This window comes from Rhamphochromis longiceps, linkage group LG16, assembly GCF_057381845.1.
Source record: "Rhamphochromis longiceps isolate RC_006_pf linkage group LG16, R_longiceps_female_GT1.1, whole genome shotgun sequence".
Lineage (NCBI taxonomy): Eukaryota > Metazoa > Chordata > Actinopteri > Cichliformes > Cichlidae > Rhamphochromis > Rhamphochromis longiceps.
The window spans coordinates 21,112,824-21,240,002 of NC_140572.1; the positions used below are offsets into that span (position 1 = coordinate 21,112,824).

Genomic DNA, 127,179 nt, shown 5'->3' on the forward strand with positions numbered 1-127,179 from the left:
CGGAAGTGTGACAACAAAACGTGAGAGAAAGTTATCAAACTACCCACTGACACTTAGAGCAAAACAGGAAAGTTTTTGAAAAAAGTTAAGATGTTAAAAAATACGTCTTTATTCATTCATAATTTTAGTACTTTATTAAAATTGGATAGTTGCCTTTAGCTTGTTTAAGCATAAAAATGCAATAATACATACTTTGAAGATATATATCGACGGGAAGAATATCACAAATGAAAAGACATATGTCTTAAAGACAGTCACACGTTTATCTAACTTCTTCTTAGCATAAAACACAGACTTGCATGATGTCCTAAATATCTTCGAAGCTTGTCTATGCTGCCTAGCTACATATTTCTCCACGACACGACGCCAGACGTTTCGCTCTCCGTTCTTGGATTTTATTTTGAAAGTCATCAGCGGAAGTTGAGCTTTACGGTACGGCGAGCTTGTCCTGTTAGGTGTCAGGCTGCACGCAGAGAAATACAGCATTAGCAGCATGGCTTACAGTGCGAAGATCGGTCCGTCCATCCTTAGCAGCGACCTGTCCTGTTTGGGCAGCGAGTGTGTGAGGATGATGGAGTGTGGGGCGGATTACCTGCATCTGGACGTCATGGATGGGTCAGTTGGTTAGCATATAGTTTACCTGTTGTGCTAGCTGCTAGCAAGCCAATTTCAAGCTCAGTACTTGAGAGCCAAAGTTGGCTAACATCAACAAGCTAACCTAGCTTGTCAAAAGTTAAGCCGGGCCGGCGATATTTTTGTAACTGGTTTAAATGGAAGGCTAAAACCTTTTGGGTGCTAAACTATTACAAGACTGTCTTTAAAGTGTTATTGCCTTATACTTCTCCGTGGTAGTTTTGACATTTTTAGCTTTCTCCACACTTACGCAAGACGTCAGTGTAAGCTTTTTATGCAAGATGAAGAGCACAACAGTTGCAATCTAAAAGTTTCTCTTTGTTTCCTCTTTAAGGCACTTTGTACCCAACATCACGTTTGGCCATCCCATGGTGGAGTGTTTGAGGAAGTCAGTAGGCCAAGACCCGTTCTTTGGTGAGACTTAATGATAAAACAATCACTGTTATTGTATTGTTGTGCCGCACAGTATTGGGACAGTGTGAATGTTGCAGATATGCACATGATGGTGTCTCGGCCTGAGCAATGGGTCAAGCCTATGGCCGCAGCAGGAGCCAATCAGTACACCTTCCACTTAGAGGCCACCACCAACCCTGGAAACCTCATTAAAGAGATTAGAGAGAGTGGCATGAAGGTGAGGAAAAGACCCCAAAAGAAGAGACAGACTTGCTTTACTTATTCACTGCCTTGACGATAAAGACATCTGCATAATTATAGTGTAATTGTATAATTGTAGTGATAGGGAATTATAAAACCCCGGCATTTGTTATAAACATGTGAGTGTTAAAGTGACCCTCGCTCACTTGTATTACAGGTGGGTTTGGCTATTAAGCCTGGTACTACTGTTGAAGAGCTGGCTCCCTGGGCTAACCAGATCGACATGGCTCTGGTAATGACTGTTGAACCTGGTTTTGGGGGACAAAAGTTTATGGAAGACATGATGCCCAAGGTAAGGACTAAGCAAAGATGGAAGAATGACCTTTCTGAAAGAAAAAAAAAAAAGAGTATTACACATAACCACAACAGAACAAATTGGATTTATCATACTTACTGAATTTACAATTTAGCACAGTGCAGTTTCTATACTCTTCATTAGCATATGAGGTGTGAGGTCATTGTTTGTCTTATTTGAGAAGTTTAAGAAAGGAAATTAAAGGAATATGCATTAAAAAATCAATGTGCGTTTCTCTGTACACTACACCTAAAATTATCCAAATAAAAATGCATAGTAAATGGTCATAGCATTAAAGACTGCACAGGAGACTGTATAATCATGGTAAAAAGAAAGCATGCACTCATAGTGCTTCCACATGAATTAAGAGGGTACGTAGCAGCCAGGAGCGGCTAATTAAACACACTTCATTAACTGACCATCAGTAAGTGTGAAATGATAAAACAATCAAAAAGTAAAAGTGGACGTTTTGTTAATTTGTTGGTCTGGAGGATTCAGGTGTGTGTTAATTCTCTAGGAGGAAGGATAACAGCATGATCTTACAGAAACGATTATTGCTATCCATCAATCTGGGAAGGGTTATAAGGTCATTTCCAAACAATTTGAAGTCTGTTATTCTACAGGGAGAAAGTTTGCTCATAGAAGGCAAACATTGAAGGCACTTGTCAATTTTCCATTAGTTGATGTCCCAGCAGATTTATCCCAAGGTTATTGGGTGCAATCCTCAAAGAAATTGCAAAAATCCCAAAAGCTACATCTCAGACTCTACAGGCCTCTGTGAGAAAGTTCATGACAGTAAAATTAGAAGATTGAACAAGAATGGGTTGTTTGAACGGGTTGCCAGGAGAAAGCCTCTTCTCTCTAGAGAGAACATGACAGCCCAGCTCATCTTTGCAAAGTTGCATCTGAGCAAACCACAAGACTTCTGGACCAGTGTCCTTTTGACAGATGAGACGAATGTGGAGATGTCTGGCCAAAGTGCACAGAGCCACATTTGGTGAAAGCCAAACGCATATCAGCACAAACAGCTCATACTGACTATCAGCACTGTGACAGAGGGGTGATAATTTGGACTTGTTTTGCAGCCACTGAGTCGACTATGAACTCCTCTGTATATCAAAGTATTCTAGTCAAATGTGACGGCATCTATCTGACAGTTACAGCTTGGCCCAAACTGGGTCATGTAACAGGACAATAATCCGAAACACAATAGCAAATCTGCAACAGAATGGCTGAAAAAAGAAAATAATCAAGGTGTTGCAATGGCCTAGTCAAAGTCCAGACTTCATACTGATTGAAATGCTGCAGTGGGCTCTTTAAAAGAGCTGCACATAAATTACCCACAAACCTCAAGAAATTGAAGCAACATTGTAAAGAAAAATGGGCCAAAAGTCCTTCAACACTGTAAGAGACGATAAAATCATGCAGTCAACTTCAAGTTATTGCTGCTAGAGGTGCTTCTAAAAACTACTGAATCATTGTCACACGCTGCTTCTAAATTTTGGCTTTGTTTTTTATTAAATGAATAATGACACAGTATAATATGCAGTGTAATATTGCTCACCTGAGCTTGTATTAAAATAATTATAAGCAAGGATCAGATCTTTTTTTTTAAATGTCCTGGTATGTAAACACTTAGAACTGCTAGTGTATTTTACCATGACTATTCTTTGTAGCCAGCCTGCTGTGGGCAATGCTGGTTTTCCACAAGCATAGCCCACAGCAGGCTGATACAAAATATTGCATTGCACACTTAGAAAAAAGCAGTGCAATGGGTTCAGGTACATGTGAAGTATGTGGTGTATGAGTGCTGCCGGGCCTTTGTAGTGATCACGTACAGATGCTTTTCAGATGAATCTGTGTGTTCCATTTTGAGGAGGACCTCTTGTGTGGGTGAAAATTTGGTGTAAAAAGCAAAACACTGATCCAAGGCACACTCTGTATGATTTGTGCAGACTGTTGGTTGTTGACAGTTCTGAAAAGATTATTATTATTGAAGCAGATATTTACCACAATATAGTGGTTTTGTTTGGCCTGCAGTCTTGTTGAAGGGGGGGTGCATGTGATTAAACCGGCATTATTGTGTGCCTTTGCTCTCCTACTAATCTGTGAAAATTGTATTTGGCACATTTTGAGTTCTTTTCTGTGTATGTGTGACCCAGGTAAGCTGGCTGCGGAGTCAGTTCCCATCATTAGATATTGAAGTAGACGGAGGGGTCGGTCCTGACTCTATTCACAAGTGTGCAGAGGTAAACGACGCATACACGACAGGCTAATCAAATAACCGTCTAAAATCAAAATGTATATGCTTTTAGGTTTTCTTACATTTTGTTTGCTCCCATTTGCTCTAGGCAGGGGCTAACATGATTGTGTCAGGCAGTGCTGTGATTGGCAGTGATGACCCTCGTTCTGTCATCGCCCTCCTGCGCACCGTGGTGGCCGAAGCAATCCAGAAACGCTCGCTGGACCGCTGAGATGTTCTATTTATGGTCCTCACAGCGACACTCTACCTACCTGTCCCAGCAACACCACCACAGCAGCCAGCAGAAAGGAATCAATATGGACATTTCTGGGTTAGAGGTTGAGGGTCCAAGTCTGAACAGGGGGCTTCAGTGGAGGGTGTGTGTTGACAGCCAAATCCAAATCACTTTGATGGAGTGAACTTGCGTCGTGCCTCCTAAAACTTGAACTTCATCCTTTTTGCCACAGTCTCCTGAATAGTTAACTCAAAACGAGTCTCACCTCAGCATAGGAACATCTATTTCAGGACTGGAGCCAATGCTACTCTGAGAAACTCTGTAAACATTCCTGAGTATTGTTTTGATTTACACTGTGTTCTCCCTATGAATCACAGAAATAAAATGGCCCAGATATCATGGTTCATACATCACAAAATCCAATTTTGACTCGTTCATTGTTGTTGAAATCACAAGCTATTTACTGTTATACTGAGTAGAAGTATTGTACACCATTCAATCAAACCATGAAATTTGATTTTGCAGATTAAAAAAGTTAAAAGTGAAAGGAAGTGTGTGGTGTTTGCAGTTTGACCATAAATGTGTATTATACATTATGTACTTATATCATTGGGTACACTGCTTAACAACACAAATGCCTAGTTAGCCAATTACATTGTATTAACTCAAGCATTTAGGCATAAAGAACTAGAATCGGTGAAGAAGAGTGATTTAAGTGACTTTGAACACGGTGTGGTGGCTGGTGTTAGAGTGGCTGGTCTGATTTTTTTTTTTTTTTTTTTTTCCCAGAAACTGCCGATCTACTGGAATTTTCCCACACAACCAACTCTAGGGTTTTCAGGGTCCAAAAATATCCAGTGAGCAGCAGTTATCTGGGTGTGTTTGTGTCAGAGGTTGGAGGAGAATGAATGGCTAGACTCATTCAGATTAGAAGTCTACATTTAACAGCACACTACAACCAAAGTAGTTGTGGTGTGTTGCCGGAACATCTTTTTTTCAATGCACAACACGTCCGGCCTCAAAGTAGACAAACTATAACAATAGAAAGCCGTACTGGGTGGTGGTGCCTCAATGAGACAGAACTGTAAGGTGCTCCTTAAACATTAATCTTGCAGCAATAATCTTGAATTCAAACCCCATTTTACATTAGTGGAGCTGATGAACAGCAGGTGAACATATTTCAGTTCTCGGGAATGAGTATCACAGAGAACCTGTCACTGCCGGCACACACCTGCCTGGATAAGGACGCTGAGGAGTGACTGTACTTCTTAAGAAAACTGAATTTTCATGTCAAGTTCTTGTTAACTTTTACTCAGGAGCAGTGGAGAGCAACTTAACTAGAAGCATCACAAAATGCTTTGATTTTCACCAGCATCCATCTGTTGAGCCTCACTGTTAACAGTGAGGTATCTGCATACAGCTCAAAGGATACTAAAAAAAAAAATTACCCACCACAGCCTGTTTACCCTGCTGCCATCTGGCAAAACGAGGAGGGATCCAATGCTGTACCACCAGACTCCGGAGCAGTTTGTTTCCTCGGGCAATTTAGTTATTATTCTTTGTTAGTGCAATACATTTACAAAATTTGAATTTGTCATAAAACCTTGTGTTATATGTCGACAATTAAATCTTACATTTCACTGCAGCAGCCTGCTCGATCTCTTCTACTATTGATATTAAGTCTGTTTTTATTAATCCTCACTCAGGTTTTCAGTGTTAGACTTCTGCTTGTCACTGGGTATATTTTCCACAGCTCTTTTAACTCACGTGGAAGGAGATTAATGGCTCCTTCACAGAGAAAATCTAGAGTACATGATCCAAGCTGCGTGACTGGCTTCCACTGATTTTTTTTCCCCCCTCTCCCATTTGTACACAAGATGGCGAGTTTGGACAAAAACCTTTTTGATTAAATAGTCAGGGGTATATTTATTCATTTGTAAACACGAACAAATATTTTACAAGCCTCCAGATTAAAAACTCTGCGCTGTAATCTATGGTGTGTTCAGGCTTACTAGTGTGAACAGCAACGCTACAAATTCAGCAGATAATTGGACACAGAGTGATTGCTGTGAATAAGAGGAGCCGTCTGTCTCTCTGCATATTGACAACACTGCTTTAACCTTTGACTGCTTTTCAAAGACTTTTATTGCTCTGTCAGTTTCAATCATTACACTGAAAAAAGGGGGCTGTTATTTTTCAATTGATTACTGTCTCGCAGTGGTGCCAGTGTCTGATTTGTTTGAACAAGGAGAAATGCAAGTTTACGAGCAGGATGTGTTTCCAGGAATCGATACGTAGCATTGTATTTGTTGAATCACCAGAACCAGAACCTTGTTTTTCCCGCACACCCAGAAAGACCAGAGATATATCTGTGGTTTCTCTCATCTCTTTATCTGCTGAAAGAATCCCTCCTGTCAATGAGAATCACCCATGACATACTTCAAACTGCAAGCAGCTCACTCTTAATAATGCAGCATATGTCTTGGAGGCAATTCACAGAGCTGCTGAAATATTGATGCCTAAAAATCTGTATTTTTATTTTAAAAATCACAGATAACGGCAGATAATGTCATCATCTTTGCTTACAGGGTCGATGCACACGTGCATATAGAGGTTTGCATACTGTGCAAGTGTGTTACAGTTGAGTTTGTGTATTATATGTGTGTTTGCGCATTATTGGGTGAATCTACTGTGACCGATTTCTGTTCTAATAGAGGATGACAGCCGTTTTGTATGCCTGTGTTGCTGCCACTTGGAAATGAGAGACAATTCAATGTGAGTGAGTCGGCAGCACCTACACATGCTCCACACTACTTAAGCCATGTCGTAGTGTCATTATTAGTTAATTGACAGTTGCTGTTTCACTCTCCACACTATCTACATGCCATTTGTTGATTTGTTACAAAGTTTTAAAAGCAGAGAGAGAGAAATGTCGGCAGCAGCAGTGGGAACAAGGACAGAACCGGTTCGCGGGGGTTAGAGGATGCTCAAAGAGGGACATATGCACACACCTCACATACTGGCCCTTAACTTATAGATCAAAGTCAGCCATGACAACAACATCCAGAGGTACTGTTATTTGTGGTTAAAGGCCATAATAGATGTGGGAATGACTGGAGCACAGAAAAGAATGGTCCCAGATCAATCAGCCCTTGGCTTGTCCTAGTCACATGTAAAGTACCTATGCCTTTCACAGCATGCTACTGGCCTTGTGCAAAATAAAACAATGGACACACACACCACACACTGGGAATGGCTGAGAGCAGGTGTTGAAAGTCCACAAAACGATTTTACACTAAAAAAATGATTCAGACAGCCGTCATGCGGAGTGTGACAAAGTGGGTGAGAAGACCATTTGTCTACATTCTTAGTTAACATTCTTGTTTTGATTTAACCATATTTCACATGTAATCTGCAATAGGCAAACATCTACTATCCCGGGTTTGTTTATGTTCTGCACTTTTACAGATTATATAATATAACATCTTGGTTTAAATCAATTCATGCAAGTTTGTTAAGTTAACATGTTATTTATTTCAACTGTTAATTTGTATTGTTTGAACTTACCTTTACCTACCTGTCTTCCAGAAGCAAAAGGAGGAAATGTAGTTCTACTTCCTGCTTTATACCTTCTGGGTTCATCTGAGGTCACAGGAAGAGACCAAGGGCAGGAGGGGAAGAATTCTTATAATTTAATAAAGTTGATTTTAAAGGGTTTATAAAGAAATAGATTTAATGTTGTGATATGTATTGATTACACCAGAGTTTATGTTGCCAGTCAAGAGGAGTAGTAGAGGATGAATATAATCATGTTCATCTCACCTACCTACTGAATGGAATAGTCCAGAGGAGAAAGTGTTTGATTAAGGGGACTATTTAAGCAGACGAACTCAGGTGTTTCAGAAGAAGGGTTCAGGTCAGTGTAGCTGTGTGCAGTTTGACCTTAATTTCCGTTGATTTAAGTTCAGTTATGTTTATTTGAATTGAGTTAATTATAGAGTTGAGTTTCTTATTTGTTTCTTTGTAAATATTCTTGGGCCACAGAATGGTGAATAAATCACTTGCTACACTGGACAGCATCAGTCTCCTGCACTTCTTTGACCGCTTAAGTCGAGTCCTACCACATTTGGTGGCAGCAGCAGTGGGATTCCAGGCCAATTAAGGAGTGGAGAAGATGTCTACCCGAGCAAAGAGAGGGCATGTTCCAGAATGTGAAGCAGATGATTTACAAGATGGCAGCGACCAACAAGGGGCAATAAGTGGCCATATTTCTGGACAAGAGAATGTGGCTGAATTGTCCAAACTTTTGCAAACTCTGATGCAACAGCAGGCTGAACGCGATGCTAAACTGGAGCAAGAGCACAAGCGCCAGGATGATAGATGGAGGCAAATCCAGCATCAGTTTGCCCAGCTTCAACAGCAGATGCAGCATGGCAATCTAGAGCATCAGTTACTTGAAGTACAAGCATCTACATCGGCTTCTTCGAGAGCACCTACTCCAGAACCATCTGCCAGCACACAAGAATCAAATAGGCTTGACTTGGAGCCGGCACATCAACGCAGTGAGGCACAGCTTTCAACACTGGTGAGACATTCAGGCTGGAAGGGGCCAAAAATGCAACCTTACAATGAAGGTGAGGACATTGAACATTATTTAATCACCTTTGAAAGAATTGCTCATGCTTGCCAGTGGCCGCGAGATGAGTGGGCTCTTCACCTAGCACCACTGCTAGCTGGTAAAGCACGTTCCGCTTATGTAGCCATGGATATTGATGACACTATGGACTATGCAAAAGTAAAGTGTGCTGTCTTGCAGAAATATGAAATAAGTGTTGACACCTATTGAATGAGGTTTCGTTCTAGTACCTTTGGAGCAGAGGAAACACCAAGGGAGCTGCAGGTCCGCCTAAAGGAGTTGTACATCAAGTGGATGAATCCTGAAACAAAGACAAAGGATCAAATCGGAGACGCCATCATCATGGAACAGTTTCTCAAGGTTTTGAATCCTGATCTTCGGACGTGGGTTAAGGAACGTAACCCAAAGACTTCCAAGGAAGCAGCAGAACTGGCTGAAGCTTTCTTAGCAGCTCGTCGACCATCAAAAGACTTCACACCAGTTAAGTCAAATTCCAACGTGCCATTCAACAAGTTAGGTGGTGGCCCTGACTTGAAAGTTAAGCACACAAGACAGAACTGGTATAACTCAGATCCTGCCAGATCTGAGACAAAAAATAAAACCAATAAAGCATGTCATTTGTGTGGTCAGAGAGGTCATTTTAAAGCTCAGTGTACAAAGATGTCTGTTAGTAAAAATTACATGTGTTCTGCTAGACAAACTGAAGTCAGTGAGAATCACAAAAATGAAATTGAATGTCAGCAACGTGAGCCATCAATTGGGGTATTTGTTGAAGACAAACCCTGTGTAGCTCTGTTAGATTCAGGAAGTAATCGCTCTCTGGTTAGACAAGACAGTCTTCCCAGGGATGTGATCTTTTCAGGAGCAACAGTGGATGTGTGCTGTATTCATGGTGATAAGGTATCATACCCAGTTGCTGAAGTTGCAATTGAAGTAGAAGGCCAGTGTTACACTCTTTCAGTGGGAGTGCTGCAAACGCTGCCTTATCAAGTGGTGTTGGGCCGTGATCTCCCAATACTCACAGAGCTAATAGCCAAGCATCCCTGTCAGACTGAAACCGTTGAAAGTTTGTTAGCGGTCACAAGGTCAAAAGCTAAGGAGCTACAGGTTAATGCTTTGGGTTGGGATGAATTACCTTTTGCAAATGAGGATGCCCCACTGGACGAGTCTAGCACTCGTTCTAAACCAAAAAAGAGCAAGAGACAGAGAAGACATGAAAAGGTGAAGGGAACAAGAGTAGCTGAACACATTTTAGATCCTTTAAAGACTGAGTCTCTCCCCAGTGCTAGTCAGGTTGCTAGGCTTCAGAAAGAGGATCTAACACTTAAACCATTGTTCTCTAAATGTGTCCCAGAGTCAACTACAGTTGAGGGAAGGCAGGAAGTGTTTGTGGTTAAGGGAGATTTGTTGCATCGCCGTAGCAAGATTGGGGGATCACCAACTGGTCACCAGAGTTTGAGATCTACCATTTTGAAAATGAGTCATTCCATTCCCTGGGCAGGACATTTGGGACAATCTAAAACATTTTCTAGAATGATTCCCAGATTTTACTGGCCCCAACAGTTCAGTGATACGGTACAATACTGTAAAGCTTGCCCACAGTGCCAGTTAATAGCTCCAGGCAGGAAAGCAGATAGAGCTCCGCTTATCAGTATGCCCATCATTGATACACCCTTTTCACGCATTGCCATGGACATTGTTGGCCCACTAGAACAGAGTAAAGCAGGTCATAAGTACATACTTGTAGTTTGTGACTATGCCACAAAATATCCTGAAGCCTTCCCCCTGAAGAAAATAAAGGCTCGTCAGATTGTTAACTGCCTGATTCAGTTGTTTTCCAGAGTAGGTATCCCAAAAGAAATCATCACAGATCAGGGGACCAATTTCACTTCTAAGATGCTTAAAGAAGTATATAGTTTGTTAGGGATCCAGGGTGTCAAGACCAGTCCTTATCACCCACAGACTGATGGCCTTGTGGAGCGATTTAACAAGACGTTAAAATCAATGCTCAGGAAATTTGTGAATGAAACAGGGTCAGATTGGGACCAATGGCTCCCATTTTTGTTATTTGCCTACCGAGAGGTTCCACAAAGTTCTACTGGGTTTTCACCATTCCAGCTACTTTATGGGCATCCTGTCAGAGGTCCAATGGATGTTCTGAAAGAAGCTTGGGAGGGTTCAATGTCAGAGCGGAGGTTTAGTGAACTCTCACATGTCCTCAAAATGAGAGACAAGCTAGAACATTTCCAAGAACTTGCTAATAACAATCTGGCCCATGCGCAACAGCGGCAAAAACAAAGATATGATAAAGTGTCAAGAAGAAGAGTCTTCCGTGAGGGACAGAAAGTTCTTCTACTTTTGCCAACTTCTGAGAGCAGTCTTCTTGCAAAGTGGCAGGGGCCATATGAAATCACAAAGAAGACAGGCCCAGTCACATATGAGCTTCATTTACCAAACCGTCGAAAGAATCATCAAGTGTTCCACGTCAATCTTTTGAAAGAGTGGACTGACCAGCCACAGGACTCAACATCCATGTGGGCATGTACAGTTGTGGATGAGGAAGAGCCTCAGGAGCAGTACTTCCCTTCTTCAGCTGTCAAAACTGTGTTTCCAGATTTAAACCATTTGCCTTTGGAAAGACGTCAGGAGGTGCAATCACTTATGACCAAAGAACTCTTCAGTCTAAAGCCAGGTCGTACACACCTCATTGAACACAAAATCACTTTGCATTCTCCAGACCAACGGCCAATTAGAGATACCACTTGCCGTATCCCAGCTAAGCTATTGCCTGAGTTGAAAAGTGAGCTGGAGGAGATGCTGGCTGCAGGAATCATTGAGCCATCGCACAGTGAGTGGTGTAGCCCTGTTGTGCTTGTACCAAAGAAAGATGATCCTAAGCTTAGATTTTGTGTAAACTTTTCTAAGTTAAATTCTGTGTCTGCTTTTGATCCTTATCCAATGCCGAGGGTTGATGAACTAATTGATCGTTTGGGAAATGCTAAATTTCTGACTACCCTTGACCTCTGTAAAGGTTATTGGCAGGTTCCCTTGACAGATTCATCTAAGGACTTAACAACATTCAGAGTGCCGAGTGGACTGTTTAGATTCACAGTGATGCCCTTTGGTTTGCATGGAGCACCAGCTACATTCCAAAGGTTGGTGGATCGAGTGTTGAAGGGTGCAGAACAATATGCAGCTGCCTACATTGATGACATTGTTGTTTATAGTGGTACATGGGAAGATCATCTGAAACATCTTGCTGATGTGTTTCGACGTATCGCAAATGCTGGACTTGTCATAAATGCCAAGAAATGTCACATCGCCAAGCCCGAGGTGCAGTACCTGGGTTATGTAATAGGGGGTGGAGGCATTCGCCCTCAGGTTGGAAAAGTGGATGCAGTTGCTGCAGCACTCTTGCCAAACACAAAGAAAATGTTGAGATCATTTTTGGGATTAGTAGGTTGGTATCGTCGACTAATTCCAAATTTTTCCTCAAGAGCAGCTTTATTGACTGACATGACAAGAAAATCTAGTCCTACAAGGATCAGGTGGACGAAAGATGCTGAGGATGCATTTAATGATTTGAAAGACTGTTTGTGTCAGAAACCTGTTTTGCAGTGTCCAGATTTTAACCTTCCATTCACAGTACAAACAGATGCCACTGAGGTGGGTCTGGGAGCTGTTTTACTGCAAGGAGAGGAAGGGCAGCAGTTGCCTGTCCAGTACATCAGTCGAAAACTTTTTCCAAGGGAAATGAGGTATTGGCGATTAAATGGGCTCTAGACACCTTGCGATATTATCTTGTTGGGAAAGAGTTTGTTCTTGAGACTGATCATCGTGCTTTGCAATGGATTCATAATATGAAAGACACTAATGCCAGGATAACAAGATGGTATTTATCTCTCCAGCCTTTTCGTTTCCAGGTCCAGTATAGACCTGGACATAAGAATGTCATTGCTGACTTCCTGTCCCGTGACTCAGAGGAGTAACGGTCTTAAGGGGGGGGGGGGGGGGGGGGAGTGTGACAAAGTGGGTGAGAAGACCATTTGTCTACATTCTTAGTTAACATTCTTGTTTTGATTTAACCATATTTCACATGTAATCTGCAATAGGCAAACATCTACTATCCCGGGTTTGTTTATGTTCTGCACTTTTACAGATTATATAATATAACATCTTGGTTTAAATCAATTCATGCAAGTTTGTTAAGTTAACATGTTATTTATTTCAACTGTTAATTTGTATTGTTTGAACTTACCTTTACCTACCTGTCTTCCAGAAGCAAAAGGAGGAAATGTAGTTCTACTTCCTGCTTTATACCTTCTGGGTTCATCTGAGGTCACAGGAAGAGACCAAGGGCAGGAGGGGAAGAATTCTTATAATTTAATAAAGTTGATTTTAAAGGGTTTATAAAGAAATAGATTTAATGTTGTGATATGTATTGATTACACCAGAGTTTATGTTGCCAGTCAAGAGGAGTAGTAGAGGATGAATATAATCATGTTCATCTCACCTACCTACTGAATGGAATAGTCCAGAGGAGAAAGTGTTTGATTAAGGGGACTATTTAAGCAGACGAACTCAGGTGTTTCAGAAGAAGGGTTCAGGTCAGTGTAGCTGTGTGCAGTTTGACCTTAATTTCCGTTGATTTAAGTTCAGTTATGTTTATTTGAATTGAGTTAATTATAGAGTTGAGTTTCTTATTTGTTTCTTTGTAAATATTCTTGGGCCACAGAATGGTGAATAAATCACTTGCTACACTGGACAGCATCAGTCTCCTGCACTTCTTTGACCGCTTAAGTCGAGTCCTACCACACGGAGCTTTTGATCTTCAGAGAGCTGAATGTCTCAATGCCTGGCAGAGGTGTTTGCAGACTTCAACAGAGTACCACAGGGTGTACAACCAAACAGTGAAGGTGGTCAGATCAGCAAACAGCATGTCCCTCCAGAACCTGTCTCGATAGACTGCAGTTCACACATTACCACAACAGGGTTTTGCTTTAACACCTGGTTTGAGTACGAGTATCTACATCTGGAAATTTTACCCCAGGGTCTCAGACATTCTGATACCGGTATCTCTTACCATATGCATGATCACGAGAGATGAAAAACAAGATAGGAAAGCCTACTACATGCTGTCAAATACTCAACTGGCTCATCCAAAGATGCCGTTTGAAGTAGCTAGCTTGTCACAGGGGAATATGTTTTTTATGTTTCTGTATTTTCCTCTCCTACTCTTCTCTCTGCTGCCATTTATTTTGTTCCATCTATTCCCCACAGCACCATCTTTGCCTCTTCACTCTTTCCTCCTTTTCTGGGATTATTGTATAGCAGAATTATATCTTTCTGCTCCTCCAGTCTTCTTCAGCACTAAAGACACATTAGTGAACTCGCTTTGCCCGCTCCTGCTCATTCATAATTACTTGGCATCCCACAGGAGAACAAGATGCACATCACTGATTAGCTTGCTGTTTACCAACTTTACTTATGCATAAAGGGCTCATCTGATTGAATGTGCATCATTATATTAACAATTAAAAACATCTTGCCTAAGATAAATTTACAAAAGATCTTTTTTGCTTCAGCTCTCAGCAAGGTGGGCTACTTTGTAGAATATACTGTTAATGTATAATGGATATAATGGATAGTAATGGAGGTATGGGTTGCCCTCGTTGCCTCTCAGCTCCTGCTATAGGGCCTACTGATGTGTGAAATAATGCATTTTCTGGAAGGTGACAATTAGCTTGCATATAGCTCTTTTTTTTTTTATAACTATATGTAAGGCCTATGGTCTTAGCTGCCTGGTCTCAGGGTACTACTAGATAGACTGCCATGAAATATTATAATTAGACCCTAGAGAACAAACCCTAGAGACCTAAATGACAATTTCACAGATTTTTGCACTTCCCTGATGTTAACATTAGTGGGGACTGGTGAAAACTGGAGAGGAGGAAAACAAACTTATCATGCTATTTTACACTAGCTGGGAACTTACTCTATTTCTGCATTTTAACATTCAACAAAAGATTAAGTTAGATTAAGTCTTTTAGATTTCATTACAACTGTTATTTATTGAGTTCTTGATGGGAATGCTTGATGTGTTGCCATCTGTATATGTAGCGTCTGAGTCTGCAATGCATTTTTCCAAATGTCCAGTAGGAGGCGAGTCTTGTGCTTGGTTGGCTAAATTGATCTATAACCTCAGAAAACATTTTAATAATAACTTCTTCTTTTTTTTTTTAGCTTGTGAAATATAACATATTGCTCAGTTCTACATTAAATGACCCCATTAGCTTGCATTGTCCTTCTCTTATTCAGTCAGTCTACCTCTTACTCATCACATTCAGTTTAAAAATGGCGGTGTATGTCCATCTTTTTATATGCACTGTCCAAAAGGGTCACATGAAAATGTTGGGCCCCTCCATAACAGTCTCAGCTGTGACAGTAGAAGCCAGCAAATGATGACATAGCACACAGTACATTATGCCAAAAATGCATCAGCTCTGCTACAACAAGCTAACTGCTCAGTTGGTTAATGCAAGTTGCAAGCTAACACTAAAAAAAAAAAAGAGAGGAATAAACATGAAAAAGGAAATGACTCCACTGAAATTTCTAATTTGCAAGCAAAATTTGTTTGCAAGTCAGAAATCATGACTCTATAATTCTAAATGTATTTTGCTTCTATGTCTCTACAAACATTCATTGCACTCACAGAGTGTAGTACAGAGAATCAGTAACATACTGTCATATCAATAATGTATTGTGGCTGTTGATTGATTGGTTAGGGAGGATGTTTTCTGGTGGTGCACTGTTGTGCATGTCTTGGCATGCATTAAATTAATGCAGGATCTCCCTTCAGAAGGACAACACAAGCTCCTTCTTGCATACTTACAGTATATGCAGAAAAGTGCTGAGACACCTACACATTACATCTACAGGAGCTGCTTGGCTATGGAAATCCATGCCATGAAGCTCTAGGGCACAATTTCTGTGCTGATATTAATGCCTGGAGGTCTGGAGTTCTGCAGTTATTGAGTAAGCGGAGTGTTGGCGACTTTTATAGACTATGCCCCTCAGCATGATGTCAGCTTTATCTGCCACATCCTGACTGGATTGCTGTGGTTCCTGAACACTTTCACTTTGCAATAAAACCACTTAACAGTTGATTGCGAGATATCTAGGAAAATATATAGACCTTATTGCAATAATGCAATGATTTTACTACAACTACAGCCACTGAACTTACATGAGATCTTTAGAGCTACACATTCTTTCACAACTGTTGTAAAGCCGAACTGCCTGGCCTGGTTTATTATATACCCCCATGGCAACAGGACTAAAAACATCAACGATTAAGAGGTGTGGTCCAGTACCTTTGTATATTCAATGTACACACACTCATGCATACAATGCAGGCTGTCGTTTCCCCTCCTGCCTTCCTTGCAGGGGTTAAAACAAACATTTTAATCAAAATTGCAATGGATTATGTCTAAAGAGCAGGAAAAATCTATAAATTATACTGAAATTTGGGTAATAGTTTATTTCAAGCAATTACTCTTTCATGTTTTGATCTCCTTCATGCCTCTAGAAAACAGACGAGGAGAAATCTCCTCTGCCTCTATTTAGCAGCCTCCTCTGGCTGACACAGTTTTTATTTTAAACGAAATGATTTTAAAGCTGATCAAATTTGTGCAATACATGCTCCCGCCAACCTCAGCGCACTTGATTTAGGCGCTTTTCATGGTGTAAATGCGACACTAAATGTGTATATAGCAAAGCTTCACCTTTATTTTTGTTGTATGTTACCACCGCTGTACTTCCAGCATCATAAAATGGGTAGCACTAGTCTTTTTAAAAACTCTCTCAGCGCTACCTTCACCCCTGCTCTTCCCGCTCACTAAAGCTTCGTTCTAAAATACATCTAGCAAACAAACCTTCTCATAGTCAAAAGTCCTGTGTGCTTTGAAAAGCTCAAGAGATTAAGTGGACTTTCTTCATTTTTTTTTCTTCACAAAAACCAAATATTTTGCAAGGCAATTCCATCCATCAAGCTTTAAAAGCTCATCTTAATTAGGTCTGCATCTGAATCTCCCGGCTTCCTCTGAGAATTGAGAGACTAAATGCTGGGGTCCCAAGCGAATGTTGCAGCAACCTTAGCACCAGTTTACTTCATCTTAGCCGAACCAGTGGAAGTACACTCATTTTGTGTGTATCAATTATGAATAAGATGAGAATATTTCAGTGTGTGTTTGAATGTTTTATATCTATAATGAATGATGTGGGGCCATCAGGGTTTTTGTTGTTGGTTTGTCAGTAGAGGTGTCTTCTGCAGTACATCATTTGCCTGTAAGTGTCCATGATAATCTCTTGACCTTTCCCCCCCCCCCAACGGACAACCTTTACAAACACATTTTGAATGGAGCTATTGATTCTTTTCTCAAGCAGCTTTTATACAGATCACAGATTAAAGACTGCTGCTGAGGCATCAATAGCAAATTACAGTGCAATTTTCAAGAGTACAGGTGGCACAACTGTTTTCTACTTTTACCGCCTCTTGTCCATCATCCACGCTAATGTCTCGAGAAGTAAATGTGCAGATTAACATTTCATGCCCGTTCTTTCTGATTCAGCCTTACATCACCGAGTGAGTCATACTACACAAAGCAATGTGGTATCATACAACAGTGAGTGCAACAAGCTGTACACAGTCCTCATCTACCAATCACCCTTTACAGGGTGTTAATTTTGTAGCTCTGCCTCCCTTATGTCTCTTCTCTAAGAACCAAACAACCTGTCTGTAGCAGATACTAAGCTCCGTGATTAAGCTAACATGTTTTTGCACACAGGCGAATATTCCCTGCAGAAATTCACACATGATCTGTATCCATCTTCAAACATTTTTATCCCCGTCCTTGTTTGTTATGCATCCAAGCTCACCATAGTGCAAGCAGAAGAGAAAATGTCCTTTCTTTGCATTTTCTCCAGCACTTTCTCTCTTCTATTGGTAATAAATCATAATATATTTGCCCGACTACTGCCCTGCTGCTCTGGATCGTTAAGTACTGTCTGCCCAAGTGTGCCCTTAGGTGTCTAGATTCTCTGCAAGAACTATGGATTTGTGATTATTGGTAACTTGTATGCAAAACACATCTTTCCTCATAGAGGGAATGCTTGAGAAAGTGGAGACAGACAGCACAGAAATCTTGAAGGAACTGGGACAGGGAAATAGTGCTCAAAGGGGGACAATTGGTGTTTTGCATCCTGTGAGGTTGCGACACAGTTTGCCAGAAAAAAAACACACACACAAAAAAACACCCAACAACCAACAATGTGTTAACAGTGTGTGCTAGCTATCTACATCAACAGATCTTTAACGGTGGCCTCCCTTTCAGGCAAGTTGAGAATCTGCATGAATAACAAAACCAGATGAAAACCAAACCACAATTTCTTTCCCTCACCCTTTCTTTTTCTGTGGCCATGCTTTATGGAGATAATTTCAGAATTTGTTCTTGGCATCACTGGGTATTCCTTTGCATTATAACAGGTAAATATGAATTTGGGAGAAAAACAAATGGCATAGACTGACTGAAGACAGTTTACTGCTGCAGTGTTTGATGGAGTGATGGTAAAAGATTGAGAAATTCCACCTGTGTTGGAGTTATGTAACTGCAGAAGTGTTTGGTTTTTTTTAAGTTGCTGGTTAATTTGCGTGAGGATCTCCAAGATCCACCTTACAGTTATGATACAAGTTTTGTAATTTTTTTCTCCGTACACCACCGCAACATGTTTTTACTATAAATGTGATTGGAGTGCCGAGTTTCAGCTTTAATTCAAGAGGTTTAACAAAAGTATTCAATCCTTTTGAAGCCTAGAACCCATGGACATCACCCAATGCCATGTTTGGTCCTTTGTTTGATCTAGCAAAGATGCTTTGCTAGATCTTTACTGCATCCACTTTTGGATAGCTGCTCATCTTTCTGCCTTTAGTTCTGTCTTCAGTAACTGAAAGTCATCCTCTGATGGGTTTAGATCAGGTGACTGATTTGGCCATTGAAGAACATCACATAAACTCTTGGGTTGTTATGCAGCATGCTTTAGGTCATTATCCCTTTAGACTGTGAAGCACTTTTTAAATCAGCTTTGCAGCTGAATATGAGCAAAGAGCTGTAAACTTCAGAGTTAATCCCATCACTTTCACTGGTATTGGCAGTCATACATGCCCAGGCCATCACATTGCTTCCACCATGTTTGAGATAATGTGGATTCAGACTATGAGCAGTTTGTCTCCTCCACCCTTTTCTCTTCTCATCATTCTGGTACAAGTTAATCTTTTAGTCAGTGGTTTGCACATTGTTGTAAAATCTGTATTTCCATTCAGCAAAGCATCTCTTGACTGTAGATTTTGACAACAGTGTTAGATTTGTTTTTTTCCTCATCCTCCACTTATATTTACATCTTGTTGGACCTCATACCTTGTATATATTATAATTTAAAAACGATTTTCAATTGTTCACTTTCTTTTGAGCATCTGACAATCGAGGACTTTGTATAAAACTGGCTGTTAATGCTGTGCATTTGATAAATAAATTGATATAAAGCTGAAAGTCTGCACTTCAATCACATTAATTGAATGTTTGGTTAAAATTCACTGTAATGGTATACAGAGGTGAACCTACAAAAAAAAAAAAAAGGGTCCAAAAACATATCGATCTACATACATACTTTAACATGATGATTAAATTCCTTTTATGCACAAACTCAAATGAATAAATAAACATTCATAAAATGAACACAGAACATACAGAATACAGTAACTGTTGCCCAGCAAAGGACAAAAATCTTACACTAACTGAACAAAAACCATGCCTCCTATAGTGCTAGTATCATTTAAAGAAAATGTAGATGTTTTGCAAGGGTGTAGAAAGCAGCTCAGCAAGTCGTGACTGTTGTGAAAAGAACTGATAGATATATCGGTTTAATGACGCATCTCCAAACTCTGCAAAATGTATATGGTTGGAAGCAAAACAGGAAGAGGCAATCAATGTATTTTTATTGCAATAAACTGACAATAGCTAAGTGTCTCTTCAATGGTCACAATGGTAACTATTCGATAGAATAACATAAGGAAAAATAAATTAACCATGGTCATATAAAAATACATCAGTGAAAATAAAGCATCACTGGTTCAACTGAACACATCAACACACACTGTTTTACACCTAAATCCGGAACCAGCACACAGCCAGAACATGCAGCCCTCAAAACACAGCTACAAGACTGTCAGAATGTGTGGAGAGATCTTGGGAGGTATGGGTGATATTATTACCACAGAAACACTAGAGACTGAGTGTACAGCGCTATTGATGGTAGTGAGCAATGTGACATGAAAAACCACAACCGCATCCTCCACTTCCTGGCTAAAGTCTAGAAAGATACAATTAATGTTGCATGAATTAAGTCTCAGATTGTGGGATTTACACATTAAAGCCAAAGCAGCTGTTCTGTGGGCACCATTTACCCATCCAGCATCCCTGGAAATGTCTGAGATTCATAAAAGGCAATCACTCAACCAACAAATGAGTTCATGTAGACTTTTTGTTTTTTTCCTTCCCAGCTTTCGATTTAGCGCTGACGATAGCGCAAGCCCATAAGAAGTGGAAACCATTTTTGTCAAACCACACCAGTTATTTATGTCACTGACTTCCTTCCTGTTGTGAGTTTTTTTTTTTTTTAATCTTGTCAAGAGATGTAGTTGTAAACAAACACAAAAATAATAAGGCAATATTTTGACCACCGAGGTCTTTGTTAGGCAAGCGCATGTGAGAGAACACTTAGAAAATTAGGACCATTGAGAAATCATAATGCAAAAAAGGGGAAGTCATTTGCTATGTATACAAAACAGGCCAGTTTTATGCATGTAGAATTAGCTTAGTTTCAAAAATCAAAATGTTGCCTCATTATATTGCTGGCCTTTGAGCTGGTACTACTTGTCTCGTTTCCACTGTGTGGCACTTTTTTTCTCCCCCGAGCACCTTGCACCTGACCCGGGATAGGATATGATCCGCAAAAATGTGTTTATCCAATCATGTTGGCATATGCATAATAACAGATGGACGGCTAGTTGATGCTCCAGGTTCTGTTATGACACTGATCAGGTTAGTTGTAGCTGTATTTGCTGCACATGCATCACATTTCTAACTCCCAGCCTCACTCAGATTAAAATGGTATTGTCTACTTGAAAAGGATCATTTGGAGAAAATAAAAAAAAACTAGGAAGCTGTGTAGCTCGTGTCACAGTATAGGAAACATACTTGTAGCTTCTTTTTTGTTGTTTTTTTTCTTGACATAAATATGTTTAATGAAATGCTGCATAAAAGCAAAGCATTAAAAAGACGAATAGGAGCAATAAATATCAAACACAGTCTCCACAACACCCATTCTTGAAATGATCTATTTCACAGGCTCAAAGGGCATGTAGAATTGGCAGTCAGATATCGTAAATGATGACTGGGGCCGGGGTTTCGTATTCACTCTTGGGTCAGGAAGTTTGGGGTGGGGCGGGGGCGGGGGAGGGGCTGGGCTGGGCTCTGTCACACGAACACAATTCACAGAGTTCGAAGTTTACAAAACATCAAATTTCCTCCTGCAATATTGTCATGCAATATACACGTTGACACGACTGAGACGACAATAATGTCACGTTTCTCAAGAGTTCTCATGTCCAGTCTGGCAGTGAATGGGGGTTAGGCCCACATTGGATAGAGGATTTCACACCTCCCCTGGCACTCCAGAGAAGGCAACAGAGGTTTTCAACCCTTCTCCCTTGCGTCAGGGGAGCTGAAGCGGATGCCTTCAGCCAGAATCCTTGATTAGAAAACATGTTAAACAGTTCCGCTGTCTTTGACCAAACATCCTACCTAAGGTGTTACATCACACTTCACTAAATAAATGCGACTCAAGCAAAAAAAAAAAAAAAAATTGAATAAGCATTTACGTGAATCTATTTTTGTGACTTGCCTGGTCAACTATTGTATATTTAAAGCCACAGTAAATTGTATATCTATAACTATAATGAAGTGTTTTGACACTGACCGAACTTGACAACCTGGTATGAAATGCGCAGGACAAATCTAGCATTTCTACTTCTACCACATTGTCAACACACAGGCTATTGACATATGTGCTTGGTGCAGTTGCCTGGCAACACAAGCAGAAGCAGTTTTTTTCTTTTTTGAAATTCAAAGCAAAAAAGAAAATCTTACAAAGCTATGCAAAACAGTATAAAACAATAAATAGAAAAAAAACAACAACCTTAGAATAATCACAAAAGTCAAACATTTGTCATCATAAACTGGTCTTCTGATGTGCAGATAATGTGTTTAGTGGTTTATGATACATCTACACATTTTTAATCTTCAGTGTGGCGCTATACAAATCCCTTAAAAAAAATATGCATCTGATATCTTTTAAAGATGTAGGACTTCGTGGTCGTACGGGGGAATTCAAAGAAATGTGCAAGAATTCAATTTCAATCAAGAATGTGGAAATTCAACCAGGACAACTCAACTGATTCAACATAAGTACATTTTTTTCTTTTGTTTTTGCCAACAAGTCCCATAAATCCACAGCAGGAGGTAAGAAGACGTATTTACAATCTGCCTTTGAACCCCCCCCCCCCCCACCCCCCACCCTCTTTAAAATTTCAAAGAGTAGCTGTTGAGGAAATAAGGAGGACTTGGCACTGAGAAAAAATCACTTGTGTTAAAGTACATATATCCTCAGCAGGAGGGAGCTGTTCATTTATTTTCCATAATTTCCCCATCTCCCACTCTTTCGCTTGCAGTTTCTTTTCTGGGAGAAGAAGAGTGGGACAGTCTCCCACTAAGGCCAGAGTGTCTGGCAGTGTTTAACACCAGGACCTGTTTCTGTCTGCCAAGCTAAACTCATTGTGAAGGCAGGTGGGCCAACACACATACACACATCCTCACTTAGGACACAGACTTGTGTGTCCTAGCCTTTGTCTCTATGCAGCCTGGCAACCAAGTCGGCAGCTACGAAGTCAGTGGGCGCAAAGCATCACTATGGCAACCAGCATAGTGGGCAAGGCTGTAGCTGCTCCTGGATCAGTGCTGAGACTTTTTTTTGGCATACTCTTAATGCCAGAGTTGATTATAGAGTTCCTTCTCTTAAATGTTCTTCCTAAATTGGCCCGTGATCTCATGTGCACAGTTTTTTCCCCTCCCCGCACTCTTTTGAAAAATAGACGAATATTCAGAGTAATAAAGATGCAACTAAGAAATTAAGATTCACAAAAAAAAGACAAAACAAAAAGAAAATGAGAGAGCCTCATGATACTTCCTTTCCCATACTTTGCACGTGCACAGTTAATTGTGCTTACACACTAGACACAACCTCATCCACACACACACACACACACACTTTTTTAACATAAAACAGACAGCCACCAGGGTGTGAATTTTCAAACTGATCAACTGATTGACTAATTCAACACAGCAGTGAACGACAGTAAGGTCTGAAGGTGGAGTCCAGATCTGCTCCCTGGCATAGTGTAGGCTAAATCCACGATTTAAGCGAGGCAGTCGGGCAGGACCCTTGCTTAGTCGACCGAGCCGGGGTGCAGGCTGAGAGCTGGCGGGTCCAGGCAGGTGGGAGAGTAACTGAGGTGAGGTTCTTTAATCCACAGTAAGGGAGCACCGTTCTTGCCTTCTTGGCTCTTGCTGTTGTTGCGGCTCTTGTAGCGGACTAGCAGCAGGGCGATGAGGAGGATGCCAAAAATGGGGAAGGGATAAAAAAAGACAAAGTAGAAGAGGGAGCTATTGGAGCACACCACTGACTGGACGGTGGACACTGTTGGCAGAAAATAAACACGTTAGTTGTTTTATTCTTTCAAAAGTTTCTCATTTATGTGTCAAAATATCACCATTTACTGATATATATACATACATATTATATTTCTTTCTTCCACCTGAGAAGCTGCTGTATCAGCATATGTAAGCTGCTATGATGTCACATGAATGAATATGTGGTTATGTGAGAATAAGTGGGGGGGAAAAGAAATTGAAAACTACACCTCTCAGAATTTGTGTAAAACAATAATTAACAGGATTTCCGGCTTTTAAAAATAGTTTTACCAAGTTTTGGCAAAAACAGAAGGAACTTAGATTTTTCCTAGATAAGCTCAGTGCCTTTTTGATCAGCGTGTATATATCTGGAAGTAAGGAAAATGATGTGGCCCTCTGTAATGGAGAAAAACAAAATGACCTTAATGACTGTAAATAGAGAACATTCAGAGTTTTTCTCTTTTCTGTCTGTAGTCATAAACTTTTAGAAGTTCACCTGGCGTCACTGCAGCACATTTGAATAGGCTAGAATTTACTGAATAAAAGATGTATATAACCAGATTGTACTCGTTAGAAATGAGATTACGCAAGCATTTTTACACAATGAAACCAGGGGAACCAACGAACAGGACAATGTGAGTCAGACTTCAGAGGGTTAATAATAAACATAGCTGAGTACTGATAAATACAGAGTGCAGGTCTCTTACAGCTTGCACTTTTTGCACTTCTAAATCATCTTCTCTTATTTATTGAGCCTTGTAATTTGATTTATTTTACTGCTTTAAATACCAGCACAGCTTTTGACACTGTAAATGACTCAGCTTCAGTGCTAAACAGTAAGCGGCCATGTCTGGCTCTCATTTTTACTTGTTAATTGCAACTGAGGAAGCCAGATCCCACAAGATAGAAATTACGAGAAAAAAAAAAGTAACTAAGAGCTGCATAACTTGCTTATTATTAGTTTCCGTTTGCCTGCACCAAAACACATATTAGGAGATATTAGGACTGCACAGTGTGACAATACATACGATAAGCCTAGATTTCCAAATAAGCAGTAGCTAATTGGTAATAAATTACCAGTATGCTGTTAGAAGGCAGCCATTGATAAAAGTATAGCTTTATGCAATCTTCAGTGTCACGACAGATCAAAAGATTCTGTCTTTTACGAGCTTACCTTGTTGTAATACATTGACAATAGTGTACCCAGAATTGTTGGTGGCCAGGCGGTACCATACGTTGCGGGGGTTGAGCAGCCACTCTTCAACGTGGCAGTAGTATCGGCCCCCGTCTGTTGGCCGGGCCCCTTGAATGGTCAGGCTGTACTGATCAGAGGCCATCCTCTCAAACTGCAAGCGAGAATTTGGCCCGGGTTCCTCTATGGGGCTGCAGTTTCCATTTCCAAAAACGGCATCATGTCCAATGGAGAACACGCACTCCCGGTCTCCTTCTTCTTCCCCTGGCTGATCCTCATTGTTGTCGTTTTTAGGGCGCTCTACATACCAGGACACGGAGAAGCGGGAGTTTCGGGATGACTGTGAGGGAATGCTGCAGCCTAGTCGGATTGGACCAGACTCTTCCACAGTCATGTTTGACTCCAGTTCTTCAACCTGCAAGCGAACCTCTGCAGGGGTCCGGAAAATAAACAGAAATTGAAGACCCTGAAGCTCTCCAAGAAATTTCTAATAATTTCAGCTTAGTTCAAGTTCAAATACAAAACAAACAAATCAGTTAATTAGTAGGTTACCATGCTGCTATTCTGAAGATCTTCAGAATAGCAGCATATTAATATTATATTATTATTTCCCCATACAAAAAACGCTTCTGTGATGATGATTTTCTTTTTTCTTTGCTGTCAGTTTGGCATTCGGTAGCTGTATTTCAGTGTTTTACTGATAAAATCATGAAGAGATGTTATTTTTAAATGAATCAAAATAAATGCCAGTCATTGCTCTAATTTGAACAAGTCCAAAGAAATTAATACTACAAAACAGCAAATGATTCTGAAAATGGGACACTAAACTTCCCAAATGCACAAACAAAAAGGAAAAAATAAATAAATCTCAGAGCGCTGCCCAGAGCTATCACTAGTCTTTCAGCTTCCCAGCAGGGTTGGATCCTACCCCAAGGCTACTGTGTCTGGTGTGCGGTTATACTACAGTCCTTCAGGGGTGATACTATGACCCAGTTCCACTGCAGTTTTAAAAAAAATGACAGTACAGACTTGGCATGCCTGGACTCATCTCACACACAGTTTGGAACGGTCTCCTTGTTAAAGCATAATGAGAAGCAGAAAGCACAGCAGGAAAGCAGGGGGGAAAAAAAGGAGAGTTCTGGCACACGTCTCCCCTCATCTTTTTTCTCGACAGGCAGATTTTTGGATGACTTCCTGGGTGAATGTTTTAACACCTTAATGAACATCTACGAAGTTTATACCGCATTTTATATTTAGCTTATGAAGATGTTTACATGTCCATAAAAGTTGAAATCTATAGGGTCATGAATAATAAAAGTTACAGTCCATGTTGCATGATGAGTTTCCACATATATTGTGTTAACTCTCTGAAGCATGAAAGGGACGAGTTAGTCTCCCCAAAACAAGCCTTGTATACGATGCGCATATTTCAAAATATTTTCATTTGCGTGAGTAGCTGAGTGCTTCAGCTATGCACTGGTAGACCAGATTCAACTTAAAAACATAGTACTGTAAGCACTTCTTACTCTACGGGCTAATCACCAGGTGTTTTCATCCTCACATTCTAGTTGGACAGATGCCTGATCAATGATATAAATTCTGCATTGTAAACAGCACACCTGGCAGATGAATACTGCTCCCCAAGTGCCTGAAAAGTCACCTTCAGCAGGACTGTTCAGTTATTATTGGCATTTATGGGGTTAGACAAAGAATCTCTTTGTATATGAAGAGTAGGAGGGTTTAGGTAAATGAGAAAAGGGAGAGGAAGTTAGTCAAGTTAGGGAGAGGAAAAAGATACAAGTTGGAGAGTTCCTAAAATAACTGTAATGAGGTGGGATGTCAGAGTGTAGGTGGCAGTTGGAACATCATAGCTTTAAGCTCAAGTTTTTGAATTCTGGACAAGAGGATTAGGGTTTTCCATCAGCTGGCATGACTTCAATCCATCTTTTTCCACCTGAGCTCTGGCTGGGGCAGGTGTAAGGTCATTGGAGTGAGACATAGCATGTCATAGAGGGAGGAAAGCAAGTTGGAGGAAGGATTGAGTTAACAATGGTTAAGTGGTTTAAAGGATCACAAAATGTAGGGCTTAAGTGGCAGCTGCTACCTCGCTGCAGTGGGAATAAACATGGATTTGGTTAAAGGGAAAAGCACTGCTTGCTCACCTGGTTTTCTGACCAGAACCTGCGTGAACCCCGAGGAATCCCGGGAGAGTCGATACCAGACTCCATCTGGGTCACTCAGCCACTCCTCCACCAAGCAGTAGTACGTGCCAGAATCGCTGCTTTCAGCCCTGTTCAGCGTCAGCACATACAGACGGGGTGACAACCTCTCAGCCTGCACACGCCGTCTCAGTCTCTCCTCATCTGCGTAGGCGCCATATTCGAAGGCCCCGGAGCGTTCGATCCTCAGCAGCAGCTCGTCAGCCTCCGACCCGGTCGCTCGTCTCACGTACCACATCACGGTATGCTGGGAGTCCTGGTTGGTCTGGGAGGTGATGGAGCAATTGATCCTGACACGGCTGTCTTCCAGGTACACCTGAGACTGGTTGTTCTTTTGCACTCTCAGCTTACTCTCTGCAAGGAATGAAGGGAGATGGGGGAAAAGGGAGAAAAGGAAAAGGAGCAGACAGTCATTTCTATGGGTATAGGAAAATGTGAGCGCTGGTGACAGGTACACAATGCAATTTCTGTTTTGTGACAGACGACATGTTGCTAGGTTTATTTCTGGTGGCACCAGGGGAGGAAAAGATAGTGATGTGTGGGTGGGTGCAGCGGTTGATGAAGAAAGAGAGAAAGAAGGGAACAGGAAGGAGAGGGAAATGTCAAGAAAACCAAAGCTGCAGGGATGGGAGGTCTGCTGGTATCAAAGTAAATGCAGAACAGGAGAAGAGACAAGGGTGAATGGTAGTGGGGTGGATTGCAAAGTAGGGCTACGTTATTAAGTAAGATATAAGACAAAAGCAGTTTGGGGGGGGGGGGGGGCGTCTTGTCAGTCTGCCAGAAAGTAAACGAAGTAGGAATCCATTTATAAAGTCAAGCAAGGAGGGAAGAGAGCAGATAGGAGAGGAAGGAGATGACAGCGAGGTGTGACTGGGATGTCAGGAAGGAACTGAGGCTGCCCTGAGTGCTGTGACAGGATTGGTTACAGTGACATTGGTTGTGCGATAGGATTAGTTGCAGGTACATCAGGTGTGACCGCAACCAGAGTCCCACTGTCAAATGCCTGGGGGGAGAGGGATTAGTTGAGCAAAGTATGTAGAAAACCACAAAAATGCGTGTAGACATAAACATCCTTGTCATAGAATGTATGAAAACACAAGGACAGAAATTGTGTGTTTTCATACATCTTATGTCCACCTGCACCTCATAATTCTCCGTTCCTGTCGTGAAAAGCACATTTTTTCATGATGTAAGAGCTTCTGTAATTTACATGAGACGTGAAAATACTTGTTATAATGCAGTGAAGATCTGTCTTCAACAATCATAACAACAGGGGTACTTACAAGCAATCAAATATTCATACATTAAGCCAAACAGGTCTGCATAGTTTTGCATTTATAGTTTATTTTTTAGCGGTTTTTCCCAGTGGAATTGGCACACCACCTCTATAACTAGTTTTAACCATCTTGCCTGCACAACAACAATTTGACTGGTAGAACTCGTGTGCAGGGAAACAGATTCCATACATGTGAGCAGCTATAGACATGCATCTTGAGGAAATGCCCTCTTTCTTCACACCAGAATGAGTGTAAAACACATTTTGAGGTATCAGCTAGCATTATCTAAAGGACATGGGTGATTTCTGGATGGATTAAAACAGCAGTTTTAAAAAACTGCCTGTTGTAATGCATCTATAGATGCAGTTTTTATTGTAATTAATAACATAAAGATTAAACAGACACAAAAACCCCCCAAAATTGATACTTAGATATCATATACTTGAGATCACAAATAGCACCATAGATCTCAAACCTACAGTTTTGGCAATGCTGCAATGCATCTGTTCCACTGAACATCAAAAACTGTCGAGTACCTAAAGCTGGCATAAAATGCTGGATGACAGCCATATTCTTTTTCCACTTGTCCTCCATCCGACCATTTCCGAACCGTTTTTATATTTTGAGATGGAAGCACAGTTTGACATTTCCCCCCCAAGTTAAAAGAAAGATTTTATTGAAAAATTTATTTTCAAAGGAAAATTTGGGTATTGATGCTTTGAGAGTCAGGCATATCTGTAAAAAAAAAAAACCCAAAACTGTAAATAAAAACAGATATGATGTGCAATATGCAGTGCATTTGTATTAATTCGATGTTAATGAGTTGTCATGTACATTTTGTTTCCTGTTTGATAACTTGAACTATATCTGACCTCCTTTTAAAGCTTCCCAATTCCTTTTTATGTTTCTCCTTTGTAAAACAACCTTCTGTATCCCCAAATTCATGCACCCTTCTAGCTCACGCTAGGCTTTGCTATGACTGACTGAATGATTGACTGCCTAGGGTCATAGCCATCTGCCTAGAGAGGCTCATCCTTATCCACAGATTGGCACGCATGCTAAAATGAGAGCCGTTTGTAATATTTCAAAGCTGCCGCGTACATTCAGTATGCGTGTGTTTAGCTGCATTCAAAAGACGCCTGTCTACAAGACATTGTGAGACCACCATGTTGCGTAAGAGTAAAGCTAGCATCTTAAATTAGTCATCATCATTGCCCCTTTACCTCTGTACCCACTAGACTTGGGAGGAAGCCCGACAATGTCCCTATCCGGAATTGCGGTAGAGCCCTGTGGAATCCTGGCAATCCTTTTTTCTTTTTCTTTTTTTTTCAGGAGAATTACTTCCGAACCTCCTGAAGTGGAACCATGCAGGATTGGATTGGCACAGGACAAAGCGATTCTCTGCCATTTCCATTCTGAAGTTTGAATCGGCAGCCAGGAGAAAAACTGGGGGCTGAAAGCCTTTTTTCGTACATCAGTGTTTACAGATATGCCGTTTAAAAATCTAAAATAGGCTAATTATTTGAGAGCTATTAAGTAGCATCATGAGCTATTACAAGTTATTATTGCTCAGTCAAGCATACACTGAAGGGACAAAAAAAACAAAAAGAAAAAGAAGTAGAAGAAAAAGAAAATCTGAGAACAATGAGCACAGAAGCAGAAAGAAAAATTAAAGGAAAGAAAATGCATCTTTTCATATGCCAAAACATCTTAAAAGTCTCCGCTCCCTGCAGAATCCTCATGCTGTGAAAGCGACTTCACAGATCAGCCTGTCAAATCCTGACACGTGTCCATTCCCACAGAGAGCGAAGTTCCTTCTGTCAGCTACACTATAGCCATTCCTACCAAGAGTGCATGTGCTGACGCAAGCAGCAGACGAGCTAAAAATTCAGGATGATGTGCGTACAGTGTGCAGTGCTTTTTTATGTGCAGCACTGATGGGGGAAGATTCATTATGTTGTGGGAAGAAAACCAGCACAGGGAGACAGTTCAAGCGTTGATTGTTAACAAGGATGCTTATCATCTATGTGCATTCCCTAAACAGCAAGAGTAGTTCTGCATTCTTGTGTGTCAGCAAGGCTGTCGATACCTTTTTTAACTGTCATCACACGTTTTTGGCTACAGCGTTTCTTTAATAAGCCTCAAGGGTTCATCCACGACGTAAGACAAATCCGTAATTGGAAACACTTGTTCTCACTGCTCCGCATTAGTTCACGTGCCAGTCAAGTTGTTAGTCGGGTGTGAACAGCAACGCACGGAATTCTTTATGTAGTAACACTTGAATTCTCTTCTTTAAACTCACGGAATAAACATAACAATTTTTCATTTAACCTTGAGCATTAACGTTGACAGCATCTTGCACTGTTCACCTGCCGTTTCCAGGGCAACGCTTTCTTCATGATCAACAAGGGTGGCCAGGATATATTTAAGAATGTCAGTGAGCTCATCCTCAAATAAAAAAACAAAAACAAAAAACACACAACTCAGTTAAACCTTACATCAGCATCCAGGACTGAATAACGTTTAATCAAAAAGTCTGATTTTTGCTCCACAGAAAGCCTGAAATGAATTTTACTTGATGAAATGGAGATGTAATGAGAGACAGAGCACGGCTCAGTCCACAATTGTCTCGGCTCTACTGGAAATACTGTGTTTCAGCAGTTTGCTGGGCATGTACAGTCATTACAGTACACACAAATCCACACAGTGGAGTCACACTAATTGGCTCACTGAACCCTCATCTCATCCCTTCTCCATGTGTGCGGATATTGTCTGGTTTAATAGCTACAGGAAAGTGCAGAGTTGAGACAAAACTGTCTTTATTCCATTTAGTCATCTAAAAAAAGGGGGGGGGGGGGGGGGTGGGGGGGGATAGCAAAGTGCACTGCAAATCCCAAAAGCAGCACTGCACAATTGTTGTTTATGAAGCATAGCAGATGAAAACAAGTTTGAGTCCAGGGGGAGGAGAAGTGTACAGCTAAGGATGCTACTGTGGCACATCAGAGCATACCAACCACAGCTCACACAAGCACACGCTCATAACAAAATTTTAGGATAACTTCAAAGGATCTACAAAACTGCCCGGCCGAGCGCTCAGAAGAGGAGAATACAGCTAGAGATGGTAAATCAAAGAAAAAAAGTTATCCTTTTTTCTTTGTCAAGGGAGAAAATTGCAGTTCATTTTCCTTTTTTTTTTCTTCTTGCGTGTGTGTTTTGTGCTGTCGCCGCTTTAGGTGAAGTCTTTTAATACATTGAGTTTCAGGTTAAAAAAAAATCTGATTCAACCCTCTCGTCGTGTGCCTTCATCACAGTCTTTGTATTGATCAGTCATAACCTCTTTGCCCTACAGTCATTTATGCCAGTCTCTCTAATCACCTGATGCTTGCATGAATATTCAACAGACTAACCTGTAGATACATTAATTTTAATGAGGCATACAGTAAATGAAGTGTGAACGCCAGAGGTGCTGCTGGGTCTCTGCCTAAGACTTTGGCTTCTTTTTTTTTTAAAAATAGTCTAATGATTACTTAATGACCACTGAGCTGACAAGCTTTCTACTAGGCCACAATATAATGCCTCCACTTTAAAGGGAGAAAAAGTGGGCAAGAGACAGGGAGAAAGAGGCACACACAAGAGGAATGAATAAAAGCAAAAAAAAAAAAAAAAAAAAAAAAAAAAAAAGGCGAACATAGAGAGGGATGAGATTTTTTTTCTTAATAAAGAAGACAGGATGAGAGAAAAATGGAAAAGTTAAGGGATAAATCATCAGCTGAACAGATATTCACAAGACAAGTGAAAGTGAGGGTGCAGAGGGAGGAAGAGAGCCTGGAAAAGATGAGAGAGATGTAAAAGACAGAAAGTGAGAACATGCTCCTGGGGGGATTTTGAAAAGCAGCAGGCAGCCTCTTCAGCTCCACTCCAGAGGACTTATAGTCTTAATGGCTGCCTGCTCTGCCTTTAGCATTAGCCTTAGCACAGCCTGGGGCTTATCCACAGCCAGGACACCAAGCATGTCAGGACTGAAGGCTTTAGACACACCCCAATCCTCTGCAGGACAGCACGCTTTGGCCTGATGCTACTTGCCAACCCCTGCCACTTTACACACAACATACAATGCTACAGATGCCAGCTTGTCTGGACCTCTGTGAGCGGGGGCATAGATAAGAGTGTCAGAAACAACGAGGGAGAGGCTTCACCCGACTGACAATTGGCTTCTCTTCTGAACTAGGAGGCTAATGTCTATGCTAACGACCATGATGTATCTATGATCCCATTGTGTCAAAGGGATAGCACCACTTCTCAATTCTACTCCACAACTCCCCTTGAATAATTTCATTAAGACTGGGCCTATTATAGGGATATCTGCACATAAGGACAGCCTTGAACACATCCGCATACAGGGCAAACCCATGCAATATATATTCATAGCTAGTTGTAAAACACAATGTCAAACCAAATTCATTTCCTATTTCCTGCCAGCCTGTCTGAAAGACTGACTGTTGTAAGCAGGCTGGAGAGCAGGAACAGGATGCACAAGAGGTGTGCATCCTCTTGGGGTCAGGGCAACGTTCGGGACATTAATGACCCAGAAAAACTTTGCACAAAGGGGAGAGCACAAGATGTATCAGACTGAGCCATGTGTCTTCATGCTTGCCTGTGTGTGTGTTTGAAAGGGGTCTGCCGATGAGCATAAAACACATTATGCACATTAAACCACAGAACAGTGGCCATTCTGTTAGTGCAGGATGGAGGAGGGCGAGAGCGGGTGTGTATTCAGGAGGCAGCACTGCAGGGCCGTTTTCTGCTCGCTCCTACTATTAGCTGCTGATTTACATGGGGAGCAGCAGCACTGTATCTAGCTCTGAGTTACGACTTCAATTACAGCAGCAGCAGGACACACACACACACACACACACACACACACATACACACACGGGTGCTTATGAGAGATGGAGAGACACAACACAGAGAATCTCATTGTGTCGGCAGATAGGGCCGAACAAGGAAACGAGCCGGAGATTGGATTGGGTTTGACAGAAAAATGTGCCGTTGTGAGTGCACGAGAGAGAACGTGAGGATTCGCTCGCGTGAAAAAGAAGAAGACGCGATCGGAGGGAACCTGACCTTGAATGTCTGAAACAGACGTGATTAATCAAAAAACCTTTTTGGGAAATTATTTTCCGTTTCACCACACCCCTCAAAGTCTCTTAATTTATCACACATCACGACCTTGCGCGTTTATGCGCGTGTGTGCAGACAAACGGCCCATGACTGCACGTTGAACATTTGCATATGCAAAGAACACATTTGATGAGGCAGGTGATGTGTTTCAGAAATGGATGCAGCAGCCCCGTACACAGAGCTCTGCCTCAGGTGAGCTTGTGGCAATCCCAAACTACATCCATCGCAGGCCAACAAAAAAAAAAAAAAAAAAAAAGGGAAAAAAGAAAGGGGCACAAAAAAGATTTAGAACCCTGTCACCAGCAATGACACTGTGGTAAAGCCTCTATTGTGCAAAAAACAAGCAGAGCTTCCATATTCTTATTATACAGGAGATACTAACAATGATGAAGAAGCTATCTGAAGAATTATGAGGAGGAGGGAAGAAGGGAATTATAAAATACTGAAAATCACAAGACTGAGGCAGAAGCTGGGGGCGTTTGCAGGGAAACATGCAGCTAAGTGAGAGTAAAGGGGAAAGAGGACATTAGATACTTATGGGAAGAGTGAGAACACAATATAGAAAGAAAAGGAAGACATGAGGGTGACAGGCCAGGCCCTAAGACAGACAGCTCCCATCTATTCCCTGATACGCAGCAATCTCCAGTCACTGCAGTGAAGGCAACATTATCAATAAAAGCCTGGGAGGCAACTACTTCAGTGGCATGAAAGGAGGGCGCACGCGGCATCTCCAACTGCTGGCCCACAAGGCGGGACATGACGGTATGAGGAATATATTCTCTAACTCAAAGCGCAACCACAAGGGAGCAAAACAAGAGAGGAGGCTAGGAACAAGCAAAAATAAAAAAGGAATCCATTCCTGCACTGCGATGTTTGATCATGTGAGCGAAAGGTAGCCAGGGAAACGCATGTGTGGGAGATTAGATGAGGAGAAACTCTAAGTGGGACACCCCACCCCATCATCACCATCATCATTCTAACTCAGCCAATAACCAGGCGGCCTTAATATCCCGCTCCTCATACCAGACACGTGCACACGCACACACTACAGTGATGAGAAAAATGTATTGATCTCCCCAAATTATCATTAATCTAAATTCTCGTTCCATTAGGGAAGATTCAGCATAATTAGTTTTGTGTTTTCTGCGTACGAGTGTGTGTGTGTGTGTGTAGTCTGCGTTATGAGTAGATGATATTAGATTGTGTTAGAGAGACTGAGGCTTCCCCGGTGATCTGCCATGCTGAACATGTGTTTGCCATTATTGCGTTTCAGAAAGATACAAAGAGAAAACTCAATCAGGTGAAATCTAATATCACTACCACTGTACGTGAAGCTGTATAGCCACGGCGTGTTTATGTTATTTCCGTTTGTTGGCGACTATACTCTGCTGTGGGATCTAATACGGAATCATGTTCCATCATAAGATAATTACACTTTTGCTCAGGGAGACAACCCCCCTCCAAATGTGTGTACACACGCACACATAGACACTGTGCTCTTGTATAGGATGATGATGGTTGTGCTCCTATGTGAGCGATGGTTTTCTCCATGTAGGCTATGGTGGATAATTCAAGCCAAACTGCTGCACAGAGTTGCCTCTCACAATGAACATAATAACTGTATGCGTGTGCAGATATGGTGGTGAACTTGTCTGATATGACTCATGGGACAGGCATCGTACTGTTAATGAAATCTGGAAAATGTAGGCTTGGACTGGGCTACAGACACCCCACTAGTTTGACGGTGTATAACGCTGACCAGCCTACTCCTCAGAGGGTTTGGTCCGGCTTTCATCGACTTCCAACATTTTTATTTTCTTCTGTTGATCAAGGGCAAACAAGTTTTAAGTCCCTGCTTTTGAAGTTCAGCGATATTTTAATGAAGAGCGCCATTTCACATATACAAACCTCCCTATGCTTGGCACACATGTACCTTTCTTCTGAATTAAAGATAGCGGTATAACAGACCATCAGAAAGCTGAGAGAAACTGTTTTTCTGTTGGGTGATTCTTTATACATTGGTAAGCCACTAAAAAAAAAAATATATATATATATATATATATATATATATAAATATGTTATTATTATTATTTGAATGTAGTGGTACATCAAAGTAGGTCAAAGGTCAAAGTAGCCACATTTCAAGGTTTCTTAACAGTACATTTTTAACAAGCTGGTCAACCTGTCAGATATTAACATGAAAGCTTGCAGAAGCTGACCATAAGGTGTGCGGCATGCCCATATGCAGTATGTATGTACGCTGCCAAAGCAGCTCATACATATTGAAAAAGTACCTCTGGAAGCATGGTTTAAAGTCTCTCAATTATGTATCTGGTCAGATGCTGTGTTTGCTCACACCTCATTACACACACTCTCCTTTAACCCACTTCTGTGGGAGAGGAACAGTAAATGCCAGCCGCTCATTTAGCCAGGAGTGGTTAACATTTAGGGAAACAGTGAGGAAAAACAGATGGTGAGGAGAGGCGTGAGGCAGAAAGAGACGTCCTACATTTTGACAAATGAATCATCGGCCTAAATGCAGGTCACAACCAAAAAAAGAAATGTAGAAGAAGAAGAAGATAGAAAACCCCATAAGAGGCAGTGGACACGAACACGGCATGACCATGACTGAAATAAGCTTTGGCAACCAATGAGATAAAGGAAATCAGTCGCTCGCCCTCCCCTGTGTGACAGTGCCCTCATGCACAGAATGACTGCATCGTTACGGTTACTGATTGGATTGAAGTCGATAACTGATCACATCGTCATGGTAACTAATGGTATTACCAAGCTAACCGATCACTTTGTCTTAGAGACAGACACTGCTGGAAAAGAGAGTGGAAGGAGGAGACCCCTGATTGCTATGAAATGTCTGTCTCTGTGTGTTTGTGTCCTTTTACATTTTTCTGGTTATGGATAAATAAAGTAAACTGCGCACGGGCAGGAGGTAAATGAGCATTCAGGATGATAAGTTGATTTCCAAATACTTTTTGAAGGGGCCGGAGATGCAGCGCGGTCTGCATGAGCGGTTAAGGTCAGAGCAGAATCAGTCACGCAAGTAAAGCACCGTCTCTGCACTGTAGTGCTTCTATAGGTTTGTTTAATACATGTTTGCATTATGTATTGCTCCATTCTAGATAATAAAACTGAACTCTTATTGCTCGTATTTCTTTCTTACATGTTTTAGTCCCATCTGCACTCATCTGGAGGTGCATGTGTGGGTTACACTGAGGACCGCAGCGGGAGAGACATTAAGTCTGAGTTGAGTTTGAGAGCAGGAAGAGAGGTGATGTTCAGCTGGGTCATCTTGACCTTGGATCAAGTACGAAAGCTGAGTCAGTGTATTGTACTGACTGACAAGAAGATGTACTGATGAAAATATGATTTTGCTGAAATTCTACTGGGCGTGGGACACTTGGTCAAAACGACCAAATTGACATTCACCATAAGATGCTTTGCTAAAGAAAGTTTCATCTGTTGCAGTATGACTTTCTGCAACAGCATCTGAATTAACAGCACCACGGAATGAAAGACTATTCATACTATACGTGCAACGACATTCATTTGGCCGACTTGAAAAGTGCTGTTGATCATCACAAAGTGCCTCTGAACTCAATACAGCATCTCACTTATCCCCACCTGAACAGGTGCCTGCAGGCACGCATTGTTCACGGTCACATGTAGAACACTGCAGACCAAATTTTTGTATTTCACTTCAATGATTGCTGATATTATTTTAACACTTGAAAGCCTACTTGTCATCCCACCCACACATCTCGCTGACATTCTTCCTGCTAAATCCAACAAATCGGATCCCCTGTTGTACAGCAGGTACAACAACGCTTAGTTGGACTGCTTTAAATCCTACGAAAATAGTTGGTTATTTTATCAGCAGGATGAGTTTTTTTCTAGGGGCAAATTCACCTGAATAAATGAAGTATCGTACTGTTAAGGTACATCAGACTGGGCTAAATTGGGCCAAAGCGGGTTTGTGCTTCTTTGTGGGGATTTTTTGTTTGCATTCGGCCACTAATTGGGCTGTGTCTGAATGGGTTCTGTGCGTGCATGTGAGTGTGCCTGTGAAGCACAGAAGGCCAATGAGGGCGGAATAGACAGTTTAATGCCTCCGCTGAGGAAAAGGGTTCAAGGACAGATCGCTCACTCCCTTTATCACACTTTCTCTCTCGCGCCGTCTCTGTCCTTTGCTACTTTCTCTCCTCCCTCCTTCACTCAGTTTTCTCTTCCTGTGGGATATTTAGCAATCCATTCACTGCGCTCCATTAGGAGGCTCCACCCTGCCCTGCATACTCAGTCACACACACACACACACACACACACACACACACACACACACACACACACACACACACACACACACACACACACACGGACATCCACAGAAACTCCAATTAGTGGCTAAACCACAGACTAAGAGCAATTAGAGCAGGTAGAAATCCTCTAAGCTCTGGTGCCTTCACCCTATTTGAAAGTGTATAAGTCTGTGTGTGTCTGTGTGTGACTGTATGTTTGAATCTGTGTTTATCCCCGTTTGTGTGCTGGTCTGTGTCCACTCCAATTAGATGTGTGTCAACCTGGCAACACAGTCTTGCAGCTTTACCTGGCTGTAGGACACTGATGCCAAGTGGGTTGGAAGTGCGATTGGCCACTCTGCTCCAGCTGTTGTCGTAGTTCCTCCTCCACAGGACTGCAGTGCAACGATATTTGCCCGCCTCACGGCGCCCGGCCCGGGTCACAGACAGCCAGAAATTGGTGTGGGAGTGGGAGCGGTCCACGGTGGTGCGGGTGCCCAATCCCAGCAGTTGCTCCCCCCACTGCAGCGTGCCTTCGCGCGTGAAAGTCACCAGTTCTTTGAACTCTCCTTCAGCCTCGCCATCAATTTCTGTTCCAGCTGGCTTAAAGTGCCAGGTGACGGAAGTGGGGACGCGTGGGTTATGGCGGGGCTTGACCAGGCACAGGAGATCAAAGGAGTCTCCGAAGGTTATGGATGGTGTGCGCGATGAGGCCGACACCGAGAAGGAGGACTCTAGATGATGGAAGAAGAGGGGAAAGAAAGTTAGGCTGGCACACAGTCAAATGGGCTTTTTATCTGACTAATGATAAATCTTTACATAATAAAGTTTAAAAAGTAATCACATTCTGGAAAGAGTTTTTGTTTCAGCATAGGTACCAGGAGGAAGAAAGTCCACTGCTGAATAAGACCATACTTATCTAAGAGTTCACAGGTAAAGCATTTCTCAGTCTCCAAGTATTCTCCAGCATCATTACAGGTGTCAAAAGACAGCTGTGTGTGCGCGTGAGTGTGAATTTGTAAGCTTGACTGTGAGAGAGCGCCTCAAAATTAACGGTGATGCAACAAAGAAAACCCAGGGGGGAGATTTCCTCTAAGCGCCGATGTTCGATCTACGCTCAACTGCTTGCCAAGTCTAAACTATCCTCATTAAGCTAAAAACAATCTCCCAACTCCTTATATTACTGCCAACAGACACCTACACTGGAAAACAAGAGTGATCAGAGAGGGAGAGAGAAAAGAGATAGGCTGGGTGAAACAAATAAACAATAATAATAATAAAAAAAAAACAATCCCTTTTCTCTCTGGCCCTGCTGCACCTATTTCAGGGCACTCATTGAATGTGACTGATTGCACTTGAAAATGAGAAAGATGGTCATACACAGATACAACACCAACAACAACAAAAAAAAGCGTGAGGTGGAATGAAAACATGTTGATGAAGTCTGACTTTTGCCAGATCGGATAATTCGTTTCCTTGAGACTTTGCGCATTCTCCATTATGTTCTTGTCGACAGCATCGTTGCTTTCTCTCCGTCCCTCACCCTCTCCTGTCCTCTGACAGTCATCATCCTCAGCGTCCTTCAGGATGTAATCAATGGCTTTCTGTCCAGACTTGGCTACAGCTGGGACAGCCGCCTGGGGCCATAATTCTCTAACAGACAATAACTCTCCCCTCTCACTCCATCTCTCATCGCCTGGCAACCCTTTTCCATTTTCCCCTCACAGTCTGTCTGCCTCAGTGACAGAAAAGAGGATTTCACGCTGATCCATTTTTTTCCCCATACAACTCTCTTTTTGTGTGTGAATAAACATTGTGTTTCTTTCCATTACCGTACAAAGTGTGCTTGATTGTTTGGAACACCGTGTGTGTGAATATGTACCCTCCACTGTCATTTGTCTGCTTATGTGTGCCACCTGAAACACCATAAGGGCCCCTAATGCCAGTCAACTAAATAAGTCCCAGAGGACATCCACTTGCTATTCTCAGTAGGTCTTGTCAGGAAGCAAAGGGAATTGTGAATAAGGATGATATAGAATACGGTATGGGCACAGTGGCCGCATGAAATTTCACCCACCACACTGTCAGTCACTGCTTTTACAAGCAGTAATCAATCCTGTGTTTGTTGTTGTCGGAGGCTGGGTGGGCCAAACCCTGCTTTTGATGCAAGTTTTGAATGTCCAGTATATGTCCAATGATATACCCCTTGTCTCAATCGGAAAATGCTACTATTGGCCTTTTAAGCTCAGGAACAGAAGTGTAAGATTTTCTTTTTCTTTTTAAATCAAATGCTCCATTCACATGGTAGGTTTAGGTCCAATAAACATGCTTTTGGAAGCTAAAGTGAGGAAAAACACAGGCCAAAACAAATCAGACATAACACACGTATTGACCGTCATGCTATCATGCCTATTTAGAAAGCCAAGCATGGAGGAGAAGAGGGTTGTCGAGAAGTGCAACTGAAGAAAGATGAACATCTTTGGACTTCCTTTTTTTGGATTTGCATAATATGTCCCTTGTTCCTCAAACAAATGTTTCTGTTGTTGCCCAAACTTAAGAAATGGCCACTTAAAAACTGACATCTCCTCTCTGCAGCACCACTGTCTGCTGCTGTAGGGAGCTAATCCGTTAGTTGCGTGTCTATGTGTGTGTGCATGCTGCACCCGGTGCTCCTGCCCTGCCAGCGCCTCACTGCTCTGCTCCAGTGGCTTCCTCCGCCTGTACTGAGGATGTTCAGCTTAAGTCAGCAATGACAGAGGAGACCCACAGACTGTGAAACACATTTCCACTGCATTTCCATTCTAATAATTCTGGCTAATCCAAGTGTGTGTGTGCGCACGTGTGGGTCTATCATGGGTGTCATGGAAGCACTGCTCTTGACATGAGGCAGGTGGTGTGAGAGTGTGTGTCATAATAGCTCTAGCCCCTAAGCAGTACATGAATAAAACATGCTTTATTCTACCATGTGGACTCCATGTTTTTCCTGAGCCATTTGTCAGTCTTTAGCAAATCACAAAACCCATTTGTGTCCCTTTGATTCTGTGTACAGACATGCTGGAATTGTCAGGGCATTTACATGCTTCACTGACTTGTAGATATTAGAATACAGATCAGATTAGGATGACATTGCTCACCGACAGTTGTGACATTGACCATCTTGGTGTCGGATCTTTCTTCACTCTTCTCCCAGTTTAGCTCAGATTCAGAGCCGGTGTGAAGCCACTCAGTGGCTGAGCAGCGGTACAGGCCCCTGTCCCCAGGTAAGGCGTTGTGTATGGAAAGAGAGAATGTGTCAGCTCGCACCTTCTCCACGCGTATCTCCCCATAACTGGCACGCTCTCTGTAGCTGGGGCTATGCCATATTGTGCCGTCCCGATCAATGGAAGCCACTTCCTTGGTCAGTGAAGCTGTTTTGCTGTCTGTCCACTGCCAGACAACAGACACGGGGCCCGTGGTAGCGTGGACTGTGCAGGTCAGCTGGATCACGTCACCCTCTAGGACCACTGAGGAGTTACTGGACAAGAACACTGTGATGTTGCTCTCTGAGTGGGAAGAGAAAATACAGAGATAGACAGTGAGTTGGTTGTGATGCAGAGAGAAAGCTGACTGAGAAAATATCCACACGCCCATTTACATAAATAATAATACTAATAAGCTGGAGGGGGAGGCTGGGGAGAAGAAGTCTGCGCTTCTCTGCTTGGGCTGCTGCCCCTGTGACCTGCCCCCAATAAGCAAAATAAAATGGATGCGATGGATGGATTACTAAATTCAGAACTCTGCAAAAGTCTATCCAGCATGGCTCGCAGTGTTTTTCAATAAGTTCATGTCTTAACAGACTTAAAATGTGACATCTTCAGGTCTCTAACTGTGGTTTTTTAAACTGTGGGCTGTCACAGGGCCATTCTGACGAAAGAGCTGCACTTCTGTCACATCAGACCAGAGAAAAGTTTTCTTCAGCCTTTTCATCAGAGTCTGTTTGTCAGGTCAAATTCCAAGTGGGCTCTAATACATCGAGTCACAACAGTTTATCTGCCTACTTAATGTTGTGTAGCTCCCCCACTGTGTTGCTAAAGGTGCTTCATATTGAGGCCATTAATGTTAAGGCTCAAAGTTTGTTCATCTTATTACAAAGCAGAATGTCATTAACTTCACTGATCAGTGGTACTATTGTTGTGGCTGATCAGCATCCTTTAACTCATGAGTGGCCTTTGAACAACAAGGACTGTCAAGGTCAGTCATAGAGGGGCTACGTCCAAATCATGGTAAATATTTTATTGAAGAAAACAGACTTAAAGTGATTTTTTTTATTATAATTATTTCTATTATGGTGAATTATTCATACAGAAATACAAACTCTAACTCTCCTACAATAGCTTAGAATTAAGAACACTTATGTCTAACAAACAAACGAGAAAAGGAGAAAAAAAATGAAAGAATGTATCAGTAGAATTTATTTTTGATGTATTTTTCTCAATATGCACTTTTTTTCTGAGTCATTTCCAGTAAAAATGTTTTCTTGCAGACTATTAAAACTGTTTTGTCCATGATGGAAATCTAAAATTATTCTGATTTCATTAACACCAACAAACGAAACAACATTTTAATGATCAATCTGTTGAAAGATAAAAAAAAAAAAAAAGAAGCATATATATTTAACCACACTTTGCTGTGATGCAAAACAGCTTAAGCCAGATGCCTGGTCGTTGTTTTTCTCTTCAAACTGCAAGTTTAGTGTTTGGTTCAGGTTCTGTGCTGTGAATATTTTCAGGATGGATTGAACGTGTGCACAAGTAACGAGACTCCTGTTTGGTGTTCGTCTTTATCACAGAGAAAGTTGCCAAATGCAGTTAAGTGCTGCCAAACATGCAGAGCATTGGAGCAGCTTGTGTGAGTGTGTGTGTGTGTGTGCTTATAGGTGCTCTTTCACAGTCAACTGCAAATGGATTGCTGAGAAGTTCAAACTTGATTTTCTGGGCTTCAAAGTCAGAAAACTCGCTCTGAGAGCGCAGTTGTGTTTGCTCAGTTTTTCAACAAAAAGTGCAACGGGCAATGCAGCGCTACAGATCTGCTCCATCATCGACTGACAGCAAGTGACTCGGGTTTCCTTCTAAAATCTGTGTTTCCCACAGGGCCAGATTGGCTTTAAAAGCTCTTGCATGTTTCATCATCACATGGCCCTACCCCTGAAGCTGCCCCTACCACAGTGAACTGGTATTTCGCACCAAAATTCAAACTCACAGAGCCATTTTTCATCCACGAGCTCTTTGGCATCTTTCCCTTTGCTTTCCATAAACTCAACTTGAAACATCTTTCCAGCACTTTCCCTTCATTTAACCATGACGCTTCTGTGTGATAGGGCATGCCTTCATGTCCAGACATCATCTCTTAAACCGTTGGTTCATGTAATGATAAATGTTGGTGTTACCGGGCTAATTCCATGTTCCACTTTCAGGGTTTTACCACACAACACTTACTGGTGTATAAGGCAGTTATAAACTGTGACTTCACCAGTGCGTCTTCTCCCACACAGCTGTCCACTAAGCCACTCTTTTCACCACATATCGCAGGCGGTCCATCTGTTGTCATTCCTTTGGCGCTCCCCCAAAGCAGCTTCATTTAAGTTACGCACTTCGATTACTTCTTCAAATATGTCTTTTCCCTTAGTTGTGCCATTGCATTGATTTAATTCCCAACAGTTCCCCTGGAGTCAGCTCGACGCGTGAAGATCGAGAGCTGGGCAGTATCAACCATGTCACAGGAAGGGAATTTGCAGCGAAGTCTTCTCCTTTTTCCATCAGCTGTTTTTGCAGATTGGTGGCAACCTCACAAAGACAATCGGTAACAGTATTCCGAGTACTTAAAATGCTTACTTTTTGTCTGGGATTGCACACTTTAAATATGCACCACTTTAAAAATTCCTCCTCACTTTGTCACCAGGCTGATTTGGCCATTGCTTCTGCCACAATAAAACTGGCTTTAACAACAGCCTCTCTTTGAAATGTTGCTTCTGTGAACACAGTCTGCCATGACACCAAACTTATTTTCATCTCTTCTGCCTTCTGAAGATTCTGCTGTTTGTCCTGGCGTTTTGTTTCATAGTGTCATCTTGTGCTATATTCTTCAATTATGGTCACATCGGCTCCGCACACAAGACAAAGAGGTTTACCCTTTCATGTTAGCGATCAGTTACTCTGCCTCCCACTTCTCTTGAAAGCCGCCGGGCCCTTTTGATCTTTTTTTTGTTTTGTTTTGTTTTTAATTTCGACTGGAAAAGACTGGTTGATCATGAGGCTAACAAGTATATCAAATCAAGACGTGTGAGGGGTAGCTGGCACTAGTTTCAATTGACACGCTAATGCGCCAGCCATTCCAGTGCAATCAAACCAACTTGGTGTATACATACTTCTGTTTTGTAAAGCACTTTGTGAGTTTTGTTCTTGAAAAGTGCTATATAGTAAACCTTACTTACTTACATACCAACTGATAAGATTTTTAAGACTGATACCAAAACCAAGACTTATATTTGTAGATTTAAAAAACGGATTTCCCCAATATTTTTATTTTTATTTTTAGACTTTTAAATGCACAGAAAGCTTTTTGAAAGAGAAAATGATCAGAGCTGTGAAACCAAACTTAAAAAATTGTGTGTAAATGATCAGTCTTCATTCTGGAAAAATTAATATAAATAAATAAATGTAAATAAAATTAAATAGTTTTACTTCACATTTGTGCAAGGATTGAACCACACATTTGTGAGTCTTCATAAATTACTGTACACATTTGTAAATCGTTACACTTGTGGATCATAGCATATGCATTTTTAGGCATATTTCTCTCCATAGATTTTACTCCCATGCCAGAATTTTACTGCAATCTCTACACTTGTGTAAAGTAGAGGTTTTTCAAAACATTTTCATCTTTTTTCCACTAGTGCAGCGCTGGGTCCAAACCTGGAACCAGTTCCATACTGAAAAAAACAGACTGGGGCTGGTCATTGTTTTTAGTGGGAACGTAGCCTGTGGTTTCTGTCTGCTATATTTTTCCTTGTATGAAAATTACTGTATAATTTATGTTTAGTTCCCAATCCTGATAAAATATTGGCTGCTTATAAAACACAGATCAATGCTATGACTGCACCAGCACAGTCACCGTGCTCATAGAAAACTAGATGATGGAAAATAATGACGTGTAAGTGTCGATTAGGGCAAAATGTCCACGATATCAATTAAAGATGAAATACACAAAAAGCCCCCCAAAAAGAAAACAAGAGAAAAAAAAAAGGAAAAGTGATCGGATCTAGATACTATATTTGATACGGATTTTAGGACACAGGAACTCATCCAAAAGCGTAACTCCTTCTCAAACTGAATCCAAGAGATAGCTAGAATAACTCTGTCTGTGTCAAACAATTCAGAGAGCAGAGGTGGCCATGGGCAATAAATCAAATTGCTGAGCTTTTCCCTGGAGTGCAACACTGTAAAAGTGCTGTGTGCGTCTGTTTGCATGCTTATGAGTGTGTATGGAAGCATGTGTCAGGGTAAGATAGTGCAGTTTTGTAACTGGCCCCAGGCACATCAGAGTGACAGCCACAGTAGACACACTGATAAGTTTTGTGTGTGTGTGTGGGTTGAGATTCTCTTCCTGAACCTTGTGAAGCTTGTTCACCAAGTCCTTAATACGCACAGGAAAGAAGGTTCAGATCACAGGGCTCAGTGGCACTTCAGAGGAGAAGGATAAAAGTCTTTACTGACTCTTCTGCTCTGTTTTTCTGCTTTATCTAGACTCCTATCACTTCAGCATCCATCAAACATCACGGAGCTCTGGTTGACCCATAAGCTCTCCTCCCCTCTGCGGAGCTAGTGCTGCTGTCTCGTGGGGGGTGCGGCTTAAGAATTCTCACATTTTTTTTTCCTTCCCTTAGGCCAAGCTCTGCTGCCTCCCTCTCAGCTCACCGGCCCTCCTAATAAGCATGAGTCCTCTGTGAATATGAAATGAATTCAATTCTTATTTCTATCAGATTCACATTAAAAAAGGGAAAATGCTTCATCCTTTACTTTTGTCTTTCATTTGAACAGCTCATAGTTTTCTTACACAGCTAAGAATAGACTGTAACATGTAGATATATCTGCCTGCCTACCCTTAAAAATCTCTTGGTCTAGTCAACGTTCCTTTCCCTGTTATTTTATTTTTTCAATTTTTACCCACCGGCTCCTTCTCCTTTGTGCTGAACAGAATGCATTTTTCTCTCCAATCCCAAAGAGCCCCAACTCTCTTTCCCTACCTTATCACCTGTCCCTTCCATCTTTATGATAGAGATTCAGTCTGGCAAGTGAGCTCTCCCTCCCTCTCTCAGTGCAAAGGTAAACTCCATCCATCAACATTCATTTCGTTAGCTTGATAGCATAATTGCCTAAGTCATTTTTGGCCAATGACATAGGCAGACGGACAGGATGATGCAGCAGTGGTAGGGGAGTAAAGTTAGGCAAAAATCTCAATTTGACCAAAAAATGACTTAGGCACTTATGCTATGAAGCTAACGATTTGTCATGAGTGTTTACCCCTGTTTTTCCTTCGCTGTAACCTCTGCCTGCCGCTAAATCATCAACTATAAACCCCTGTCGCAACCCATTAACAGCTTCCCCCCCCAATTCCACAAATTAAAGTGATGAAGCACATCTTCAAACTTTGTGTCTGTGCCTGAATGTAAGAGAAAGGAGGCATAAGGAAAGTCTGCATACGACACACACGCTCCCTGAACACTACTGCTGTGTTTCATGAAAGTTCTCCACCAATAACCATGCCCATTATCTTGTGTAAACCCTATAAACATCCTTTATATGGCATTAGGGCCTTTTGTTGGAAAAACAAACCTTCCATACAGAGATATTCCCAAGAGACTGCTGCAGGCTCTGGGCCATTGTTTTGGGGTGATTTAACAGGGGCTGCAGAACGGTCAGAATAAGGTAGCATCGGCTGCTTGAGCAGAGATACTACTTTGTGGCCATTATGTTTTATTATGCTGCTATCAGTTGGCTGGCTCCATGCACTGTTCTAGTCCTCAGAGGCATGGTAGCACAGAGAGACAAGGGAAGGCAGCATCAGACACAGATGCTATGAGTGTGTAGAAGAAAAAACACCAGAAGTGATTTGGGAACAAGGTTTTAAAGGTTTAACTGTATATTTGTATCAATCAGCTGCAAGGCTGACATCACCCCATTGGCTAGCCCTGCTTAACCCAGCTGAGGAGGTTTGCCCCAGCAGAACACATTAATTTAGCCTAGGGAGCCACTTAGAGGGCCCTGGAGAGCTAGATGCCATTCTCTGCTTCTTTTCTTTCTCCACACTTTCATTTCATGGCTGTTAGCTCAGCCTCCTTCACTCAGGACTCTTCTGCTCTCCATTATCCTACTATAGTGTTACCCACCCTCCCCATCTCCCCCACTAAGCCAAGGAAATGGGAAGGACCATAATGCTGCATTACCAATCCTTAGCAATCCACTCAAACAGAAAATAAATCAGGAATAAGAGTAGCATTATCCCATTCCCTCTTACTCACAGCTAACAATAAAACCTCTGCAGCTATCCGTTATAGCCACCCTTAGAAGGACAGGACACGGGGGTGGGGTGGCAGAGAAACGCAGCAGAGGATCACAGCACGATATTACATGTGGACTAAGTGAAGATAAAACAGCCATTATCAAAATGTCATCATTCTTAGTGAACTTGACAACTAAGGACAGGACGGCCACACAACTGGCTTCAGTGAACAGATTATTACTCACTCAGTGCCTGGACTGTGATCTGGACATTGCGGGATCTCTTGCTGCGGTCGATGAAGTCACCCGTGGGCGTCTTCTCCCGCTCTGTTACGCGGCAGATATACTTGCCGGCATCTTCAGGGCGCAAGTGCTGCAGCTTGAGCAGGTGCACGTTGACGCTCTCTTTGCGCACAGTCATTTGACCGGCGGCCTCCCGGGCGACATAATCGGGGCCCAGATTAGGCACGGCACTGGGGCCCACCACGGCCACCGGTGAGCTGCTGAAGACCCACGACACCGAGAAGAAACGCTCGGGGACATTCTGCGCCTCAATGGTGCAGCGAAGCTCCAGCGGCTCACCGGCCGTGAAGGACCGTCGCTCCGTGCTCACCTGGATGCTGAAATCCCGGTCTGAAAGAAAGGAAAACAAATGAAAACAACAAGGTTAAAGGCTAATAAATGCACGGAGATTTCAATTAAAGCTGCTCGAAACCGAAGCGCACAGTGCTGCTTCATTTTCTTGGTAAGCTGAACATGCATTACCCAAGAGAAAGGGGTTAAGAAGACTGAGCAGTGGGTGGTAGAGGTGGGGTTTGATGTATTCAGGAAAGCCATGGGACAATAACATGGCATCAGCTCGTGCAGAGAAAAAGAATATAAATTAGAGATGGTTGAGGTCACTCGGTGGGATAGTGGCATAACAGACAGGCCTGCTCTCTCCTCTCTAGTTTTCACCTCTGCAATTAGGAAAAAAAACCCACTTCTAATTAAAATTCTCGTTAGCTGTTTGAAACAGTCAGGCACGCTTTTGCTTTCCTGCATGATCTAAAACCACAGAGCAGAATAAACACTGGTAGGGCCCCCTACCTGGCCAAATCATGCTTGTTGTCTCTGCATGTGCAATTGCATTTGTGTCTGTTTGTTATATTAATGTTCAGATCCTGAGTTCTGTACGTATCGGAGACAGCTGCAAAACATCTCAGTGAGTTGGTAGCCCCAAGCAGTAATTACAAAGACTTTAAAGTGAATCGTGTGGAAAAGGTCAAAGCCTGCCCCTAGTATGGAGCTAGTTACGCAGAGATAATTATGATGAGAGGTAAGAGAATATTGTTGACACATACAAAACATAAATGTGTATAAATCTGCCTTCTGCCATGTGTTGCTGGCAACAAATTCCAAATATATTATTAAATACATATTAGGAAACTCTAAGCATTCATTACTGGGATTATTTTTTTTAATTTAATACAGTATAGATCTGGTAGAAGATCATCTTAAAGAGCCAACACATATTCATGTTGGGGTGTAATTTAAAAAAAAAGAAAAAAAAAAAAGAAGTAAATGCTAAGCACAAGCAGCCAAAGTGAGGAGGAGAGGAGGAAGGAAAAAAACCTGCAGTGATGAGCAATGTTTGCAGAAAAATAAGAGGGTATGTGAAAGAAGGGAACAAGGGAGGAGATGAGTGGAAAGACCAAAAAAGATAGGTATGGTGGGAAAAAAAAAGGGGGGGGGGAGTGAAAGGTACATTAAGATTCTGTCTGTTGCTCATCTCTCTGATGCCGGCAGTGGGTGATTAGCTAGTGATGGGGCTGTCTTGAGATCCACTCCATCTTTTATAATAGGAGTCTAATGGAGAAGCTGCTCCCTCTCCTTTCTAAATTTCCCTGGCTCTCTGTCAAATATGCACTTGGACAGGTGGAACGTCACATACACCAGTTCAGCCTTATGGCGTGCAAGTGGCTCCTTCGTCATGCAATAAGCACGTGGAAAGAAAACCAAAATGAATTTACGCATTACACTGAAGTTTGAGCAGTTACATTCATAGCTCGCACAACGCAACTGCTTTATTCTCTTTGTCACGCAACAACCCTGCATCCATTATAGATTATAGGGAAGACAGAGAGTAACAAAGGATGTTTAGAGATGAGCTCTTTGTGCCCTTTGTCTCCTCACTAAAGTAGCAGGAGCTCATCTGACAAACCTGCTTTACATCGGAGTTCTCACTCTCCTTCTCATCCACGCACGACTATCTGGGGCACCATCAAGTCGCATTGGTCCAGAGCGGATCTGATGCTTAATGGAGAAAAGCAAAATGACTCCTCTTTGAAGTGATTTACTGGCATGAGACATTCGCCACTGCGTGCTTTCTTGGTAACTGAGCTAATGTCAAAGCAGTTTATCACCCATCTCTTTGGCCCTTTCTTGGAAGCATACAAAGGGATACTTTATGTATGTGGAACGCAGGACAATGAATGTGATGGGCTCGAGTCGGGTGAGAAGCTATAAGGACATGTAATGAGATATTAAGCTGCCTTTTTTTCTCATCTTTTTGGTCTAGAGGTTGGCTGCCTATTAAATAATTATCATATGAGCCCACTCAACACATTCTTTGTTTCCACACACTTGCACATCACGCAAACCTTGTTATTGCTACCCCCGCAGTACCTCCCTAAGATGGAAACTCCCATAATGCTTTCCGCTTTCCATAGGTCTCTTCCTTTACATTTGGCAGAAGCATTAAAAGAAAGCTGTCTTTCTCATAGCAATGCATTCTAGCCCAATCAACACCGGACAAACTGTTGGCAGGAAGTGGCTGAAAAACACATTCTGCCTTCTGAACCATGGGCCACATGTTGCTGGGGAAGCTGCTTATGTGGAAGCCATAGGTCTCCTGTGTCAAACACCCACGCTATTTGGAGCTGGTTACATTTTTCTTGGATGTGCTTGTAATGTTGCCCATCAAACAGACACAAATACAAAAGTAGGGAATCTGCGGAGGTTTAGTTAAGCCCTTTTTAGAAAGCTAATGAGCTTAGCCGGAGATACTGATCAGCAATCAGTGAAACCCGGCCCACATGCATGAGTGTGTGCCACTCAAGAGGACAGAGGGGACTGACACTAACCAATATCTATACCCTGCCCACCACCCCTCCTTTTCTTTCCCACAGAATACGATCCCTTTGGCCTATCTCTGAGGCGCAGAGAGAAAGGGAATTAGGGTTCACAAGGTTAGTGGTTCAAACCCCAGTTCCTCATGTCGGTGTTTCTAAAGCCTCTGTTCCACTAGTACCAACTCTGCCAGGCTCACCTCTGTTTTAGGGTGTTCCATTGGATGATAGTACCTGGTAACAGGTACCTTTTTTAATATCCACTTGGCTGGGGTTCCAAACGACCTGTGTCGAGCCCATCAACGTTGCGGTGGTACTCACTTGTAATGGAAAATGACTGAAACAGAGTAGAGTTGAGCCGAGTAGAAGCTAATGGAGAAGAAGTATAACGGTCTTGTTGGACGGCAGCTTTATCCACTGATAAATGGTTCAGTGAGAGAGCTGAATGATAGTTGCACTGTGTATGCAAAGGTAATTTTTTTTTTTAAAGCAGTCCATTTACAATTCACTCACCAGTGGGCTGAATACGGAGCTGAGTCTTGTCGCTCTGCTTGCGGGTCATAGCAAACCAGCTTCCATCTGGGTCCTGAATCCACTCAGCAGCCTGGCAGTAGAGCAGCCCCTGGTCGACTGGCTGCAGCTTGTGAATGGTCAGCCTGTAGGCTGTAGCGCCAGTTTTATCCAGCCTGAGGTCCCCCGCTGCCATTCTCTGCCGATACGGCCCCCCAGAGCGCAAAACGAAGTCTCTTGACAATGTGACTAACTCCTGAGGCGGGGCGGTTGGGTCCTCTGGGGACCTTAAGTACCAGCCTACTGACAAGTGAGTGTGCTGCACTGTGGTCCGAGACACCTCGCAGGTAAGCTGTAGCGTGTCGCCTTCCACTTTGGACAAAGTCTGGGCCGGAGCTGTTACTGTCAAAGAGTCAGCAATAACTGAAAAACAAATAGAAGAACAGGGGCAATTATTACTTAGCGTGTATAATGGTAATTATTCTGTAATTACTCAGTTTTAGAATAGCATCATCTGCTTCCTTAAATAATATATGAACCCTTTACCTCTGTGAAAAAAAAAAAAGACCTTAAAGAATAGAAAGCTGATTAAAAAGGAAAACCAAATACACCCAAAAAAGCATTTTGGGGGGTTTTCAGCTATTATACATGTGATAAAGTCCATTCCACTGTTAGCTATTAATTTTATGCACTGTGAGAAAAGGTGTAAATGCAGCCTTGCTTTTTTCCCTGAGGTGACTGCCCTCCATTTCCTCTTCCATATATGACTTTCACATGTTACTGTGTGGTGATGGTATTTTCTCCATCTCACACAGACAGAATCCTCCAGAGACCCCTCTGGCACTTCTTTCAGACCGATTATATCCCATATGGCTGGCTACAGAAAACATAATAAAATATCATCTTACAGTGTCTCACTAAACTTTTGGAACATTTGGATCACGCATAGTAAATATACAAAACAGCAAGACCGAAATTTACTGTAATAAATCCAGCCCAACCCCTTCTATCTACAATACAACTGAGAATAAAAAGGATGGGATCCAAGCCAGATGGTTGAGAACAGAAGAGATCAGAGAGAGGGGGGGTGCAAGGAAGCAGAAGATACATCAAAATGTGATAATTTCAGAAAGGAAGATGGAGTGACTCTACACACCGACAGAAATAAACATGTATAGCCTTTAAAAGGGAACCTGAAATAGCTAAAGAGGTATTTTTAGATAGGTACCAGAGCAAAACTTTATGTATGTGTGTCAGGAAGACTGAAATAGAGACAGCATTAGATCTGAGCTTCCAAAACTAAATCCATTACAGACGAGCAAAAACACCAAAAGGCAATAAGGTCAGTCATAGGGGGTGGGGGCGGATCATGCTAGAAATAAAGGTTACTGGACAAAATTTAATTGGGTAAATAATTCACACAGAGGATTCTGCGCTTTGCCATGCAGGGACTGTGACCACTTCTTAAAAGCCAGAAAATTGAAGTGCATTGTGTTTGGCTATTCACGCTCCTAAGGGAATGTCACTGTGAAGATTACAATTCAGCATGTTTGAGTCTGCCTCTGCGCAGTAACTTGCTGCGTCTAAGTGTAGATGCGTGGGAAAGAAAAGCTTTACTCTTGCATTATTTTGAATGTATGCAAGTAGAGGCCACTGTGGTGATGTCTGTCATTTGCTTTTAAAAAAGAAAGAGATATCAGAGGGACAAAAGTGCATAGAACCAAAGAGGATTTTGAGAGAGACTCAATATATGGTTATCCAGAGTTTAACAAAGCACTCAAAGAAAAAGAAAACAATGAGATAGTAATGGCACAAAAATACGGAAAGTAATCAGGTGGGCCACAATCTGATAAGACACTGCCTCCTGAAAATGGATTAAGTAAAGATGTATAAAATGTCCAGACGAGAATAAACAGTTTCTGCATTTTTGTGTCTTACAAAAACACAGACAAGGTCTGATTCAAGGTAATTTGGAAGTTCACTAGAGGTCATATTGAGTGCTCGAAAAACCACCTAGCAGCAAGGGATGCAAATGGGAGCCTTGGGCAGGAATAAAGCTATCCTGCTGATGTATTTGTTTGTTTCTTGCAATAATACAATAACTGACATGGGAATCTTACTGAGCCTGGATTAGTGTTTATATTCAAATACTTTATTTGTAACAGTTTCAGAAACAGAGCAATTAGTGGTAATGATGGTAACTGCTGGGAAATAATTGTTAAATATTATCAGTTATGAACTTCCGCAGAATCACTCTGGTGTGATCTTATGGGACTCTTCTAAAATTTGTGTTGTTTGAATGATGGATTCTCAAAGATGAAATTAAAATATAAATTAGTAGCTGATTATACATTTTGGAGTTGGTTAGTTAATTTGGACATCAGTTTCATAATCCAGTGCAAGTTACTCCTGTAATATTAATAATATCTAATAATATTAATAATATATAATATCTCTTCTTTGCTCTGTGGTGTTTTCAATACACAAAAGTTCTGCACTTCAAACACTGGTTGTAGCAAAGTCCTCTCACTCTGACACTCCTGTCAACAATGAGTGAACAGCAACCTCACACACAACACACCTACGCTACAACCTGGCATTGCCATAGCAACTCTCCCACATGGTGCTGAGGGCCTGTGAGAACAGTCATTAGTTACTATAACAACCGCACCCACCAACACAATCCTGAAATCGACTTGCATTCTTTCTGTAGACACACTAATGGACGGTGAAAGCAGTTAGCTGCTTCCTCCTGTCGGATGGCCCGTTTATTGTGGGCATATTTAATATTTTTGACCTCATCTCAAGGCATCTGAGCCAATCGGAGGACAGAACAAATCAGATAACACCAGCCAATCTCAGCCTTTCCAGCAGTCGGGCTGAAGTTGTACACCGGGATCATCCAATAGTACCACTGACCTCAATCTGCAAAGGATTAGGAACAGCGTGAGATGGCATTCTCTGGCATACATGCAAAAAACAAAACAAAAAAAATAAATAGAAAAACGTGCATGCACACATGCACACACACTTCTGAGGACTTATTTTACCTGTTCGGTCCTTAACTGCAAACATTACAAGAGCCTTTAGAAATGAATCTAAGGACATTCTGTGTTTTTTTCTTGAAGATCACACAGCTCAGAAGCAGAATTTGTGGTAGCCGAAGCCCAGCGCTTGGGCAAATAACTCGTTTTATTGAAGAAAAATATTGACTTCTTTTCACTTCAGAAGTTAAAGGCCTCAGTTGTTGTCTGAGCTGTTATAACATCAATACCCACACTTTTGGACCAGGCAAAGTATTTTCATCACAATGAACACAGGCACTGCAGTTCATTTAAGGGTGTCTAGTTTAGTTTTGTGATATTGTCTTTATTTTATTGATTTTTTAAAATGTTTTGCCAACAATAAAATAGTACAGTCTCAGCTTTTGGGATAAATAACAGTATTTCTTAAAAAATGAAATAAAATACACATTAATATACATATACATACAAATACACACTACTATATCACCAGAAATTATTCAAATGTTTCCTTAAAAAAGAAAGAAAAGACTTAATAATAACAAAAATTACCATGTCACATTGTCCATGATAATACCAGCATGATGTTTTGTGTGATAAAGAAAAAAAAAAAAGAACGCGTTTTCTTCATGATATCAACAATATCAATGTTCCCTTGCGTGCACAGCACCAACAAAAATCCAGCCATGTCTGAGAATGAACTTCAACAACCTCCAGCAAAGCACAAAACTTTGAACAAACTTTCATACAAACAGGAAAACTGTTCCTGAATGTGGAAACAGCAAACTGAAAGCAAAAATACACTGCCGAATACAACTAGGCTATGAAGGCACCCAAGCAAAAGATACTAGCAGCAGGTGATGTGCGACCCTGAAATTAAACAAATGACGAGTATTTCTGGAGCACTCGATAGTTATGGATGGATGGAAATTGCAGATGTGGTTGCATTGCACAAAAAGCCACGTTAGAAAACACTTTTTAATTTCAAATTTATTATGTGACAATATTGTACAGCGACCTGCTACCGGCACCTTGTGGCAATAGTTTCACACTTCGAAATAGGCAGTGTGTTGTCAATGGCAGTAAAATGCACATAATTTTCTTTGCACTTACACAAGCCTATGCCGGTAAACTGCAATCACCAATAAAACAAGCTTTTCCCCCCTGTATCTCTACAAATATCACTATTACAAGTTTCCCTGAACTGCTGTGGTATAATTTTGATTATGTTGTCCACCCCTATCATTTATATACTCCAGTACTTGATCAGGGATTTTCTACCATAAATTGCTTGGTAAATGGACTGGTTCTTATATAGCACTTTTAAACTCAATGTACTTTACACAACATTCATGCAAGCACTTTTTCTGTGTCTAAGTGTTTTCTAGCTTTCTATCTAACATTGACACACACATTCAAACCCAATGTATTGGGAGCAACTCGGGGTTCAGCATCTCGCCCAAGGATACTTTAGCATGCAGACTGGAGCAGCCAGCCTACTAACCTACCGATTAGTGGAACCTGTTCTACCTCCTGAACCACATCCACCAATTTTGGCATCAAAGGAGAGTGGCACCGTTGAGGTTTCCCAGGCTGCTTTGCAGCCTTCAACTCTTCTGCAGTGTTAGGTGTTGGCAGCGCTCCATAGATTCACATGGGGTCAGGCAAGTGGGCTACCCCAATCAAGCACAGTAATAGTAAAAGTAATAACATGGTCAGCAAAAGATTTGGTAGCAGTTCTGGCACTGTGGGGAAGTGCTAGGTCCTGCTGGAAAAAGGAAATTGCCATCTCCATGAAGTTTGTCAGGAGATGGAAGTATGATGTGCTCTAAAATTTCCAGGTAGATGGTGCATCGACTTTGGACCAACATCTGCAGGTGACCTCAAATCATTACAGATTGTGGAGAGACTTCACACTGAACTTCAAACAGACGGTATACTGTGCCTCTCCCTGCTTTCACCAGACTTTGGGACCTAGATTTGTAAAAGAAATGCTAAATTTACTTTCATCTAAGAGGACTTTGACCACTGAGCAACAGTCCAGTTCTATTTCTCCTTAGCCTGGATAAGATGCTTCTGATGTTATCTCTAGTTCAGGAGTGGCTTGATATAGAAATGTGACTCATGAGCTGCTGTGTTTCAAATAGGATTAATACAAACACATGTAACACTCACATATTAAAATTTGAAATTTAAATGTTTATAAATATTATAAATTAGAAAATATCTTTTCAGATATTCATAAACTTTAAGAATTTCTCTTTTAACCCCGGTAAAACTACCAGAGATACAAGGCTGACATTGATGAGAGTGACTCATTTCAATTCATTATTAACATCAAAACATCAAAAATCACATTCAGTCATTTCTCAGCTGCAAAACACTCTGCATGTGTTCCCTGCAAATCAGCCTTTATTATCATAGGATGAATAAACATTTCAGTGGTTTGTGAAGGATTTCAGATACCCCCCACCCTCTGCAAAACATTGACGGAGACTGGATTTCCAAAAAATGCATTTTTCACCAGTGAATCAGGTAATCTTACATTTTGAGATGAAGGTTTTCATGTGTGGATGGTTTGCATTTCTTATCCTTTGTCTTTTTTGACTGGCAGCGAAGCTGTCAATCCTCGATAAATCTTTAAAACTACGCTCTTCCTGCTTTACCTCATCTGCAATTTTTACTTTCATCTCCCTCCATTCCAGATCTTTTCCTACTCTTTCAGCTCTCTGATGTGAGTGACGGTTGTCATCCCCCAAGCTAGCCTTTTAAGTCCAGTCACATAGAGATAGAAGTGGGGGGTGACATGGGGACACACCACCATGGGGAAAAGGATTTCACAAAGATGACACATGGAAAAATAGATGATAATTTATTAAGCCTGATCTTTACATTTTAGGATGGGTTTGGAAGTAACAGGACCAGAAAAGATATCTCACCGAAAGAAAGCACCAACGGCAAATCAAACAGCAGTGTTGTGCATTTGTTGTTGTTGTTCTTTTTCCCTATATATTAGAGTTGTTGTGGATTGCAAAGATCCAACCATTCAGCACTCCATGCTGGAAGATACAGAAAAATCTTCAGTCCTCACAAAAGCAGGCCTGCTTTCTATTCAGCAAATAAAATAACTCCTGCAAACACGCACAAAGATATCATTTTTAAATCATGGGTGCCAGTGTGCGACATCTTCAGCTTTTCTTTGAGGCATTGTACAGAGTCATAAACGTTACAGAAACATGTTTGCATGATAAAATCTGGGTGGGAAAGTGAAGCGGTAGTACTTGTCCCACTCACATCATCATCATCAGTGTTGTGCTCCTAATCCCAATGCCTTAAGTGTAGCTGGAAGATCAAACTGTGGTTCTAATGAACAGTTTCCGTTCAGGATTGAATTACTGGCTAGTAATAAGGCCTGACTCACTGTTGTCATTACAGATTGCAAATAGTTGAGAAGACCAGCTGGTCACCCAGAGGTTGAGGGTTTTGGTTACAAGGTTATTGCCCAGGTCACCCGCTGCGCGGCAACCTGTCTCAGTCCGACTGACTGACTACAATCAGCCTAAAACAGATAATTGCCATCTAATTTATGAATGCAGACACACTGCCAACATGTTGCAATCAGTCGAGTCAGTCTGTGCCAATGAGCGCAACTGGTCTGCTCAATCCAATAACGAAACACCCAAATGTCAGTTATTAAGGTTTGTGGCAGGCAATTTACTGTAAATTGAACTAAATGTAACACCAAACAGCATGTCTTATTTTGCGGCCAATGCGTGTGTGATAGTTGCTGCTAAAAGTGTGTATTTACTTGGAATGAGAGGGGGAGATATTATCAGAAAGAGTGCGTAACTGGCACAGTTGGATAGCTCAAAGCTGTGAGTTGTGCCCCGTCATTCTTTACTCAGTGCTCACCTCTGAGCATTTAGAGCTGAACTGCACGTTCTGCTCCACAGGAATATTGGTGTTTTATTGAAACATATCAGAACTGAGCTGAACTCCACAGAGCATTGACGAGAGAAAGGAAGAGAATCCCAATGCAAGACAGAAACAAGAATACATCCTGTTTTCTTCTTTAAAGATAGTCAAGCGAGTTCCAGTGTTTTAGGCTCTTAGTCATATTTCTACACAGAGATCAGCACACAGTGAAAACATCTCACTCTCTCTCGCGCGCTGTCTGTCTTTTACTTCCTTCGATAGGCGCTTTTACATAACATGTGTCTGTCAAAATGCATTTATTAGCTGGATTGTGTTAGTGCGATTAGATTAGTCTCGGCACAATGTTCCCAGCATCACACTTTCCTTTTCAGACACTGAGTCAAATGCAGCAATACAAATATTTCAACATGCCGGAATCAAATCTCCTATCTTACTGATATTTGACCAATTTTGCCTTTACCGTCTGTGTTTAATTTGAAATAACATCTAAATGCAACACACAATGTGTTGTCAGTTGAAAGAATTAATAAGTATAACACTAAAGTAGATTTCTAAGAAAACAGTTTGATTTTTTTATGCTTTCCTGCAGCACAGCACATTATTTTTTTGTTTATTTTGTAAACAAACAAAACATGTTTTACAGCATCATGGACCACACGTTCCTGCTTTAAATGATGGTGAGATTAGGGTTGACCTTCTAACTCAAGAGTGTGGCTGTTCCTTTTTATCAGCCTATCGCAGTAGCTGCAGCATGCTGCCAAGCCAACAGTTTATTCTTTTGTTAGTGCAAAACTGGCCCAATCTCAGAGTTGTGCCCTATGTGTGGATTTTGTGCAGTCCGCCGGTGTGAGTTCCCACAGACTCCACTATAAATCTGATGTATCTAGCAACAGACGGCAACAGATTTACAATTCATCACAGTACATTATCACAAACAGATTGCATGCAATTACCAACTTGACTCCATTCATTTGAAAACTGGTTGTAGACCGACTCCGTCTTATTGCTCTTCTGTTGCCATCTTATTGCCCCAAAGACGGTTTGAAGACGGCAACTGACTACACGTGGTCTGATATCTGCTCGTCACCTTTGAATTAACCTTTTCAAAAGTAGGGAGATTGTAAGGTGATTGCACACAGTCGCAATCATTTTGGTTGTGCTGTGGACACAAATCATCATTTTCCCTAGCATGACTACAGCTAAGCTGAAACTAATTATATAAACACACACCAAAATATATAAATAAATAAATAAATAAATAAATGAAACAAACAAACCCCAAAAGCAAACAAAGTGTGATCATACATACCTTTGGCACTATATTGTATGTCAATCACAAGTGTACTGCAAGACGTAGCACTAGAGATATTTAGACACAGCTGAAATGGTTACCACTTATCAGTGGGTAAAAGCTTTAAGAGAGAGAGTGAGTGTGTGAGTGGATGTGTGTGCGTGCATGTGTTGCTGCAAAGCAAATGGCCATTTGGCAAAGCCAGTAGGGTAATTATTGTTAATTACTCTCTGAAACTAAGAGTACTGCTGAGAGGAAAACAAAGCAAGTGGGCGAGCCGCCACTCCACTTCATGCAAGTCCAACCTCCTTGCTGAACAGACGTCACTTGCTGACCCAGTATGCCTGCTTGTGTTGCAGGCATACCGGGTCAGGAAGTTGGAAAAAGAGATTTAAATACAGAAGCTGTGCCTACACCTGTCTTTCGTATTCCTATTACCCAACATCCTGCCCATTCACATCCTCCACTCCTTTGTTATTTTCTGTGGAGCTGTCGATGAGTCAGAATGAGGGATGAAGAGGTTCAACTAAGAAAATGGGAGAGAGTAGATAAGAGAGTAAAGTGGGAGGAAAAAGAAAGACAGCAAGATGAAGACAAAGAAGAAAATCGAGCAAAAAAGCAAAGACAAACAAAGGGACAATGCTCTTTTGCTTGATACAGCCAACCACATGGATCAGCATCAATGCTTTGTTATTTCACAGCAAGAAGTAAAAAAATAAGCAAACAAAAAACAGGATAAATAAATTATTGTGTTTGTAGACTATATTTAAGTAGTATCAATGCACCATTCAAGTGCACCAAAAACAAAACAAAATTTAAAACAAACAAACAAACAAACAAAAACACATCGAGTGCACTCTCTCGGGAGTCTAGAAAAAATAATCAAGGAAGTTCATGAAACACTGCACAACTAGCAAACTCTGGTGAACTCAGGCCTACATATAGTCCCCAAGAGCCTGCACTGATAGTAAGGACACGATACAGAACAAAACAAGGAAGCAAGGGCAGAGAACGGATCAGGACTGGAAGGGAAAAAGAGACACACAAGAGCCCTTTTTATCCAAGAGGAGGGGGAGCATGTGGAAAAAAGAAAGAAGAAGAAGACAGGAGTCAAAGCCTGTCATTTTGGGATCTGGGTCCACAGCAGGGGGCACATCCATAATACAACATAAGCTTCTGATCAGATGAGAGCTGTACCTAATTGAATCTTAGATATGGAGCAAGCTCCTTCCACCCATTCTGTTTTGTTTTTGCATATTCATATGTTATACAACACAGGCCTACAACATCTTGTCCAAGGAAACTATTATGTTTCTGTGCTATACTTTTTTGTTCCATGAATTTTTTAAAGAACATTGTTTTACTAGTTTTTGTTCCATGTAAAATATTAATTTAATAGTTTTCTGGAAATATATTTCCTGTTCTGTTACTAGCATGGTTTGTTTTTGGTTTTCAGGTCATGTGGTGGCAACAGCTTAGAAAACCATCCAGTAGCAAAAGGTGTGTTGGCAAATTTAAGGGAAAAACTGAACGAACAAGGGCTTTGCAAACTTTCCTAACCCAACAAAATTCCTTTATAAAAAAGTCATTCTAAAAATATCTGTTTTAAAGTCTTTCAGAACTCCTTTGCATCATCAGCATCAACATAAATTCAGGCATACGGATTAATGAGACTGGATTCCATATGTAAGGGTTAGAATTAGGGATTAGGGATGTGCTCAAGCTGTTACTACCCTGTCTTGAAGATGGAAGCGCAATGACTAGCTGCTTGATCTTTTCCCCAATTGTCTCCTATTAAAAAAAGTGATACTTTTCTGCTAAATCAATAATTGTTTTTTAAAAAAAGAAAAAAGTAATTTGGGTCATCTATTAAGTGTTCTGCTGGTGATTTTGGAAATCATTTCTACCTTAATAAGATTTAAAGATTTGTGTCCTGTGACAGCTGTGACTGACAGGCTCATCTGCAGCTCACACAGGCTTCTCAACTAAATTTTGGGAGTTTCGGTTTAAGGAAACAGAAACGTGCAGTACTGACTGTTTACGTCACCCTAATGCAACTTATTATCTGTCATGATTGCGGCTGTGTGCAGGCTGGATGAGGACCCAATCACAAAGTCACGGAGGCAGGAATGAACTCAAAATTCACAGCTTTATTGCTGGAGAGCAAAACCATACAAACTAAACTGGGAAACTATAACGTAATACACAGAGAAACACACAGCCATGAATGAAGGAGAACGCGACACAGAACTGAGGGAGATGCGGACATAAATACACAGAGGGTTAATGAGGGAAGTGGGAGCACACGGGGAGACAGCTGACACAGATAATCATAATGAGACAGGGCAGGAGTGAACACAACATGACGCATACTGACGAGAGACTGTCAAAGTAAAACAGGAAGTACACAGAGGTTCAGACAGGAGGAGAGAGAGCACGGACATAACGGGCTGGGGAAAACATGGGGAAACGAGGGCTCACAAATACACACAGGGGTACACAGGGGGTAATCAAATAAGAAACATCTTAACTAGGGATGGGTACCGGGATACCGGCAGTGCAAAGGAGGTAAGTCCTCAAATCTGATGAAACACCTGGCGACATATAGCATTTTGTTAAAAGCCGAGAAATGCGTCGTATTTGATAGCTTGCTGCGAGACCTCACATCGTGCATATCTACTGCGGGTGTGGTGCCTGTTATCTGACCCGGAGTTAGCAACATCCGCAAAAAACCCGAGGAGGCGAGTCCTGGCCCCTAGCCCTGCCAGTGTAGCAGAAATGATGACGGATGATGATGGCAGCAACAGCTGTTCTTCTCTGGGCGAGTAGCTTAATGTTGTTCATGTGTAATTTACGTTGAGTAGGCTAACTGCGTTATTACATTAATGCATGTAAGGTGAACTAGCAAACACAGTTGTAGTTACATGCGGCTTTCTTCTTGTTTGATGGCAGGTACTCCCTTCATCCTGGCCAAAAAAGCTAAAATGACCAAAGAAAAAGTGGAAAACAGCTAAACATGAGAGGTTTTTGGACAAAGTTTGTTTTTTCCATTGATTAAGCGCTGCTTCCAGCCAAGAGTGATGCCATAAATCCCCTATAGCTGCAGAAAAGGCTAACATTGTTATCTTTTTTACAAAAAAAAACAAAAACAGCTGAACATGAGAGGTTTTTGGACCAATTTTTTGTTCTCCATTCTTTAAGCACCGGTTTGAGCACCAGTTTGAGCACAGTTTAAGCACCGGCACCGTTTCAAAAGTACCAGTTTGGTACTGGTATCGGATAAAACCTAAACAATACCCATCCCTAACCTTAACATAACAACCTAGAAACCAAGGCATAAATGAAGAACAAAACCCAAAACACACGAAAACTAAGAATGCTGGGCCAACATGGCAACCATATTGTTGCTGGGGACTTTAATAAGGTATGTTTGAAATCTGTTAAGTGTCCTACCAGGGAGACAGGACACTGGACCATGTGTAGAGCAACATCAAGCAGGCCTACACAGTAACAACCCTCCCCCATCTAGGACAATCTGACCGTCTCTCTTTGCTCCTCATCCTTGACTACATCCCCCTTAGGAAACAAACTCCTCCAAGCACCCAGGTCATTAAAGCACAGCCTGATGATGCAGGAAGACCTACATGAGGATGTACAGTGTTCAACACTATAATCCCAGACATTATCACCACCAAACTGGACCACATTCAGACCCCCCCCCCATATTTAGCTGCTCCTGGATCAGACTTCCTAACCAACTGGCCTCAGGCTACGTCCACACTAGCCCGGATAGATTTGAAAACGCGTCCACACTAGCGTTTTTAGTCGTTTTCACAGAGTTGTGCGTTCACATTGAAACAACCGAAAACGCTTACGTTCCATTCCTGCGCATGCACAAAAGCGAGTGAGAATTAAAGAATTTGAAGAAAAGCTATCTGGAGCATGTATAGACTGATATTAATCTTTTTTTAGGGCTGTCAAAATTGAGAGCAATCAAAACAACTGCTGTATAATGCACTCCGCTATCTATGTTTAATTGGTCACATGACTGCATCACATGACTAAAATGCGTCATCGTTTTAGAAAGTCTGCGTTTTTGAGCGTCCACACTGCGACAGGACAGCTCAGTTTCGAAATATGCGTTTTCAAGAGCGTTTCCAATACGCTGCGTTCGTTTTTCCTTGAGGAAAACGCCTTCTCAGTGTGGACGGGAGGCCAAAGCGGAGAGAAAATGATGCGTTCTCAAACAAAAACGCATTAGTGTGGATGTAGCCTCAATCAGTCCGACTTGGCCCCCGCCGTCACACAGCACCGGATCCCAGCAGGGTTGCCTTCTCAGCCCTCTACTTTACACCCTGTACACATATGACTGTACACCAACCCACCCAACAAACGTCATCATCAAGCACGCCAATGACACCACCGTGGTTGGGCTCATCAGGCTCAGAAAATAACCTGAAGCGGAACATCCTTAAAACAAAAGAACTCATAACGGACTTTAGGAGACACAGACGGGTCTACTCTTCTCTCTTTATATATGGAGAACAAGTGGAATCTGTCTTCACCTTCAGGTTCCTGGGCACCCACATCTCCAGTGATCTCACTAACGCCCTGGTAAAGAAGGCCCAGCGGTAGCCACACATCCTGAGGAAGTTGCTGCTGGCCTTCTACAGCTCCTCAGTGGAGAGCGTACTGTCCTACTGCCTGTGTGCAGCTTTCCTGTTCTCAGGAAGTCTGAACACCACATTTGTAAATCAAATAGTTGATAAACCTAAAGTCAGAGACATGTAAATGTTTTTTTTAATAAAATGAACGTGTGTGTGTGTGTGTGTGTGTGTGTGTATGTGTATGTGTATATATATATGTTTCCCAATACAATATAATATATAAAGTATAATTTCAATAAAACAGAAAACATGATGTTTTTCATAGTGTTTACAACCACATACAGGTAAGTGTATCAACATCATCTCTGGGCTCATATTGTAAGCACGCACAGAATTTCTGAATCATCAAAGTGCTGTTTAAAAAGAAATGTATCAAACTTCTGTTAACTATCATTATATCCTCTGCAGATGAACGCATTGCATGTTCTGAGCTGAGTGTGCAGAAATAATATAATTCATATATTGTAATGAATACATTAACCATTGTTTATTATCACAGCTGACAAATTGCAGCCCTGTAGTGTAAAAAAACTCATTTAGAAAAATTATTAAAGCAGACAACAAATTAGTGCCTGATTTGAAAAGCAAATTATCGACTATGAGTGGAATATCTCACACTATCTTGACCGATCAAAGAGGCCTCTGCACTGCGCTATTATATCACACCAAATCCAATCTTCTAAAAATGTGAAGAGAGATGAAATAGAAATCAGGGGGGTGAGCTGAGAGGGGTAAGAGGATATGAGAGATCTTACAGATGCTGTTATGAGATTTTCAGTGAGGAGTCGGTGCTCTACCGCTATTGGAACATCACTCTGGGTGGGTGTTTGAGCGTCAATGTGTGCCATACGCTGTAACACAAAGGTCACGGTGACCGAAAGGAAAAAGGCCTCTTCGTTTAATAAAGGGGTCTCTCAAGCATTCCTTTGTCTCTCTCTCCGCCATGCATGTCTGGGCTCTGTCCCATTTTTCTCCTCACTCAAGTTTCATTCTAGCCACACACCAACACCTTCACTATAAACCCTTACTCCCTTATGCCCTCTCCACCACACGATCTGGTGAGTTTCCTTTGTTAGACAAGTTGCTTGTCAGCACCTAATTATCACTTATTTTCCTTCTTTTTTTAGTTGACTTTCTCCTCCAGCTCATCTTTTTTTTTCAAAACAGGAAGGCATCTCGATCCCACTTTAATCTATTCTTTTTTTTTTTACATCACATAATTATAAATTCTTTTTTTAAATTCTTGTGTATTCTAAACTAGTTAATGAGTGTCATCCTCTCCATATGACACTGTGCAAAAAGAAATCAGACATGGAGAAACAGAGCGAAGCCCCTGCAGCTATTTCAGCTCATTATACCTAAAGGTGGAAGGGACAGGCACATCAAAGATGGGTGGTCTCTCACACTCTCTCTCACTCTCCACTTTCTCTCTCTCTTACAAACTCACCTAAACACACCGAACGTCAAGCCTGAGGGAACAGCTGCTCTCTGACACACATAGATGGGGATAAGTGACTGAGGTATTTCCCTCTGTGTGCCCAAACATTTCCTCCAGAGCTGTGACTTATCGGTGATGGGTCACTGAATCATGCACAGCGCTAACGGACATGATGCTTATCAACATTAAAATTTAGAAAAAAATAATATCAAAATCGAGTACTTCATACCATGAGTTGCTTTCCAAAAGCATGAATCTCCTGCCATCTGTGCAACAACCACAGGGGTTCTGATAGAATTTGCAGTACAAACGTCCACGGTCGCTTGTGAGTTGTAGTCTTCCCTTCTTGTAATAACCCTCTACCTACACCTCTGCCCCACCTGCTGCCTCCACATTGCTCCTCGAGTTGAGCTTCCATTACATGACTAATAGAGGTGTCAGGACATACACACCTTGAAAAAGTTAAGAGCAACAATTCAGTGTATGAATGTTAACAGAGACAAATCAGGAGGAGGGTTATGCAACAGCTATGGCTAAAATGGAACAAATGTTATCTGCTTTTGTTAAAATAGATCACTTTTTAACTATGAGCCTCTTGCAATATTGTTGGTTAAACAGCATGTGTGTACATAAAAGTTGAGAAATAGCATTTGAGAAATAGCAGTGATACACTAATTAGCTTTGTGCGAATGATGCTCATACTAGTTATCAATGTGAAGGCGTGTGTGGTAAATCAGAAGTTTTATCTTGATCTTAAAGTCCAAATTCACACTGCAGTTGAAGACGGCAGCAGTGAATGTAAACAGTTGTCCAATAAAACTGCCGAACTCGTAATGTGTAATACCACTGCTGTGGTGTGTGTCTAAATAAGGGCAGAAATAAGAAGGTTCTATTTGTGAATGTGCTGCAGAAAAGTTTAGTGCCTGTGAGGGCTGGAAGACTCCAGTTTACTACTACGACTACTAAAACAGCATCCCTCCCAGCTCCAATTTCTAAAGTAACAGGAACCACAGACAGTAGAAGAAAAACATCATCCACTGGTTTCTGAAGTCCCACTCTGAAACCTCTGTCAGTGCAGTACACAGAAAAACCAGATGTGAGGTGGAGGAGCGGGTTTCGCTGTAAAACTGCTTGCTCGTAGGTTTTTATCAATTAAATTGTTGGCCAATATGCGCATGAATATTATAACAGATAAGGCACCTTTTTAAGGCAGTATGCCCAGAATAAAAAAATCTGTTATCAATTTTCATTGCTATAACCTAAGAATGAGTAAACAGAATCAGAATCAGAAAACAGGCCAATAAACTCAGCAGGAAATTGTTTACAGAGGTCAAGTCAGGAAGCTGTTTTCCCATAGACATCGGAAGTCTTTTTGCAGCCACAGCTATTTCCACCCGAAGGCTTTCAGATAGACTGCAGGTTTAAGACACTTACAGACTGTTTTTTTTGGGGGGTTTTTTGACTGGCTGGAAGCTGCATCCATGTTTTACGCTGTCTAAGAAAGGAACACAGCACTGGTAGTCTGGTGAAAGCTGCGGTATTTAAAAGATTTCTCAAAGATTTTCAACTGAGCTGGAAATATAACCACAATATAAAGTATGAATAACAATATAAATAATAATCAGAATTATGGAGTTAAACTTACAATCCAGCAATGATCAAGTGATTATGCCTGGGGTAAAAAGATTTTTTTTTTTTTTAAAATGTCTTCAATTTGATCTTTTTAATGAACTGAAACTGTGGCCTTAAAAAAATCCAAGCACCCCAACCCAACAGTGAACCCTCTTTCAAAGACACTTAGATCTTTTCCTCAGAACCAAGAAGGCATGCTCGGGATTATTATACGTGCCGCAGAGCATGAATTAATGTTAACTGCTTAATTGTACCATGTGGGCTCCTGTGTGGAATCATCTGTGTTCATTGTCTTTCTCTGCTCATTTATTTAATTTCTTTCTTCAGTTTTGTCTGGTATAAATTCACCGGTGTATCTCGCTAGTTTGCTTTTATGAGCTTTATGTGAATTTGTTCACTTTCTTGAGCTGTACAGCACGGGTATAGAGGGAGTGGAATAACAAAAGAAGAAAGTGGGAGAAGAAAAGAAAGACGGGCAGTGAGTGAAAGAGTGGGCTTTGTTATTGTGGCGGGAGAACGGTGACGTAGAGTTAAAAGGCTGAATTTTGCGATAAGAAAGGGATCCACGGTGTTTCAAATATGAAACGGTGTTTACACAAAGGCAGAAGAGGGGGATTTAAGACTAACTAAGATGCACAGGAACACGCACGGGCACACGAGCGCATACATACGCACAAAATATGACACTACCTCTTACTGAGGACCAGCCAGGAAATGAGCCTGAGTGAGTGAGTGAGTATGGAAGATGGAGAGTAAGCAAGAGATTAAAAGGCAAAGCGTGAGAGGAGGGGTAGTCTGAAGAGAGGTGGGAGTATGAAAGACAAATCTTCCTAAGAGCGTTTGAGAAGAGCTGTGTGCAAAGCTATCGTTGACTGAAATCCTTTAGAGCATCAAAGATTTACTCATCATGCCTAAACACATGAAATATTCCTTCTACCCCACCCTTCCCGATTCGGTATCAACCTCCTCTTCCCCCCCCCTGCTTTCTCCATGTTTCTCTTCTTCATCAGCTAAAGACCAACTTTATATGTCTTTCCATCTGTCATACGCTTCCTTTAATATCTTCCATCTGGCCATGTATTCAAATAACATGAATTACAGCAAACACTCTGCACCCAGAAAACGAGAAATATAAACAGACACCACCCCAGTGAGGGTTTGTTAGTTTTTATCCGTTGCTACTGTCCTGAAGGTTGTTAGCACATGTGCAGGCTTTTGCTCTGACGGCCAATAACATCCCAGAGTTAAGCGCACTTCTACACACAAACACAGATGCTGCCACGCAATACTCTGTCTACCTACAGGCACACATGAGTGCACCCGGGCAAAGGAATACAACATGCGCAATTATTCACGCACCTTTTCCTCTTGCATACTACAAGCGGCTTTCATCAAGCATATTATGATTGCAATATTACTGGAGGTGGAAGTATTAAAACTAATAGGCTCCATCCCTGTCCTGCACTAGCTGCATTTTCTACTCCTGCCTTACAGGAGCTCCCACCATTTTCCTTCATTGTCACTCCAGCCACAGATGGTAAAGCACTGTGACCAATTAAAGACTTCCCTGAGGATAGAACCAGTTATAGCCCCAGCCATCTGACCATTTCTGTTTTCTAGTGTGTGTATGTGCATGTATAAGCCTTGCAAGAGATATCAGTGCTTTTTAATCAGACTACAAAGCCTTGTTTTTTGGCCAGTTCCATACTCCCTCTCGCTTAAAAAGCATATACTGGCATACAAGTCCAGGAATAGTCATCTAGAGCCTTTGCTTGGCTCCTCCTTCGTGGCTCCTGTATCACCACATTGAATCAAGCTAGAGACAGAGTCAGGGTCTATTAGTGGTGAAAAGTCTTAGCAACTGTACACGTGCTCTGTTACCATTTCAGAAATGGTATCACTGAAGGAGATGGGTGACAAAGGGAGGTGGGCAGTGCTCAATCACTAGGCACCCATCCAGCAGGGCAGCAGATGAGGGAGCAACTGTCTGTATGAGCTGCCAGCACTGAGGGAAATTAGGCATGTGCCAGCCCTGCTCCTCTCACTCTCTCTCACCCACATGCAACACACCCACACGCTCACACCCACTTCTTTCCGCACACATCCCAAGGTGGCCACCCAGGCACCGGGGCACAGGTGGCAGCATATGTTTGTCGTCTGCTCTGAGGTCAACTGAGAGGAAGAAACCGACTGCCCCTGTCTGCTCATGTGTGAAGCGTCAGTCCGTACTTACAAAAGCTTTTAGATACTTGCAAGTGTGTGTGTGTGTGTGTGTGTGTGTGTGTGTGTGTGTACACATTGTTAGAATCTGTACAGCAGATTTAAGATAGTGTTTTGTCCCCGAGTTGGAATTTGAAGGCAATGAGCTTGCTTGCCTCGGTGCTGCTTCACTAAATTGAGTTAAGCCTCCCGGGCTTCTCTACTTTTATTTTTCACTTCTACACCAGCACTTAAAAAAATAGCCCGTGGCATTCATCCTACACTCAAATCCACTACATCAGACATTTTAACTAAATCTCTGTTTCCCATTGCAAATAACGAGGCCGTGATTAGTATGCTAATGAGGTGGGTGTGATGCTAATCTTTAAACCGGTATCCATTTAGTCTCCATCTCCTTTAACCGTCCTTTGCATATGCCTGTCAATAAGGACAGCTAAGAGTATACAGAACTATAAACAACAAGGTTACCCATGAAAACTTAAAGTAGTGCAACATCCCTGTCAACTTGCTCTGTGCAGATAACATTGTTAGAGCCTTTTGATTAAGTTGATACTTAACATAATCTACAGCTTCTTATCCTGCGTGGTCTTTCTTCCACATGCTTGATGCTATGTATGAGCCATCAGCATGGAGGCCCAGTCCCGTGAAGTGTAGCTTCTGTGCTTGCTACTACAGCCAGTTGTGCTGCACAAATGGTAAGATCGTTGCCAAAGATTAGTTGGCAGAGCACGAAAAATTTATATGGGTAAAGAGTAACTCAACAATGCAACTATTCTGCCATTGCACACACAGGACACGTTATGTCTTTTACAGTTGTGCAAGTGTCATGCCCTGCCACATGGCAGGCCGTAAATGCCAGTATTTGTGTATGCTCTTGTACATAAAATAATGTGTAAATACATTTGGATGGTGGTGTGCATCCATATTAAAAGGGGTTACTGAAGTGAGAAAGTCCCTCCCCCCCTTTTTTTTTTTTTTTTTTTTTTTTTTTTTTTTTTTTTTAAATGAGGCTTCCAACCAACCGCCAACTTTAAACAATGGAGCAGAAGCATCCTGGAACGCACTCAGAACCGTGTGACTGCTCGAGGATATTACACTAGAAGTTCCACTCTTTACCAACACATTTTAACAACGTGAATACAACCACTCATTAGCAAATTCATTCACATCCATATTTATGATGAATTCATATTCAAACGGTGGCTGTGCTCCGTTAATCTCGCAGAGGAGGCAGCAGGCCCCTGAGGGTTAGCGCTTAGCTAAGCTAATCAAATCAACCAGAGGAACGGTGGAGTATCTTGAGCCCATTACATAAACATTAATACACACAAATGCATGTGCATCCACGTGCACATGCATTTGTGTGCATACAAACATGCATTTTATAGTTTTCTAATTTGTTGACACACGAAATCCTTTCTCATCTGCCAAACTCAGTGGTGTAGGGCAATGAGCTAAATGCAGAGCACCACTGACATCGTTAATATTTTTGTAAGTGTTACAGTCAAAATCTGCAAGGCAGTGAATGTCTCAAAATGTGTCTGTAGGCAATGATGGTTTTCAGCTTTGTAACAGCAATAGCTGGCCCATCTTGCACCTTAGTAGTTTTCACAGGTACAGCAAGTCCCTTACAAGATCCAGGACCTGATTTGGTCCAAATCTTACTCACTGTAATAGGGTAGAGTGGTGTGAACTGAGCCCAGCTATCATAATGTTCCCAATATAAAATTGCTGTTTTAAACTGTGTACAGAAAACATGATTGTATTTTTTAAACAACTATTCTCTTCTTATTCGTTTGTTTAACACTATTTTGAGTCAGGGTCGTTATCCTGTTTACTTAGACCGTACCAATTTTAGATCCCTTCTTTAAAAATAATGTTATGGAAGTCAGGTTCCAGTGTTTGATCCGCTTGCATTTGAGTCTAAAATGTTGGAACTGTTAGTATCGGCAACCTCATTAGTTTGGTCTTCTGTGACTTTGGCAATGTACACAATTAATTTGTCCGATATCCAAACTGCTTTCTAACTGAACGCGTCTATTCAGTGTTTCAAAGTCACTCGAGTGTCAGACAGTTGGCAGGACCTAAGAGGCATCTTAGAGCGGTACCTAGTGTCAGAAAGACATATGTGATCTTGACTGTTTTGGGAAAGGTCTGAAGATAAATTTAAAATGTAGTTGCTTAACTGCCAGTTTTAAAGAGCCATAGATTGGTAGGAAAATATAATTTCGGAATCATTTTTATCTACCCACTACACAGTTTGCACATGTACATACAATAAAGTCCGACTTGTCCTACATGACTACAGAGAATCAAGGTATCCTATGCAGCACTATTATACTCAGTGCTACATGTTCTATTCAGTGGTTGTATTGTCTAACACGATGATCCACCGGGTTGTTAAAGCCCTCTTCACTGATGTTCAGTGGAAAGCGTGTGCTCCAATGGGAGCACTACAGCACCATCCCTCTCAGACTCAATTATGGGTGCGACATCTGTCCTGACTGACAGCTCACTACATTGTGTGACTGTGGCTGTGTTTGCGTTTCCAGTGTGCATGCATAAATGTGTCTGCGTATGGTGGGTAAGAGTGGCAGTAATGTTATCGAGCAGGAAACCCCGTCCGCTAAAGTGGATGAGATGTGCAAGAAATTGCAAGCCAGCCACAGTGATAAAATCTCCTTCCATCTGGAGTCCTGCCTGGTCGGCAGCTTAGAGCCAGTTTGTGCATGCATACGCACACATACACACGTTTCTCTGTTTCTGAACACACTTAGTCATAATGCATTGCCTAGCTCCTTTCCTTTTAACTTTTTAGCCAAATCTTTGACAACCTTTGCACTAGCCTGAAAACCAAATTTAACCCGCCAAAAAAAGCCATTTGAAGGTCACAAAAGGAATGCCTTCACTGTGTTGGTTGACTCACACAAAGACCAGAAGATCTGTGTAAGTGCAAGAGGCGTGCACAAATGGAAGGAAAGGAAATCTAATTATAAAAAGAAACAGAAGGCTGTTAAGGCAAATCTGAGGGGAAGGAAAGAAATTTAGGTGTCACTGCAAGGAGAGACAAAAGAGATAAAAAGCTCCAGTCACATTCAGGCCTGTGCTCCCGATCAATACCAAGAGACACAGAGATACAGCTTCCCCTGTCTATTCGTCTGCTCTTTCTCTCCCCTACTCGCCCCTTTCCCCCAAACAGGCAAACATTTTACTCTTTTTTATTTTCGACACAGGGCTTCATCTTCCCTTCTTCCCTTAAAAAAAGAAAAGAAAAAGAAATTCCTCCCTTCATATTTTTCATCCTATTTTTCCTCATCAGCCTTTATTCAATCACAGATTTCCTCCACAATCTTGTGCTTCAATCACCCTTACAGCTTTCTCCTGTGATAAAGCTCAGTGAACAGCTGTATTGACAAAACCATATACCTGCATGACAAACATGGGCTGGGGGGGCTGAAGTCTGGAGTAGGAATTGACTCTGTAGATTGATGGAGTGAGCGGGATTCAGATGGGGAGACAGCATAGAGAACAGGAAAACAGGGGAGGGGGGGTGTCTTTGTACGAAAGATAGTGAGATGACATTTTCTTGTTCTGTCTATCCCATTAAGTGAAGCAGAGGAGTGCAGCTTGGCAGCATTGAATCCTCTGCGAACAGAAAGGCAGGGGAAACGCACAAATCAGACACGTGCACAGTGCTGAGCTCAGCAGAGGCATGATCCCGCCACTCTCATTGGGAACGTATGTTTTTAGCAGTGCACAGTCTCAGCAATGCTTCGAAAAATCCACACTCCTCTTTTCCCCTTTCCCTACACATTATGACCTTTGTTGGGCATCACTTCACTACATAAGCACATTTTTTTTATTACTGGGTCAACAAAGGGGAAGAAGTGCTCCCCTTCAGACCCTATAAGCACTGCAATGGACAGAACATGTTTTTTTGCAGATTGGTTTAATCTGCAAACCAATAATTGCATAAATTCATTATCTGGACTGTGCCTGGATCACTGCTCACTAACTATTAGTTCTAATAGAATGGTACTTGTCATTGGGAAACATCAGGAAGCAAAGTTAATCATATTTAAAGAGGAATTGTAAAGGACATTAAAGGGACAAATGGTTATAGCTGGAAACGTAGGTCAAAACATCTCCAAAGAGCAGGTCAGAAGAAGAGCTACAACATCACAAACTGCTAAAAGCAAAATGTGGCTGTGAGAGAAAAAGATTGCAAAGCATGCAGAAGACTGCAGACTGCTGGAAGTGACAGTTAATGAGCGCAAGACTGATCAGAGTACCCGTGGTGACCCCGTCCACTCCTAGAATGTGTACAATGGCAGACATGCATCTGAAGGAGACCATCTGCTGCTACTGCCTTGGTATTTGATATCACAGGGCGCCTTCAGAAGTGTCTTGAAGTCCATACTGTGACAGATCAGCTGTTTATTGTGGCTGGTTGGTGTAGGGGGAATTATGATTAATAGAAACAGGCTAACAGACTTGTAATGATAACAGACATTCACCTGTGCTTTGCACCACGCTAAAATAGCCTCGAAGGAAACTCAACAATGTAGGAAAAACATCAAAACACACACCGGTATCTTTAAGCTGGGAAAATAAAAAATGAGCCTGCAACATACGCACAAAGATAGAAAAGGAAATACAAGTGTTCAGCATCCTATGGACTCACTTACACAGATGCAATGTTGGCAGTCTTTTTTTTAAATATTTGTTCAGTCATGGTTTAACTTATAAAGTGATTCATTTTGCTTTCAAATACTGGTTATTTGTTTTTTAATAATGTTCATTTTTATGCCTGAGAACAGAATATGAGCTGGGTAAGAGAATACACAGCAGAAAAAAATAAGGAAATTAAATAAATGAAATATGAGCCATAAAAATAACCAAAATAAAAACTCTGGAAAAATTGGGTATTTTGCTGTGGTTTGTTATGAATTTGTTTTTGGGTTTTTTTGCCCAACGGTATTTGAATAATGGGAATCTCCAAGGTCTCAGCTCTAGTCTTTTACTTTTTCCTCTTTCCTTCTCAGACGCCTCAATTTGTGCTGGCTAATTGCATTTAGGAGTTGCATGGCGGTTGGTAACTGCATTAACCTCGGGAGTCACATCAGGCAGAGACTATTTAAAAACGCACCCCTATAGCACCAGTTGTATTGTGGGTAATGCCTCTAGGAGGCGTAACCAATCACATCGGAGTGAGACGAAGAGCTCATCATTTATTGGTCACACACTCTTTTCAGCATCGCTCCGCTACCTATTTCCAATACTGCCTCCTTCTGTCCCTATTCCCCTCTTTTCCAATTTCCTTATGTCTGCCTTTTTTTTCTTATTTTATTTTATTTTTCTTTAACAAAAAAAAAAAAAAAAAACAAAAAAAAAAAAACAACACACCATATATTGAAACTTTTACTTCCTCAAAACTGCTTGCTGCCAAATGTATTTTTTTCTGATGTCACACATCTCAAGATGGACATGTTCTTCTTTTCGCTCATTTAGAGAAGGCGAATAACAGAAAGCCATTTGTTCATGAACTTACCATGGCTTTGATTACCCATCTTTTTTACTCTGTTACTACAGTCCTGGCTTCTGCCAAACATGGAGGCGAGAATCTGTATATGTGCCAGCACAATGACTCCTGTGTGTTCTATGGCAGTGAGGGTATATGGAGAGCAGCGTGTCTCAGCGAGGGCTTGCTGTTCTGCTAGTTGTTGGACAAGCTCGCACACAGGCTGGTGCGTAGGATAAGGACAACCGTGACGGCCATGTCAGGCTGTTGTCCTTTTCTTCTGCAATCTGATGTGTAGGAGGAAGTCAAACAGGCACAAGCACACACACATAGAAAGAAAGAAAAATCACACACAAGAGCATACACCCAAGTAAAACAGACTGAGCTTAGTCAGCCTCCAACTTAAGAGAACGGAGGTGTACAAAGGGAAATGCCAGGTGATCTTTGACTTTAAAAAGCTTCACATCACTCAGGTTAAATGCACGCCTTATGTAATATTTGACAATGACAGTGGAGCATGCATAAACAACAACAACAACAACAATTATTACAGTAAAAGCACATGATTAAAAAACAGGAAAAAGGGAAAAATGGTTACGCATTTATGCGACATATACCCTCTATTGTGATGACCATAGCAAATTGTGGTTCACTCAACCCAGTTTGCTAATCTAGTAAAGCAGTGTGAATCATAATTATTGCTCTGTCAAACAGTCATGTGGAGCTTTACATCTGCTGCTGTCCAGACTTCCCATCAGAGCTGCCCACTGAAAGCTGAAGGTTTAAAGCAGCAGGCGAGCATTCAACATATAACAACGTGAGCAGCGCTTCTGTTTAACTGATGAGAGAAACTAAATCGTTTACCTCATCACAGATGTGGGAGAACCTGCAGCAACTGTGAAGTGCATGCAGACAGCTGTGATTAGGCTTCTGTAATAAACCCTTAAGTGTTTAGATGTACTTAAGTTTAACACTCAGGCTAAGACAGACTAAGGTAAAAACAGAGAAGCATGGTAGATTGTTTTTGTTTTTTTAAAGGAGTTAAAATCATAAGCAACATGCTTGAATAGAAAGACAGATGATGTTTCAACCATGACTCTAGTAAATTCATATTGGTGACACAAAGGAGCAAATACTCGAATCATAATAGGAAACTACTAAATTTGATTTCACTAACAGAATTCTAAAACATCCCACACACATTTTCAACCCTGCAACAAAAAAAAAAATCGACAATTTTAACACAGTTGGGTAGCTGCGATGAGTGTACCACCAATTCATTAAATAACCAAATGTAAAACAAGATCACAATCCACTTCTGCTTGTGTGTTTAACAAAGGCAAGAAAATATTTTTAGGGTGTTTTCACACTTTAACCTCTTGGTTTCGTATCCTTTCACACTAAGACAAATCCAAGTGAACAAATGTCCCACAGAAGTACACTCGGTCTGCTTACTGGCCTGAAGTGTCTCAGAAATAAGCAACAAAAGTAAATACAGGAAGACTGTTTTTGATTAGTGGATAAACAGAAAATCTACATTTATTTTATGCTACAGTTTGTGTACATCTATAGAACTTTTCCAACAGTCAGATTGCTTTATGTTCAAGGATGCAGCAGTTACTTCAAATATGTAATGTACGCCCGAGCTGGGTTAGATCGAGATGATGTAAGCGAACCCTTTTGGAGCTCAACTGGAACCAGACTGAGAGCACCTCCTCCAAAGGGCCATGATGCGGTTGTGCTGGTACCATTTTTCGCAAAAGAGCAAAATGAATCTGACTTCTAAATAACAAAGGTGTGAAAGAACATTGTGCTGTCAAAGTCAAGCTGCTTTCCCAATCCAAATGCACAGAGGAAAATAATAAAATGTCAAATCTAACCTTTTCTCCTACATACTAAGGATCTTCCCGTGGTTTGGAGCCATTCCATAATTTAGTGGATATAATCCAGAATGTGTGCAGTGGTGGCTAATTATCATTTGCACAGGTGAAATATTGGTCTTTTGGGACCAAGCAGAGAAACCTTTTCAGCTGATTAATGGCTTTACCTTCATGGAGGATAAAAAAAAAAGTCAAACTTTCTATCTACCCCCTCCCTAAAAAAAAGAAACAACCCCTTTCAGATAAAAAGAGAAGCAGGTATCCCATTTCAGGTAGTCAATAACACACAGTTGTTGTATCCATCTGATAGACAATACAGGATGTTAAACAAAAGGTCACAGTATCGTGCTGAATAATGTGCAGGTTCATGGCTGAAACTACTTCCCTTTAGGCAGCAAGTGTTAAGTTCCACATTAAAACCCTTCCCTGCTCTTTGTACAGAAAGATGACAGTGGATGAAACATATCACCTTGAGTAAGACTTAATACAGTAGTACTCAGGGCACAGATTACTGTGCAGCCTTCTTCCCCTACAATTAACCCAGCCACCCCACTGCCAGACACTCACACAGACATATCCCTTCTGTCTCCCTTTCTATCTCACTTCCTACATGCCTATATGTCTTTCATAATACTCCCTGCTTACGATCATCCTTTGACACTACCCTTGAAACACAATTCCTCAAAGGCACCATCAGCAAAGGTTTTTTTAAATACATCAGAGGGAGATCAAATTAGAGAAAGGGGCCGGGGTTGATGATTAATAGAAACAGACACGTGACAGTATGAAAGCCAGACGAATGTGCTATAGAAGAGAAATAGGAGGGTGAGAGGAGGGAGAACAAGGTATTGTTTGCTCACAGTGGTCCAGGGAGGCAAACAGCTGCCAGGGGAATACACAGGGACTCAAAAGCACAGTAGAGGAAAGGGGAAGAAATGGAGACCCTGCTGCGTACCCCTGACCCTAGAAACTGGGTTAAGAGGTTAGAGACACAGAAAGAGGCTCAGATAACAGTCCCTCAACACCTCCGCTCACATACTCTGTCTAGCTCTCTCTCACACACTGATCTATAAATACTATGTGCTATCAGCACTGCTGTTTCACAGTGCCCTGCAACTGAGCCCTGCCCCACATTCAGATCATACTGCTCATGCTAGAAAATACAAACCACTGAAGTCCTAATAATAACTTATTTGGTGAAAAAGAAAGCTAAACTAACCATTGATCTTCTAGGCAAACAATGTCTTTGCAATGGTGACTCAAAAAGTATGCAAATATTTGCATTTCTCAGCTCGCAGTGATACTGTGCTTTCATCCCATCGGAATCTGCTTTGACCTTAAAAGGAAGGTCAGTCGTGAGAGAAATAAAGGCATGAAGTTATGGGGGGAATGGAGTGACAGCTGTGTCTTCAGTACTGCCTTTTGGGTAGATGTGTGTATGACTCCGGAAAATAAGGAGCGGGAGAGGGGAAACTACTGACTGCTACAGTCTCACATTCTGCCAGTACACTGAAAGAGCCCACGGCAATAGATAAATGGGTGGTGTGGGAATACCTGTGTGGATGCGTCTTGGTTTTCCCCCCGTTCAAAACAGGTGGGAAATACATGACAATGTAGTGGAGGGGAAAGTCTTTCAATGCATGTTTCAGTGTGCGCAGGTGCTTTTTTTTACAATTATAATTATCCTAACAGTCACTGATCAAACTGTTATATCATTACGCCAAAATGGATGTTTTTTTGTTGCTTTTTTTTTAGCTAATTTGATTTAATAAATTAAAGTTTTCAAATTTCTGCTAGCAGAAAGCAGTAGAATATACAGTAATGTGAAAAAGTCTTAAGCCACTCCACATGTCTTTATATTTGGGTCCCAAGATATAACACTTTCTTGTATTTTTTTAGTGCTCTCGAGCAAAAGTTCTCCAGCCTTTTCACCAATTTTCCATCCAGTTCTTGTACCCGATCTTTTTCACAGGAATGCTTTTTTTTTGTTTGTTAAGCCACTAAAAACTGACCTATGAATCATTCAAGCATTAAAAAGGCACCTAACACAATGGAGGAAATCATCCATCATGTTCATCGATGGGCTAGCCTCCCTAGAGCACTACATTACTGAAGCAGTTCGAGATCATCTTGACAGGAAATGGAAACAGAAGGCAGCCAAAGAAGAGCTTTGAATGTCTCTAGAATGCCTTGAGAACTATTGTTGAAGATTATTTAAAGAAATTAGAAGAAAGGCTGTGTTGAAGAATAAAGTTCATACCAAATGCTGACTTTCAAGATGTTATGTGTACATGTTTCAAATCGCTGCACGTAGTTCCCATCCTAGCAAAATATTAAGAAATGAGGGGTGACTCGAGACTTCTGCACAGTACTGTATATCTGTGAAGTGGCACATAAACTGCACTGCTGCAAAGGTTAGATTAGTGCTAATGAACCTCTGTTTGAAAGGTGCAAACAAACCTCCTCTCCCTAAGCTGAATGCTAATTCAGTATAAAATCTTCCAATTATGTTTCTGTATGCGTATCACAGATGTCACATTAGCTGCATGCTCATGCTCAGCTACACACAGTTTTAGTACCTGTGGTACCGAGATGTGGTTTGAGTGCGTGTGTGTGTGTGCATAAGCTTGTTTCTGTGTGTACACGTGTGCTCTTAGAGACTCACCAGTGAGGTTGGTGCGTGCACTGTAGGATCCCAGGTACCGCCCGTCTGTATTGGGTGTGTAACACTCAAACAGACCTTGGTCCTTGGCCTGTACTTTGGTGATGTGCAGCACAGCTGAGTCACTACTCAGCTTCTCCACAAAGATCTCCCCACTAGTCACCCTCTGGGAATATACGGCATAGGCATAGTTTTTCGTAGCTGTGCTCACAATGCGAATCTCCCGGTCTGGTACTGAAGGGAGGTACATGGACCATTCGAAGTTCTGCTCCGTCCCCTCTTTGTAGCCCGTCACGTTGCACCAGATTGTCACGTGTGAGCCTTCAGTCCGTACGAGCGGCCCACTCTGCACCGTTACCACTCGCTGAGCCACAGCGACACCGGCTAGAGATGGAGAGGTAGTGGGAGCAAGGGAGGAGTGGACAGGGTGAAGGCAGGGAGAGAGGAAAGAGAGAGCATAGGTTACAAAACTGCACTTTAAATATTTAGCATTAACAGAGTTTATGCCCCCCACATCTCCCAGGAATACAGAAACAGTGTGACATGTGCAACTAAGCATTCACGGGTGTGCTTACCAAGGTCGAGGTGTGCACACAGACTCACCCGAACGAGTTCTGAACACCAGTAACCACTTAGAAAAACGAAAAAGAAAAATCACAGTAGCTCACAGCTATAATCTAATCACGCTCACGGCAATCACACACACTCGCATGTTAACCCTTCCCAAACCCATAAATCAGCTGGGTTTATATGATCAAACAAATTTATTATGAACAACATATTGGTATCCAATATGTTGTTCATAATTTAGATTTATCCGGTACCAACATTGTTGGCTATTCTACTAGCCTGTCATTTGCTAAGAAGGTAGCTTTAAAACATCTCCCTCCTGGCTACACACTGCTCTCATTATAAACAAAAATAATTAGTGAACTAAACCATCACAGGGGACTGCAACAAACTGCGAGCAAACCAAGCCCTTGTCAAGACCGATTATTATCACTCTTTGTAGCCTATATTTAGGCGTTCAGCATATGTGAAGTTTGCCTTAACTCCTTATACACCCACACGCGCACACACACACACACACACACACACACAAAACCACACATATCAAACACACACACAGAGAACATTCGCCATTCAGGGAACAACTACAAACATCCCTCTCATTGGGGCCAGAGACAACAGAGCATTTACACATACCCCCAAATCCAGACAGAGTGACAAGTACGCTGTTTCCTGTCTGCACAAGCAACTGGGGATTGCAGCTGTGTTTTCGTGTGTGGGTGCGTGTGTGTGCGTGTGCATGTAAGAAAGAAAGTCTGTAAGAGGCTGTGTCTGTAGGCACAATGCTCAGCATTAATAATTCACTAGAACAGCTTTTTAACTTTAACATCCTCACTCTTACCATAGTAACTTTCTCTCACACTTGCACTACACCCGTCCTTTCATTCACTGTGAGCGCAGGTCCATTAACACCCATGTTTGCCTGTCCAAGGTCAATCTTGTAGAAAAACAAAGGCCCTTTTGCAAATCGTGCTCGCAGAGTCCGCAAAACGTAGATGAACGGGAGGAAAAGTTACGATGATTTTGCTGTAGGAGAATACTTCCAATAGAGTCGGAGCAAGCATCGTTATCTAGATGAGGGGCTCGTGTGTCGTTTTGTTTTCCTTGCTTCCTGAGATTCCTGAACACCTTCCACAAATGAACAAGTTTTACAAATCTATTATTGTGAGTCCCTCACCTTAGTACTCTATGAAATCAGTTAGACTGAAGTGAAAACTGATTAAAATAATCATTCCTCAAGGCAAGGATTTCAAAATTGTACGCCCTCATAATTATGAAAGCAGCCACTGTAGATAGGTTGACCTTTTCTTCAAAGAGAAATGAAAAACAAAACGCAAAAAAACTCAAGTTAAATTGTTCAAACAGCACAATTATGTTGTGATATTATTGTGTTACTATAGAAACAAGATAAAAGTTCGGAATCTCATTGTAGCTTCCGGTAAGGTCACCAAGCCTTGCTACGTTCCTGTGCGAATATTATAGAAATACTATACAAGACTTGAAATGACAAAGTAGTGTTCCAATTCCACTCTTAATAATGCTGCACTCATAAGCAGTGTGTGGGGGGGTCATAAGCATATTGACATTTCGAATGCGGTCTTGAGTCATTTTTCATAACGCATCGACAATGCTTTATTTACACATTCAATCAATAACACACAACCCATTTAGGAAAGTCATATTTTGTTTGAACATGGAAATGGAAAGGAATTCAAAAAAACAAAAAGTCACTAAGCAAAATATTTATCCCCAGATTTCTGTGGAGCCCCCCTGGGGGTCATGTGGTAGAGGAAAAATAATTAGAAGAGGATCCACAGAAATGGATTAATAAACCGCGCACACCAGTCAGAGAGGGAATTCAACATGTTTTCATTTATTATTTATTATATTTTCGTTAATAAACTTGCATACTTGTTTATCCAATTTGTATGCAATCTGTGCCGTCAGCTTTTTTCTGCTTATCTGCCAGCTTTGCACATCTTTTTGGACCTGCACATACTGCTGTACCACACTGCAATGAATCATAACCTGTTAAAAATTTGGCAACTGACTTTTACTTGATATAAAAAAATGTTTCTACAGAGAGAAAGCATTAAGCACTCAAGACAGAACGTCTACAATGAAATGTGCTGGCAAAATCTATCTGACCACAGCATGGAATGTAGTATGTAAGAGCAGGAGCCATCAGTAATGACTCAGACCTTGGTTCCCCCAGTGTTTCTTTGCTGTGATGTCAGTGTGCTAATCTGGCGGCACCCAGTCTACCCAAATCCAAGTCTGTACTGCTGCATTAGTGCTCCTCACGCTGCAGCTTCTCACCTAGAACTGCTGGAAACATATTACTCATACATCCAGAAAAAGAAGGAGGAAAAAAACCCCAAAAAAAACAAACCATACGTGTGTTGGTGCACTAAGAGCTTTCCTTCACTTGTCTCCTGTCATCCTCATGAAACAAGCTTCTCCTCATTTCTGATTACTCTCACTCCCTTCCTCCATGTTTCACCAATCATCAACCCTCCCCTTCGTCCTGCCCCTGCAGTCTCTCTTTCTCTGGATATTCCTGTCTCTTTTCTGTGCCTCACGCTTCTCTGCATCTTTTCAAGCAGGATTTAAGCAGCTCTGTGAAACTTCAAAGTGTCCATCGCTCTGCAGGCTGTTTAGAAAGGATGACAATGACAAACCAAACCCTGCAGACCTTTAACTGATCGCTCTATTCCACCACCCTTCCACAGTAATCCTGAGGCCCCCCCCCCCATCTCCCAACTTTTTCACCTCTGGCTGCGCTGCCTTGATCTCCAAGTGTCCATATTTGTTCAACAAGGCCTCAGATATTCTATTATTAACGCTCGTCTCCATCTCTGCATACCGCAGATGTCCTGCTTTGCTACCTTTTTCCTTCTCTGGTATTCCTTTCCTGTATCTCATACCTCATCATAGCTGGCCCATTGCTTCCCACACAACTTTGGTGCAAGCAAAAACATGTGTCCCACGTCAGGTGATGAAGAATGACCACAAGCAAGCTGACCTTCCTGTTGATCGGTTGGAGGATATAGCAAATGGGAGCAAATGATTGCAAATGCGCACGCGCGCGCACACACACACACACACACACACACACACACACACACACACACACACACACACACACACACACACAGAGAGAGAGAGGGAGAGAGAGAGAGAGAAAGCTGCAAAGAGGATTAAGCTAAGAAGAAGGGGGGCTTAAACACTAATCCAATCATTCGTGGCCAGTGTCTTATTCTCAGCGGAAACAGCAGTGAGGCCACTCGCATTCATTCATACCTACACCTCACATCATCACTCTTCTATGACACATGATAATTATACACCTTGAAAGGTGTATAATAAAAAACACTGTAGGGCGTAAGTAATATAGAGGGCATTTTCACAGCGGTGCAAACACATGCTAATGTAGAGAACAGAGCTGTCCATCAATGACTCTCACTTTGCTTCAGTTTTTAATTACATACCCACACGTGTAAATACAGATTATATTCTATACGTGCACACAGGGACGCCCATAAAAAGTTTAAGCAACCTAACGAGGATCAGCCTAACGTAGTTCCTTCATCCCAACCGCAGTCAGGCTGTACAATACCCACACAGTATAAATACTGTTTAAAAATGATGTATATTATTATCACTTCCACTGTACTTTACGTATATATCAAAAAGAAAAATCTTGGTGTATTTTACTGTATATAGTAACCATCTGCATCTTTAATTCACCTGTTCTTCCCTTTTGCTGCTGTAACAAGTGAATTTCCCCAGTGTGGGACTGAATAAAGTATGTCTCTGTTTATGATATAAAGGTGAGGCGTCAGCCTTGCTTTACTAATATATGAGGTTAAATTACTGTGAATTCATAACACTTGACTGCTCTAATACAAAAAAAATAGATTAGACTCCTTGTAAATGCATTTATTCAATTGCCTTATTCGGAGTGAATAGATACTATCAGATTTTCTCAGCGAGAATAAAAGCTCTGGCTGTTTCACATCAGAGGTTTTTATATTTCTGTGTTTGTTTTGTTAAGAGTTTTACTTCTCTCACTTGAAGCAGGTTGTTTCTAAAGTGGAAGAAGGTGGTCACAACTCCAAACATCCATCCATCCATTTTCTTAACCTGTTATCCAATTCTATGTCGCATAGGGGCTGGAGCCTATTTCAGCTGTACACCCTGGATAGGTCGCTACTTGATTACAGGGCTAACACGTAGAGACAGACAATCATTCACGCTCACATTCGTACCTATAGCCACTTTAGAATCACCAGTTAAAATAACCTACTGAGAGCCCACACAGGCACAGAGAGAACATGTGAACTCCACTCTACCACAACCCTACTGTATAGCTCCAATCATTTCTTGATGCAGACGGAAGACTTTTTTGTTGTTCTTCAGTAGCGATAGAAGTCAAGGCGTGACAATATATGTCCACAATAATGATGACATCACATTACACTGATTCTGTGATACTGTATTCACTGCAAGAAAATCATCTCTATAACTGAAGGAGTAAAAAGCAGCCTCAAAAAGGCAAAAAATTATTTTTTTACCCTCTGCACCATTGCATCAATGACTTTATGTATTATTATTATTTAATTTTAATAACGTGTCAGTTGAACCTCTCAGTTCCCTGATTAGCTTCTCCCCCCACTGACTGCTGTTTCCCCTCTGTGAGTTCCTTGTTTTTCTTCACAGCTGCCACTTTTTCAAGTTGGTTTACTTGTGTTTACTTCACCTTCAATCATTTGGTAAACTCCACCACAAGAAATCATGAAATATTGACTAATAAGGTTGCAACTTAGCATGAATTATTAATATTACAGGGAGATACGCAATGCATAAAACTAAATAAGTTCTGTGACTATTTTAGTTTAGCGCACAGTGGTTTGAATCTTAAACTGGGATTATAGCCAGTGTTTGAGATACTGCCGGCCCTTAAACTTCACCTCAATGCTTTTTGGCAAAAACTATTTAGGAAAGTTGAACAGGGGACCGTCTAATGATTCAGCGAAACACGACTTAAACATATGAACATGCTACATATAAAAAAAAGTGCTCTACATCAGTGTCCAGTTTGCCCAAGGGAGGTTCAAAATGATCCAGAGTAAGGCAGCAATAAGAAGAGCAAAGGATTACACGGGGAGCAGAGGGAAAAAAAGAGCGGAAGGGGAAGAACGGTTGCCTCCAGGTTGCAGAACATTACAAAATGCACAAAGCTTTTGAATATATATTTTACACCTTGGGGTTTGGACCCCCTTTTGCCTCAGGAGCTGATGATGTAAATCTTCTGTTCCACAATATCCCAAAGGCGCTCAATTAGATTGAGATCTGGTGACTGTGGAGGCCATTTGAGTACAGTGAACTCATTGTCATGTTGAAGAAAGCAGTTTTAGATGGTTTGAGCTTTGTGACATGATGCAATATCCTGATGGGCGTAGCATTCAGAGGATGGGTACACTCTGGAGCTACACTTTCATGTTTTTAATGCCTAATTCTGATCCAACCATCTGAACGCTGTAGCAGAAATCGAGACTAATCTGACCAGGCAACATTTTTCCAATCTTCTAATGGCCAATTTTGGTGAGTCTAGCCTTAGTTTCCTGTTCTTAGCTGATAGGTGAAGCGTCTGGTGTAGTCTTCTGCTGTGGCAGTCTGTCTGTTTCAAGGTTAATCACTTTTTGTATTCAAAGATTCTCTTCTGCATACATTGGTTTTAACAAGTGGTTATTTGAGTTGCCGTTGCCTTCATATCAGCAGTCTGGCCATTTTGCTTTGGCATCAACAAGGTATTTTCACCCAGAGAACTGCTGCTCACTTGAGATTTTCTCATTTTCAGACCATTCTCTGTAAGCCCTAGAGATGGTGGTACAGGAAAATCCCACTAGATCAGCAATTTCAGACTCAAACAAGCCCATCTGATCCTAACAACCATGCCATTCAAGGTTGCTTAAACCACCTTTCTTTCCAGTTCTGGTGCTCAGATTGAACTTCATCAGGTCATCTTACCGTTGTGCACATGTTTAAACGCATGGCCTAAATGCTGCCATGCAATTGGCTACTTAAATATCTGTATTAACCTGCAGTTGAACAGGTGTACCTAACAAAGTGGCCAGTGAGTGTGTAGGCATGCTGCTAAATAATGTGCTGCCATTTGTGTTACAGAAAGAAATAAAGACCAAAGAGCGATGACGAATATTTTCCTGTCCACTCTTCCCTGCACTCATTAACCATACTCCAAAATCACTCTGTATATTTCTCCCTCTAGGCCCCTGAAAGCATTTGACCCTGTTAACATCATTACCAGAGACAGCAAGAGTGCCAAAGACACAGAGAGATTCCAAGATGAGGCAAAACAGAAGGAAAGAAGATCAATGAAGAGAGTTTTTTTTTAATGCAAGAGGGGCACATTAGCAGTCAGTAAGGGTATGATCACAATACAAATTCTAGCTTCTTTCTCAAAACTGTCCAACAAAATAAACCTTTACATGCTAAATCATATCGTGCGCCGCAAAGAGCACGAATTGTATTTTTGTAATGCCTCTTACGTGAAAGTGTCTGTGCAAAAGAAATGTGATTTAACAGACTAAAATTCTTCACGTTGCCTCTGCAGAATAAATTTAACATTCGGCTTGTCAGGCTTTCCACATGGCACTATGTAATCATCCAAATGTAAACCCAGCAATAGATTGATGACAATACCCGACTTTATTTCCTATAGTTTTCTCATCGTATTGGAGAGACTCTAGACAGCATCGAATATTGCAATTCAGGCCTCGTCCTCTTACTCCTCTTGCCATCCGTGTCGTTCCTGCAGCGATAATCATGGCGTGTGTCAGATTGTAGAAGTCGCTGCAGCAGGGCTGTTTTTAAAAACCTCTGACCCTTGTTCCAGCTTCAGAATCTTTAATATTGACAGCCTCAGTTATTAAGTGGGAGCATCTTATCTTTTGTACTTAAGTGAAAAACTAAATGTTTTCCCTCAAGGCACTGTCGAACAAACATCTGAGTGATAGGGAGAGATGGCTAAAAAAAAAAAAAGAAGAAAGAAAAAGCAAGTGTTACGTCTTCCACGAGAGGTCAGTTACATAGGCCGGCTGGTCAATCCAACTGCTGACGAACAGCTACAACAACTGCCCATTACACCCAGACACTTCTAATCACAGCGACAACGACAGAGTACAGGATGTCCACGGGGTTGGTAGAACAGCAGTTCAACTGTATGTCACCATCTTGTCTTTGTATGTGTCAAGTAAAGAGACAGAGGTGATGTTAGTAGTACATAGGAAATGATTGCAAGACTTAAAAAAGACTAATAATAAATAACAGATACACAGGGCCGAATTCACTAAGGGGTAGATGTGTTAAATGGAAGAAAACAAAGCCAGAGGGCAAGAAGAGGATCAGAAGTAAACTAACTCGCACATTTTCGTATATACGTAAGTGAATAAGTGTGCACTTCAATTCTGTGTACACATTTATGCTCCCTCTAAACTTTGCACGCAAAGACTTCACAGGCAAGTACCTTGTGTAGTGTTATTTAGTTCTATTTTTATTTCGTATATATAAAAAAAAAATTTCGGGGGGTGGGGGGGAGAGAGAACAAGTGAGACGGAGCCAATTTTTGGGAGAGATTGTTTGACATTCCGTGAAATACAAATGTGTCCGTGTGTGAATGAATACTTATTTGCTTTCCTGCTCTTTCAGGAGACCTGAGGTAAACGTGGTGAGCAAGATCGCAGGCAGCAGCCAGTTAGGTTAGTCTGACTGTCCGGTTATAACAACCAATAAAGCTCACAAATAAAAACAAGTTATATCCTTCAAACCGACGTGTCATAAAAGAAGCCCAAGTTGCAGTTTTCCAGAAAGTTATGTGTTACATCCTTTATTTAAAAATATATATATACACATCTATGCTATGCATTGCCTAGACAAATAGCCATTGGATCCAATCTTCTATCTGGATTCAAAGACAATAGATCTTTTTTTTTTTAAATGCCATTCAAGTCTCACTGCATTCAAATCAATCATGCTATAGTCTCCATTTCTGTAACTCCCATCCAATTCTCAAATCTCGGTGTAAACTAGGACTCCTGCTTTGAATCACACCTGGGTCATGCTGTCCTCGCGCCTCACTATGCTAACTAGTTCTAATTTATGGGCCTCCTGGGCTGTAGCAGTCATGACCTCACCTGCGCTGTTGCTCGTAACAGCTGGTGAGACCAGGATGGAAGCCGAGGGGGGTTCCTAATTCCTACTTCTGCGTCAATATGGTGCTGAATGCTCGAAGTGTTAGTGGCCACTACACTATAAATGGAACCAAGCATTAAGGATACGCCTGCTTAGCTGAAATGTAATTTTTCAGTGTGTGGGCTGATTCATATTTTCTCCTCTCCATTTCCGGTGCTGGCATTATTCGTCAGTAGTGTCAACAGCGCAGAGCAGATCATAATCTATCCTTCTCGACAGAACAGCTGCCTCTTCATCCTCCCTCCTACACCCTCAGCTGCTTCGCCTTCTTGTTGGACCACGTCGGAAAAAGAGCTTTTAAGTTTTATTGTTTTATCCGGAGAGATCATACGGAACGGATAATCAACACACAGTCACTACTGTGACATACACAGCTAGAGCAGTAGCTTGACATATAAATTTAATTAAAACCTTAAACGTGTGCGTGAAGGTCATTCCTTAACAACGGCGCATAATGATTAAAAACAGAGCTGGCTAGTAATGCTTTGTCTTCCACGCTCCAGCCAAGGCTACAGCAAATTCAAAGGAACCTATTATGCAGGCATTTCCTAATTTCTGTCATAAACCTGTATAATAGTGGATGCTCATAAACTCTTTCCCCGCCAAAGCATTGTTTACCAGTCACTCCCGAATCGCTAATGAGTCAAGGTGTCTTTACTCTATGATTTATATCACAAAAAAAAAAAAAAAAAAAAAAAAAAGAGCAGAAAGTTGGATTTTTAACACATCTCATGACATAATTGCTGTAACATGTAATTACTGGTGATGATGGTGTTTAATGTGGTCAAAGTATCAGTTACTCACACCAGCCTATGTACAAGCAATCCCTGTGACCCAAAAGCTTCAAACTTCCCTAAATGTTTGGTTCCCCTTATTTTTTCCTACTCTTGGCTCACAGATGATGACAGAGAGCGTCCTAATATGGTCATCTTGGTTCCAAGGGAAAGCCAATCAGAAGACCGTTAACTTGAAAAGGAGGGGGAAAGGGGCTGCAACAATATTAAAGATAATGCGAGCAGAGTCTAAGAATAAAAATATGCCGTTGGAAATTATATAAATATAACAGGTCCACATCAGGTGTTTGAAATGCTTTTCTGGAAATGTGCGACTCCTGAATTATGGAATCTGGGTTACTGAAAGGCAGGGTAAACACATACAGTGTAACAGATGGCTACAGTCACTGTAGACTGATGAACAGAACTTGAAGGAGGACCGTCTGTGCCACATTGAGGTGTCTACATTAATAGCTGAAAGTGACAATTTTTCCATGGCAAATACAGCCATAATTCCAACTACTGTTTGTCACTGTGAGGAAGACAAAGGCGTCTGGACAGAGGACAGAGGTAGTCTGTCTGGGCCAATCATTTCTACGTGCACACACGAACACACCTTCAGTGCACTTAGTGCTTCCATCTACACCCCACCCCAAATGCATTAACTCTATGTGGACACCTGCTACCACACTAACCTCCTCTTCCCCAACCCCCCAGTCATAACCAACCTGATTCCCTCCTCCCAACCCCCCACCTGCCACCCCACACACACACACACACACACACACACACACACACACACACACACACATCCCCCACCCGGTCTGAATGACAAAGCATTGCGGTCTCAGAGCTACGCCCAAACCAAGCTATTCCTCCAGAAATAAGACTAAAGGAAATATATAAATAATAATAAAGCTGTACACAATATGCAGTCGTGACTAACTCTTACAGAAGAGTCGAATGTTCACGTTAATTGTCGCAAAAGAAAATGTAGCTATAAAAATCGCACAGCTATCTCTGGTCATTATCCATCTTGTACTTGTGTACAATTATGCCTGACAGCTGCGTCTACTTTATGTACACTGGTTAGGTTTGGGTTTTTTTGTATGACTGGCAACTTGCTATCAGTTCCCACGTTTGTGCATTAAGCCGCAGATTGGAAAGAAAACTAATTAACTATTAATTACTCTACTTCAAACAGACTTTTTCTGCCATTGTCAGTCATTTTGCCTCTCAGGCAATGAAAGACATGCGCTTGTAAATTCATGCATTTATGCATAAGCAATTAGACACACAAACACACACATACACACGCCAGCACATCTTTGGTTTTATGTGTAAAAGCGAGCGCCGTAACAGAACATAGCGGTAAAGTGAGTCAAGCGCTTTTTGCGAGGGGAATGTTGAAGGCAAAGAAACGTTAATTTAATTATGCGCACGTGCTTCTTTAAACGCGGGCATAGAGATGAGTGTCTGTCAGACGATGAGGACGTGGGGGGAGTGGTCGCCATAGTTACAGCGCCTGGTGTGCATCCCACCCGCGTGGGATCTGCTTGGGTGGAGGATCAAGCAGGGAGCAGGGGAGTGTAGCAGCGTGGAAGGACAGCAATTCAGTACTGTGGGTACTTTATGTTTTAGTGCTTGTTTGTGTGTGTGTGTGTGTGTGTGTGTGTGTGTGTGTGTGTGTGTGTGTGTGTGTGTAGGAGTGAAGTGGAATCCTCTTGTCAACCAGCCATCATGACTCCTAACACAGAAAACGGGAGGAGTCGGCAAAACCCCCAGGGATTTGGGGTGGGGGTTTGTTGGTCTTATAACTAAGCAAGAATGGTGCATGTAAATACACCCACTAAATGCGATTGTTAAACTTAGCACCTTCCCCTGAAACTCCAAAGATAAATATCTGGTTTGGATCACACTTGACGGCAGTTTCTAAGTAGTGCTCTTTGAAGAAGGGGTGGGCTGGGCACAGTATTGTTTAAAATGAGTGGGGGATGGAGGTCAGGGGCTATTCACTGGAGGAGGAGGAGAAGCAGGAGGAGAAGGAGGGGGAGGCATGCTGGAGTACCTTTTAAGCGTGTGAGTGAGGAGAAGCAGGGACACGTATGCAAATCAGCTCCAAAGAACACCTAAACAGTTTACAAACTCAATGGCTAAGGGGTGTAGTTGGGATGTTATCGCAAAGCACGAGATTGGATCTGAGGCGTGAATAAGCGAACAGGCCCGGGAATGAGAATGTGGCAGAGTTATGATGTAAGGAAAGGCCTGACAGTTTACCAGAGATACCGCAGCAGAGTTAAGATCAGACACAAAGCAGACGCTGCCTCTTCTCTGTCTCCAGCTCCAGCCACTTTCCTCATTCGCCGTGGCAGGCAGGAAGTCTCCTACAAGAACTCTGGTTGTCTTCAGTCACTTATCTCCCCATGTTGGAGAGAGACAACTCCAATGTGGGTCATGGGGAGGTGGGGGTACATATAAGGAACCTTTGTTTTAAATGTATTGTGAGCACTAGAAGTTTGCTCAGTTTCCTGATGTTTTCTGGATGTTCCCTTAGAAGGAAACATGCGTTTAATTGCAGCTTTTCACCACTCAGACGATGCAGACAGGAGGGCGAATGACAACAGACAACACTGGTGTTGTAGGTCTGTGAAGGTTTTCAGTCATCCAGGTCATGGTGTTGTAGGAAAACTCTGGTCACAATTGGGTGCGAGCAAATGGGTAGTAGACTGGCGTCTACTACAGGGCAACAATTCCTTGGCCTGAGGACATGCATACCAGCCAGTATCTGACTTGCTTTTAGGTACACATGACACAGGAAGTTCCCAGAAGACAAAACATTTCCATACTGGCACAATCACAAAACACCACTCATGCAGCTCTATTGATCCATGCCTAACGAGACATCTCAGTCATAATGTTGACCGACGAATAGCTTCTGTTGTCATTATACATCCCAACTTTAATGAATATTTACTGGGAACTTATCACACAGTTTGTGGATGATAGCCAAGCTGTCAGTCTTGTTTCTGCTTTGGTAGTCCCCCCCCCTCTGTCGAGTCAACAATGTTATGATATGAAAAAACAATAGCACAAAAGGCATCCTGTCATGGGTATACACAAAGAGATGGGTCTGGTGTTTATGATGCAAACAAGCGTGCGTGCAACTACAGAATACAGCAGGCACAGAAAATAACAAGGGGAGCAAACAGCGCTGCAATCAGACAGCTGCACAAGCTCGTATTCCCCCTAACAGAGAGAAATTGGTCCTCTGACTCTGGCGACAACAGCAGGAAAAAAAATAATAATAATGAGGAACAAATCTTGGGACTCGCACCAAAAATTCCCATACCATAAACATAGATCAGCTATGCAAACAGCTAGCCAATGAGTTATTGCTTTCTGCCTCAGTGTCTAGACGGCACTGTCTCTTGTGTCAGCTGAGGCTTAAACACACATGAAATGCATTCCCCCGTGCTGTAACAGCTGACTCAAGGTGCTCAGCATGAGGACGCACTGGTTTGACCGCAAACAAGCTGTAATGCGCGTAATTTTCGGGTGGGGGGCTTTCAGCTGTTGTTCTTATTCGGGACAGAGGAGAGGCGGGGTGTGCATCAGGGAGTGGCACGACAAACTTTGAATCCCAACAAAATTTGAAATGCCTGAGTCAGCATCAGTGACATTAGCATGGTCCTTGAAAGCGTGGGAGTATAATGGATCACATTCAATGTGTATAATCTGTTTAATGAGAGAAGATTACATTTGCAAAAGATGTGTTGTGAAAATATACTTATATGATCAAGGATTACTTTCAAATGTGTCCATTTTTCATGAAAAGCATTGTTATTAATTGATGATGATGATTAATAATGTAACAATACTGCTTCTGTAAGGATAATTTGAATGAATCAAGAATAAAAGATGAATATCCAAGGACTTTTCTTTTTGCTCTTAATATAGATGGTTGAGATGGTTAAAAACAGAAAAAAAAAAAAAACATGAAACATTTTGTGGTTTTATCAATTTTTCTACTAAAAAGAAACTTTTTTTCCAGTAAATCAAGTATTCCTCTGACAACTTTTGTTTTTGACAATTTTATTTATTATTATTATTATTATAATATTAATGACGCAATGATGTAGCATCTTACTTCTCCTCAAAGGGAACCCATTATTATAGTAAAAAAGACCAAGATTTCAAATAATGAGTGTAATTCTTACAAGCTTGAAAGTCAACACAGGCACAATAACTGGACTGAAATTAGTGAAAACACAGCCAATGTCCAGAGAAAAACTTTGAAATGCCTTCAGAAAGTCTGGTGAACAATTGCTCAAGAACACCTTAAAAAATCTACACGAAAGTCTGGCTTCATGTCTCCATATAGAGAAATGACTGAGGTCTTGAGACTTTTGCACAGTAGTGTATCTGCTGTTCAAATCTTCTGTTTGCAACAATAAAGTTGGCTTAAAAGGGAGGATGACTCTGAAGAGGTGTGATTTAAAATGACACAAAGATTCTGGAAAAGAAAGTAATGGGTCCCCTTGAAACCTGCATCATAACATCACTTATAACAGTTATGTGCAATTGTCTTGATGAGTCAATTTCATATGTAAGATTCCTAATTTCTTTCTCTGTTAATTATACAGTTTGTTCACATTAAGAAATGCAAACATTGTAATGAGCTTGTCTGGAATGAAAAATGAGATCAAAGTAGAACTACTTTCAAGCATTTGCGACAATTGTCACGGCACCATATGGACAATCAAATCTGCACTTGAATGGCTGCAAGTACCGCCCTTCTATTTCTGTTAAAAACACAGGGGGGGGGGGGGGGGGGGAAGGAACACTACACATTAGATATGTCTAAACTGATAATGAGCTTATAAGTACCTTCATTTTCTTTGATTGGGCCGGTTTTAGAGGGCCAGCTTGATAAAGGGTCGGCTGATAAGCTCAAAGTTTGATGGTGCTACAACAAGTACTTAAAACTTTTCTCTTTTCGATCAATAGCACTGTAATGAGCCTGGATAACAGGCTATGGTTTCAGTTTCTCTACAGGCTTGAAACAAGTGATCAAAAAATAGCATCAAAATCCTCATAAGAGAAGAAGGGAGATGGCTCAAAGGAAAAAAGAAAACAGCCACCACACACACCACCACCATACCATCACTTTTGAAAGTTTTACTTCCTCCACTAAAACTTCATATTTCTGCTGACCTTTTTCCCCAAAGGATATCATTTCTGCTTTTTTTTTTTTAATGTGTTTTCCTTACAATCCTAATACCAAAAGGAAGAGACTGTTGAGTGAATGAAGCTCCATTATTACACTCCAGTAAGGACAATTTACTGTAGTCAGACCTGAAAAGCTACTTGGCCGTGTTTAAAAATGAATGCAGACAATACATGATTAGCATGCCAATGTGTTAGGGGAAAAAAAATTAAAAGGTGAAGAAAAAGATAGAAAAACACTAAAGTCACAAAACTGTGATGCTACAGCAGGGTTATACGTTTAATCTTTTGTAGCAAGCTACGTTCAAGTGCTCCCTCTTAAGGGCCCACCGCAGCCGCTAGACCAGCATATCTGAGCTATATAGCACACTTGATAGGCCAATGTGTAAACCACAAATGCTTAAACCATTATAGTATAGATCCACTTCTTCATAGTTTGTAAGGGATGAGCTAAAACATAAATCATTGGTATAGAGTTTGTAGTGCCTGATATGAGACCTGATTTTATCGATGTTACATAGCTATACTAGGTATACTACACGTTAAAAACCTGTATTACTCCCTTCCCATCCCCATAACTAACCGTCTCATGCAGGTTTATGCAAATTCATTCATAACGCGTTTAAGCGTCATGAGAACAAGGTAAAAACAGATCTTGTTATGGAAGTTGGAAGAGATATTCGACAAATACAGAGATACAAAATGTGAAACACACACACAGGCGTCAGGATTTTGCGCTAAACAGTGTGAAGCTGCTCTTAGACGAGCTCAACAGAACCAATGGCAGCTCATCAGAACCTGAGCATCCACTGGCCGCTCTTCTATCAACCCAGTAAACGGAAACCACTGAGGCATTTCGCAGTTAAACTTGACAGCCTCGCACATATCACACTTCCAGTTTAGTTACATAAACTGGAACATGTTGGATAGCAAGTTGGCTGCCCGGTTTCAAACACACTCACACAAACAGAAGAATGCCCGCACAAAGCACACACACTTTTACACCAAAAGCATGACATCTTTCTCGCTCGCTGAAGGAGAGAAGGAAGACATTCTGTTTGTAAAGCTAATAAATATTCGTTCCTTCAGGCGACTCCTTTTATAAGCTTTATATCATATACCCTGGTGCCACAAATAAACACACACACACACACACACACACAGACACACGTACCTGGTTGCAAACTCAGCAGCATAAATAAGCCAATATAAGATTTGCCTGCCAAAAGAATGTGTAAGTGGCACCTCTGTCTTTAATAATGACTGATACAGCCTTCATCTATCACAGCTGTCAGCCATCTTTATTATGTTCTTCCTTATCACTCACACACACACACACACACACACACACACACACACACACACACACACACACACACACACACACACACACACACACACACACACACAAACAAACAAGCACTAAAACATAAAAAAAGTAAGTTCAAACATGTGCTTGCTGACACACTGCGAATGAATCACACAGCTGATCACACACCGCCAGACAAGTACCTCTAACCTACCACAGCTGCTTGTGTATGCAAGTAGATGACAGATAGACAAATGATATGAAAGTATGTGGCAGTGCATATGCTAGTGATGCATTATCAATATAGCAATACCAGTGCTGCTAATATGAAATATAAGCATATTTTTCCTTCAGACACGTTATTTAGTTATTTAGTTCATGGCTCTGATGGCTCTAAAATTGGAGGACAGGTATAGAATTTGAAATCATTGTGAACAGAAATGATTCAAGTAAAAAAATTTAAAAAGTTCCTGGTGCCATCATGCTGATTTAAATTACCACTTCTATTTTGGAATAACTGAACTTGACTGCTTGCCAGTTGATTGCCACCCCAATATTTTTTTTCTGTCTTCTCGAGGGGGATTGGTTTATAATGTCAGCTAACAGTGAAAAATACCAATCACAAGTTACCAAAGCCTAAAGACATGTCATGCTTTTGTTTGACTAGCAGTCTAATCCCACAGACATTGTTTACAGAACAATCAGAATAGTCTGAAAAGACTCCAATTTAAAGAGCCAGAGCCAGAGAATTTGCACTTTTGTTAACACACTGGTTCCAGATAATTTACTCTGAGTCTATAATTTTTCAGTTGTGGTGATTTTCTGCCTTTGGTTTGGACTACGTCCCAGTTGTCAGGTTCACATTACTGATAATGTTGGCAATAATAGCATTAGTATCATGTTAAACACTGTTACTTCAACAAGAGCCACACAGACAGTTGTTACTGTCTCCCTCCTTGCACCCAAAAGCTTCTTCGCCACCTCAAAGGGCTTCCAAATTGAATCATGATTATGCAACATGAAAACCCCTCTCTTATCCCTTTTTACCACCGATATCTCATCTGTACTGTGACCGTGTGAAGGCCAGCGCATCTCACATTCGAATTGGGAAACCTGCACAGAGGTCTGATCCTAGTGAAAGTGACTCACGATGTGCTGAAAGGGGATGAGAAGCAAGGCACAGGCTGGTAAGCCAAGTGGGGGCCTCCAGCAGGCTGACTTCCACTCCCACTCCCGCACGCCCCCTCCTTTGTGCTCAGCAGTGCTGACAGGCCACCCAGTCCAGGAACAGAAAAGCCATCTGGTGTTTGTTTGGGACAGTTCACAGGCAGGATGAAATGTATATGTGTGTGTCAGCAGTGATGTCTGCATGAATGTTTGTATCAGTGTGTGTGTGGTGTGTGTGTCATCAATGTGTCTAAACTTGCATTTGCAGGAAGGTCTCATACAGTGACAAATGGGTTTTATGATGATGACTTACTGTAAAGCAGAGCAGGCACTGGGTGACATCAGAATCTATTATGCACAGATCCAGATGTGTCTATATTATGTGCATCTATAGGGGATGTATTGATACACGTGTGTGTGGCGACAGCAGCTGGTTGCCTATATGATCAATCCATTTAACACTGCAGGACTGTATAAGCTTAGTCTCTAACTAAAGACCAAATATCACATTAACCTAGTTCACCGCGTACACACACACACACACACACACAGCTGTTCACGGGCATCTGTTATTATTGCAGCGATTTAACCGAAGTAGTCTACTTCCACCTGACTCAGAATGACTACTAGCCCAGTTCCCCTGCCTGTAAAGAGGTTTGATTGACATGTCTCATACAGGTGTGCCGTGACAGACAAACAGCAGATGCCGATTTTATCTCGGAAATCTGAGCACTGATAAAAATAAATAAATAAATAAATAAAAATCAGATAACAAACGCAGTCTCAAAGCTTTTTTCACCTTCTTTTTTCAGATGACTTACCAAGCAGCGCGCAGACTAGAAAGAGCGCACCGGTTGCCATTGTATGTGTGTGTGTTGCTCCGCTGATCCACTTTTTATATCCCCTCCTTTTAGATGAGAAGCCGGTGGCGTCTGACAGTGTGATCAGCTGCTGGTCCTGAACCAGAAAATAAGGAGGTCTACAAAACCCCGGAGGCAAGAAGAAGAATAAAAAAGCTTCCTTGAGAGTCAAATCCACAGCTGGCGGCTTTCCAAATGTGCGACCCACCTCTCTGCAACGTCCTTCTGTTTAAAATAAATAAATAAAAAGCCTCCGATGTCGTTTCCTCTCGCCTTTACCCTCACCTATCTGCTTTTATCGCTGACGATGAAGTGTGCGTATGCCCAGCGCCTAGGCGACCCAACCCACTCACTCGCAGCACCGGCTCACTACGCATCCGAGACTGCGGAGGTGATTCGCACTCGCAGCCTCCTCAGTAAAAACTAAAAGTCCGGCGTGACTCCTGCGTATCTGGATACACGAAGGGAGGCGGGGAGTGCTGACGGTTTTGGGAGTCAGACTGGAATAAGTCCCGGATAATTTTCCTTCCCCTCACTGATGGGAGCGCAGGATCACGAGCAAGCAGTCCAAGCAGGCTCTGTTTTTTTCCACGGCAAATCCCGTAGACCTTATAATCAATCTCTCCACTATCGCTCCGCAGAAAGCCCAATGGGCGGGCGCTCCAGATGAGGCAAGCAAGGCTTTATACTCTGTATAAAAAAAATCACATCAGATTGATCACAATACTCTAACCCAAAATAAGTGATTTGAAGTTGTTACTGCCAATTCAAGTGGGCATTGTGTGCTAATTTAAGACACTATGCGTCTAAATCTTGACAAGATTATTAAAAGATTTTACGAGCTCAAAAAAATGAAGCAGTTCATCCCCAGAAAGAAACGACCCAACCCGTTGCTTTTCCTCTCTGGAGGTTATTTCCTTGTTTTCTGCCTGACCAAGCACTTTGGCAGTTTGAAAACTTGAAAGCGTGTTGCCTTGCTCCACCCCTAAAACCACGCCCCGGCCGTGTGGGTCTGGGGTGCAGTGGGACAAGGACGCATTTGCATTTGTTTGTTGAAATTCTAGTTCAGGCCGTTGATAGATTGAATAGGTTAATCGGAGTGGAGGGCAATTAAGCCCCTTATGCTACTAGTTTTCCCAGCTTTTTATTTGCAGGGTAGAGTTCAACCACTTTTTTGAGGTAGACACGAATTGTTCGCGCAACATCTGTTTACTGCATAAACGCACGATGATTATCACTTGAAAAATAAAATATCAGGCTATTCTTTGATGGTGTTTGTTTATTTTGCGCCGATCACAAATGTCGCCTTCTCATGTATAATTTACAAAGCAGTCTGCGTGTTATAGACAGATTTTGTACCTCTCCTTCCCCCCCCCCCCCTCACCCCACTTCTCCATACACCACCTGCGTTACACACAACTGGCAATCAACATAATGAGGTGCCGCTCTGTTTGGGAACTGCAGAAAAATATCTGAGAAAAAAAACGCAGTTCACCTTTCATGGGTTGAAACTCCATCCCTCTTTGAATCAGATTATGAGAACATAAACCACGCATCGCTTTGACATAAGCACAGATTTATTGATTTTCGTGACGCTGCTCCATTATTAGCAGGATCTAAAATAGACAGGGTGAATGGGAGTTTGCTGGGAGACAGAAAATAGCACAAGTGAAATAAAACTGCTCGGGTGAGAAGCTGTGAAGTGAGAGAGCTGCTCTCTGAAAAATTGAATTGAAAAGCCCAAAAAGCTCTAACTTAGTAAAACTCTAAGCTCCCTCCTGTGTAGCACATAAATAAATGAGTAGGCCTTTTGCATGTGCGTACAAAAAAAAATGCAATTGCAGTGGACCCATCTGTTATTTTCTTCATCAGCTGGGAATTGCAAGTTCCGAAACCGCCTGAATGTAACATAAAAAATGTTTTTTTGGAAAGCAGTAAAATGATTCTCTTCTTCTTTCGCCTTCGGATTTGAGCTCAAATGAAACTTAACGAACACGGTGTGGGCCCTGAACAACAGCCAGAGACAGAGAGATGTTTACAGAGCACACGTGCGTCAATAAACCGCAACATGACATCTAAAAGACAAGAGTTTAATGGGAAGAATACATCTGTTTGTCTCTCCCTCTGTGTGCCATGATATTAAGAGGGAAAAAAGATACATCTTTTAGACTGCTTATAGAGCAAACAAAGGCTTTAGCAGACGCTGCTGCCAAGAAAATGTAAGTGAGAATGGGATTAAACACCGCTATGAAGCATGTGGACTACTGCCTCAGCTTTTCCAAAGGTTTGTCCAGGTCTAGTGCTGCTGAGTTAATGCACATCCAAAAAGAGCAGGCTAGGTAGGGCATGTGTGTTACTCCTGATCTACATTTTTGCTCCACACTTAAAATTAGCTCAGTTCTCCGCAGAGCCCTTATTGCACAGCCAAGTGAGGCCACGTTTTTGTACAGGCAGCTAAAGCCAGAGTAGCATTGTTTGAGCCTAGCATTATGTCAGCGCTAAAGACAAGTTCACCTTTGGCCCAATTGCACCTGTTTTCACAACTGTCGAACACGTGCTTATAGAAGAATAAAAGCTTGAGGGGCATGTTGAGTATAGTGTGTGCTAGGGATCACAATAGGTCTCCATGGAAACAGAGAAGTCTGCATTATGTGTACTTCATAACAGGGCCCTTATAGATGATGCCTTGAGAGCCACAGCTTTCTCATTAGTATCTTTCAGTTGTTCCGCACTGTGTGACACTTGTACAGGCCCACTTATTATTACTTTTATTAATATGGACTTACTATTTCAATACCCTGTGGCATTATCCATTGAGATGGTGTCAGCAAGGTTACGTTGTATAGCTGAGAGGCACATTGTAGGGAACGAGGGAGTTTTGTTCACTTATTTCATCATACTCAGATTTTCATACAACGTCTCGAAAATATATGAATGATTTATTAGGTTTCTCTGAGCATTTTTTTCCTACTGCAACATATGAATGCGTCAGTATTGCACAGATGATAGTGTAAAAGAGGCAGTTCGCTCACACACGTGCACGCAAACATTTGGATCCTTTAAATGGAAATGCAGGCGCGCAGACGTCGTTGTCGCTTTAAATTACAGAAGAAAGCTGCTTTTTGAGATAATAAACTTGCATATGAAAAGAGGAGTCCCATTATAGCATGGAATCAGATGTGCACCCAGCCAACTTGCTGATGAATCCTGACTGTAATATGGGGTACACAGAGGATACACTGAATCTGGTTACCTAAATGATCTTTGACATAAATGGGAATTTGGGGGGGGGGGGGGTGCTGATGGAGTCAGAAAGCATGTGCAGTAAACTTTTGAAACTACTTCTGCTTATAATTATTTTGAGAGGCTTCCCTAAGAGGAACGAGACAGAGACAATGAGCGAAGCAGGAGGGGAATGGGGAAATAATCCAGATGGGTTAAGATCGAGGGGAAGATAAACAGAGAAAGTGTTCTCTAGCATTTTGTATGCCAAAAAAAAAGAAAAAAAAGAATGAGTTTTGTAATATTTGGCTCCCAGGTTCAAGTGAGGAAAAAGGGGGATAAGCTCTCCAGTTTGGTCAAAACAGTTAGATTCAAGTGCCACTCTTCCATGTTGGATTTAATGTGGGTTGAGTCACTGCACTACTCAATTTCTCATGCCACACTTCACATTGGCTTGAAAGATTGCATACTGCTTTGTCAGATAACCTCTTATTATACCACGCAGTGATTGGTGCAGTTAAAGATGTAATTTTACCTTTGTGTTATAAACCAAATGTAATGCATGACTTATTTTTTTAAACCAAGCTAAGGTCTGCAAATATACAGCCTTATGCTCAAACTTAGTACTCATCAAATTTATTCTGTGTACATCCACAGACTCACTCACGGGGCTTTATTTTACATTGCATTAGCCTGCCAGGAGCACAAATCACTACATTTTCCAGCAGATTAATTATTCATCATAGGGGCTCTTAATGTAGAGTATTAATATGAAATGACTGTCAAGCTACCAAATTTTTGGGCCTTCTATCTCATTCTGTCTCCTTTTCCATCCCTCAGCTTTCTTAGACTATTTCTCTCCCTTACTGCATTCTACTTGTGGGACTTTATGTCCTCGCTTCTTTACACTTGCTTTGATGCCATGATTGCTTGATAATATGTACTGGTGCTTATACGTGTGTTGGAATGAGTGATCAGTGAGATGCTTGGCTACAAGTTGAACAGCCACAAGGGGCAGTACCCTCCATGGAGAAGGAGGCTAGAGGCTAAGATCAAGGTAGCACAGAGGGAGGTTAGCCAACTATCGGAGTTGCAGAAAGGTGCGAAGAAGAAGGTGCCTAAGAAATACAGGAAGCTGTCCATACCTGAGGCCTTGGAAACTGCCAAGCAACGACTCACAGCCTTGGCCAGCCACTTAAAGAGGTACACCGGACAGATAGAAGGCAAGAGAACAAACCAGCTGTTCTCCACAGAACCAGCCAAGGTGTACTCTCAGTGGCAGGGGAACAATATAAGAACAGCACCACCAAGGCTGGAACAATACTGAAAAATACTGGAAGAGCATATGGGAGAAGGACACAACCCATAACGGGTGGATCTGGGGGCAGACCACAGCAACCTCCCTGAACAGGGTCCAGTAACCATCACAGTGGCAGACATCCAAGAAAGGGTCTCCAGTATGAAGAGTTGGACAGCACCAGGCCTCGACATGGTTCATGCCTACTGGCTGAATACTGCAGCCAGTGAGGCTGACTGCACTCCACAAGCGTCTGGCAGAACAAATGGACCAGCTGCTAGTTGACGATCGATCGATAGATAGATCGATAGATATCTATCGATCTCATGATTGTTCCTTTTGAATAAAATGAACAAATCCTTGGACACCACAGTAGATGCTTTCAGCCAGCCTGGTTAGACTAGTCTGTAGGTAAAATTACACAGTGTTACACCAGGTGTTCACATACACACATTGTCAGCAGCAGAACAAGTCAAATACAATTACGGTAGTTTCTGGCAGCAGTGTGGATAAAAAAAAAAAATCCTCCTGTGTCTCAGTGAAGGACAGCTGTGCACACTCGTTCTTCAATGCAGGCAGCAGAACTCTTTTTTTTTTTTTTCTGGGATCTTCATTAAAAGTAATTGTAGTAGGCTTCATGCATTTGTGTTGCATTCATCTCTTCTCTTCTCTCTGTCTGTCTTTGTCTTTCTTTCTCTTCTTGATTATGTGGGTGTTGCCCAACATGCAAACACAGATGAATGTCATGCATTATTCATTGGTTCATGCCCGTCTCTCTCTTATACACACACACACACACACACACACACACACACACACACACACACACACACACACACACACACACACACACACACGCAGGCGAGATATTCTCAGGGAATAGCTCATGAAGGCAGGAGCATCAAGGTGAGCTCGGGAAATCATTCGACTTTGCGCCCCAAAACACCAACGACATTACACAACAACACACGCGTTTCATCATCATCCCTCGCAGGTACAGACTTTTCCTTTTTTCTTTTCTTTTTTTTTTTTTTTTTTTTGCTGTTGGGTAACAGCAACAAAGGCAGATGTTATCTATCAACTCCAGGCTACAAAACATTATTTGCTTGTCATGGTCACATTTACTGGAGCATTTGCTTTGCAGAGCAAGGTAACTCATTCACACCGCACAACCCATGTAAAACTGACATGACTCATGGCTGGAAGAGAAAGCATGTGGGCAATAAAGGCTTTTGGAGGCAGAGTTAATACAGCACCAGATTACTGAATCACATCATTATCCAAGCTGGTAACAAAGGAGCAGCACTCCATGCAGAATTTTATTAATTTTTATAGACACTGAGGATCATCCTGAGAGCTGCATTCACATGTATCATTTACCTTTACTCTATATTGTGTTTACTACCTACATTCAGTATAAACCAAGCAATAAATTGTATGTACACTGCAGGTTATTCCTCAGAGTTGTTGGAGAAGTAGCAGTCACATTTAGGATTTCTAATAATATCTGAATGTCTCACAATGAACAACTCATTCTAATATTAACATATTGGGCATTGAACGCATTTAACACTGTTTTACTTTTTATGAAAAGGTGCTAACACATGTTAAAACAATAATTATGGGATTAATATGTGCTTAACAGAGCAGCACTTCTACCTTCAGGGTATTAGTCTGCTGCTGGTCATCTAAACCATAATTGTTACTGTTGCATATTTTAACAGGTTTTTAGAGGCCTTTTTAACAGATGAAAAGAATAAAATAATTCTTAAAAATATCTAAGAAATAAAGATGCAGCACTCAGTGTTAACTGGCTGAACACTTTGGTATAGGTATGGGAATTGTGTGTAATTATCTCTATGGAACAATGGTGAGCATTAGAGTTATGTCGCCCTTGACAGCAGTTCCACTGGTAAATTGGTCAAATTGGTTTCAAATAATCCAGAGTTAAATAAAGGGTCTGTGCATGAAAGTGGTTTAAGGGGTTAATTTGACAGCAGGAACATTAAGTACTAATTATGTCATAGCAAGCTGGCATATAATTGGTGAGTGTGAAATGGCAATTACTTCTGTCTCAAACAGCATGCTTTCAGGTCAGTATCTTTATTTTGCCACATGTTTAATACCTGTTTGTATTATAAGGGCGGTGCAAACAATTCTGGCAATCATTGCCTGTGATTTCTTTTTCCAGTCAGATTTTCACTCCATCAAAGTACTAAGAGACACAATGGCCAATGGCTGGGAATCAAACCCACTGCATTTAAAAGATCCCATGTAGCCACTGAGAAAAGCATATTAGCATATTTGCCACTGCCATGCTGTATGTTACGTGCAATAAGGGACAATATTTTGATGAGTGATTTAATTAATTTTTTAATTAGTTAAGCTTTATTTCTTTATTTTCTTTATAATGTGAGTTAGCGACAATATAATCTCGAGACATTTTTTTAATTCTATGTGAAAGGTAATATTAAAAAGGGAACTCCAACAATCCAAGTATGAGGTTTGGATCACTGGGGTTGTGGTGTGGAGGAAGAGGTTCCCCGGTAGAAACAGCCACCAAAGACCTATGTCCAATTAAAAACAGCAACCTGCATGTGATCAAGATAAACTGGTGGTAAGGGAGTAAATGTGTTGACTGACTGGTCAGCACAACAACTGAACCATGTTCGGTTTCTAGGTGATTGGATTGCATATGGTTGTGCTTTGGTCTATAAACACTGTTTTCTCTACTGTGTCCGTACCTTAATGCAACTGGTTGGGTGGTGGAGAGAAACAAAAGGCAGAGGAGCACAGAGAGACAACAAACAAGTTAAAATGCAAACTGTGTGAGAGAGAAAGCAAAACTGAATGGCATTCAGTAGTGGCATATAATAACTGAGGAGTGGAAAACAGGAGAAGTGTTCAGTGCTTCCTGGGAGGTCCACCTGCAGTCTAAGCCTATAGCAGCAAAATTAAAGGGCGCTTCAGGGCCACCTAATCCAGGACTAGCTATAAACCTTGTCAACAATGAACGTTTTAAGCCTGAGGTGGCTCAAGTTATCAAAACCAATGCTAGCAAGTGTTTTAGAGAGATGCGTGGCTCAGACACAGATACCCGCTAATTAGTGCTTAGTATAAATACTAGTGTTTCACTACTGAAGTAGACTTTGCAGATGGACTGTTGTTTCAGCATTTGATAATTGCATTAAAATGATCCAGCAGCACAAATAAAACAAAATCATGCTTGCTATATCTTATAGCAGACTGTAAAAAAATACAAAATAATATATATATATCAGATTTTAGTCATGATATTCTCTGTTGTAAAGTTGGGCAGTTTACAATAAAATGGACTGAATAGGGATTTTTGTCAGCCTCAAGTGCACATTTGATGAAATCTGTTTTTTTGGGACTTCAGCGGTGGTTCTTTTTTCCAGCCCTGGAGGTTGCTCTTGATCAAACACTTCTCTCCTGAAATGAAAGAGGACTAAAGCCAGCAGGCAGTTAGCTTAGCTTAGCATAAACATTGAATAAGAAAAAGCCTGGCTCCATCCAAAAGGTAATAAAAACCAACCTACCAGCACGCTGAGCAGAGTAAGTAACAGATGATTTAATCCTCCAAACAAACAAGCCATAATGTGCTAGCTAATTAGTGAACTTTTTCTGAGCTGTTTCTCCCTGCTTCTGGTTGCAATATTAAGAAACGCAAACTGCTTGCTGCCTGTAGCTTGATGTTTAGCATGCAAAGATGAGAGCAGCATCAATCCATTATCTCTGCAAAAAAGCAAAATGAATACTGACTTAAATTGTCAAGCTATTAAGGTGACAGTGTGTTTATCACTGAGCTACTAGGTTGCATCAATTATCCACTCCCTCATACCAACAGACAATGAGTAAGTGACAACAAGACTACAAACGGAAGAGGTGACACACAACTTGAATCATAAGTTGACGTATCTATATACTCCACCCAGCCAGCCAACAGGCTGGAACCACCTGCCTTTAGCACTATGGCCATTCTTATGCCATTCTTGTACCATAGATAAGGCAAATAATATTCAGTCGTGATATTATTTAAGAAAGCCCAAAACAAAACTGTGCAGTAATTCAAACAGCACTAATTTATTAATCATTAACTTGTAAGTGAAACTCTTGAGATCCAAAAACTATTTTGCAAGAGTGCCCTGGGCCCAGATGGCAGCATTAACCTAGCAGGTTTTTCAGGGGGAAACTTAATAGTAACCAGATTTCAGTAATGCATTCACTTATCCGGGAAAGCCTCTGCCTGAGTTTCTTTGAACCTAAAACCACAAAAGTTACAAATTTTGCAAGGGCATGGCTGTGCCAGCCAGAAAACAATGTGACATCATCATCAGTGGTGAAATCTGACTTGGTAGACTGATGACAGTACCACGGTCTCACTGTAGTATCTATCTGTCTGTATATCTGTATATATATATATATATATATATATATTTTGGTTGAGTTCATCTGAATCTGTGAACTGATACTTAATCAAACCAGTCACACGGGAGTTGAGCATTTGCAGATAAGGATTTCTGAGTCGGCCGTGTTTTCTTTTTTGGCAGAGGTAAAGCCCAGGGCTTCTTAAATGGTCAGCTCAGTTCGATCTTATCTGTGCTGCCTGCCAAGCAGAAGAAACATGAGCTGTCTGCCTACCTCAGGCTGAGTCATGCACTTCACTCTCTTAAACAAACACACTTGCATATTTATCTGCACGGACATTCACAGAGAGACTCATGGTGCGCAGACGTTTAGGGATACACGTACATCAGCTGTAAAAACCACAACACAACTTTGATGCAAGCATTATCTCATATTATCACTTGCATGCAAAAATGCCTTCCCGATCATGCCTTTGAGCCTGCTCCCCTTTTTCCTCGCTCCAGCATCGATTAGTCACGTTCACATGTGCTTTTCATGTCCCTCCACAGCCATAAACAGATTCACACAATGTTGTATTTTTGCTCCCGGTGAAATAGTGTTCTGCAGGGAGGAGGGAAAGGGTGCAAAAATATGAACATGTAACCATCTTGTGCAGACCCACAAACACTCATGCATGGCTACATACAGGCTCATACAAGAATGTGTTGACTGTGCTCAAAATCTGATCTTGCCCAAATACACCTCAAAACTCAAAGCCTTCTTACTGTAAGCACTAAGGGCAACGAGGGCCCTTAATCCAATGAAACATAATGTAAAACACTTTGCACGCCTTGACATTTTCTATTTGCAACTCGATTTGTTAGCCCTTTGCACTAAATGTGTTATTTCAAAGAAAATAATGACAGTTTATACTAGTTAAAGGTAATTATAGGTTAGGATTAAATGAGCAAATATGATTCTAGATCAGCATGAGCAAAACATGATATTAGTGTAAGCATATTAAATGTTCCAGGGGATGTTAGTTCAAGGACTTGCAAATGCTACAGGAAGTTCAGATGAGTAATTAATCAGATTGTCATTGAAAAAATTTGGCTTGGATTGCACAAGTGATAAGCATTAGTTGCAACAATCAATGGTGGATTAAGACTAAAATCCCCTTTCCCTTTCAGCTTTTGTCTGAGGTAATGACCGTAGATTTACTTAATCCCTGTGGCAACAACAAACTTACAAACAGGCTCTCAACCTTTGTAAAAACTGAAAAAATAAAATGTAAAAAAAATCAAGAACAGGGCATTGTTCAGCTCATGGCTCATACGTGCATGCTTTACTGTAAGCATACTGCACACACGAAGCAAAGAAAGTATCTGAATCCAGGACCCTCAGGACTCTGTATATCTCGTCTCTTCGACATTCTTCAAATGACTGAGTGTATGAGTATGAAAGAGGCAGAGAGAGAGGGAGGGAAGAGTGAGAGAATTAGTTTTCCTCCTTTTGAACCAGGCAGGGCTGTTAGCAAAAAGGTTTTAACTGATTTTGAAGTAGTAGCTGTTGGGAATGCCTCTCACCGTTTAAAACATGCTTGACACACAGAAATCAAAACAGCCTATTACCACATCAAAGGGGCGACCACCCTTGTGCCATTCGTGGAAAGTGAGCAGCCAATTTTGATGACACGGACCATTTAAAAATTGTAATTTCTAAACTTCCCTTTAGCTTCGTTAGGGTCATTTTATTAACTATGCTCATAATATCCAAAAGCCATTACCTTTTAGGGAGGGATTGCTGTTATGTTCAATATGGATATTATTGCAGAGTGTGGCTGGAAAATAAACAAATTCTTTCCCGACAGAATGATTGAATTTTGTTAGTAAAGTATTGGAGTCTTAAAAAAAAAAACCTGGTAGGTGTTTATCGGAGTGATATGTTGCTCACTGTACAGGTTCAGTCGTGTGTTTTCTGCAGCTCTGATATCAGACTGTCTCCAGCACAGCGTGAGGCTGAGCTCTGGGATAAGGAAGCTGCTTACCAACAGAAATACCAATTACTGCACACTGCATCATGATGCCTAATGGGCCTGCTGTGGTGGAGAGATGCTCAGGATGAAAGGCTTCTAAGTTCTTTTACGGTGAAACCTGCATCCTAGCCCTCACCAAGTTGTTTAAAGACCACTGGCATTATGGTTTTGAACAACCTAATGTTCATGCTGGGTTGATTTATTTGTATATGTATATTTATGGCACATTGTCCAGCACGAATACAACCCTAATATACTACAGATGCTTCATTTAAACAACAGCATTTGCTGTTAGACAAGGATTTAAACTTGGATGAGCTTTGTCGGTTTAATACTTTCACCCAGAAAAGCGAGGCTAAGCATGACAAACATGCTATGGGGCCATATCTCCTGTTTGAGATTTGCCAGGCGTAAGCTGTTTATGTTAGCTGTGTCTGTGCAAGATTTCGCTATTTCCACTGTACACAGGTTATCAAATATATCCACAGCTTTAAAGCAAAGTAAAAATGTGATCATATCCATGCACTCTCCCTGCAGTCAACAACACAAATCATAAATTCAGGTGCCTGGGTTATCCCACATCTTTACCACATTTAGATTAATTTTCTTTGCTGTTGCAACTGTATGCTAAATTTAGATTTATTTGTTTGATTCTGCTGACATCGCTAGCCATTTCATTGGATATGCCTGTTTAAATTAATATTAATGTAAATATCTAATCAACCAATCACATGGCAGCAACTCAGAGCATTCAGACATGTAGACATGATCAAGACGACCTGCTGAAGTTCAAACTGAGCAAAAGCAACTTTGAATATGACATGGTTTTTGGTGCTAAACAGGCTAATCTGATTGCTTCAGAAGTTGCTGATCTACTGGGATTTGCCCACACGAACCTCTCTAGGGTTTACCAAGAATGGTCAGAAAAACAAAAAATATCCAGCAAGCGATGGTTCTCTGGGTGAAAATGCATTTTTGATGGAGAATGATGGACAGACTGCTTTGAGCTAAAATGAAGGTTACAGTAGCTCAAATAACAACTCGTTAATTCTACAGTAGAAAAAAGCAGAAAAACCTCTCTGAACAAACAATATGTCTAACCTTGAAGCAGATGGGAAGACACTACCTGGTGTCTTTCCTCCCAGTAAAGAACTGGAAACCAAATTCACACGGGCTCAGTAAAATAGAACAACATAAAGTTGGGAAAATATTGCCTGGTCTGATGAGTCTCAGTGTCTCCTGTGACATTTAGACATTCATAGTGTTAGAATTTTGTATAAACAATATGAAAGCCGACAGAAGTGTACCAAAGAACTTTGTTGTTCACTTCATAGCTGTAGTAATGGTTTGAATCAGAATGTATGAATTGGCTGGTTTGGTTACTTTACTTCAAGTAAATTCAGAGTAGTTTACCCATTTTAAAAGCTCAGCTTCTTCTTGAAGTTGCTTATTTTTATTCCCTTGCATTCTCTTTTTACATTCCTCTCATGCCGTTGAGGTTGGGGGGTAAAATAAAAACCCTCTTAGGCAAGCTGTAAATAACTAACTAGTCTGCATATTCACCATATTAAATTCCAATTAAGAGAAAAGAAAGGATGAGAACATTTATTCTTGTCTAAATTGTTCAGGACATGTGTCTAAGGAATTAAACTTTGTTTAGAAATTCACCCTGAATGAGAGAGTCGAAACTGCTGCTGAAATGCTCTCTGTGGGCTAAACTGTCAAGCTGCTACACTCTTGGCCACATCCCAATCAGTAATGTTTTCAATTAGCAGCAAAAAGAAAATCAACCACATTTACATCTCTAATTGCAGTTTGCTTACAGATGTAAAGCGATTCAAACTTTCCCTGCACTGCCAACCTTCCTCCCTGTGTGAATCAGGAAGGATTATAATGACAATAAAGAGAGAAAATATAGATCTATAGAATTTATAGATGAGCTAATATAACATTCACATTTTTACCTAGCTGATAATGAAGGAATGTATTACAAACAAGTAATAAAGGTATCATGTGATCTTTTCTTAGCTCCATTAGGACTTTGAGTAATCCTGTTCCATATACTAGGAAATATGATATACCTACATGTGGACTTGGACCAGATCATGTCTCTGCCCCAAAGCTCTACTGTGCTGCTCTTTAAGACTTTTACAATGTTTGACAGGACTGCATGCTTCACTGTCACATCAACCCGCTGCTCAAAATGTCAGTGCAAGTGAAAGAGACAGTGACAGAAATATTAAAAGATATAATGGTTTATATTTCTCCATTTATTTGACCAGTAGTCCAGGGTATAAACAAAGGAATCTCTGGAATCATAGATGAGATAAATCTAAGATAAATGTCAGTTATAAATAACTGTTTCATTTACTTTATGATTTTTTTCTTCACATTTACCTTTAATATTCTCAAGGAGTGGGTTACCATAGTAGCCACTGGGTGATTTAAAATGGGGGATGGTAATCAGATTCTCCATCACAGAAGAGATGATCATGCATATACTGAATATCAAAGAACTATAGTGTTTACACTTAATAAGGAAAAACCCTATAAACACTGAGTAAATCTATGTGCATATGTATGAATGCACATGGCCGTACCTTTTATTGCCATGTGAATGTGACACTGCATACTTGAGTTCCATAAGTAAGTGCACATTTTGGATATTTGCATGCGGTTGCTGATGTATACAAATATGTGTTGTAAGATGCCAGCCCCTCCATGGAACAGCACTGTTTGTCAGCTAATTAGCAACATGAGTTAGTGCTACAGCAGTTGGGGGAGTGCCTCACATGCAGAGAAAGGCTGATGGGAGCTGATGGGCGCAGCAGAGCATCATTTCTGGTGACTTGGGAGGAGGGTGGGGGGGTAATGCTTCTAAACCACTGCTAATGAAGACATCAGCTTGTTGGCACAGCCATCTTAGTCACAGGCGAGGCAGCCGTCAAAACTGGCATTATGGCGTAAATAAATTGCTCAGACAGCGCAGAATCGTCAGACATTCAACATGCCAATGAGGAGAACAGAGACATTTGTGCCTCTGAGCACACAATTATCCCACTCCAGTAGGGGTGTTGGTGTCCTGATGGCAATGCACAGCTACTCAAATGTTCAAAACTAAAGTAAAGAAAAAAGTAAATACAATCAGATTGGCTCTGTTTGCTCGATGGATCCGTCTGATTTGAGCTTTGAGCCAATTTGTGTCATCTCAGTCTTTGCTGCATAATTTGGATACACAGGCAAATACAATAATCCACAAAGACTGGAATAGAGTGGCTCATAAGCAGCAAGGGCAACTGAAAGTTTCTATTATTTTTTTAAGTTTCAGGTGGCTGTCGTTGTGCTTATCTCTTTGAATTATTATGACAATTTAGAGAGTACAGGAAACAGTTCTTGCATCTCTTAAGTGTGAGTTTCAGTTTGATGTAGGTTCACATAATGGTGAAAAAATAATTATGTATTCCTGAAGGAAAAAACATAGGGTTTGAAATTATAAATAAGAAGGGCGTAAAGAAATATATTCGGTAAAAGGGAGCTATATTAAGTTGCATAGAGCAGCAGACAGGTTTCACACATAATTTGTGGTAGAAGGTGGCAAACAGACACCACAGGTGCCAGATTTTCCTAGCAGCTAACACCTAAAACGGTGGTAGCAATCTCATTCTCATTCCTCTAAGAAAATTTGAAGCTGGAGCATGTAGTCAAAGTCAAACTGACCATGACATTTCTCGCCTTGCTACCTTTCAGGGAAACATTTTGGATGCGAGACCCTGTTGGACAGTGGTTATGAGGAAAGCCTGAGTGCCAGAGGGTGATGAGTGCCAGCTTGGAAGGCCGCTGCTGATAGGCTTCCCTGATAGCTGCATTTGTTGCCCCGCTCTGAGATACCAGCGAACGAATGTTTTGGAGGCAGCTGACATTTTTCTCGGCTCTCATCCCTTATAGCTAAGAGGCCTTTTCTCTGTAGCACTGCTGTCAGTATTGAAATCAGATAAACTGTAAACAGACAGTGTTGAACCAGCTTAGCCGCTTTCCCATTTTCTCACCACAGAGAGTTCTCATTTAATAACTTCAGTCAGAATCCAATTGTGTGCCATTATGTTGGCTTTTGCTAAATGTTTAGAATTTGCTAAGAGCCTTTTCTTTAAATTTCCCTGATCCTTTTACACTTTTTTAATCAGTCGAATTTATGCATCACGTGTTTGCAGCGGTCATCTCGAGGTGCTTTAGATTGGCTTCTATGTTCTAAAGATGTAAAGGTTCGTAGAGAACAGGACCCAAGTGTAGGAGGACGAGGAAGTGGTGAGCAAAATCCTAGATCTAAATTAGGCAGTCAGTAGGACAACTAGTTCCAGCAGGAAGCAGGCAAAGTGCATCGTCGAGACAAAAGGTCATACACCGGGAGAACTCCACTAAGAACACAAGGAAATAAAAATACACAAGAAAATCTGAACTGTGAAAAAAATAAAAGAAATATAAAGAAGAAATCTGGCCAAAAATCTCAATTAATCAGAATGATGAGTTTGCAGGTGACGGAGAGAATTGAGGGAGTATATATGTATGTATACTCAGACTCTATGCAGTATATAGTGCGTGGTTAAATGATCGATCATAGGTGAGACAAATTTAATGTGGTAACAAATCTGCTTGTGCATTCATTTTTTTTCTTCTGGCTTTCTAAGCCATGATCTTAAATGTAAAAAACCTTTGCCGTCGATGACATCTCATCTCATCAGTAAAGGCCTTCTGTCTCCTTATTTAATCAGACTTTTGTTAGTACACTGCCCAAAATATTAAGGGAACAGTCGAGCCTCACTAACCCAGTAAAACTTCAAATATATCACTCTCTTGCATACTTTTGGCCAAGCTATCAGAATCAAACTCCATGATGGTGGCACGAGCTCCCGACGTCCTTTCTGTGCTCTCAGTCCAGCACTGTGCAGCTTGATTGCCATTTGCCAGCGAACACCAGAACTGGCTGGCCTGCCACTGGCACCTTGTTCTTTTCACAGATGAGAGCAGGTTCACATTGAACACATGTGACAGATGTGGTAAACATCTGGAGATGCCATGGTATCGCAACATGAGTAGCCTGTTGGAGGACGTTTTTTGGCTTTCGTAGCGCTCCTCCTGTTCCTCCTCACACAAAGGAGCAGATACTGCCGCTGGATTGTCGACCTTGTCCAGCTCTCCTCGTGTAGTGGCACATGTCCTGGTGTGCCTGCTAAGACTGTGCTAGGATACACAGCAAACCCTCTTGAGACAACAGGTCTGGATGTGCCACCCCGGAGGAACTGGTCTACCTGTGCAACTTGTGTGACCTGCAGGTGCTATCTCATGTTCCCAGTTGCGACAAAAACAGCAGCAAAAAGAAAAACAAGAGAAAAATCAGCTAGGATAGGAAGAGAACAATGGTCTGTGGCTACCACCTGCAAAACCACTTCCTTTTTTAGGGGTTGTCTTGTTCTTGCTTCTACAGTAAACCTGTCGCCACTTTTATTTGCACCTAAGCAGCTGAAATGGATTCACAATGGTTTACGCTCCCTAATGGGAGAGACGAATATCTCTGAAATTTAACTGACTTTGTGTTCAGGATTGCGTGTCCCTTAATGTTTTTTTAAGCAGTGCATTTTCTAGCACGAATGCTGATAGTCACAATAACAACCAAGAGTAGCTGCAAGGCTCGCACCAGAGGGAAAGCCCCAGCAGTCCTATAAAGGCACAACGACAGGGCAAGCGTTATCATTTTATCAGCTCTGGAGGGTATGTAGCATATAATCCCCCAAAAAGCAAATCTATTTCTTGTTTGTCAGTGGGAAGGGAATGTCTGATTAAGTGAAGTGGTCTGTAGAGAATAGGCGAGATGGAATGATAAAGAACAAAAATGCTCTATCAAGAGTCAGTTAGGATTCATTGTTTTATTCATGCGCCAACAGCATGACAAAGGAAGCAATAACAAAAATAAATATATAAAAATTCTGCCAAGAAAAAAAAAGCAAACTCAAGTTCATTTTGACACATGAATCAATGCTTCGTGGTGCAGTTATAATGAACTTTGAATTTGCTGGATGTGGTTTTTTTTTTTTTTTTTCGTTCTTGTTTTTATATCTACTGTCAGGGGAGGCTCAGTTATTTCTAACATGATTAAAGGTTTTAGTGACAGCACATGCACATACATGTAGACAGGCAAACATGACAGACACACGCTGGTAAGTTATACTATAATAACAGGAGGCACACAGATAAAGCAGCTTTGGGGTATTCATTCATGCAGTTCCAGTATGTGAGAGTAAAGCTGAGAAATAAAAAAAAAAGAAAGAAAAAAAAGTGAGTTCTGGGTTTGTTGAGAGCTCCCTTGACAGGGAGCAGAACAGGCTATTACTTCATATTGCACCATTTAAGCTGTTTTTATTTTGGACTCTCCAGCTCCTTCTACCAGCCGGCACAGTCTCTGGGGATAATAATCAGGCCTCAACAAGAAAAAGCAGACAGCTCTTAACAGTTTAGAGAGTTGTATATAGTTTGTGTGCCCACATATCTGTGTGTTGAGCGGTGGGCCTGGATAAATGAGATAATACTCTGTGTGCTTGTGTGAAAAGACCTGTCAGTCACACTCCGTTAGCAAGTACTTTCCTAAATGCTGTATCAGAAGACAATGTGCAGCTTGAAGTGGCATTACATCCTTAGACTCTTAAGGGATTTTCACACATGAACTCCAGACCATGTCAGTAGAAAGAGGTAATTTTTCAGATGTCTATCCCTGTTTCTCATGTAGCTGACAGTGTGAGACACTCTGCTTCAGATGCATTCTCACCGTTTGGCTTAGGTGAGGGTGCTGCTAGGGTAAAGTATGCTGGAGGCTTGCAAAAAAAAAAGCACTCAGTCTGTATGAATACACAGAACTATTACCTTCACAATTTTTACAATGGAGCAGGGAGCTGACAGGTTAAAGACTGCTCAATGCCATTTCTAACGGAATCTTTTGCATTCACTCATGCATGTCCGTTGGGTAGGGTCTAAAAAAGTTCAGGGCTGAAGTGCATGTGTGAAAACAGCTATAGAGACTATACGTCTCTCTGCTTCATGCTCTTTTGCCACTTTGCAGACAATTTTCTTCTATTCTCTCATATACACAGACAGAAAACTTGCACACAAAGCTCGCAGCACCAAGAGACCTCAAATCAACAAGTGAAAGGAGAGAAAGTACTTGACAGTTTTCAAAGTCTTACATTTTCAGATTGGGTGCTACAATGACAAGCTGGCCAGCACTTCACTTCTATGGTGACGGGATGACTGCTGTGGATCTCTGTCATTCTGGGTGACAATAGCTCCCTCTGGTGCTGACGAATAAGACTGTGAGCGAAAGAGAAAGAGAGAGGGAGGGAAAAGTGTCTGCAAGTGAGAGAGAGAGAAAGCTTTTGGTTCAGACTGGGAACAGAAGGCAGCGCTGTCAGGCTGTGTCCTCTTCTTGTGAGAAAAGGGAATATCAAAGGCAAGACAGGAGTCATGAGGGAGTAGAGTGGAGTTGGGGGTATAAGCAAAGAGATTCAGCGAGGTGAGGTGAAAGGAGGCAGTTTGAGTGTCTCTCTCTCCTCCCTATGTTATATCCCTACCTCTGCCAGGACACATTATCCTCTCATTCAGGAGGGTGTTTTAGGTCTAACTTTGATCATTTGTTCTGTGTGTGTGTGTGTGTGTGTGTGTGTGTGTGTGTGTGTGTGTGTGTGTGTGTGTGTGTGTGTGTGTGTGCGTATGTATACACTTACGGAAATACCACGTCATACACAACTACTTGGAGCCTGGTTAAGGTGAGGAAATCTAATGTCAACTCAAATTTGTGTTGTTTTAGCAGATAAAATACGAATATAATACTTCACTTTCTGACTGTTAGTGAAATAGAATGCAAGACACTTGTATTTAGCATTAATGTGAATGTTTTTTCTTGCAGGTTTGGGGTTTTGACCTGGAATCTTCATCTGTCAGATAGGCAGGCTAGTAAGGTCATTATTTCGAAACTGATGGTGGCACTAGAAGAAAAAAATCCAATTTTGCATCCAGTTTTTGTCACTAGATTAAAAGTCAGGGGCTCAGCACAGCAATTAGTGTTCTGTGCACATCATGATTATGTGTTGCACATTTTATGACAACGTTGTGGAGATGTTTCGCCAGAGAAGAGGTCAAAGGATCAGCAAAGTAAAAGTGAAAATAAGAGTTTGGGGGATTTATTAGCATTTATTTTGCCACTGTGCCATTCACATGCATTGATAAACTACACAGGCACAGTACACAACTGGCTTTTGTTTATGTATGTAGGTAAGCACAGGGGTGTTGTTTTTGTAAGAGTAGTGCTCTTTTGATTTCTTTTCCCAAAAAGACGTATTTATCGCAGCACCAGACACCGTATGCCCGCTGCTGTTTTATCTCTATTACTGTCTGCTATAACTATCTATCACTGTTACTATTGCTATTATAATTTACATTTATGTGGGAAACCTTTCAAAGCAACTTTGGTCCTCTCCCTGTATTTAGTTGTAATAGAAAAATGGTTGCACAATTGTCATAAATCAAGTGCTTTCATGTCACACAAAGGCCAGAGCATCAATCTGATGTCAAATTAGATCTGGAACGAGACTGCAGCAATAACGATAACCAGCTCAATGTATTCAGCTACATGCAGGCAAAAAGTTCAAGTTCAGAAAAGAGAAGGATTGTACTGTTTTAGTAAATCCGGGCTTTTACTTTACACTGCATGCAGCAGCACTAATATGAAAGAAAAAAATGGATGGAATGACTGTTTAATATGCAAATGTTTGAGACTTTATTAAGGCAAAGAGCATGAAGAGGGAGCTCTAATGGCTGCCGCTCTGGATGTGATTTTGCCTCTGCTAGTCTTTGCTGCATAGTTACAAGCATTGATTTGCCTCCCAAATCCAGTGTTTCTTTGTTTGCACTGACAGGCATTGCCATGGAAACACAAGGGAGTGAAATTACAGTAAAGTTAAGAGGGAAGCTGTACCAAGGAGCCCAGTCCACCACTCTGTGAAGTGCTGGTAAAATTCAAGACCAAAGGCAGCACAACATCATCATCTCTCTGGGGCTGAGAGAACTACAGTCTACCATAAAGTTCCTGAGTGTTCTTTTAGTCTCTCACATCTTTCAGAGAAACACTGCAAGTTTTACCTCAACTTGTACACAATCACCACGCAAGAGCCTTCCTCAGTATGACAGTAATCAGATGTCTGCAGTTGTTTCTTCTAAAGTGAAAGCAATAAGTAGATTCTATTTCAGTCTCTAAAACAGATGGGGTGTTAAAGATTTATGGGGCTGATGAAGGAAAAAAAAAGAGTCAGGAAAAGGGAGGAGAGAAAGAAGGAGAGTGTGAGACAGATGGAGGAAAAGCATCAAAATTTTGATTGGATTTATTCAGTTTTGTGCAAGTCCAGAGATTCGGATCCACACTAGCATTTATAGGCAAATATATACAGTACATTGCAGTCTGTGAGTATTTGCAGAGCAACACATTTTTATTTTGGCACATTGGTTTACCACGGTATGACTTTATTCTTTAAAATTATTCCCAGCTGCACTGTAAACTGGTAGAGCTATTCCATGAAATGCTCTGAACAGATAAATTGAAACAAGAGTGATTTAATTGGAAAATATGAGTTAAAAGAAGATAAGCTATTAAATTCTTTTGCATATATTGCATCACATAGAAAGAATGTCTCTGCTGTTCAGTCGTCTCCACCTTGATTGGTGTTCAAAGGGAGCGATTCACCCCAGCGAGATGGAGTTGACTTCTTTCCTTTTGAGCCTTTATTTCTGCACATCTTGAGCATCAGTAGCAATATGGCCATGACTATGACGATGAGAACTGTAATAGTTATTTTATAGGTACTCATGTTGCATTCAGAGATGTGATTAGCATTGCCTGCAAAGAAGAAGACAAGGAAAGGTATTTCCACTTGATCTTCTTTTGATATTTTCTGAAAGAAATGACATTGAATTAAGGTACATTAATGATAATTGCCTTAAGACATGCCTACCTTCTGTGAGAACACTGACATTTAAATTAACTGACTTTTCTACTGCAACTCCACCCATGAGACAGAAAAGGCAGCCACTCCTCTACCTCACAGAAATACAGACCACTATTTTCAGGACCAAGGTTCAAGAACGTGAGGCTGAATTATCTGGGGTCAGGGTGGTCGTATCTCAGGCGAACATTCTCCCCAAACCTGTCTTGTAGAGTTGTGTTCCTGTAAACTGTGAATACGGGGCGCTGTTTAGTTTCTGATTTTTTTCTGCCAAAACCATGTGACCTCAACTTGGATTCATGGCTGGGTTGTTGGTTGATGTTGCAGGGGATGATGAAATTTTGCTTTCTTGTTCCTCTGCTTTATCTCTGCTTTCTCCTTTGGAATAGAGAGACTGTTTTCTGTGAATAAGCACAAGGGTAAAACTTTAGTTTAACAGACCTTTAATAACAGACCAGTCAGTGAGACTTATTCTGGGTTATACTGGCAGACAAAAGAGATAAAAGAGGACTTGTAAACAACCAAACTGAGGGAAAAAAACAATTTAACAATAGGCAGAACACAAGCAGCTTGCACAAAGGATAGAATAAGAAATGACTCCATCAACATCAAAAAGAAAGATAGTGCAGAGATCAGCTTTGCCCAGAAGATGACCAGGAGAGGTGGCATATTTTGCTGGGTTTTGGGAAATATGCTTTTTTACAAGGAGTTAAATCAGATGATCAGCATTGAGAGTCACTCTCAATGCTATGCAACTGAAACAAAGCTGCAGCAAGAAGATATGAGATTAATTATAGCTTCTTACGCTCATTTTCAGCTCCATGTTTATTAAGTGATTCTATAAAATAGCTTTGCATGCTTCACAATGCAAAAATGTATCCTGTTTTAACTCAAAATGGGTAACTTCATGTGCCTGAATCTGTTTTACCAGAGACACATCGTACCTATAAAAATCACTGTTACAGTGGTAGTTTGTGCCTGGCTGTGAGTCTTGCTATTGGGTTTCTGCCCAGACACGGGTACACAGGACATTTTGACCTCATCAAGCTCAAGGATCAGCTGCTGGACGCATCACCCTCACTTTGCGACTCATGAACTCCTCTGCTATCTCTGTAACACCCTCCCGACTTATACTGATGATCTTGGTGAACAAGGCCATTGGTGTTGGTTTGTGTTGCCAGGTGACAGAGAGCTGACCTTGAACCCCATCCACTTTACAGGAGAGATGCAGCCCGCCCCCTTCGGTGACATTTACAGCCTGCTGCATTTTGACTGTCATCCTGTTTTCTGTGAGGAGATGAGGCAAGAGACAAATAGTACTGCTGTGTTTGAGAAGTTACTCGTGAAAAAGTAATTTTACTAACAGAAAACAAAATAAATAAGCAAGGTAACGCTTTGTGTAAGTCTTAATAACAACAGATAAAATTAACAATGTAAAAAGTACACTGAATTAAACCCTGAATAACCCAATGTGCATGTGTTAATTCTGACCCGCTGTGGGCTGGAGTCTTTGGGTTCTCCCTCAATAAAAGTATCATCTTGGCCTCTCTCTTGAGGCCAGACTGTACAGATATACTCTCCCTGGTCCTCAGTTCTCACAGGCTTTAAGATGAGACGGTAATCTTTGTTCCCAGTCCGGGCGGCTCTGAACTCTACATTTTTCTGAGGAACATTGTACTCTGGCGCCACAGTGAACACACCTGTGGGACCAATGAGAGCCAGCTCCACACTTTCATTCAGCCATGCTTCAGAGAAGAATCTTTTTTCCACGTCCTCTGTGTTTATGTCACAGGACAGCATCAGCTCCTGCCCGTCCTGCAGTGCTGCTGGCTGTGCTGAGATTTCCACTGCCAGAGACGGAGACGATGGCTCTACCACATCTAATCAAGATAAAAATGAAAACAGTGAGACATCCACACAGGTGTCTATAGGATAAGTAAACATTAATGTGCTGACCAACAGTGTTGGTCAAGTTACTTGAAAAAAGTAATCAGTAACTAATTACTGATTACTCCCCCCAAAAAGTAATCCCGTTACTTTACTGATTACTTATTTTCAAAAGTAATTAATTACTTAGTTACTTAGTTACTTAGTTACTTTTTAAAAACACGATTTACAACCTGAAGAGGTGATAAAGTGATAGATCTTTCAGCCCAATTCTACTTTTTCTACATAATCCATCATACAAAATGTAATCAAATGGAAAAGTCTCTTTTTTTAACTTGTTTTATCAGTTTTAATCTTTTAACTTTATGCATCAAGCAAAACATTTAATTATATGCAACATTCTCTGACTTGAATAAATTAGTTTAACATTTAAACCTATTTTCTACACATTCCAGCACATAAAATAAAATATTTTTTGTGTTTTCACTCACTCTTTCAAACAGATGCAAGTAAAACACAGCAGAAAATAAATAAAGTCAAAGACTCAGCGGTCCTTTTGCTCTATTTTCACCTGTAAAGCAGGAGCAGGGTAGGCGGAGGGTTACCCTGGTGTAGGTGTGCTGCGGTCAGTTGAAGAATCCGCGCGAGTGTCTCTGTGAGTTTCCCATCACGTCGTAGCTACTCGGTGCTTGCTCGGAAGTTTAGGGGTTTTTTTCGCTGTAAAAATAAGTTTTCTTCCCACGCACGATGGACGCTAATGTTTTTGTCACTTTTTATGGAATCAAACTCAAAGTAAGGTCAGTACTTCCACGCTTTAAACGCTGCACGCTCATACTCTCTCCCGCACTCGATATATTATCCATTGTTGATCTGCACACAGCTGCTGTCACCAACGTCGCACTTGCTTACGTCACTGTCATGAGACATTCTCGCAAAAAAAATCACGGTTTTAGTAACGCAGTAACGCAGCGTTCCTACGGGAAAGTAACGGTAATCTAATTACCGATTTTGCAATAGTAATCCCTTACTTTACTCGTTACTTGAAAAAAGTAATCAGATTATAGTAACTGCCCATCTCTGCTGACCAATATCAAGATGTGTTTTTAATATAGCATGACTGAGTAAAATCAATTAAATGCTTCTAACCTGTGGATGTTTAATTTTTTATTAAGGATACTGTGGTTTACCATCATGAAGAAGTGGCTGAGGCAGTGTGTACATGTCTTAACCATTTTCTTTTGGAGTGTGGCTCCAAGGCTCAGTCTTACTGTTTAAAGAAGAGGATAATCCTACAGTAGATTCAGAAAACATGGTGTTAAATTAATAAAATGTTCATGATTCTCTCAATGCAAGTAATAAGAGCGTGTTGGCATGATTCACTTTATTTTCCGTCATGCAGGAAACAGTTTTCCCCAACGATTGCAAACACTTATTGCTACTTTTTCATAAACAGTGATTCATGAAAATAATTTGGAGTTAATTTAAGTTTATATAGCAGTTAGACTGATATTAAAACATAGAGACCAAAGAAGAATTCTCATTTATGAAACAGGGAGTTTAATCTCTGAGGGTTGTAATCATATAAAATTTGAAAAGGCAAGTTGCACACAACACAGACAACATATTTACTGATGGTGATTCTGTGTTTATCTATATTTTACTAAATAGCACCAATAGCACTACTTACTAACTCTTTCCTTTAAATTTTTACTTTTCAAGCTCATCATCCAAACCTTCAGCTACAAGCCCAACAATATTTCCTCAGTCAGTGTAGCTGTATCAAAATCTGTCTGCGCCTTTTCCCACCTTGATTTAGACTTCTGTGTTGAATCTTCCACTGTGGGCTCCCCCCACAAAACCCTGCGGCATAAAGTGAGACAGGCAGCAACAGTTGTGTTGCAGTTCAGTATAATCGATTCCTCCTGTGCACTTTTTGAATTTATTAGTGAGAGAAAAACAATCATATTATCAGTATAATAAATTATAATCATAGCATGAATGTCCAGAGAAAGACCCCCGCCCTGCCCCCCGTCCTAATCTTAAAGTTTAGCTTTAAGTTATAGCTTTGTAACTTTGTATGTGCATCTTTCACGTTTTCTTGATTCGATTACACATCGATTCAGTTTATAACTTAATTACATAACATGACCATGTTCATACAAGGCAGCTTGAGAGATAAAGTAGTAGTGGGTATTTAATCTGATTCCCCAATCCAAGTTTGCCCCTTTTGAACTGATTTGATTGAGTAATGCTGTAGATTCATGATGCAATGGTGCCACCTGGTGGAGAACCAAAAGAAGTACAGTTTTACCCAGTGTCCTTAAATTCTTCAGTCTCTCTTTTAGTTGCTTTATTTTTTGGGATGTTTGAAAAAGAGGAGAAATGTTAAGAAAGTATTAGAAAGACTGCAATAGTCCCTAAGGAAAATTCACATTTGAAACAAACAAGGAAAGACGTGTGCAAAACAACAACACATTTATCTGGACTGTTTATATGGACTATCGTTGCCAAGTGCTGGCTCAAAGAGCGTGTTCTGATTGTTGGGGTTTTCTCTGTATTATTGTTTAAAGAAAGAAATGATAGTTTATCTGGCTTTTTAGCATGTGTGTGTGTTTGACAGGACATAAATTCATACAAACAACACATCTTATCCAACTACTGGGAGCCTGGTACACGTGGGGAAATCTAAAGTCAACTTCCATCTGTGCTTCCATCCTGTTGCGTTATCAGATTTAATATTAAACATGTTCACTGTCTCTTTGTGAATTTGCATGCTGATATTTGTATTTAGCACTAATGGGAATGTCCTTTCTTGCAGCTTTGTGGTTTCAAACATTGAAATCTTGACCTGATGATGACTCTGTCAAAGGTCACAGAAGTCATAAATGATGTAGCTGTTCGGAAGTTCATGACAAACTATGCAGCTCAGGAGCTTCGTGGCAGGTTATTAAGACCCTTATTGCCAACCTGATGGTGGCACCTTATGGTGGCACTAATCGCTTTGGTGCTCACCAAAGCAATTCGTGTTCATTCTCTGCACTCCCTTAATATCTGCTGCACATTTCATAACAATGATATCAATCAATCAATCAATCTTTATTTATAAAGCACTTTTCATACAGAAAAAATGCGCTGGTTATGTGGTTATTGATTATAATGATTCTGTTTACTTTGGATCAAGGGCGTAGATTTGGTTTTGACATTGGTGGGGACGGATAATTCAACCACCGAACCCTGCCCTGTTTCTTTTTTTTCTTCCTTTTTGTGTTTGCTTCTTGATTTAAAAAAAAAAAGAAAAAAAAAGGAGAAATATACTTGCCTACATATGCTATTCTACATGCTTTTAAACCATTTAAAATTACAATTCATAGTTTTATATGTGAATTATATAATGTTAAATTACTATTAAATAAATGACTGACTAAGTATTTTAGGCTTTAGTTTACTTCAGCCATATTCCATATAAATCTGGTATCATACAAAAATAAAAACAGCTCCATATACAGTCATGACAATAAAAGAATATGACTTTAAGGACTTAACAACATTACTTCAGTTATAGTACACCAACATCTCTGATACATTAGCAGTAAGGCTTGCCACTGATAAAACTAAACAGAGCTCCCTGAAAGGCACAGCCAATCACATTGGCCATATTTGTCACATGACGTAGGACTCCAGTAAAGAACGTAATTTAGCTCTTTCTGCTCCGCTGGGTGAATGAGACGCTGACAGATCGTTTTTCTTTTCTTTCTCTAGGTTTTGTTTTTCTTTACTCGAAGATATCAAATTATTGGTGGGGACAATTCAATAATCGCTGGATATTGGTGGGGACACGTCCCTTCCGTCCATGCCAAATCTACGCCCTTGCTTTGGATAATCACAGAAATCTCTCCATAGGATTCAAATGGTTCAAAATGCAGTTTCTCGTGTAATTACCAGAACCTTCTTAGGTGAGAAGAATATCCAAAAGTATCTTCATGTGAACTGATGATTTGGATCTCAAAGTCTGGGTTTGAAGGCTTCGTCATACGGAATTCAAAATGTTTGTCAGTGTTTTCACTTCTGAAGCCACTCACACTGCAGGTGATGTAGAGGGGAGAGCCTAACACACGATACAGAGGCCCAGCTTGTGCTTCAGTTTTCACTCTGAGTAAAGCAGAGACAAAACACAAATGAAGTCATCTGAATCCTGAAAATTTGAAGTGTCACTCATGTATTTATAAGTATTAAAGTATCATATACTGTAGGTCATGGCACACTATATAGACTGTGCATTGAACATCTATTGATATATCAATTTTTGCAGGTATAAAGAATATTTTCAAAAAGATATATTTAATTGTAATTCTGATTAAAAAAATGTTTGCACATTTTGTCAGAAATGTCATCTGTATCTTGGTCACAATTTTTCTATTTCTGAAAATTGGGAGTTCCTGTTATAAACTATATGAGATAATGTGTACAAGTCTAGACAAAGACCGAGCTTGTCAGGAGTATAGTGACATTATCTTGTTGTTTGGTTTCTTTTTTGCTTGTTTTTTTCCTTACATTCCTTACATCTATTTTCTTCAACCAATCCTATTGTTGTTCGTTTTTTGTTTTCTTTTTTGTTTTTTGTGGTATGTTGGCTTGATTCACTTTATTTGATGTGGGAAATCATTTTTCCCCAAAGAAAGCAAACACTTTTTACAACTTCTTCATGAACGAGACTTTTAAAGTAATTTACAGCCAATTTGTTTTCATGCAGCAATTAAACTGATATTAAAACTATGGAGACCAAGAAGGAATGAACATTTATCAGTGAGTTTACTCTGTTTTTGCTAAATGACATTTTATAAAATTTGAAAATCATTTCGCAAAAAGCACAGATGGCATTTTAGAATTATCATAGACATTAACCTTCATTTACATCTATTTTTACATATTGGACTTTTATAAATTGGTCATAGTTAATATTCTGACATTTCCCATTACTCCTCATGATCATCAACCAGGCTCAAATGCAACTACAGGAATTCACTGCTACTTACCACAATGTAAAAGTTGACCCAGGCAGATCATCACTCTGACCCTCCAAAGAGACAGCAGGAAACAGCTCATCGTGAACCTTCAACTTCAGGCTCAACACTGTACGTCCTCCGCTGCGATCAAGCTCTTGGTTAATGCAACTGTGTAATCTGTGTAATCGCTCTGTCTGTTCACACCTTGATTTACCTGCACTTCAGGCTACGAACCCTCTGAAACCTTTCCCGCTGCAAATGGGAAAATTTAATTCTGTGTCCCGTTGAGGAAGACGGCAAATATTGTGATTTGGCCTGTTCAGATCGCTCCTGTGCATTCCCGAACTCAATAAAAGGATTCGTAGGATACATATCCAATGAAATTGCCAAGCCTGTGGGACTGGACGTGAGAAAACGTACGAAGAAGTGGAAAAACTGGAGGGACAAAAAGGAGTGGGGATCAAAGAGAGAGAAGGGCATCCCAGACCAGCTCATAAATTGACCATTGCAAGACTTAGCATTAAATATAATAAATCAAAAATAAAACCTGCTGGACATTTTCAGCTCTGAATGTAAACTAAATCAACGACTTTGCTTGTTTCCAGCAGGTGATGCAAGTTTTTGACAAATTCAGAGAAAGATAATTTTCCCCAGTCCCCCTGTCCTTGTCACAAAGATTGTACCTTTGCAGCTACTTCCTCTCTGACAATAAATACAAATACAAAAATAATTTGTAACTTTTAGATTTTTTGGATTCGATTATTCGTCGATTCAGTTAAAAAACGTATTTACATCCATGATCATATTCTTGCAAAGGCAGCTTGAGAGAGAAAGTAGCTAATTATGCTGCTTAGAACCACTCCATCTAAATTTGGACCCTTTCTGCAAACTCTGCAAGCTTGAATTTATTTGTTTGAATGATGCTGTATATTAATGACGCAATAGTGCCACCTGGCGGAGAAGATAAAGACATGCAGTTTTAACCAGTCATATTCAAATTGGCAATTCAATAACCAGGCTGCTTGAAAATAGAGGGGAACTTTACTTTTAGATGTAGAAACATGAAGTGCTCATAAAATAAAGACAATAACGTTTTCAATTTTTGTCGGTCTCTCCTCTGATTGTTATTTTAAGGATGTTTGAAAAGGCATAAAGAGCTTTAGCAGCCGTTTCTACTTTTAAAAACCTTGGCACTGTGGCAGGCTGGCAACCTTTCCAGGGTACACCTCGCCCTGTGGTGCCTGGGAAAGGCTCCAGCCCCACAACTTTCGTGATAGAAACTTATTGTGTTTTCAAGGATAAGCCCCCCAGTACTCCTGTCTACTTTCTTCATCTAGTGACTATTCCCCTTTTGTCTTTGCTAACCGCTTCATTTGAATACTCTCCTGTACTTCCTTATTGCACCACCAAATCTCCTCGTCCTCTTTCCTTCTTGGCAGTTTCCCTCAGCACTTCATTTGTGCTCTCCCAGTTATCTGATAACTTTTTCCTGCAACCCAGAGCGTGTTTCAACTCCTCCCTGTACTCTGTGCAACATTCTTGCTTCTTCATTTCCCACCATTTAATCATTGAAGCTACCTTCATGTGCTTCCTTTTTCAAAATCATCCTACAGATTACTATCTAATCTTTCCTTGCTGCATTCTTACCTGTAAATGCATCATTTCTGTTACTGTTACATGAGGAGAGAACTTAATCTAAGGACGGCAAATCAACAACTGTTTTGTTTGTTTTCAGCATTCTCATTCCATTACTTTTGTTAGTGCTGCTTTGTAATTCATCATGATGTTACTGAACATGTCATAATTAAATTGAGATACTTCAACTGAGTTGAATAAAATTGATCAGTTTTAACAATAGCTGAAAGCTAAAGCTTAACCCCCCCCCCTGCTTTGGAGGAATGTTTTTCTTCAGATTGATTATTTTTACTTTTGATATTATATACACAATTTTCTAGCGAAGTGATGAGTTTTAATATTACTTTTGTGCCAG

The 127,179-nt window shown here is 41.1% G+C and overlaps 2 protein-coding genes across 3 annotated transcripts; one reads left to right on the forward strand and one right to left on the reverse strand.

Moving 5' to 3' along the window:
* Positions 1–431: 431 nt before the first annotated feature.
* rpe (ribulose-5-phosphate-3-epimerase) lies at positions 432–4,606 on the forward strand. The gene is made up of 6 exons (XM_085384978.1): positions 432–615; positions 968–1,047; positions 1,125–1,264; positions 1,445–1,579; positions 3,745–3,831; positions 3,934–4,606. The coding sequence occupies exons 1-6, from the start codon at positions 494–496 to the stop codon at positions 4,054–4,056; spliced, it is 687 nt and encodes a 228-aa protein (XP_085241104.1). The 5' UTR covers positions 432–493; the 3' UTR covers positions 4,057–4,606.
* A 15,122-nt stretch (positions 4,607–19,728) lies between these two features.
* igsf3 (immunoglobulin superfamily, member 3) lies at positions 19,729–98,269 on the reverse strand. 2 transcript variants are annotated; one of them, XM_085383569.1, is made up of 10 exons: positions 97,626–98,269; positions 97,302–97,459; positions 79,165–79,545; positions 50,895–51,314; positions 47,518–47,904; positions 40,870–41,277; positions 38,044–38,469; positions 26,911–27,321; positions 24,731–25,177; positions 19,729–23,563 (listed from the first exon to the last, which is right to left on the reverse strand). In XM_085383569.1, the coding sequence occupies exons 1-10, from the start codon at positions 97,715–97,717 to the stop codon at positions 23,313–23,315; spliced, it is 3,381 nt and encodes a 1,126-aa protein (XP_085239695.1). In that variant the 5' UTR covers positions 97,718–98,269; the 3' UTR covers positions 19,729–23,312. The 2 variants fall into 2 exon arrangements, with proteins under 2 accessions (XP_085239695.1, XP_085239696.1); XM_085383570.1 differs by having other exon boundaries at positions 97,549–98,269.
* Between the last annotated feature and the right edge of the window lie 28,910 nt (positions 98,270–127,179).

What these genes read in the sequence shown, in the direction of transcription:
- rpe (XM_085384978.1), top strand. Translation starts at nt 494, where the DNA reads ATGGCTTACAGTGCGAAGATCGGTCCGTCCATCCTTAGCAGCGACCTG. An exon ending in CATCTGGACGTCATGGATGG is followed by an intron (nt 616 to 967) that starts GTCAGTTGGTTA and finishes TTCCTCTTTAAG; the next exon opens with GCACTTTGTACCCAACATCA. An exon ending in TTAGAGAGAGTGGCATGAAG is followed by an intron (nt 1,265 to 1,444) that starts GTGAGGAAAAGA and finishes CTTGTATTACAG; the next exon opens with GTGGGTTTGGCTATTAAGCC.
- igsf3 (XM_085383569.1), bottom strand. Translation starts at nt 97,717, where the DNA reads ATGCGTAGTGAGCCGGTGCTGCGAGTGAGTGGGTTGGGTCGCCTAGGC. An exon ending in TCAGCGATAAAAGCAGATAG is followed by an intron (nt 97,460 to 97,625) that starts GTGAGGGTAAAG and finishes GGGGTTTTGTAG; the next exon opens with ACCTCCTTATTTTCTGGTTC. An exon ending in GGTCAATGTCACAACTGTCG is followed by an intron (nt 38,470 to 40,869) that starts GTGAGCAATGTC and finishes TCCATCATCTAG; the next exon opens with AGTCCTCCTTCTCGGTGTCG.